Source organism: Oryzias latipes, chromosome 15, assembly GCF_002234675.1.
Source record: "Oryzias latipes chromosome 15, ASM223467v1".
In the NCBI taxonomy this organism is placed as follows: domain Eukaryota; kingdom Metazoa; phylum Chordata; class Actinopteri; order Beloniformes; family Adrianichthyidae; genus Oryzias; species Oryzias latipes.
The window spans coordinates 3,630,280-3,746,531 of NC_019873.2; the positions used below are offsets into that span (position 1 = coordinate 3,630,280).

General features: G+C 40.6%; 4 protein-coding genes across 5 annotated transcripts; 2 read left to right on the plus strand and 2 right to left on the minus strand.

The window, feature by feature from the left end:
• Positions 1 to 10,263: 10,263 nt before the first annotated feature.
• Positions 10,264 to 13,465, plus strand: nanp (N-acetylneuraminic acid phosphatase). The gene is made up of 2 exons (XM_004076890.4): positions 10,264 to 10,412; positions 12,245 to 13,465. The coding sequence occupies exons 1-2, from the start codon at positions 10,323 to 10,325 to the stop codon at positions 12,887 to 12,889; spliced, it is 735 nt and encodes a 244-aa protein (XP_004076938.1). The 5' UTR covers positions 10,264 to 10,322; the 3' UTR covers positions 12,890 to 13,465.
• A 1,561-nt stretch (positions 13,466 to 15,026) lies between these two features.
• polr1b (RNA polymerase I subunit B) lies at positions 15,027 to 22,327 on the minus strand. Its single transcript, XM_004076892.4, has 15 exons — positions 22,057 to 22,327; positions 20,866 to 21,033; positions 20,589 to 20,735; positions 20,366 to 20,498; positions 20,145 to 20,281; positions 19,844 to 20,067; positions 19,569 to 19,740; positions 18,641 to 18,815; positions 18,284 to 18,565; positions 18,069 to 18,202; positions 17,831 to 18,001; positions 17,574 to 17,730; positions 17,284 to 17,480; positions 16,551 to 16,801; positions 15,027 to 16,476 (listed from the first exon to the last, which is right to left on the minus strand). Exons 1-15 carry the CDS (start codon positions 22,231 to 22,233, stop codon positions 15,594 to 15,596), a joined length of 3,408 nt encoding a protein of 1,135 aa, XP_004076940.1. The 5' UTR covers positions 22,234 to 22,327; the 3' UTR covers positions 15,027 to 15,593.
• A 1,263-nt stretch (positions 22,328 to 23,590) lies between these two features.
• Positions 23,591 to 71,998, plus strand: fbxw4 (F-box and WD repeat domain containing 4). The gene is made up of 9 exons (XM_023963457.1): positions 23,591 to 23,911; positions 25,746 to 25,841; positions 25,991 to 26,176; positions 32,299 to 32,431; positions 34,618 to 34,703; positions 58,929 to 58,994; positions 66,783 to 66,923; positions 70,360 to 70,501; positions 70,618 to 71,998. The coding sequence occupies exons 1-9, from the start codon at positions 23,727 to 23,729 to the stop codon at positions 70,750 to 70,752; spliced, it is 1,170 nt and encodes a 389-aa protein (XP_023819225.1). The 5' UTR covers positions 23,591 to 23,726; the 3' UTR covers positions 70,753 to 71,998.
• Positions 71,999 to 78,281: 6,283 nt separating this feature from the next.
• Positions 78,282 to 83,600, minus strand: fgf8 (fibroblast growth factor 8). 2 transcript variants are annotated; one of them, XM_004076908.4, is made up of 5 exons: positions 82,909 to 83,600; positions 82,772 to 82,808; positions 81,904 to 82,051; positions 80,429 to 80,535; positions 78,282 to 79,505 (listed from the first exon to the last, which is right to left on the minus strand). In XM_004076908.4, the coding sequence occupies exons 1-5, from the start codon at positions 82,935 to 82,937 to the stop codon at positions 79,215 to 79,217; spliced, it is 612 nt and encodes a 203-aa protein (XP_004076956.1). In that variant the 5' UTR covers positions 82,938 to 83,600; the 3' UTR covers positions 78,282 to 79,214. The 2 variants fall into 2 exon arrangements, with proteins under 2 accessions (XP_004076956.1, XP_011482346.1); XM_011484044.3 differs by having other exon boundaries at positions 81,904 to 82,084; positions 82,909 to 83,598.
• Positions 83,601 to 116,252: the final 32,652 nt, after the last annotated feature.

A 116,252-nucleotide genomic window follows, 5' to 3' on the forward strand; every position in this document is an offset into this window, starting at 1 on the left:
ACTTAAAACATAAAATTTGTCACTGTTCACATTTATAGAAATGCCTTTTTCATATTTACGATAGAATGTAAAATTAACCTCACATTTGGACAAAAGTGATTTTAGAATTTATTAACTTTTTTGAAAAACTTTTAATTTATTTTTACAAAAACAACACTGTTCATATACAAAAAAAGACAATGTTTGAAAAAATGAAGTTTGGAAGGAATCTCTGTTCCTCCACGGATGACTGCAGGCATGCTGGGAGCAGCTTCCAAGAACTGCTCCACATTCCAGAAGCAGGTCTGAAGCAGGTCTGGGTGATCCTCCATGGTGCCGGCTCCTGCTGTTGGGCTTCACCACCACACATTTGTTAAACTGCTTCCCTGCCGCTGAGCTGGTTCAGCGGTCGGTCAAGGGAACTCAGGTGCATCAGCACATGGAGACACTGGCACTCTGCCACACATCCATGGGTGTTCTGTCTTTTCAAAAGCAGGAGCACTCACTCGGATCCACACTTTAGCTAAGACCAACAAAGCAAAACAAGAAAACACTGATTTGAATACATTTAGATTTCTTCAACAGAAAGAATTGTGATGATTGAAAAGTGACTTAAGCAGATGCAAACATTTCCCAAAGATGGTAGATAACAGAGAATTTATGTAAGCTTTGCAGGGAAGGATGACGCTTCTTGGTGATGCAGGGCATTGCATAACTGTCCAAAAGAACCTTAGATCTGGGTGCTTTTGTGTGTACGTGCAAGTTGTCATACTGTCTGTGTTATAAGTTCAGCTTCTGAGTGACTTTGGGCATATCTGTGCTCATGTATTTGGACCTTAGCTCACACATTCCCCTGCTCTTGATACAATCTCACTTCTACGTGTGCTTGTGTGTGGCCAAAGTTAATCTGAAAGAGTTGGAGTCTGATTGAGTCATCTCGACAGTGAAAAGATATCTTCAAGTTCCATTTATTACCTTTTATTGTTCAAGCATTGCTGACATTTGGTTCCTATCTTTCAGGTTGGAGCAGGCTGAAACATTTAGAAAATGAACTGTTGTTGTTTTTAAGGCTGTTTGGCATCTGGTCAGGTGTGGTAAAAACCTACATGTGCATGAGAGAATCCTTGGGTCTTTGCAACATTGCTTTCTCCCTGGATCCATGTCTGCATGAGAACTATTGATCCAAAAGACTGTTCCAAGCCAGTAGGAGCAGTTTCTGCTAAATCTGAACTGACACTGGACCTGTTGACAGCCTTTGTCTTTTAGAGGTTAAAACGTGGATGGGGGCTACCTTTTTGCAGCTCAACCAAGACAAACCTGAAGTCTTGGTTATCGGTTCTGAAGCTGAGAGAGAAAGGGTCCAATTTTATCTGTCAACCAACCTAATGAATGTTTGTGATACAGTGAAAAACCTTGGCGTGATTCTAGATGCAGATCTGAGCTTTGACCAACATCTGAACCAAGTAACTAAAACTGCATTTTACCATCTGAGACCTTTTCTCTGTAGAGCCAGAGCTGATATCTTAATTAATGCTTTTATCACATCAAAAATAGCTGACTGTGATGCCCTCTTTTCTGGAGTAAAGAAACCACTCTCAATCGCCTGCAGCTAGTCCAGAACTCTGCTGCTCGCCTTGTAACGAGAACCAGGAAGAGGGAGCACATTACACCGATCTTAAAATCTCTGCACTGGCTCCCTGTCAGCTTCAGGATTGATTTAAGATTCTTTTAATAGTTTACAAGAGTGTTCATGGTATTGGTCCTTCTTTTATATCAGATTTGCTTTCAACTTATGAACCTGCTAGAGCCCTCATTTCTCTGTTACTTGTTTTTGTGTATTTTATCTTGAGGGCTTATTTAATTATTTTAATGCATGAGTTGGGATTGGTGTTTTTGCGTTCTTGTTTGTTTTTATGTACAGCATCTTGAGCTGTTTTCTTTACATTGAAGGTGCTTTAGAAATAAAATTAATCTGAATTTGAACAGCATTGCAACAATACGACCCATTAAACACAATATACTTTTGATAGAATGTTGTAATGACTGGCTTTTATGTGGGGGTTTGCACTTTAGTGGCCACCATTTCCGACTACAAAGACATGTCATGCTCTCCTTGGTCCCTCCTGCCTTCTTGTCACACTGGGGAATGAATTTTCTCTTCCTCTAGATTTGACGGGGGTTTCCATCTTTGCTTCTGAAAGTTGGCTTGTTGTGTTTAAAACTGTCACTCAGCTGTCATTCAAAAAAGCATTTTAAACTGCCTTTTAGCAGCAGGTTGACTATGGCTGCTGGAAACTGAATTTGAATTTGTGTCAATGACGAAGGGTCACAACAGTCTGACTACATCCGTTGTGATGTCTGGTTGGTTTTAGAAAAGTGGAGCAACACGCATGCACAGTGTTGCGTGTGAACTCATGGCCCACCGCCAGCCTGAGTTGATGAACAAGTTACATAGGAGCTTAAGTTTGTTCTCTTTTGAAAGGCAGAGTGTGATGGAATGTGTTGAAAATAGGAATATGCATGTGAAACTGTCACGTTAGGTGTTTATCTAACAGGGAACATTCTCAGACAAATCCTCATCAGCTAAATTAAAATCAGTCTCAATAACACCACTGAATGTTTTGTATGTTCTGACTGCTTTTGATGAAAAAAACTAGCTAAATTCTGATAAAAATAACATGTAACCCTTGTGCTATCCTAGGCACTTTAACATTGGGAGTTGGGTCATCTAGACCCACTAGACAGTGCGCTGAACCTTTTTTCTTCAATGATTTGTGATCTTCACTGGTGTCCATGGATTACATGAAATCTTTCCACCTTTATCCACCTCGGTCATGGTAGGGAGAACACGTCAATGCAAGGGTGGGGTCATCTAAGATAGCACAAGGGTTAACCCCCAATGTTAAAGTGCCTAGGATAGCACCAGGGTTACATGTGACAGATTTGTGAATTGTTAGTGGTAAATAAATAGAAGAAAGTGCAAGTTGATAAAAGGCGCCATCTAGAGGACAAGAATTGTAGGGCGGGACATCAAACTGCTACTACAAGTCCCATGATTCCCTATGCAGTTCCAAAGCACTGAAAACCTCGATGAGTTGATTGGACTTAAAATATTTATGTCAAGTGATTGCCTTTTTTTTCAAATATTTGTTTTAGGTTTAATCAAATGTCGCATAATGTGAAATGTAATGTTTTAAGTTATTGGTACTTAATTAGTTTAAGTAATCAACATTAGAAAAACACTGTGGAGTCTCCTGAAAGTATAACAGAATCAGAAAGATCCCACACGTGGGAAATTTCTGCGTTACTGCAGCAGTAAACATAAGATAAATTAGAATAATATAAAATGAATAATTTACAAAAGCAAAAATGTAACAGAAATGTAAACAAATAAGGCGGTATATTTTAAAGACTATTTACTAACAGGTAACAATGTGTAAAAGTGGTCTTTTACCCTGTGAATTATTGTACAGTGTTATTGTATTTGGATGAAGGATTTCTGGTACCGGGCAGTTTTGGAGCGGAGCTGTCTGAGTCTCCTAGAGAAGGAGCTCCGCTGAATGTCCAGGACAGGGTGCAGGATGGTCTGGGTTGTCCATGATGGATAAGTACGGAGCCCGTGTCCTGACATAAAGATATAAAAATATATCTTGTTCCCACAGATTAATATCTTGTTCCCACAGGTTATTATGTCGTTCGCACGAAATACTATTCCGTTCCCACAAGATACTATTCCGTTCCCACAAGATACTATTGCGTTCCCTTCAAAATACTATTCCGTTCCCTCGAAATGATTAACTCGTGCGAACGCAATAATTATGTCGTTCGAACGCAATAATTAATCCGTTCGAACGCAGTAATTGTTCACGTCATAAGTCATTCACGCGGATATGCTCTCTGTACGCCGGCAAAACTAAGCCGCTTTCAGCGGTAACTTCCGTGTCTCTGTGACCCACATTCGTTCAAAAAAGGAACATGAAAAACAAAAATGATCACTTTATTACCGTCTCAATGAATATAAGAAAAATATCAAAAGATTTATGATAACTAGGCTGCTTTGTCATACGATAGCTCCTGCTAGGCTACTACTAGCGCAGCCGCAGAGCTCTTTGATGTATGCCGGCATTTGGGCAACTGGCTGGTCGGTTGACAGACAGCTGATATTGTAGTTTAGGGTCGAATAGGAATAATAATATTCAGGACTTGTCTTTTATTAACTTTAGCAGTCAGTCGCTTTACATTCGAAGGCTATTAGGCTACATGCTAACTGACTAGCCGATCATTGATCCTGTTATTAATTTACGTCATAGATTTACAGCAGATACCTTCACATTTCTGTCTGTGTGTGTCTCATTACATTGCATTGAAGACACGGAGGATGTTTAGAGAACAGATTTATTTATTTCAAAAAGCACAAAAGCATCCATCGTATTCGCGTTCATTCACATGATGATGATCTGTGGTACGCCCTCAGTCATCTTGCTGCAAAAGCCGCTTCCTGCCGCTACTTCCGTGTCTCTGTGAGCATTCAATAGGGGTAAAAATAAAAGCAAGAATGGTCGATCTGTTATTTTCTCGATGAAAATCTGAAAAATATCATATAAAGCTGGCTGCTTCGCCTAAAGCACTTACCTTTAGCTCGTAGCATAACAACAATAGCAGAACGTCACGTTTCCCCAGCATGCTCAACGGAATAGTATCTTGTGGGAACGGAATAGTATTTCGTGCGAACGACATAATAACCTGTGGGAACAAGATATTAATCTGTGGGAACAAGATATATTTTTATATCTTAATGTCAGGACACGGGCTCCGTAGATAAGAGCTTCTTCAGTCTGTTGGTGTCACTGACTGCACTGCTGCTTTCCCAGCAGACCACAGAGGAGAACAAGGTGCTGGCTCCACAGATTGGTAGAAGATCTCCAGCATCTACCTGCACACATTAAAGGACCTCAGCTTCCTTAGGAAGAAGAGTCTGCTGCAGGCCTTTTTGTACACAGCATTACTGTGGCTCCTCCAGCTCAGTCTGCTGTCGATAGTCACTCCTCCACCACCTCCACATCCCTCCCCAGGATGCAGAGGCTGCCAGACTGTATTTTCTCAATCAGCACACTATCTTATCTTTTAATCAATGTTATTGAAAAACACACTTTTAATTCACCAGAAACATTGTTTATAACATCATAACAGTTTGGTTATTGCTCTGTGAAGAATGTCCAGGTTTGGGAAAAAGTGCTGACAACGCTGCAGCAAACAGCCCTCACTGGTAGATACAGGCTGTGGGGGGGAATGGGCAAACCTGTACGGGTGGCCTGCAGGAAATATCAAGATGGTAGACCACTGGGTGAATCTGCAGAGAGAAAATGCTCATGCACAGTTAATGCTGTCATACTGCGGGTGACAGGTCCATAGTGAAGACTTAAACAACATGTAAGCCTGCATATGACTAAGGCTTAAACCTTCTGTGCTGCACAACCAAGAAGACAACCTTAAGGGCCTCTGTCATGAAACATCATCTTTTTTTAACTTTTAATTGTATCATCAATTGTTCATCTTCTAATCCATTTTGTCCCTTTCAGGGTCACAGGGTTGCTGGAGCCTATGCCGGCCACTTGTGTGTGAAGGCAGGGACATCCTGGACAGGTCACTAGTGTCAGGACTGGAGAGGTGGACACAAGCGCGGGACGCCAGAAGGTAGGTAAGAAGGATTTAATCATACGACTAGAACCAAGAAGGCAAGCAACCAAAACGATCCGGTGACAAGTACCGGCCAAACACAGAATATATACACCACAGAGAAGTGAAAACAGGTGCGAACCAGGTGGGACAAATCACAGAAATAAAGATAGCAAACATAACAAGGAACCTAACCGGAAGTTGTCAAAATAAAACCGGAAGTGAAAATGAAAATAATTCTAACCGCCCTGACCCCTGGTACCTGACAACTAGTCTGTCACAGGCAGTGTGCAGCAAAGCTGTATGAATCACTGATCAAAGATGATACTTCCCAAAGGCTCTTGAAAAACATGAATGTGTCCTTGGAAACACTGACTGAGAGCCCTCTCAGGCCTGGGTCAGTGCTCCGCAAAGTGTTGACGCTCGCCATTTTTGTTGCACCGCTAATGTTGGATTGGGGCTTTGAGGGGCTGTAAGCTAGCAGGAGAGAATGTAAACTATTTACTTTATATGAGAACTCACTTGGATCTTTTGCACGGTGCCACAAACGACGACTGACAGACTATTTTTAAAAGTTTCTCTTTACCGATAATAAAACGATGACAACATTTTATCTCAAAATCGACACTTCTTGAACAAAACAGATAATATATATCATAAATATTAAGAAAAAAATGTGCGTACTAAAGAACATTGACAGAACATTCCTGTTTGAATTAATTCTGCTTCAAGTTTTTTTAGATAATGTTAATAGTTTTGAAGTGCCTCAACAGTTTTTTCTCTCCTGCTTCTCTTTCAGTAACACATGAACCCCTCGTGGAGCCTGAGGTCCTACAGTCTGCTACCCGATAGCCTCTTGTCAGCTTTAGGGTCCTCGTTTATGGAACAGTCCGCCAGAGGACCTGATCCATGCTTTGGAGAAGAGGCTGCAGACCTAGGCCTTTCACTAACTTTATTTATTTTCTATTTCATTGTTTTATTGTATGTTGTGATTTTGCACTCTGTCAATGATAATTGATTTTCTCTGCAGCTCTACATGCTGACCTGCACCTCCCTCCTAGTGTGTTGTTTAGCCCCCACCCCCTCATGATGCTGCGCGTTGCAGATCAACCCCCCCTTTAAGGAAGCTCAGCCTGCTTCCCAGTGTTTGTCTCCAAGGGTTGTTCTTTTTTTATTACCTTGCCTCTCCTCTGTTTCATTATTTATTTTGGTGGACTGTACTGCAAATTGTGTTGTCAGTAAAGCGCTGTATAAATAAAGATTGATCTGACTACAAGAATTATTTCTCGCGTGACTTAATGTGCGAGATTTCTGCGCAGTGACACGATGTTGCCAGATTGGGCGGTTTCCCGCCTAATTGCTCTGTTTGAATTCTGAATTTAAGGATAAAATTAGCTTTTGGCGGTTTTTAGTTACTTATTAAAACACGCTTAGAACCCGGTACGCTCTGTCTCACCTGCCATCATGCTTACTTGACACCAGGAGATGTACTACTAATAAAATAAACAGATTATAAAAAATTAATAAATAGACTGCTTAGACGCGTTTTATTCAACGTTAGAACATCACATATCATGGTTTGACATCATAAGTCTCAGAAATCTTTGAGTGATTACAAAGGCAAAGTGAAACAACAAAGTTAATAAAAAAAAGCAGAGAGGCAATAATAATAAAAATAAATAAATAACATTTTTACACATCTATTGTAACAAAAGGAACGTTTTCAATCTATTACTGTGTTTTTATTCTTGGTTCCTTACGGAGTTCTTTTTAACTATGACTTTTTTCATTTAGACACAATTGTCTAAATGATGGTGTAGAGCCACTGGGTAACAACATTAACAGTTTTATGCAGACCTGAGATTAAATTCCTGGATTTGGGGCCATAATTTAAATATTGAAGTGCTGATAATAAGAAATGGTGTTCTTTTGCTTTGAAAGCTTTAGAAAAATCTAAAAAAAAGAATAAAGCAATTGTCTTCGATTTGCTGCCTGTATTCAATAATATCCATAACTAATCTTGTGTTATTATGGATTCACCTTCCTTTCATAAAGCCAGTTTGAGTTTCTAATACTATATCTGAATATCCTGCCTATAGTTGGCTAATATGTGCTATAAATATAATTCCTAGGTATGATTCTAATCAGTCTAAATCTCTGTATTTGGCGTATTTCCTGTTTAGTTACAGCAGAGGTAAAGGAGCTTCCAGCTCTGCCTCCGATGCACACTTTTTTTTTTTCTAACTTGTCCTGTCCAACAGCTGGGCAGACAGATGAGAGCTGACGGCCTCTTGTGTTGGACATATTTTACTTTAACAATAGGGGTTATTAATCTTCATACAAACCAGAGGTATGTCTGAATAAACCCCTTTTGTAATTGAGGCCAAACTTTATTAATTTCAACCATGTTTGAAGATCTTTGGTGTTGGACCGGACGGAAAAGGAAAGAAAGGAAGAAGAGAGAGGGACGTTAGAGAGAGGGGGGGCGGTAGGAGGGTGATAATAGGAGGGTAGGGGGTATAAGACCATGAAGCAGCATAAAGCAACAAGTTTACTGGTTGTTTATCGTCACGGTAAGGTTCAAATGTAGTACAATAAGGGCGGGGCCTGTCCACACACACACTCAAATGTTATCAACACACCTGTTAGCTGCAAAAATGTCCACATGTCGACATGTACACAAAAAAGAGGCAGCCGGAATCCCCCCAACGCCAAACAGGAAAAGGCAGGGAACAACCGCACCCCGGGCGACCAAGACCGCCACCCAGGCCAGGGCCAGCAGGACCGCCGCGAGGCCCCCAGAGCCAGAGAGCAGGGAGGCACGGAGGGAAAGAGAGCGCCGCCCCAGCCCAACCAGGAGAGCAGCCCCCCCGCCGCGCCGGGAGAGCCCAACGCAGGGCCCCACCGGAGAAGGACGCCCACAGCCCCAGACGAGCACCCCATCACCACCCAGGAGTTCCGGGCATACCCCCGCCCCGACCCCAGGTACGAGCCAAGACCCCCCAAGGGAGACCCACTCCGCACTCCAGGCAGCCACCCACCCAGCCCACGGTTGGTCCAGGGAGGAGCAAGGCAGGGGCCCGCCGCCCCCGCCCAGGAGGGGGGAACCCCGGGGAAAAAAAACGGGGGCCCACAAGGGGTGTTGTAAATATGGCCCGACCAGGCTCGGCCACAGTTGGAAAATTGGCGGGGCCCAGTGCTCAGGGGCAAGGACCATGACCCATCCCCCAGGGACACGAACACCCCCGGCTCAGGTGTAATGTAAACCCCCCCACCGTGCGGAGAGAGAACCGCTGGGCCCAGGAAGCCGGCACCCAAGGGACACGGCCGCCGTTGCCAAGGGGCCCGCACCCCCCACCAGGGAAGGGGCAGGGGACAGATGGTCCTAGGTCCCACCTTCCTTCCAAATGCACACTTGCTATAATTTACTCATCATATTGTAACTATGTTTAAAATGTTTGTTGTAAACATTTTCCCATATCCTTAATGTTTGTGTATAAAGTATTCAGCCATAATTATAAGTAAATGAACTACATATATTTTCTCTGTCTCCCTTATGTAAAATATCCAAAAATAATATGCTCATAGAATAATCTATCATTTAGATGAGTTCTTATCAAAGGTATCAAATGTTTCCAAAATACTTGAGTGAAGGAGCAATTCCAAAAAAGATGAGGCACAGTTCCTGGTGAGAAGTGACAAAATGAACAGTTAATATCCAGATCTTTCTTAAATTTGGTAAAGAAGTGTTTCACTAGATAAAATTTATGAAGAATTTTGAAATAAATGTCTTTAATTTTATGGGTGATAAAATACTTTTGGGGCAGGGACTGAACCTTTTCCCACTGAATTGTACAGCCAAACCTATTCCAGTATGAGATAACATACGGTTTTGTGGCAATCTCGTTTTGAAACAGAGAGCGGATACTTTGATCATTCCTGCCAGCTGAAAAACAAATCTTTCCACACCACAATTCTGTTAATTTGGGAAGAGAACATGTGGTATCTGAAGGAGAACTGCTCCAAAGAAGTCTAACAGCACCTGGGATGGCTCCAATAACCAATGCAAAATCTGCAGGTGAGACGTGCAGATTATAGGTGGACAGAAACTCTACGTATGACATCAGGTCATCTTGTGGATTCATCAGCTGTGTCACAAGAGGAATGTTCTTTTCAAACCAATTTTCAACACAAATACTCTTGTTTTTGTACAGAATATCTGCATTATTCCAAATATAGAGGCGCTCAGGAGAAAAATTGTGTTTGTAAATCAAAGTCCATGCAAATAAAACCTGCTTATGAAAATTACACAGTTTTATCCTTAATGTTCTGACGTAACACGAAGCTGCACTGAACACATGGCGATGCATGCAGTACCTCTGCCGTGCTGTAGAGGGCGTGTGTGATAACAGTTGGAAATCTTTGACATATTTTTAGTAGATTTGCGTCAAATTATAGAAAACAGTGTGACAAAAGCAAGTAACACATAATGGATGATCAATTATTGCTAGTGAATCAGAGATCTACTTCCAGGGCGGTTCGTTTTTTGTGGAGTCTGGCGGTTTTCAGATGAATTCTGGCTGGAAAACCGCGACTCTATCTGGCAACGCGGAAGGCGGGTTGTTGGTGGCCGATGACGGTGGTGGTGGTGGTGGTGATGTGGAGTGATGGCCGGCCAGACTGTGGGAGCGATTCTATTTGACTTGGACAACACTCTCATCGAAACGACTAAAGCTGGGGGAGTCGCAATTCAGAAGGTAAGAACAGCGCGAGACCCTCTGGGGTTGATGACGTCACTGACCGCGGCGGGCATCAGTTCTTTGCTGAGCTCACGTGTTCAAAACCAAAACAAAGGCGTCCGAAGGAATCAAAGCAGAACTTTCTGGACTTCACTTCATGGTCCAGTTTGTTGGGAAAAGGTTTGGCTTCTGCCAAACTAATATCTTATTAAAAACGAAGTGAAAGAGGTTTCATTCAAGATCCTCATAGGTTTATCCAACAAATCAGTAAATAATGCTAAGGTTAAAAAAGGATATTAATAAAAATTGTTCTGTTTTTCACTTTGAGGAAACGTTGATGCATATTTTTTGGACATGTAAGTACACTAAAAACAATGTGATAAATTAACAAACCTGATAAAAACTGACATTATACACATTTTACTTTAATATGGAAAAATATCTTATTTGGTTTCGTTAATTATGATAATAAAATTTCATCTCAATTTTATTTATTAAATCTCCTGATTTTATTTACCAAGTATTATATTCACAAGAATAAATTTAGCAATAAAGCTCCCAATTTTGTGATTTACTAGCCCAAATTAGATTTGACTTACATTCCATTTCCCTCAGTACAAACAAAAAAGCGATTAAAACGTGTCATTTTGCTCAGCTTCATAATTTATTTAAGTTTATTTTGTGTCAAAGCGAGAGTTAACATATGTCACTAAACTAAAAAAAATCACAGATGTTAATCGTTTTTTGAGCATTTTAATTTTTTGATGCAGAAATTAATTTTCCAGTGAGAAGAATTTAGTTTTTTTTATTCGCAAATTTACTTTTGTGAATATGAAATTTGGCAATGAAAAACATGTTTATAAAAAAGGAATCACAATCTTTCTGTTCAAAACTTTGAAAACCAAATTAGGTTTTAATAATAAAAAGTTGAAAAAATTCTGTCGGTGATGAATTTGTGGATGTTTTTCCATAATTTCTATGTGAATTCACTAAAAACAGGATGGATGAGAGCATGTTTCTGGCTGAATGAATGAATTCAGTCACTCAGGATGAGCAGCAGAACCACGTCAAATGTTTTGTTCAGTGGCGGATTTAGTAGTTTAGGGGCCTCAGGTGAACAATAAGACGGGGCCCTCTGCAGCGGTTCTATTCATCTGTTTTTATGTTCTGCAGCGGTTCTCTTCATCTGTTTTTATGTTCTGCAGCGGTTCTATTCATCTGTTTTTATGTTCTGCAGCGGTTCTATTCATCTGTTTTTTATCCTTGCCTAGAATGGTAAATGGCGTATACTTACTTATGTAGTACTTATGTAGCGCTTTTCTACCTTCCTCGAAGGCCCAAAGCGCTTTACAGTCACAGACCCATTCACACACTGGCGCCAACCTCCCACCAGAGGCAAGGTGGGGTTCAGCGTCTGGCCCAAGGATACTTCAAAGCATGGGTGTGCAAGCCGGGAATCGAACCTGCAATCTTATAATCATGGGTTGACCGCCCCTACCGCTGCACCACGGATAAAGCCTCCATCAAATAACTTTTCCTCACTGCTCCACCTTTTGACAACACCGATGTCCTCCCCTCATTTCTGAACCCGCTGACTCCCGTTCGGGTCACAGGGCTGTTGTTGGGCTGAGGGCAGGAACGGCCCGGACAGGTCACCAGCCGCCGCACGGCCACACAATAACACACACGGGTATCTAGGATATTTGGAGTCATCAGTTAACCCATGAAGCATGTGTGGCACTGTGGAGGGAAACGGTGTCCAGAGAAAACCGGGGGGGGGGTTGTTTTATGGGACAGTATTGTCTGAACATGATTTTCATATCTGACGTGTTTGTTTTTGAATCCTGCAGACCAGCGAGCTCTTGAGGACGGCGCTCGGCCTTGATGATGCCACCATCAGCAGCATTTGCAACAAATTCAAGCAGAAGCTGCTACAGGAGAACTTTGACCCTTTGAGCGGGCGGCCATTGGATGACACCCGTGTGCGTCACTGGGAGGAGAGCATCGAGGAGACTTTGGGAAGTCTCCCCAGGCGCTCTCTGGGAGCCGAGTGCTATTATTTATGGAAAAAGAGCCGCCTGGACGCTCTCTCTCTTTCTCCTGAAGTGCGTGACCTCTTGCGCCGACTGCGCTGCCGATACAAGTTGTTGCTTCTGACCAACGGGGAAGCTCGGAGTCAACAGGAGAAAGTGGACGCGGTCCAATGCCAGGAGTTCTTTGATGCCATTGTGATAGGGGGGGAGCATGCGGAGCAGAAACCCTCCGTCTCCATCTTCACGCTGTGTTTCAACAGGCTCGGCGTGGAGGCCCGGGAGTGCGTGATGGTGGGGGACTCTCTGGACACGGACATTCAGGGGGGCTTGAACGCTGGAGTGCGAGCGACTGTGTGGGTCAACAGTGGAGAGAGTGATGCGGTGTTAGACGGCTCCGTGAGGCCGCACTTCACCGTCTCCTCTGTTCTGGACCTGCCACGCGTTCTGGACCAACTGGAATAAAGATGTGGCGGTGGAAGCGCGTCAAACTCCCATTCATCTGCAATAATAACCAAATATATAGTCAGGGGGAATAAGCCTAAACCTTGGCATTTGCCCGTGAGAGGCAGCAGCTTGCTGATTGGAATGGAAAACTGTCATTAAGCAGTTTGGGTAAGCATGACTGTAGTGTGTCTGTGGTGAAGTGGCCCAACGTTTGAATCTATGAAGGGTTTAAAAAGAGATACAAGCAGTTTAGCCCTCAGTGGTCTGTGAACCTAGGCGGTTATGCCAGTACCATCAGCTGTTTAATGACGTAGGAATGACCCCCCCCCCCCCCCCCCCCCATTGTTTTATTCATAATTTAAGGAGAAGTTTTCAGTTTACAAATGTTTGGTTTTAAACAAGTTTGCATACAGTTCAATGGAGTTTGAGTGGTTTTTAGACATTCTTCAAATGGTTCTGACCTTTTATCTATTGTGGATTCATATATTTTGATCTGGTCATAAAAGACAAACACTAGTTGATCTCATTTTTTGTTCATTTTCCAACTATTCTAAGAAATAAAGAGCTGGACCTTTTATTTCTCTTTGACCACGACAATCGTTGCTTGTATTTGTCTGCGGCTCATCTGTTCCTACAGTACAGACCAAAGGTTTGGACACAGCTTCCCATTCATTTGAATGCGAAGGTGTGTCCAAACTTTTGGTCTGTGCTGTATGTTCGTACTCTGTTTACGCCGACTACGGTGGCCATTTTGGTTCAGTTGTTCTGCTCCCAGGACGGATCATACTCAAACTGAGGAATCAAACCGAATCTCAGTCAATTTGGAAACAAACCGAGACCCCCTCCAAAGACGGGTCCGAGAGTGGTTTCTGGTCCCGGACCAGGGTCTACTTTGGTGTATTCAGACTGAAAATTTCTTTTGGACCATGGTGGAAAACAAACTCTGCTTTACTTTAACCCTTGTGCTATCTTAGATGACCCCACCCTTACATTGACGTGTTCTCCCTACCATGACAAAGGTGGATAAAGGTGGAAAGATTTCATGTCATCCATGGACACCAGTGAAGATCACAATTCATTGAAGAAAAAAGGTTCAGAGCACTGTCTAGTGGGTCTAGATGACCCAACTCCCAATGTTGAAGTGCCTAGGATAGCACAAGGGTTACGCGAACCAAACATCTAAAAAAAAAAACACCCTCAGACCATAGTGGGGTTTTTTTTTAAACGCTAATTGGAGAGCCTGAGTGCTACTAAGTTACTACAGTCTTTCTGGCTAAATGTCTTCTCAAGATTTGACATTGAGGTGTTTTAGGAGGATTTGAAGAGTGACATGAAATTAAAGTTAAGTAAAAGAAAAAGCTATTTGGTTGAAGAATCAGATTACGATTCTTCTAAAAAAAAGCTGAAAATTTTGATAATTGTAAGAGTTGAATAGAAGCAGCTCAATCTAGAAAATTGTATGGACAAAAGAAAAACGGCAGGAGTTCAATAAGAATTCAACTCTCAATTGTGGGCGGGATTGTTGGCATGGAGTGAGCCTGCCTAATTTCCCATCAACCCTTTGTTTACACCTTCCCACTAGCTTACAGCCCCTCACACCAAGCTAACATTAGCAGTGCAACAAAAATGTCCATCAATATCAGATCTGTCCACCTGTCCAGTTCTAATCCAGATTCTAGCTCAGACCAAGAAAACAAAGACGTTCATGGATAATGATCAGAATGGAGCAGAGCAGGAAGACTGTGACCTGCCAATTGCAGGTTTTACATTACAGCTAGAAGAGTTTTCAAATGGCATTTTGTCATCTGCTCCTGATTCATAACAAACTGAATAAAGAAGTTATCATAAGGTGCTGTTGAAAACATCCTTTTTCTAGCAGGGGTAAAGATGGAGGCAACATTGACCCGGGATGTCCTCAAAGGCTGAACACACCTGATCCAGGTGGCTGTAAGGGAACGACAGCTGGAACCGCACTGGGGTGTCTGCCCTCGCTTAACAAAGACTTCTGTTACAAATAGATTCCAGACGATTGACACGCTTTTGACAAATTCCTTTTTCCAGATCTTTCCTTGTGGTCATCCAGTGTTAAGAGCAGGAATAGAGACGTTCCTCTGTTCTCTCACTATCCTGTGGGGAATACAGACTCTTGGGAACATTCTTCTTCCAATGGGATGTCACTGTGTGGCACCTTTTATTAAAACCTTTTCATGTGAATTAATGGTTCAGTTCCAACATGAGCCTAAACGGCTCTAAAAGGATAATCATTTAAAAAAAGGATATAAACAAAGTGAGATTTGTAAAACTGCTACAAGCTCCAGCGTTTACATTTCTACCCTTCGATCAACGTGAATCTGCGTATTCTGCTTTGCTCTGATATGTAAGAATTCTACACATATCGGGGAAAAGCCACTTTGGATCGTTCCTGTTTTGAGGGGACGTAAACTTCCGGTTCCGGACTTCCGGTTCTGGCTAGTGATGTCTTGCCGCCATGTTGTCCACAACCAGGTCCTCTTGGCTTTATTGGGAAGAACCTGATGGCGGTCATCAGAACTGACACCCCGTCACAATGAACACTTATGAATTTACGGGATTTGAACTCTGAACTGCATCAAGCAAAGTTCTGATAACAGCATGGTTTTACAGAACTGATTCAGTAGAATTTGACTGAAATGTTTCAAAACCACAGCTAAGGCTTTAAGGCACGTATGTATCCTGCAGCACGTCACTTAACCTCAAGTTTTACTTTGATGTTCATCGCTGCCAGTTCAGCTACAAAGTAGCGGAAGACGTAAGGAACAGACACGGCGTTGATGGAGTCACTTTTGCCACAAAGCGTGCAGAGGGTCTTTCGGTGGCGCATGGCTGACCAGCAGGGCGGAGGCTTCTCCAGCAGCGGGGACAGGAGGCTGCCGCAGTCCACGCACATCTGAGCCTCTGAGCGGTCGGAGCAGTTGAAAAGACGATCGTGAAGGAGGAAGGAGGAGCCATGGGCCAGCAGGGCGTCACGCTCCATCTCTCCAAAGCGGATGCCTCCCTGAATGTTCCTTCCTCCAACGGGCTGGTTGGTGACCTTGTCCCGCGCTCCGGTGGTCCTGACTTGAAATTTGTCAGAGACCATGTGACGCAGCCGCTGGTAGTAGACCACACCGATGAAGATGTCTGCCTCCAGCTCCCGACCGCTCACTCCACTGTAGAGCCGCTCTGTCCCGTAGTAGTTGTACCCCCCCGCCCGGAGCAATTCCCCAAAGTGATCCAGCGCAGAGTTCTCCTCAGAGAAGGTGAAGGGTGTGGCGTCGTGGCTCCGACCATGAAGGGCGGCAGACTTGCCCGCCATGCTCTCGATCAGCATCCCGATGGTCATTCGAGACGGGAAGCCGTGGGGGTTGAACAAGATGTCGGGGGTCATGCCGCTCTCCGTGAAGGGCATGTCCTCAGCGGGCCACAAGCGGCTCAGGATGCCCTTCTGCCCGTGGCGGCTGGCAAACTTGTCACCAATTGTGGGGTTTCGTGGCACTCGGGTGGTAATGCAGATGCGTTTGAACTGGCCTGAGCCGCTGTCGTTGCTGCATATCTTGATGTTGTCCACCACACAGGCCTCCTGGCTTCTACAAACCACACAGAATGGCTTTCACTTCCACTGAGACAAAACATGAAGGGAGCAGAGATTTTTGCCGCTTACTTGTAAAAGTGGACGCAGCTTTGTCCCGTGTTGAGGTTGATGTAGCTGTAAAAGGGGTCACCATACTGAAGCACCGATCCGACACGAGGGAGCCCATCAGCATCGAGCTTGTCGTTTACTTTGGGGTCCCCTGGCTTGGTCCCAAACACCACAGCATCTTCCCCCCTCACTTTGTCTGCAAGGTCCACCAATTCTGTCTTGTAGATGCTCCCATGTGCAAAGCCTCTCTCCCACGATGACTTGTTCACAATCTAGTAAGATCAAAGAACGTCAGAATGTAGAGACCCACTCTGAACATCTATTTTCAAAGCATTCCAGGTGGTCTTCAGACTAGGAGGAAGTCATTTTTAGCCTAAATCTAAAAACCAAAGACCAGCAGGAGTTCATCAGAAATTCACCCTGAAGTTGTGGGCGGGACCGCTGGCATAGAGTGACCCTTCCTCCATTTCCCATCATGCCTTTGTTTACACCATCTCAGGCAAACCAATTCCCGTCACAACCCCTAACTAACATTATCAGAGAAACAAAAATGTCGACCAATATCAGAGCTATCCAGCCGTACAGTTTAGAGCCAGATTCCAGCTCAGACGAGGAAAATAAAGACGTTCATGGATCTATCTGTAAGAGGATGATCAGAATGGAGTAGCATCCCTACTGGGAATGCTTTGAAAATAGCTCAAAAGATGATCAAATCCCATCTGTAGAAATGTAAAAACTATTGTGTTGAATTCACCATAGCATCTTCCATGTCGTAGCCGGTGTAGGATATGACGGCGACGATGGCGTTTGTGCCGCTTGGATAGTTGTCCAGATTGTAGTGATCGTACATGTAGGGCCTGACGAGGGCGCTCTGTGGCGTCTGTAGTCGGTACAGCTTATTGTCCGAGCGATCCATAAACGAGTGTAGAGGGAAGCCCATCGTTTGTTTACCTGAAACAAACAGTTTAGGGTCAACAATTTCAGGACTTTGGACTCCAAATTGGTGTTAGCCTTCAATGAACATTTCTGATCCCACCCACTTACCCATCTGACACTGGTACATGTTTCTAGGACTCTGGTTGTGGTCTGAGAAAGGGATGAAGTTTGCCACCACGCTCAGCATACTGTGAGGGAAGAGCTCCTGGTGTGTGGTAACTCCTGCTTCAATCTCCTCTTCTAAAATTCCAACATTGGTGTAAAGCTACGGCAGAAAAGTAAACCCGTTTTACTTGGACAGCTGTCCTCCGATGACCGTCTCGATGGCAAGAATGTCTTTCAACGTGCACCAGCTAAACATATACCTGCTCAAAGGTGCCAATGAACTCCTGTTTGCCAAGAGCCAGGTTTTGAACGGGCCGCATCATCCGGCAAGGTGTTGTGAAGAGGAACAGACCTGGATACAAGCTGGCTTTTCCAGTTTTAGGAACCAGGACGATCTCAGTCCAGGGAGGAACCTTCCTCTCCCTCAGCACCTGCACACACGTTAGTCATCAGGTTTCTGCTTCCAAGGTCACTACTTGTCTAACATCCTTCTCGTACCTTGAACCTCCGCATTGCATCAACAACAGCTGGAGCCAAGTCGGTCTCCACCCAGCCAACAACAGAGCCATCCAACACCACAGGGTAGCAGTCAGAGAAGGCCTGAGCAGGAGTACCATCCACCGGAGTAACACCTCACACACCGAAAACAGGACCATTTCCATTTTCAGCCGCTGAGGAGCAATGTGCACTTTGTAAAAATGTTTGGAGCTTACCGAGGGAACAGAGCAGTGCAGGCAGCGACGTGGTGGGACTGGATGCTGCCACCACCTCACAGCTGGCAGTCATGTGGTTCATGAGTCCACAAGGCTCTCCGTCTGGAGTGTGGACGGGACACAGGAAGCCCCAGGACTCGGGCAGCAGCTTACGGACTGAGGTGGTCCTCATCTTGGCGAACGCTGCTCCTCTGTGCACACAGCGGAAGTGAGAAAGGTAGCGGATGAAGTTCAGCTTGTCAGCGACAACGCAGAGGCCCGAGTTCTGCAGCATGCCGAGACCTGTGAAAGAAAACATTTAGAACAAAGCAACTATTGAAGTTTAAAAATATATATATAAAGAGTGTGGATATGCACCCGTCTTAGAATTTAGGTTTCCAGTAGCCAAGAGATATTCAAAAGGTTTGGTGACATCAGAGCCCATGTTCAGCATCTTTATGACATTTTCTGTGCTCCATCCCCTTGCAAACACTTTGGATCCTCTTTTGTCAAAGGACAGCTTCACAGACACCAGCCATGCAGTCATTCTCTCCTGCAGTGTTAAAGACGAGGAACATGAAACTAGAACTTTAAGATTTAAAAGTCAAGGTCATAACATTTACAGTACAGCCTTCCCTCATGTATCCCGGGGGGATACGCTCTAAAAATAGAAAAAAAGAGAGACCAGGATTTCAGAATAAAAACAAAGATCTGATCGCGATTAAATATTTATGAAAATTTGGCAAAACTGAACACTTTCTGTCCAGAAGACACAACACAGAGGAGATTCATTGACAAGGTCTGTAGCCAATTAGAGAACTAGACTGAGTGGCCCCTCCCCCTGGCGTTCCAAACAGGAAGTAGCTTCTGACTCCAAGAATCTAAAATGAAAAGCTGTTACTCAGTCATTCTGTTGGTCCAAATAATCCTTCTTTGTCTGTAAAATTTTTTTTAAAACATTTTCTTGACAATCCTATTTTTTTCCCATATTTTTGTTGTAGCGCAACTTTTTCAAGTTATAAACTGACCAATCACATGACTTAATAAGAGTGGGTGGTTCCACATTGAACGGTCGAAGCATTTGATTGACAGATTCTCCCAAGCCTGCTTTCAGTGGTAAGGGTGTGGTCTTCTAACAAGCTTACTCCTAATTGGTGAGAGTGGTTGCCATAGAAGCGTATCATGAAAACAAGGGCGTCTGAACTGACTTCATTTCTAAATGGGTGACGTCACTCAGTCCAGTTCTCAGATACAGTCCATGTTTAGGTCGCAGAACACAGGAGAAAACTCCACACCAACGAGTTACCTTCAGAAACATGAGGTAGAGCTGGCCAGGGGTGAGTACTTCCTGACACATGATGCTGTCTGGGTTTTCCTCCATGCATTCCTGCTTGGCGTGGCTGAAAAGCTTCCGGCTCATCAGACACAGGAGGTAAAACTTCTCCGTGTCCGACTTCAGGTGGATACAAATGCATTCACTGCACAGAAATAGGTTATTTCCAGTTTTTAAAAACTAGGTTCTTTAGTATGTAGTGCTTTGAATCTCCATAAAAAAGATTTTAAACTGCCTGATGGGCTTACTTTAGCAGAATGTTGGCACACTGCTCATTGGTGTACCACTCTGGGAGGTTTAACTTGACCCTGAAGCGCTCTCCCAGGTAAGTGAGCACCTTACTGCGGGTGGTGCATCCCTCTTCCATAACCACACGCAGCATCTCCGACACGCAGGTCTTGTAGAAAGAATTGTCCTCGCGTCCTTTAATCAGCTCCTGGTAAATCTGGAAGTCTGTGAAGTCGACAAGGGCCTGAGGAGCACGTCAGACCCCCAGATGATTACACATCAGCTGGTCATCAGGGTATCTCTGCTCGTTTACTCGGATACCTTTAGTGCAAACCCCAAGGGAAGAAAGAAGAGCTCCTTCTGGTAGATGAAGTTGAGCATCACAGTTCCGTTCTCCAGATAATGGAGGTTCAGGTTGATCGCTGTGTGGTCATCCTTTACACAACGCATGGAGACTCCTGAGAAACCACGAAAAAAATGAGGCAGTAGAGTCTACAGATAATTTACCTGGAGGCATTGTACACACTAAGTCAGATATGTACCATACTGAGTGTATCCCTGCCCCCTGCTCTTCCATTTTGGTCTGGACATGGCAATAGGATAGTTCCTCCTTGGCATTATCAACATGCGGACCACCTTCTCGATTCCATTCACAATGAAATAACCTCCCATCTCCTGTGAAAAAACAAAACAAAGTTTGCACATTTTTCATCAACTGGAATGTGTTCGACCAACTGCTGCACTGCTTGCCACGGCGGCGCCCACCTCTGCTTCTTCGTGATGCTTCACCAGCTCTTTAGGAGACATGCCATGCAGGTTACACAGCCTGGACTTCACCATAATGGGCACCTGACCCAGAGACTGCTTAATAATGCCTTTGGGAACGCCGTTAATCGCCCAGCTGATGTCTGCCTGCAACCAGAGAATACAGATTATAATAAATATAGACCAGTTGATCTAAAGTACTTGTTACTGTGCCTGTCATAGTTTCCTTAAACACTGTAAAGAAAAAGACAAAGATTTGGAAATGACAGGGTCTCACCACCAGCTTTCCTTTGTAGGAGCATCTTCTGCCTCTGCATTCTGCTGGAAACACCTTGGTCTCTCTGCAGATGCTTCCTTTGGCCACTGCTGGGCTGTAGATGGCGGCTTCCACAAATGACAGGCTGATTTGGTCATTTTTGGACATGAACTCCAAGGGAGGGATGGCCTATTAATACAAACAATGTCACAATGAATTTTACAAACATGTCTTCACCACCATAAACAGCAGGAGGACAGGAAGCAACACATCTGGCACAAATATTCCTCTCACCTTTTCAGTTAAGCCTGAATGGATCAGCACGTTTAATTCTGTATTTTAAAGTAGAAATACAAATCTACTTTGTAACTGATTGAAATAACTGTAGTTAGCACTTGGTGTGTAAATATTTGCTTTGTTTACTCAATGCCTTTAACTTTGTATTTATATCTAAACACTTTTCTATACATTTAGAAAATGTGTAGACTCTTTACAGACCCAGTCCGATCATCTGTTGTAAAGGTTTCTTAGGACATAGTTTCTGCAGAGCGGCAAGAGTTTATTAGAAATTCATCAAGTGGATGTATCAGAATGGAACAGACCAGGGTGACTGTGTCCCGCCCAGTGTATTTTCCACATTACAAATAAACTCTTTATTAGCTCTGATTCACAACTTGAATAAAGAAATACCCAGAAATGCAGTTTTGAGGTTTCTTTCTTCAAGTCCTCCTCTATGGAGGACATAAAGTCTCCCACAAGCATACATAGTCCTGGGAGAGTTTTGGCATAAATGCAGCTCCACAAGAACAGGTTAAAAATACCAAAAAACGCCATTTTCCTTAGAGTGGGCTTTAATGCAGTAGAAGCTCCTCCTGGTATAGATAGTTGTTTTAACTTAACAGCCAAAAAAAATTACAATGGAATCATGTTTCACTCTTTCCTTAATAACACTTCAAATGTTCAAAAAAAGTGAACGGTGACATATTTTAAGACAAATATGTTTTTTTTTTTAATTATTGACCATTGATAGATTTAAAAAACTATTTTTTTCTTTGGTGTTTATCATTTGGTCAATGGGGCGATCACATCTCATCACACCTCGTTTATCTGTTTTTACACACAACATGAATTTAGAAACGATTAGCTGTAACTTTAGAATGAGGGCTGAACTTTCAACACTCATGGTTGGAGCAGGTTCGCACTGAGTCTGACCTGCACGGCCCGGATCAGTCCATCAGTAACAGCCTGGTCGAAGGACTCGATGTGAGCTTTGGTCAGATCCTGGATGGCCGCGTGCTGCTGATCTGTTAGTTTACCAAAACCTCCGTCGGTTAAGTTCTTCAAACTCGGACCTTTCGGCAGACGACTCCATTCGGCTGAAGAACCCATGCTGGACGTTCAGCAGCAAACAGAGGAAACCACATGAGGAAACACGTGTCTGCAGGAGGAAACAGACTTCTTCTTCGGAGGTTTTACAGTCATCCTGCTGTTGAGCGCCACCTAGTGGTTTAGTTTAACCTTGTTTTCAAACGCCAAGCAAGACAAACTATTTCATGTTCAACAAGCACCAAAAGACAAATAAATAAACATTTTAAAACAAATCTTTTGATACAAATTAACCACCTTCATGAAGGTATAAATCTGAAAAACATAGCTGAATTTCAAATCAAAAGTTTAGTACTAAAGAAATCTCATTGACAGATCATAAAACCTTTCGTCGCACATTAGTTTAAAAGTAAATAAAAAAAAAAAAATCCCAGTCTTCTAGAAAGAGAAAAGGAAACAAAAATGCCTTGAATCATTTATGGTCAACATTGGTGTTAATGCACTATTAATACAAGCAGAATTATATACATACAGAAGCAATGTGGCACTAACATAAAATAAAATAAAAATTAAAATAAAACAAAAAGGTTTTCTTTGGGGGAATAAAAGACAAAAATAAAAAGACATCTTCCTGATGAGGACTTTTGCGTTTGACAATGGATGTGGATGTCCTTTAAAGAGCTAATTTGGACCGGAGGCAAACGGTTTCATGTGGTTACTCCTCACCTTCTATTATTTTTCACTAAAAGGAAACCAAAAAAAAAGAGGTATATCTCTTTATTCAAATAAAACTATATATTTTTTATGTGTCCTTGAAAACCACTTTAAATTTATTAAAATATTTCTTGTGAAAGAACTATTTCTTACATATAAGACAGAAGACATAAAACATGTCCATCCTATAAAGAGCTACATAAAAGTTAGGTCTACTTTGGTGAGCCATCATCCTCAATACTCCTGGAAACCTGAGCACTCATGAATTCATTAAGATCCCATAGGAAAAATAGTCTAAATGAGGACCTTTCAATGGATGTCCCCGGTCTTCGCCCACCAGGATAGGCCCTGTGACCCCAAAAGGGACAAAACAGTTTAGAAGATGCCAGTTTGTTATTTTGTGTTTAAACTTTCATTCATAATTAATGTCACCAAAGCTTTGGACTACCACTCCTGGAAAATCTCTAAACTGTTTTTACTAAAAGTTATCCTACAGCATTCTAAAGCTTTTGGGGGGATTTTCAATTGACCCCAAATCATATTTTCTTCTTTAAATGTCACTGTTGCTCAATAACTGTTCTTTGATATTCCTCGTTTTTCTGTTCTAGTCTACAGTGTTATCCCGTTGCCGTCAAATAAAGTTTTTGTGAAATGAAGAAAAAAAGGCACATGACGTCATGACGCTGTCACGCACGCCGTTTGTCGTAACTTCCTGTTTCCGCCCAGTCGTCTGAAGCAGGGGAGTTTGTTTACGTTGCTCAGCTGCTGGTGGTAGACAGACACCGGCACCGCATGCCGTCGCGAGCGACCCTCCGCCGCCGCCGCCGCCGCACCGTGGCGCCATGCTGCTGTTCCAGTTCCCAGAGGAAGTCCTCCACTGCATCTTCTGTCACCTGGACTACAAATCCCTCGGTCGCCTCTGTCAAGTTTGTAAAGCATTCAACGAGTTTGTGAACAGGGACGCAGTGTGGAAGAAGATAGCCAGAGGTCTGCTAAATACCGGGATTACTTGGAACGGCACGGATATGTAAGTACACGATAACTGTGATCTGACATCTATGATGAGCTCTGCGGACCTGAGAGTTTACACACATCTACTACAGTACAGACCAAAAGTTTGGACACTCCTTCTCATTCAAAGAGTTTTCTTTATTTTCATGACTATGAATTGTAGATTCACACTGACTGAAGGCATCACAACTGTGAATAAACACATGTGGAATTATTTACATCAGTGTTTTTCAAATGTTTTTTTTTTTTTTTTGAGCCAAGGTACACTTTAACCTTGACAAAAATCCCGCGGCACACCAGCATCCAAAAATGAAAAAAGGAGAAACTGTATGGATGCACAGTCCCTCTGCAATCTCACGTACATTTTTGTGATATTAATTGTGGCAGAAAAAGCTGGAAGTTGCAGCTGTTTTTTTGTAATAAAAGTTAAGTTAGTTTTCTGTAATATTTTTCAACTAAATTATTTAGCATTTTACCCTGGTAGTTGTTTTTCCCTCCAGTTTATTAACATCCAATTTTATGTAACTTCACAAAAAAACAGATATATTCTTTCGAAATAGTCATTTATTATAATTTTTTTATATTTATTTCAATATTGGTGTAAAGGCAACATCATGCTTTGTGGCTTTTTGTCTGCTAAGGTGGGAAGACAACGAGTGCATGTAAAGGAACCAAGAAATGGGGCTATGTGTGGCAAGATTTAGAAGAAAACCTCCTTCCATCAGTGAGAGCATTGAATATGAAACATGACTGGATCCTTCAATGATCCCAAACACATCACCCGGGCAACCAGGGAGCGGCTCCATGAGAAGCACCTGCATTGCTCTAGTCAGTCTGCAGATCTCAGCCCCATAGAAAATCTTTGGAGAGAGTCCCAAAATATCACTGCTCTAGAGGAGATCTGCATGAGGGAAGGGACCAAAATACCAGCTACAATCCTTATAAATCTACACGAAAAGTTTGACCTTTGACCTCTCCCATCAAAGGGTTAAAAACAAAGTTTTTAGAGAAACAGCGAATCTAACGGCTGTAAGAACATAAAAAGTATGAAAATGCTTTGGGTGAGTTCTAACAGAAGATAACATATAGTACAGAAATAAACGTATCTTTTCATGATCGCTTACCAAGACCCCCACAGGCACAAGAATTCTGTGTGAAGGTAAAGTCATAATAAACATTGAGATCGAAACATTAATAAAGGGGCTTTGTTTTATTTGAACATTAAAACAACACCAAGAACACTGGAAACTCTGTACAGGAAATAATTCTGGTTTATGTGAGGCCGTTGATTTGTAGAGCTTTACATAAAACATAAAAAAAACTTTAAAGAAATGGTGAAGGTGTAATCATTAAAATAAAGAAAAGTTAAAAAGAACTGCATTTAAAGCCTATAATAACAATATGGACGTAAACCTTTGAAAACAAAGGGATCAAATGCTGGGAACAGGTGGATTTAAATAATTGAGTGTTTCAGCTGATCTCATTCTAGTCAAGAACGGATCACACTGTACTGATTACAAAAGGGGTTTATTCAGACATACCTCTGGTTTGTCAGTAGATTCATAACCCCTCTTGTTAAAGTAAAATATGTCCAACACAAGAGGCCCTCAGCTCTCATCTGTCTGCCCAGCTGTTGGACAGGACATGTTAAAAACAAGTGTCTATTTGAATGATTTTAAAGCTAAAACGTAACTGAAGATTGAAATATAGATCTGTCATGGCGTGTAATCAATCATCCGGGTCATTTTATTAGTCCTTTGACATTTACCAGTTCAATGTAGATGTTTTGATGGGTTGAAGGGTGTTTACTTCTAGAATGACTGTCAGTGTTCCTCTCTTTGTTCCTGCAGATATCCTCACATCCCTCTCAAGGAAAGAGTCAAGACAGCTCAAAACTGGGGAAACGGAGCCTGCAAAAGGTTCATTCCTCTCAAATGGAAAACCAAGTGTGTGAGCCAGCTGACTAACATTTTAACTTAACATTTTAGCTTTCTCTTTAAGTTCTCAAATGACTTATGTTGTAAAGGTAGCTTTCTGCACATTTGCAACATTCTGAGGAATGTTAACTCTATTTATCTTGATATTCTGTTCCCAGATTGTTGCCATGGTTGCAGCTGGATGGAGATGTACTCTTTCTATCTCAGGCCACCAATATTGGGCTGTATCGCCTTCACCGCGACTCCAGAAGGCTTCAGCAAACTGCATTTAAAATTTACTCTGGACATAAGGGGGATGTCTGCTGCTTTGCCCTCACCGACTCCCATCTGATCAGCGGAGGAAGGTAGATGTCACATCATTGGTCTTTGTCAAATATTAGTCAGTAGCCATTTGCTCTGTAATTAACGCTTTAACACTAGAGATGTTGCCAACAACACCTAAACAATTCACGCTGGTTGACGTACCATAAATCCTGGAGCGTTTATCGATGCGGCCTACGTGAATCAACCGATTCTGATGTGGAGAAAAGCAAACTTTCATCCCAGCTTTGGTCCATTATGCATAACACATTTTAAACTAGTTTTTTAATGAAATAAGCCAAATGTAATTAGTACTGGAAAATACCATCTGGACTGAGACATGGTAGTTTATTTTACTATAACATAAAAAGGACCAAGTGCATCAGCGTACAACACACATGTGATGTCATCAAACACGGATCAGTCCATCATTCCAGTCCAATGTGTGGACAGACTTTGAATAAAGTCAAGTGACCATCCAGTGTCTAGAATGTTCTAAGAATGTTCCCTTTGGATTCTTTGGATGTGGAAAAACAACAGTGGTGAACTTTAGGAAACTAACATGTGAATGGATTTGACATTCATTCTAGTTTACTTGTTTGTTTGACACAGATTTCATTTCCACTTGATGATCTGGAAGAAATCCAAGAATCTGGAAAACTTCACTGTTCAGTAGCAGGAATTTCTGTCTGAGTCTCACTGCTGGAAGTTTGGATGAAGATGATCTGGATCCATTTATGTCAGAGAATCTGATCGTTTAAAACAGGGGTCTCAAACCTGCGACCCGAGGGCTATTTGCAGCCCCCAACACAATGTTTTGCGGCCCCTGCCTTGATATGGAAGTTTATTGCTAGTGCGTCCCGCCAGTTTCTTTATGATACTTATTCAGTGTTGTGTGTGAAACTGACGAACCAACCAATCACAGTGGGGTATATGACTCTTGGGGGCGTGACATTGACTGGGCTTGAAGCAGGAAAACATTTAAGGCAGGAAACCTGACAGGCCCCTCCCAGGGAATTCCTTTACTTTCCTTTTTAGAAAGTGTATATTCGCTCGTAATTTTCTAAATACATGCAGTCCGTGCTGCACTTTTTTCTGGGTCGCATGGATCCGAAGGAAGGTTAAGGTTTACGTTATGGTTATGGTTAGACGCGCGGCGGCGTATTAACCCTAACCAAACGGTTCCTGAGGACGGCTGTGACTGCAGCTCACCGCTGCCCCATGGGCATGGGATGCTTCAACATTAAACACGTGCGAGCGACAGCAAGATTTAGTCTTAGAGACACTTAAAATACGTGGGGGCAAAACAACGATAGACGTGTTTGAGATGAACCAGCGTTTCGCCAGGATCGATCAGATCAGGCGGCTGCAGGTGGGGAAAGGCGGTGAGATGAAGGTGAACGCTGAGCTGCAGCGAGACTGAAGGAGAACTGAAGCTGGAGTTGTCCTTAACATTCAATTGAGTTTTAATGTTCCTCTCCCTCTTAGTATGATCTGTGTTATTACATCTTTTAGAATTATTTGATTGTTTTGTAATGTATGTAGCCTATGTTTTTTATCAATAGGTTTTTTTAATTGATTTTAATTGATAACTTCAACTACAAGAACTGTCAGGACACCGTTTCCCACAGTGCATTGTTTTGAAGTCATACAGGCGGCTCGCAGTCAGTGCAGTACTAAGTTTTCAGCTGCAGATTGGCGCTTTTGCTCGCACCTCTTTCTCGTGATATTTATGTGATGATTGACAGGTGATGTTGGACCAAAAACATACGTCACACACCAAGTGATCTGTGCAGCATTAGGTCCACCTGGGCTGGGTGATCTCAGACACGCTTATTGTGCATCTTAGTTGCACCTATTTGGTGTGGCCAACATGAATTTCCATCAGTTTTGGAGCCTTTCTCTGATCTCTGGTATGTGTAAAGCTTTTTCTGATCCCAAATGAACAGCACCCGTTCTTTTATGAACCACAGTTTGAATTCAACTATGAACATGTAGGAGTGGGTGACCAGCTACTCTAATAAAACTTATGACCGGGGTTTAAATGTGCAAAAGTCATAAGAAAGAAAATCAAAAAATGGTCACTGACTTTTGTTTCTCCTTTACTGATTAGTGGTTTAAAGAGAAACATAAAAAAAAAAGTTGCACCGAGCAAAAAGAGATAATTGCCGCGAAGCAAATGAAAAGTTGTAAAAGTTTGATTAATACAAAAGCACCATCATTTGCAATACAATGATACAGCAAATGTGTAGAAAAAAAATCACAATCAATGCACACCGATAATAACAAATTTCAAACGTGCAAGATAACTGTGATGCACAGCAAACTCGGTCGGATACGGCACAAACATAGAAATCCCGTCCATGAGTGTGAACTGATGGAAGTGACTTTGACAAAACGACAAACAAAATAGAAGAGATGATTACCGGTAATCAATCATGCCGAGAGAGGACAAACAAAACACCAAAACAGAAACTTAAACAGGACAGGGGGGCACAGTATTCCAACACTAAAAACAGAAGACACATCATATTAAAATATTTCTGATAAAAAATACTTATATGCGTATATACCTGGTGCGTCGCAAAACCTCACTCCCGGTCCATGAAATCCCCGGTAAAAATCAGCCACAGGTAAGGATAAAAACAGTCTTACCACACTCCAGACTTGAGCCAATGAACGCAGCTCTGTGAGCTAACCGGTTCTCTCACAGGAAACTAGCACCTTGGCAACCACACATCAACTTCCTTTTATACCCTCTGCACCGTGTGTACAGCGACACAGATTTCAAATTGGGAGTGCATAAATGTGGGAAAAGCTCTTCTCCACCTTGAACTTCAATAAGTCCAAGTACAGTCCAGACTCACTGACAAACATCTTCAGCCATACTGAGGGTCTCAGCTGTACGAGAGGAAGGTCTGCCAAGAGAAGCTGTGTTCTGAAGAACCCGTTGATTGAGGTTATAGAACTGTAAAATTTAAGTCTTCCTTTGTGTTTAATAGTTATAATGTAACAGTGTTAATTGAACTGTTTTAATTAGGATGTTTAAATCTGAAAGCCGTAGATAAAGATTAAATAAACAGAAATTTATTAATAATTTATTTACTTATTGGTTTTTTTATTTAGGTTTTTGATTTAATTTAACTGAGACTATAAGTATATTTTGTACAGAAGCATAGTTAATAGTATAGTAAATGTTCCATACAAATGTACTACCAAAGAAGGGATGTACCCGAGGAAGTTACACACTACTTGTTTACACCAGGGTCCTTGTTAATCCTATTTTTTGTCATAAAATATAGTAAAAAGTCTGAGAAGATTGCATTTTTTGAAATTTCTGATTCAAACTGGTTATTGGCTCTGAGACACAAGTTGCACTTGTGTGAGCGCTGACGTTCCGGCCCAGCCTCAGCTAGACCCTGGCTTCAGTGGCCCCATGGTAGATTGACTTTGAGACCCCTGGTTTAAAGTGAATCAATGTGGACTATGAATTGTATCAGCAACCACAAATTATGACATGAATCGTTGTTAAGATGAATCATTACATCCCTATAAGAAAGTAATCAAAATCAACATGATTCAGTATCACTATAGTAATACTAAACATGTTTAAACTGACAGTGGAGATGAAAGACCCCTCCTTCAGTGGTACAAAACCTCCATAAGGAAGTTAGAGGACCATGATTTCTATCTTTCTGAAGACTGGACAGACATAAATAAAAAAAAAACACAGTAAAACTGCTAAAAGACTACAGGAGAGAAAAGTTTTACTTCCTGCAGAGTGCATACTCCTTTTCCTCTGATGTAATCTATTACTAGATAACATTTACCATTCTACACACAGTGGGAAGATTGTATTTCTAATACAACCACTAGGGGGCAGAATCTAATGCTTTCATGTAGCAGTTCCAGGAGAACTGTCAGAGAGGACAGTAGATGGACAAACAAAGCCAAATTATTCATGCAAATCATGGATATGACTTTTTTTCCTAATTAGTTGTAGCCTAGGTTATCAGTAACTGCCCTACTGCTGTGGACCTGCTGGATGCTGCTGGAAACTGGAACACTGTTTGTCAAAGAAGAAGAGGAGGAGGAAGATGTGCTTGTTGGCAAAGACAGGGAAAATGACAAAGAGTGTAGGACTCTGAGTAGGAACTTCAAACGTTGGGACTTACTGAAGTCAGTCAACACAACCAAAATTCATACATAAAGTGCTCTGGATTATAAGGCTAACTTTCAATTTGTAAACATTATTTGAAGTGCTCTTTATGGTTGAAACACAACAATTCAGTAATTGACCCATGACCTGCGACTGAGACCAAGCTTTCTGACACTAGGCAGCACATTTCTACCCAGAATGCCTTGATAATCTGGAGATTTCATTTGACCTTGCACAACTTCAAGACACCCTGTGGCAGATGCAGCAAAGCAGCCCCAAAACAGAACGGAGCCTCCTCCATGTTTCACAGTAGGGACAGTGTTCTTTTGGTTGGATGCTTCATTCTTGAGTCTACCAACATAGAGCTGATGTGTCTTACCAAAAAGCTCCAGTTTTGTCTCATCTGTCCAAAGGACATTTTCCCAGAAGCTTTGTGGCTTGTCAACATGCATTTTCCCAGATTCCATTCTGACTTTTTTAGGATTTCCTTTCAACAGTGGTGTCCTCCTTGGTCGTCTCCCATGAAGTCCACTCTGGCTCAAACAGCGACGAATGGTGCGATCTGACACTGATGTACCTTGATCTAGGAGTTCACCTTTAATGTCTTTGGAGGTTGTTCTGGGCTCTTTGGATACAGTTCCAACCATCCGTCTCCTCAATTTGTCATCAATTTTCCTCTTCCATCGTCCAGGGAGGTTGGCTACTGTCCCGTGGGTCTTAAACTTCTGAATAATATGTGCCACTGTCATCACAAGAACTTCAAGCTGCTTAGAGATGGTTTTGTAATCTTTACCTTTACAATGTTCGTCTATAATTTTGTTTCTAATGTCCTGGGACAATTCTCTCCTTGGCTTTCTGTTGTCCATGTTCAGTGTGGTTCAAACCTTTTCACCAAACAGCAACGTGACTATTTAATTACCTTTAAATAGTCAGACTGACTGATTATGGGTTTGAAAACAGCTGTGATGTCAATGAAAGGACATACCTGAGTTCATCATGACCCCCTGAGCAATTAGTTCTCAGTCTTTTATGGAGGTACCATCATTTTTGTCCAGCCCTATTTCATTAGTTTGTTTTTTTAAATAATTCTGTTAATCAACAACTCAAAGGTAATGGCTGACTTTGATTATTTAATTTTCAATAAATTTTAATTAATTGTTACTTTTGAAGGTTTCAAGTCATTTCAGTGAGTATTGTGGACTTTCTCTCTTTAACTGAGGGGTACCAACAATTTTGTCCACCACTGTATATGCTGTTATCACAGCAGCCCCCCCCCCCCCCCCCCCCATTCCATCCCTGATGGAGCAGCACTGATCTATTTTTTGTGGCAAATGATGAGAAGAGGATGATGGTCTGTACCTTCAGCAGAATGGAATTTGTGTCGTATTGGAAGTACTCAATATTCAAATTAATTGACAGAAATTTTTAACAATATCCAAGGAAAAATTAGACAAGAGGAAATGGGACACTTGTCCTTATGAAGTAAAACGTACAAATGAACATTAGGTTTCTTGAACATCAGCCAAAACCTAACATAGTTTGAGGAAACCAAACTGAACCAGTTTAATGACATCTGGGGAACCTGTGCTTTGAGTTTAGTGGATGATTAGTTTGTAAAACTCAGTTGTACACATTCATGCTCTGTAGAATTTGGGCAGATTTCGCCACAATATTCAAATTTTTGAAATCCTGTTTCTGCAGGTTTTATGAGCTGAAACTCCAATTTATGTCAAAAGAAACAAACACACAAATAAATGAAATAAACAGTGGAATCTGAATCTATATTCTATGAAAGTCTAATTTGTACAATGGAATGATCTAAGAGAATACATTTTCATAATATTCTTTTTTTTTTAATAAAGGGTCTGTACGTGTATTTTGCTTTTGTACTTGACCCTGTTGAATTTTTTTTCCTGTCCATTTTTCTTTTGTGAAACACTTTGTGAAAAGTGCTGTGGAACAAAAGTTTAAAGTGTACTAACAGAAATATTTACTCATGTCTGATAGTGATGGCACCATCCTCGTCCACAGCAGAAGAAGTGACTTGTCAACGTTCCTGCTTGGTCACAGCCAAGAAGTGAATTGCCTGGACATCAAGGATGGACTGACTGTCAGTGGATCAAGAGACCGCACAGTCCGGGTGAGAACAAATGTGCTACTGTCAGTCCCTAACATCATTTGTTTTTATACCAGTAAGCCATATTTATATTAAAACTTTGACATTTAACAAAAGATCCAAAAGGAACCACTGCAACATTATAACAAAAATAATTCTGACTGTAAAGCCTTCTTCATGGCCTTGTGACGCTGCATGCATGCTTTGTATGCACATCTCTCAATAGAACAACAGTACAGTCTATCACTATTCAAATTCCCCATTTCTGAATACCAGTGTCATTGGGTCAGTTTGCATCTTGTTATTACTCTCCAAGACAGCCTCCCATGTTCTGTCTAGCCATCACTGTTTAAAAAAGTAGAGGGATTCTATGCATTGTTTTGGAACAGGCCATACTGTTTTTGATGGTTATTACTCCAAACCCCCACCTTTACAAAAATCCTGAAATAGCCAAACCTCACCAACACGCTTTTAGAAGAATGGTCCAAAATTCCTAGAAACACTCCTCAACCTTGTGGACAGCCTTCCCAGAAGAGTTGAGCCTGAAATAGCTGTGAAAAGTGGACCCGGATCACATTGAACTCTATGGGTTAGGAATGAAATGGAGTTTCAGTTCATATGTGAGTCAAGCCAGGTGAGCCAATACCTTTAGTGTACTTTCAAAAACCTTTTCATTTCTAGTATTAGATTTTTTATTCACAACAGCTGCACTGTAAAACTGTTAATGTGCCACTCCAATCATCTTTTGATTTATTGTCAAAGTGATCCCAGGGGTCTTTTAATTATGATGATGCCGTTTTTAGCCAAAATCAAAGAACCTGTTCTGTTTTCCAGGAAATAGTTTCTGCAGAGTGGCTGGACTTTATTAGAATTCGTTTCTGAGTTGTAGGTCGACTGTTGGGACAGAGTAAGCCCGCCCTCATTTCCCATAATGCCTTTGTTTACACTATTTCCTGCTAGCTTACAGCTCCTCACGACCCCAAGTTAACATTAGCAGCACAACAATGGTGACCAGTATTGGAGCTAATCTATGGAGGGATATTTCTGCCACTATGTTGCACACAAGAATTTCCAAGTTGCAAATGAAAATATTAAATATTTGCTTTTCAATTATTTTTTATTTTGCTTTCAAAAACTTTTTTTGCGTTTGCGAAACACATTTTTTCACATGCGTTGTGTCAAATCTCTCTTTTTCCCATCTTTGATTTTGCTGAGATAAGTTTCAGTTTAACGTGACAAAGCTGCCATCAAACAGCTGCTGATTGGTGGAGATTCTAACCAATCAGGTGTCTCTGTCTCATATTGACGGTGCTTGGAGGCAGACATGGACTTTGGACTTTGTGTCGGTTCTGTTCCAACGGGATTGTACCGTTTTCAACTATTCTGGCCCCGTTTCTCTCAGAGTAAAACCCAGAAGGAGCAGCAAAGCAGCTAAAATCAAACCAAAGTTTTACATTTATTTATTTATGACAGTGTAGCGGCAAACGTGTTTAAAACATCTGCAGCAGAAAAAACGTCAGAGCTCCGACTCCATCCAGCAGGACGTAACACTTATTAAGATTTGTATCTGAACTTTTGTTTTATTTTAATCAATACATGTCGAAAATAGCATTTTTTTATTAGAATTTTTTTTAAAATTTGGACAAACGCTCACGAGTTTTAAAACATAAAACTCTGTGAAAATGAACATAAGTTAAGTTAAAAATGCTTCTTCTATTACTGAGTCTGCTTTGGTCAGACTTTATGTCCTTATTATTGCTGGTAATCTAATCCCAAACTTGTGTGTATCATAAAATAATATGTGCTTTAAATCTTTGATTGTTTTGTTTTAAAAAACATATCTTAAAGAAAATCACACATTTTACCAATAATTTGCTCTGCAGGATTCACAGATCACACACAGGTCTGTTGATTTAATGTCAGCAGATGAACTTTACAGTTTATTTTACAGTTTCAGGAGATCCTCAGCCATAAATTCACAAATCTGATCAAATAAAAGTTAATCAATGCTAAAAAAGAAAGAAAGTATGAATTATTGTTAAAATGAAAACGTCTTCATCCAAAGAGACAACATTGAGGGTAAAAAGAGCTGAATGTGATCCTGATCTTCTCTGAAACATTTCTTTATCAAAAGTAGTTGGAGTTAAATATGAGTTATCCTACTTTATTTTCAATTACTGAACTGTTTATGTTTCTAATGTTTTCTCCAGATATGGACCTCGAATTCAAGCTTCCCAAGATCAACGATTTGTATGGCTGACCGGGTGTGGTCTGTTGCTGTTAGTCCAACAGTAAGGTAAGAAATGTCTCAATATTCACAACGTGAAAAGAGAGGAAAATGTTGTGTTAATGGATGTACATGACTTTAAATGACTGAGTTAAATCCCATAGATTGTCAGGTTGACACAGCAAATAATGTAGCGTAACTGCAATGTTTGGTAAATGTTAAAGTCTGGATTGTTATTTCTGGAAGACTCCTTGGATCTTTGCCCTCTCATTCTCTGCCACTTTTGGAGATATTTCCCACTTTGACCTTGGGGTGTCCAGTCCCGCAACACGTTTCTGTTAGATTGTGGTACTCCATGTATGCCCTTACTAGGGTGGAAACAATTGAATCAAAGCAGGGTGGGTGGAACCAATGACAAAGTTTTAGGATGTTCTAATAAAAAACAATACTAATATTTAGAGAACTTTTAATCTTATCATTTAAAAGATACAGACAAACTCTGAAACTGTGAAAACCTCATATAAACAAATAGATGTTGGTTTGATATTTAATATTGAATAACAAAGAAGGTAGGGGCAGATAAAAACTGTTTTTATTTTCTGTCCCTAATCATTTGTAAATTGTACCTCTTTGTATTTTATTCTTATAATCTTATTTTCCTACTCTTTACATTTTTTTAAACATAAAATAGATGTATTTTTAATAATGACATGACCCAATTTTGTGGTGTTTTAAACAATACCTCATAAACATACCATGTTTAAAGTTTTGCACTCTAAGCTACTGTAGTCAAAAGCTAAACTTGTGAAGACGATCCACTTGGCCTCCTGCCTGACAAACAGGATCCATTGTGACCCTCTGCCTGTGCGGCAGGAGGTGCCACAGCCATTCACACATGCACATGTCACTGCTACTATTAACTCTAAACATCACTGTGGATCCTGTGGACGGTGTAAACTATCAACTGTGGACCAAATGAAGAGCAACAAGCACATGAATTCTCCTGTGGCTGCTTCGGATGTTTGTCAGTTTTGTAAATCTGTTCTATCACTGCCAATATATTTCATATTGGCATATTGCATCTGATTAAACACACCAACACAACCCCCCCCCAGTCTCTGACTTCTAACCCTTGACCAAATATTTTGGCCTTTTTTAATAACGTGCATTTGAAAATGCTACAAGTCCCTTTAAAAACTTTGTGCAATTGTACTCTGAAGAACTGTTACTATTTTAAAGACAAAAGGTGACCACACCAAATATTTATTCCATTTGGTTTTGTCATTAGTGTATTAACTGAATTTTGTCAGAGGTCTGCACTGCAGCCCTACATCTCTGTTTTCACACACGCTGTAGTAAACATGGATTCCACCGCTCATCGCTACGACAACAGAGCATTGAACATGTCAATCTGATCTATCAGGTCGCTGAATTAGAGACTTTCACTCGCTTTGCCTTCAGCATTTTGACTGAGGTGTTGTGTACTTTGCGCATGTTCACGACTTTGCCCATTCTTAGGTTTACCTGCCCGTAATTGCTGGAATGGTTAAATGATTGGCTAGAATTGTACAGGTAAATTGAATAGGCATAAGTCTGAAACGAAGCACAGAAATCAGCATTTTTTATTTTGTATCGGTAATTCCGAATGTGGTGGTACCGGTACCAACTTGGCACTGAGTTTCGGTACCCATCCGTAGTGAAAACTCATTTATATATGTGTCATCAAGCTCTGAAACAACAGCATCTGCAAATCTAAGGAGTGAACGTCTACCATCAGATGGGTCTTGCGATATTTTGTTGTTGGATATTTTGTTGATGCAAAGCTGCTAAAAGTAGCTCTGTATGTTGTGCTGCTGACCTAGGGGTCGGGGGTTTAAGTGGAACACAAAATAATTCTCTGAACTACTTTTTTTTTCAATAATTAATTGAAAATAGTTTTGGCTGTATTTAAAATGAAATAATGTGACATTTAACAGAAGCCATTTTAACAGAATCAATTGTCCCATCTATTTATTGACAATAAATCCTCCTAACCAGAAGCCAGGTCAGACCAACGATTTTCATCAACGTTCAGGGTCTTGCACTGGAATATAAGAGTCTTCGACCAAGTAACATTCTGTTTTTGTCTGTAATTTCCATTGATACCATTTTTTTCCTGAATACTTAACCTACCTGACAACACCTCTTTTCTGCAGTGTCACTGTGTTTTTGATATGCAGCTGCAATTGTTCTTGCAGCATATTTGCATTTTTCCATTAGCTTTACTTTGAGCTGTCTCACTGGCCCAATGTGGCTTAAATAGTTTCTAAACAGAGAACATGATTGTTAGATAAATTGTCCTCAATTTTGGTGCCACCAGGGGAGCAAGACCTTTGACCCGCAGCAAGTACAGGGTGATGCCATTGTAGCCATTTAGGCTGCCTGAGCCAGTGTGCTCTAACTGCACTCTCCCAACCAACACTGCCTCTGCCACCCAACCTCACACACTCTAATTTATCCCCCACTGCTCAACCCCACTCAACCGCAAGAAAAAGCCTTTTTCTTTGGTCTTTCTGAGCAGTCCCTGTGGTTCAGGAGTCAAGAATTCAATTAGTTAAAAAAAGAGAAAAAAAGAGAGAGGATGCAACAATGCAGCGATAAGGAGGTAGATTGTGCGTTCCCACACGTTAAATACAGGGCGCTTTCCCTGGGGCCCACAGAGCGAAAGGACCCACACCACAGGAGGCAAGAATAATCACAGATCCCACTGCACCCCCTCATTACACACAGATTCTCACAAACGCAGCTTACATTCCTCACACACACACACACACATCTTAATGCAGACCTGCATTACAGACAAGCATTCCTCTGGACTGACACACCTTGTAAATGCCCCACACTTACCATGCACAAACACAAAGTAACATTTAAAAAAGAAATAAGCAGATATGCACAATCACACCACAAACACCACAAAAAGCCTATTTTTCTGGTTTTAAACCTTGTTCATATAGCCATTACTCGATGCACAATTGAGGTCTGTCTTTATTCAACCTCTACTCTCAAAATTCAAACAGCATTCAGAAGAACGTACTACTTTAAGGCTTGTGTGCACTGTCAAATAACACACTATTCTTGCAAAGCCAAATGAATAGAACTGGTGAGACCCTTTGTGGGCGAGACATTAGACACAAAGGGTATGTGGCAGGAAAAATTGACTTCTTCTGTAACAATATTGACAATGACTTCATGCAAATCCTTATTTTTCACTTTACATCTATGCTACCTACTACTCCAGGGACAGGTAAAGTTGTGTCATGAAGTGTGTCATCCAATGCATGCTTTAAAAAAGGTTTTTTTCAATGAGAGCAGCAATCACAATTTTCCATTCTTGTTTTCAGTTTTTATTCCTTCTGCACGTTATATACAGTTCTCAACAATGTCCATGCATCAGAAAAATTCTCGGACTTGGGCAATCACTACAATTTCTTTTTGCACACTCTGTTTCTTTTCTTTCTGTGTCTTGATTATTGTTTTTTTTCTTGTCAGTAAGTTTTTTTTTTTTTTTTTTTTTTTTTTTTTTTTTAACTTGTCCTGTCCAACAGCTGGGCAAACAGATGAGAGCTGAGGGCCTCTTGTGTTGGACATATTTTATTTTAACAAGAGGGGTTATTCATCTTCAGACAAACCAAAGGTATGTCTGAATAAACCCCTTTTGTAATTGAGGCCAAACTTTATTAATTTCAATCATGTTTGAAAATCTTTGGTGTTGGACCGGACTGAAAAGGAAAGAGGGGAAGAAGAGAGAGGGACGTTAGAGAGAGAGAGGGGGGGGGGGGGGTAGGAGGGTGATAATAGGAGGGGAAGGGGGGTAAGACCATGAAGCAGCATAGAGCAGACAGGTTTACTGGTTGTTTATCATTACGGTACGGTTCAAATGTAGTACAAAAAGGGCGGGGCCTGTTCACACACACTCAAATATTATCAACACACCTGCTAGCTGCAAAAATGTCCACATGTCAACATGTACACAAAACAGATAGTGTTCACGAACGCATACCTATGCCTTTAAACCAACTAGTGTGAAATCTTTCATTCATTCCCAGGAGGGGGGAACCCCGGGGAAAAAGGGGCGGCCCACAAGGGGTGTTATAAATATGGCCCGACCAGGCTCGGCCATGTTGGAAGTTTGGCGGGGCCCAGCGCCCAGGGGCAAGGACCAGGACCCACCCCCCAGGGACACGAACACCCACGGCTCAGGTGTAATATGAACCCCCCCACCGTGCGGAGAGAGCACCGCCGGGCCCAGGGAGCCGGCACCCAAGGGACACGGCCGCCATCGCCAAGGGGCCCGCACCCCCCACCAGGGAAGGGGTAGGGGACAGATGGACCCAGGTCCCACCTTCCTTGTAAAATGTGTGTGCGTGTATGGGTGTTTGAGAGGGTGTTTGTGTGCATGTGTGTGTGTTTATGTTTGAATGTATATATTGAAGGGGGAGGGGTGTGTGTACTAAGGGGGGTGCAGTTAAAATTGGCGAGTAGGGCACTAAGGGGACATCTCCTGATTACTCACAGTGATGTCCCCTCACCCTCCACACCAAGGGGCCCTAAATGTCTAAGGTGCGGTTAAAATTGGCGGGTAGGGTGCCAGGAGGACATCTGCTGCTTGCTTGCAGTGATGTCCAAGCATCCCCCCTACCAAGGACCCTACATGTCTAAGGTGCAAATAAAACCGAAAGAGGGGGGGCCCACTCCATACGGCAACCATAGGAGGGGGGCCACTCCCAAGTAGCCCCCCCCCAAGGCGCATCGCAGGCTAGACCCCCCACCCCCTCACCCTAATATGAGGTTATATGAGGAAGGGGGTAAGTTGGGGACAGCTGGTAGACTGTCCCCCGGTGGTCAAACAGCCCTCCCCCAGCCCACCCCCAGCAAAGGGGCCAGGGCCACCCAGCCCAGGGGCCCCACCCCCGGAGGCGCCGACACCCCAGGCCCGGCACCACCCACCCCACACAGAGAGAGAGGAGCAAGCCCAGGCCCCCACCCCCAGACGCAGGCCCTAGAGGAGCTATGGTCAGGCCTCGACGGGACCGAGGAGGCCAACCGGCCGAGGCAACCACTGATTGCCTCAGCGGAGACCCCGACCCGTTAGCCCCCCCGACCCGTACCAATAATGCCCCCCAGAACGCCCCCCCACAGGACAGGGCCGACAGGCCCCCCACCCCACCCCACCCTAGACCCCACAGCCGAAGCGGGTGACACCCTGAGCGACCGGGGGCCCCCCGAGGGTTGTCCCGTCCCGTCCCAGAGCCAGGGAAGGGCCGATCCCAGCCCCAGGTGCAGATGGGCAGCCCATCCGGCGCCGCTGCCCCCCCCCCCCCCCCGAGCAGGGCCCCCCGCCAACCCCCCCCAGCACAGGCAAAGGGACCACCCCCCCAAGCCAAGCCAGACCACCCCCCCACCCCCCCACCACGCACCCCCACACCCAAGCCCAGAGGACCACGCAGCGCCCCAGCCCGCCCCACCCAGGCACCGGACCAGACCCCCCGACCAAAGGAGCCCCCCACCGCCCCCGCCAGGCACCGGAAGCCCCGACCCCCACCCCAAACCGCGGCAGAAGGGCAAGGAGCAGCGACGACCAAGCCCCCCACCCCCTAAGTCATGGAGTCAACCACAGGAGACCAGAGAGACTGAATTCTTTCAAAGTTGCTTGAGCTTTGGGCTGACATTTTTTCCAAGCTGATATGATCAAACAGCAGATTTCTGTGTTGACTTATGTTTATATTTTTCTTGTTTTTCCAATTTATTAAAATAGTTTTTTTGGCAATACAAAGAGTTATGAAAATGATAGATGCTAATCCTTCTTCTATATCGATGGCACTCATGTCACCAAGCACGCAAAGTGACGGTGAGGCAGTGATTGAAACCTTAAGCCAGACTGATAAATCGGCACATACCTGCTGCCAGAGAGCCTGGACAGGAGTGCAGAACCACAGTGCGTGCATGTAACTGTCGGGTAGATTATTATCACAGTGCTCGCAAATGTCTGAGTTACTGAGACCCATCTTGAACATCCTCTGTCCAGTGTAGTAAATTCTGTGAAGAGTTTTGAGATGGATTAGCTTGTCAGTAAGTTAACACTTCTCTTATTTTTGTCTTCAATTATTTTTTGTCAATAACTCTACATTGTAAATCATTAGGAATCATTAGGATTCTGTTCTTAGTACTGCACCTTTCTGGACTGAGATATCAAAGGTTTTTCTAGGAATTTGGTGTAGCCACTCCTCTTGTTTGGGGGGGGGGTTACGGTCTCAAGTGCAATTGCTCTTCTCTGTTCTTTAACCAACACTGAGGTGTGTCATAGGTTTGCCTTTACCATCATGTTAATCTGTATTTCCATCAGGATCTTTGCCCTTTCATTCTCTACGACTTTCAGAGGTGTTTCCCATTTTGACCTGGGGTTTCCAGTTCATATTCTGCACACATGTTCCTGTATATTATTCCAGCCACTTGATTGTGGCGCTCCATGTATGCTTTACCTGCCAGCATCTTACACCCTGCAGTTATGTGCTGGATTGTTTTAGGCGCCTCTTTGCACAGCCTACACCTCGGGTCTTGTCTGGTGTGGTAGATCTACACCTTGGGTCTTGTCTGGTGTGGTAGATCTACACCTTGGGTCTTGTCTGGTGTGGTAGATCTACACCTTGGGTCTTGTCTGGTGTGGTAGATCTATACCTTGGGTCTTGTCTGGTGTGGTAGATCTACACCTTGGGTCTTGTCTGGTGTGGTAGATCTACACCTTGGGTCTTGTCTGGTGTGATAGATCTATACCTTGGGTCTTGTCTGGTGTGGTAGATCTACACCTTGGGTCTTGTCTGGTGTGGTAGATCTACACCTTGGGTCTTGTCTAGGGGTGGTAGATCTACACCTTGGGTCTTGTCTGGTGTGGTAGATCTACACCTTGGGTCTTGTCTGGTGTGGTAGATCTACACCTTGGGTCTTGTCTGGTGTGGTAGATCTACACCTTGGGTCTTGTCTGGTGTGGTAGATCTACACCTTGGGTCTTGTCTGGTGTGGTAGATCTATACCTTGGGTCTTGTCTGGTGTGGTAGATCTACACCTTGGGTCTTGTCTGGTGTGGTAGATCTGAGCCTCTATCGCTCTGGTGCTCAGGGCTTGTTCCTGAGCTGCCAGGATGAGTGCTTCAGTGCTGTCCTGTAGGCCAGCCCTTTCTAGCCATTGGTAGGACTTCTTGAGATCAGCCACTTCAGTTATGGTCCGTTGGTACATCCCATGCAGGGGTTGGTCCGTCCATGAGGATCTGTCCTCCAGCACTGTATCCTCTGCTCTCCATAGCTTAAGGCATTAACTGAGAACACAGTAGGTTGGGGCCTTGTGGGTGATTATATTATAAATGCTGAACACTGTTATAGCAGTTTTCTATCTTGATTTACCGCGCAAATTGCTTAAGAGCCACACTCTCACTCGCCAATGCACACCCACTCTCACACTGATGGCAACTCCGCTACATGGCACCAACCTCCACCACCAGGAACAACGGATTTGTAATTTATTGTGTGTTTGTGTGTGTTTTGCTGCTGGACACCTGAATTTCTCCCTTGGGAGATTTATAAAGTTTTTATTTATCTATTTTCGGTATTTTTTCGGTACAAAAAAGGCCGAAAAAACTTACTTACAAAGTGCATTTATTGGTTTTACATAACAATAAATATAATAAAATAATAAATAAAAATAATAAATAAAAGTAGAAACACTATTGGCTGCCATGAACCAAAAACTTAGGATATTAACACTGGCCTAAAAAAACATTTTAACTTGCACATTTTTTTTCTTGTACACCCGACTGTTACTGTCTCTGATGCCGTTTTAAGTTTGTTAACAGATTAGATGTGTTACTGTGGCATACACTATGTTTGTGTAACAGTGTCAACACACAGCATTCCACTTATCCAATTGTCTTTTTCTGTCATGGATGCTGACAACAAAGCCAAAGTGTTCCCCCCACACAGGAGAGTGTAAGGAGATGGGGGGGGGTCCTCATCTCTGGCCTCGTGTCTGCATTAACCATATGTTGACATGCTAACTGTCCGTCACCTAATAGCGTCTCGGAGGAAACTCACGGCTAACATTACTTCTGCCTTGGCGCAAAGTTAATACAGTGGTGACCTGGGGGTTTAGCCCCGCTTATAGCCACTAAGACTCATGGGAAGTGTGAAACCTTGTGTCCTGAATTCTTCACCATCACTGAGAGAGCTGCAAAGAGAAGTGAGGTTCATGTTGTTATGCTGTTTGTGTGTGTCCATAATAAATGGGTTTAATGCAGGAAAGGAGATGGAGCAATCTATTTATTTGTCTACTCTCTCTCTGAGACTGTTTGAGGGCATGTGGAGTTTGGGGCAAGGACAGTCTTAGCAGCTAGTTAATTAGCAGCTGGGTCGTTACAATGCATATGCGGGGGAAAAACGCACCGAAACGGTACAGAAGTGAACCGAACCGACACTGCTGCACCAAAACGTTTTAGCAACCAATGGTGTCATTTTTGTGCTAGTTAAACTTTGCATGAGTTCAAAAATATAGTATTTCCTGCACAATAAGGCACACTTAAAGCCTCAACTTTTTTCCAAAAAACGACAGTGCACCCTACAATACAGGAGCACCTTATGAATGGATTATTTCTTGTTGTGCCTACTGATGTCAGGAGCGTTTATCGAGGCCTGGGGTGGGCCGCATGCGTCCTCGATCTGAAGCGAGACAGAGACGCCACATCTGACAGAGCTGTCCTGCTACAGCGCCTGCTGCTGGGTCCGCGGTTCTTCCTCGAGGGATCCGAGCCCACTCAGTGTTGCCTGGACCGAGGCACGCGTTGATGCTATGCTCAATGCTATGCCCCCCCCTAACACAGTTTACATCAGAGCATGAAACGCAATCGTCCTGCTGTCTGCTTTTTTATTTTATTTTAAGGAAACACCTTATCAGTTTTATTTATGTATTAGTACAAAAATAATATCAATACACACGACAAAGCTATCTCCTAACAAAGATTTATGTGCTCTTAATGTGTAGTTTTTGAGTTATTAGTACAAAAACAGTATTTTTGACGGAAGATATATTAGAAGTTGTGAACTTTAAAGTAGAATAAAGTGACTTTGGTACATAATTCCAGTCCATGAATGGTAGCTATTGTTCTACATGTCATCCACTGTCATCTCACAAACATTTGTGTACTTTTACTGTGTAAAATTTTAATTATTAGTTCATAAATATAGCATTTTAGACTAAAATACTGTATATGTTAATCTGGTAAATATTAAAAGTTCACTTTACAACCTTGAAATGGGATCCTGGTTGATAATGATGGATGTCAAATGCTTCCTTTAGGTTTTTACTGTTTGCACACACTAGCTGGTATTTTGGCCTACTCTTTGAAGCCCATTTTCTTAGGAGCTATTATGTTTTGGTCTGTCGCTGGGCAACATGAACTTTCAGCTCCACAGATTCTCTATTGGATTGAGGTCATGGGACTGAGTAGGCCACTCCAGAACCTTAAACTGCTTTTGACTTAGCCACTCCTTTGTTGCCCGGGCGATGTGTTTACAATCATTGCCACACTGGATGACCCAGCAAGTTTCATCCTTAATACTCTCACTGATGGAAGATTTTTGTCTAAAATCTCACCATACATGGTCACATCCAGCCTTTTCGTAATACATGTCAGTCGTCCCATCCCCTTTGCAGAAAAACAGCCCTCTGCTTTACAGTAGGTAAAGAGTATTTTGATAGTTAAAGTTAAAGTCCCCCACTCCTCAAGTGGTAAGAGACAGCAGTGGTTTAACCCCCCAATCCAACCCCTTAATGCTGATAGTCAAAATGGGACAATGAGTCCCATTTTTAGAATCTTTGGGATTCTCGATCGTGGATTTGAACTCACAACCTTCCAGCCTCAGGGTAGACACTCTTCCACATGGCCACTTAGTTGCTTGGCATACTTTGCCCTCCAAACACACTGAGTGGTGTTTATATCAAAGAGTTTCCCTTTGGTCTCGTCTGACCACATCCCCCTTTGGATCATGCAGATGGTCTCTAGCAAACCTTAGATGAGCAGGGACTATGCTGGTTTAAGCAGGGGGGGGGCTTTTTTTTTTTTTTTAGCACTGTAGGATTTTGATTCAGTATGTTACTAATGTTAGCTTTTCTTATTTTATTTTTTTTCCCCTTGTGGTCCCAGCTCTCTATACCTGGTGTGGTGACCCCTGGTGGGTGGGTCTGAGCTTTTTACTCACTGTTGTCAAGGAAGGTGGGAAAGACGTTCAATGTTGTTTTCTGTATCAAATCTTCTTAAATTGTAATAATACAGGGTTAATATCTGTGCTAATATCCATTCATACTGTTAATTTAGATATTCAGAATTAAATGACGACAGCCATCTGTTTGTATGTTGGGGATTTGTTAAGCTAATTTGGGACAAGAATTTTTTACAACTTAGAGTACTGTGGAAACATTTTCCAAAGGCCAAATAATATGCTTAATTATAAAGCTTTAAGCTACCTTATAATTAATTTAGGTGTAACGTCTTTTAGGGAGACTTATTGTTGCCTGCAGCTCTTTGTGCTACAAGAAAAAAAACTGTTTTTGGTACTTGCTCTGGAATAAACTGAAATAAGGATGAAATATTTACATCTTGACAATGTTGAGTTCTGCTTACTGTGATTTGTATGCATTAAGCAAATGTGTACACAATTTTGCAAATCTCTTAAAACAAAGTATTTGTACAGAAAGCAAGGGTAGCAGTAATCTAAATTTCATCAGCCCACTTTTTTATTTTGATTTACAGACATTTTAGTTTATCTGTGTTTATAATGTTCAAAGTAATATAGTAGATTTCTGACATCTTTATTACAAAACCAAACATATGACCATCTTTCTTCTACTTTTCTTTTAGTAAAAAGAGCACAATGAGCCAATGAAAACATTTGACCTAGCAACATTTGATTGCTTAAAAGTCTGTCCCGAGTTAAGTTTGCAGTTGAATAGGTTGGTGGAGATAGTTATGTCGAGTCCCAGTCTGTTCCAACCCGGTGAACAGAGCAAAAGGGGGTAGCTGAGGAATGTCCTGGTGAGGTGACCCCATACACTGGAGACACAAACAGAAGCCAAAAAGACCACAGGGGGTAGTGATGGAACAACAGGATATTTGTGTGTGCATATGTGCATTTGTGTGTATCAAAGTGAATGTCTGAGGGCATGTAAATGCTTGCCCATGTATATCGGTGTGTGAGAGGCCACGGTGAGAAAAATCAGAGAAGACTGAAAGTGAAAGGGCGGGTGGGAGGGGGCATGTTGGGGAGTAAGGGTCACCTCTTGCAGCCTTTGGGCATTGTGTCTCTTCTTGACCAACATAAAAGCATCATAACCCTGTAAAGCTAAACATATTTAGAAACCAGGTAGAAAGTAGATACGCCTGAGACTCAAAGCCCAGGGTCAATCTGAACAAATTAACAACCCAGGGTGTGACGAGGTAAATCTAGACCACCCCCAGAGTCTACAGCTAAATTGCTTACACATTCTGTTTGTAGTACTGTGAGCTTGCTTGCAATCATGCATTGTTGCAGCAAATAAAATATCTCTTTATTAAAAGGAAATTACTTTTTATTTGTGTCATTTCCCAAAAGAAGACATCAAATCTAGAAAGCCAAAACGAATAGCAGTATCTTCATCTTTATTTGCATCTCTGCCATCAGTCCCATTAAGGCAGGTTTTCTGCTTGCCGACACCTGCCTTGATGTTGGTATCTATTAATGTAAATTGTAAACAAACAAAAAAGAAGTTTCTAGACAAATTGTGTTTTTAAGAAATTCATGTTGTATCACAATGTACATCTCTTTATAAGTATATCCATCTTTTAAGTATTTTTTAAGATGCCAAAAAAACTGCATCATCAGAATTAAAAATTCGAAAAATGATGGGAGTGGAGCAGTATAGGAAAACGTGTTGATTGCTTTTTCTCCTGGTGAAAAAATTGTTGTCTTGAATGTTTCTCCTTTTTTTATTGGGCTATGGCAATGGAATTATTGTTGTGGCTAATATTAACTTAGTTAGCTGATCCATTACAATTAAAATAATGGTTTCTGCACCCTACCTGTTTTTAATTAGTTATTACCAAATTATCTGCAGGCCCAGAGTATGCCTTATTTTAGGTGTTGCATACGTACAAAGGGAAATATTAATCATTTTCATTTATGTCATTCTAAGTTTTAAATTTAGTTGCACAGTTAAAACTGACTATAATTATTACTGTAGAAAAAAACTGTTTTTTTCTTCAGTTGGGGTCAAAGCTTTAAAGCTGCAGGCAAAAACAAATTCATTAGCTACCAGACATTCATTTTCAATTCAATTCAATTTCTTTTTTTCAAACACAAATGACAATAAACACAAGAGTTTAAAATAGACAGATAAAACAAGACAGTGTGCTTGAAAAGGATTGGGTTGAGGAAAAATCTTGTATGATCCCACCCCTAACTGATGATCTACGTATTTCTATTTACAGTTTTGTACATGTTAAACATTCACATTGCTCTGCATTCTGAAGTGACATTTTTGTATTTAATGATCATTTCTTGCCTTGTACAGTTCCATCAGTGACATCTTGTAGGTTTTTTAAATACATGTAAACGTTTGCTTTGTTTTAAACCTTCATCCAGTCTGTTCCATAAATCCACATCACAAATTGATGAGCACATTTTTCTTTTTTGTAATGCAAATTCTCTGCTTTTTAAAGTTTAGCTGATTTCTTAAATTGTAACTCCCATCTCTGTATGTGAACATTTGTTGTAGGTTTATAAGTTATTTCTGGCTTTATTCATGATGAGTGCTGTTTTAAGTTTCACTAGTTCCCATAATTTCAATAAAACCAATTTTAAAAATAGTGTTTTTGTGTGCCCCATAATCCACACCATGAACTATACGAATAGCTTTTTTTGTAAGATATACAAATACTGTAGATTTGTTTTATACGTTTTTCCCCAAACTTTAACACTGTATTTTAAATGTGGTAGTATTATGGATGAATATATTAGTAGACATGCTTTGTGAGTGCATGACGCGTTGTTCCCAAAACATCTATGCTTTTAGCAAGTTTAGCTCTGACTTGCTTTATTTGTGGCTTCCGGTTTATTTTGTCGTCCGTAATGACTCCAAGGAACTCACTTTCAGTCACTCTTTCCAAAAAATTATAATCAATAGCAACTTTTATTTCTAAATCTGCAGGAATGTGGTGATTTCCAAAAATCATGAATTTAGTTTTAACATTGAGTGAGAGTTTATCTTTGTCGAAACATTGTTTTAGTTTCCCTAATTCTGTATTTACTATCTTTACTGCTTCACTGAGATTCTCCCCTGTACATATCATACTTGTGCCGTCGGCATATAAAAAGTATTTGAGTGTATTTGACACCATGTGTATGTCATTAATGTACAGTCAGGACCATAAATATTTGGACAGAGACACCTTTGTCTTCAACAAGATCAGGTGACTGACTTGGCCATTCAAGAATATTCCACTTCTTTGCTTTAATAAACTCCTGAGTTGCTTTGGCTGTATGTTTTGGGTCGTTGTCCATCTGGATTATGAAACGCCGCCCAATCAGTTTGGCTGCATTCACCTGGATCTGTGCAGACAGTTTGTCTCTGAACACCTCAGAATTCATTGGGCTGCTTCTGTCCTGTGTCACATCATCAATAAACACTAGTGTCCCAGTGCCACTAGCAGCCATGCACTCCCAGACCATCACACTGCCTCCACCGTGTTTTACTAATGATGTAGTGTGCTTTGGATCAGGAGCTTCTCCACGCCTTCTCCATACTTTTCACTTTCACTTCATTCTGGTCGGTTGATTTTGGTTTCATATGTCCAAGGAATGTTTTTCCAGAACTGTGCTGGCTTTTTTAGATGCTTTTTAGCAAAGTCCAATCTAGCCTTCCTATTCTTGAGGCTCATGAGTGGCTTGCATCTTGCAGTGTACCCTCTGGATCTACTTTCATGCAGTCTTCTTTTGATGGTAGACTTGGATATTGATCCGCCTACCTCCTGGAGAGTGTTGTTCACTTGGTTGGCTGTTGTGAACGGGTATCTCTTCACCATCATCCACCACTGTTGTCTTCTGTGGAGGTCCAGATTTTTTTTGCGTTGCTGAGTTCACCAGTGCTTTCTTTCTTTCCAAAGATGTACCACACTGTTGACTTTGCTACTCCTAATACTGTAGCAATTTCTGCCATGTTTTTCTTTCTGTTTCTCAGCTTAATGATGGCTCCTTTCACCTGCATGGAGAGCTCCTTTGACCGCATGTTGTCTATTCACAGCAAAATCTTCCAAATGCAAGCATGAGTCCTCTAATCAACTCCAGGCCTTTTATCTGCTTCACTCATAATGACATAACAAGGGAATTGCCCACACCTGCCTATGCAATAGAATGGTAGTCAATTGTCCAATTACTTAGGAGCCCATGAAATGACAGGATTGTGTTTAAAAAATGCTTTAGTTTTTCACATTTTTATGCAATGTTTTTGTTCAACCCATGGAATAAAAATGAATTTTTATTTAAAATTCACTTTGGTAATGTACAGAAACTAAATTAGAAAGAATGTGTCTTTGGGTTTTGCCATCGGCTGCAAACTGGAAACATCTGAAGAAGTGATGGAGAGGAGGTCACTGAACAAGCTCTTATTCATCATGGACAACCCAGACCATCCTCTCCACTCTGTTTTGGACAAACAGCGGGGTTCCTTCTCTAGAAGGCTCAGACAGCTCCGCTCCAAAACTGTCCGTTACAGGAAATCCTTCCTACCCCATACAATACCACTGTACAATAATTAACAGTGCAACAGATGCCTTTTGCACATTTTCTTGCACATTTTTGCACATCTTTACCTGTACCGTCTGTAAATAGCTTTTTATTTTTTTAACACACTTTATTCAAGTATGCAGATCAGTTATTGAGTTGTACAGCATAACGAAATAAAAAAGGAGAACAAGTGGCATCTCAGCAAAAATGAAAGCATCAACAGAAGTCTTTTAGAAACATTCTTCCCAGGACATGAAAAACATTACCATAAAACTAAATAATGAAACATTAATTAACTAACAGAAGAAATGTTACAATGTGTGTGCCAATCATGAGTGGATAAGCCACCCATCAAGGTAAACAAAACTGTCCTATTGCACACACACACTTTGCAAATATTTATCCTTCTGGCCAACCAAATTGTTCAGTCACAGGTGTCCATAAGTCATAGAACATCTCTAACCTCAAATGAAGTTTAGCAGTTATTTTTTTCCATCAAATAAACTTTCCTCAAAGCCTCCGTCCACCGTTTAAGACTCTGGTGTAAGGTTTTAAGCCAAGATCTAGTAATCATCTTTTTTGCTACTAGTAATGGAATTTGTATAAGTTTAGCTTTTTTCTTCTCTATATCCTCTTCGGGAAGGATGCTTATTATATAGTCAAGTGGATTTAATGGCAAATTGACCTGTGCTATAACTTTAGTATTGTTTTGAATAGGGCAATCCCAAAAAATGTGTGTAATCTCCAATTTTATTGCATTTTCTCCAACATAAATCAGATTTATTTGTGTTATATTTAGATATGGTGAAAGGTGTCTTGAAAATTCTCATCATAATCTTCCAATTAAACTCATTCCATGTTCGGCTGTTTGTAATTTTATGAGCTCCCTCGAAGGTTGCTTCCCACTTTTCGTCCTCAATGACAATGTTTGCCTCCAATTCCCATTTTCCTTTCAGATCTAATCAATTATTTGACAGATGTGCCTGCAAACATTTGTACATATTTGATACTATCTTCTTCTTGGATTTATCAACAATGCTTCAGATCATCAAATGTTCTATTTGAGTTGGTGGTTGTCTTAAAACCTCCCATTCCCCATAAGACCTCAAGTTGTCTTTTATTTGCAAATATCTATAGAAATCCTTGGAATCTAAACCGTATTTATCCTGTAATTGTTTGAAAGACTTTAAGATGTCCTCCCTCAAACACTTGATGTATTGTTAATAAACCTTTTTTGCCTCAATCTGAGAAACCAGAATCTATCTTGTTTGGCAAAAAATCAGCTATTTTGGACATTTTTAGTACTCTTGAAGTTGTCAGGAGGGCGCCAATGTTTTTCCTCACTGTTGACCAACGCTCTGTGTACACAATACCAAATCATTTTTTATTTTGAGATCTCTCTATTTTTTTTCTGTCCCAAGATTGGTGCGACTTCAAATGAAACTGAGGGGGAAGCATGGTTCTCCACTTTTATCCAATTTGTGTCCTCATCTTGACTCACCCATTCCCTCTTAATTGAGCTGCCCAGTAATAAAACTTGAGATTTGGCAATCCTGAACCGCCGTCCTTCTTAGAACTACATAGTAATATTTTCAGAATTCTAGGCTTTTTATTTTGCCACACAAATGTCGAGATCATCTTATTTAACGTTTTAAAAGTGGAGGATGGGATCCATATGGAAAGAGCTTGAAAAAAAAATAACAGGCGAGGGAGAACGTTCATTTTGACCGTTTCTATTCGACCAAACGTATTAAGTCTACGGAGCCCGTGTCCTGACATTAAGATATAAAAATATATCTTGTTCCCACAGGTTATTATGTCGTTCGCACGAAATACTATTCCGTTCCCACAAGATACTATTCCGTTCCCACAAGATATTATTGCGTTCCCTCAAAATACTATTCCGTTCCCTCGAAATGATTAACTCGTGCGAACGCAATAATTATGTCGTTCGAACGCAATAATTAATCCGTTCGAACGCAATAATTATTCACGTCATAAGTCATCCACACGGATATGCTCTCTGTACGCCGGCAAAACTAAGCCGCTTTCAGCGGTGACTTCCGTGTCTCTGTGACCCATATTCGTTCAAAAAAGGAACATGAAAAACAAAAATGATCACTTTATTACTGTCTCAATGAATATAAGAAAAATATCAAAAGATTTATGATAACTAGGCTGCTTTGTCATACGATAGCTCCTGCTAGGCTACTACTAGCTCCGCCGCAGAGCTCTCTGATGTATGCCGGCATTTGGGCAACTGGCTGGTCGGTTGACAGACAGCTGATATTGTAGTTTAGGGTCGAATAGGAATAATAATATTCAGGACTTGTCTTTTATTAACTTTAGCAGTCAGTTGCTTTACATTCGAAGGCTATTAGGCTACATGCTAACTGACTAGCCGATCATTGATCCTGTTATTCATTTACGTCATAGATTTACAGCAGATACCTTCACATTTCTGTCTGTGTGTGTCTCATTACATTGCATTGAAGACACGCAGGATGTTTAGAGAACAGATTTATTTATTTTAAAAAGCACAAAAGCATCCATCGTATTCACGTTCACATCATCTGGTACGCCCTCAGTCAGTCATCTTGCTGCAAAAGCCGCTTCCTGCCGCTACTTCCGTGTCTCTGTGAGCATTCAATAGGGGTAAAAATAAAAGCAAGAATGGTCGATCTGTTATTGTCTCGATGAAAATCTGAAAAATATCATATCAAGCTGGCTGCTTCGCCTAAAGCACTTACCTTTAGCTTGTAGCATAACAACAATAGCAGTACGTCACGTTTCCCAGAATGCTTTGCTGCCAATCATTGGCCAATCACCGTGTCCCTGTGACCAAGGTCTAACAACAAGACCAATGATTCTTAACTTAAGATTTTAAGTTAAGAATCAATTTACCATAATGTTCTATATACATTTTGGAATTTTGGTCCAATTAAATGAAACAATTTTATCTTAGTGTCAGCACAGTAAAATCACAGCAAAGTAAACTTATGGGTCTGTGTGAGGCACAATTTGCAGGATCTTTACCCTCTTTGTGGATTACTGATATTATTGCTTGGGACCAGGATTTAGATGGGTCATTTTCTTTTAGAGTGTAATTGAAAACTTTTTGTAAACGAGGTAAGATTTCATCTTTAAGGCACTTATAAAATTTCCCTGGGTTTCATTGTATCCCTGGAGACTTATTGTTTTTCAGGTTTTCAATTGTATTTTCTATTTCTATCTTTGAAACTAAAGTTTCTGGTTGTGTTTTAGTTATTTTGGGCATCTTAATTTTTCCTAGAGAGACTTAAATCTTTTTTTCCCTATTTGCAATTTCTGGTGAGTCATATCATTTTTCATAATAAGCAGAAAGGCCTCTGCTACATCTGTTTGATGGGATACCACTTTCTTTGGACAGATTTATTATTTTTGCTATGCTTCGATTGGCTTGAGCTTTGCGTAATTGAAATGCCAATAATCTGGTAGTCCTGTTTCCTGACTCATAATATCTCTGATTAGCAAATCGTAAGGGTCCCTCTGCTCTATTGGTTAATAAATCGTTGTATGCCTGTCTACAGTGGTTTAAAGATTTTAGTGTGCTTTTATCATTTATCCGTTGATGTTCTTTTTGTAAATCCATTATGTCTTTCTCTAGTTTTTTTTCCCCGTCTTTTTTATTTTAGATGAGATCGCTATAATGTTGCCCCTTTGCGGCTTCCCATAATATAGTGAGTGAGCTTTCTCCATTATCATTATTTTCCAAATAGTTTCTCCATTCTTGTTTAATGTATTGGACCACATTTGGGTTGTTTAAGAGAAACATTTAAGCTCCATTGTCTGATTTTACTGTGGTTTTGCAAGTTTAATGAGAGGACTACTGGTGCATGGTCAGATATCGTTATGGACTCAATGTAGCAGTTTGTAACTTTATAAGCATCCCTTTTTAATACGCAAAAAAATATATTCTGGAATAACTACTATGTTCTTTGGAGAAAAAAGTGTATTCCGTCTCTTTTGGATGTTCACGACGCCATATATATCCATGAGTCCAAGCTCCTGCATTGTATTATGCAGCAACTTTGTTTTGCGTGGTGTCGGTCCTAGCTCAAACGTTTTTTTATCTAAATGTTGATTCAGGACACAATTGAAGTCTCCTCCCACCAACAGGAACCCTTCTGCACAAAAAGTTAAGATGACAGTTATTTCTTTAAAGCAGTGCTTCTCAAATAGTGGGGCGCGCCTGTGGCGGTTTTAGGCACAGGTAATACGGGCAATTGTCCGGGGCGCAAATTTAACGGGGGGCGGCGGTGACAGCGGCTCAGTGCTTGAAAAAAAATCTGCGCCACTATTGATTTACCATTATCTGTTATATCAGAGTTTGTAACAGCCTGAAACTGTGAACTGCCGTCCCTGCAGCTGCTCCCGTCTCCTGTCAGACACATGGCTGCGTGTGTGAGAAGCAAAGGGGAGGGGTAGTGGGCTCAGGCTGCGAGGTGGAACGGGGCAAGTGGAGAGCTGCAAGCGCTGCCTGGATTGGGCAACACCAAGATCATCACGCGCCTTTAGATTTCTAAGCTCATGCTAATGATGTCATTCTTTATTAACTATTGAAGACATTTTGATGACGTTTCTTTATTTTCCATAAATGTATTCTTTGTCTACCTGTGGTTTAGTTGGTGTCAGTATTTGACATAAAGACAGCAGGTAATGCAGGAAAACAGCTGCACTTTATGAGATCATAAATAAACAATCCATCATTTAGAAAAAAAATCAGCAGAATGTTTTTTACCTATTTCTTCAGACTAAAAACGTTAAATATATTGGTGCTGCTGTTTTAATGTTTCAGAACAATTTACATTTAATTTTATTTATTGATTGAATTATTTTTCTCAGCATCAAATGGTTCAATTGCTCAAAAATGTTTCTAGTTTAAATAATGACTGACAGATTTTTTTTATTTCAGGCATTTTAAGCTTCTTTTCTGTTTTAGACTATAACAGGGTTTCTGTGTTAGCTGTGTTAGTCCTTGTCTAGATAGTCCACTTAATCAAACTTCACAGATCAATTTTGATTGTCTTTATCAACGTCAGGTACAACACTTTTTACTTGGATATGGCAAAAGCATACTGGAAGGAGGTTGCCAAGGGAACATCGGCTAATACTAATAAGTGTTAGTACCGTTTGTTGGCACCGCCGCGGCCCGGTGCCAAGTGTCCCGCGGCACGGTTCCGGTCCGCGGCCCGGTGGTTGGGGACCACTGCCCTAAGGTATCAAAACCAATAAATGAGCTTCTGCAAGCTAAGCCAGAAAAAGCTCATTCTACAACACTGGAGGTAAATAGAAAATTGCATGAGGATCTCTTTCTTTCTTTTTTTCTTCCTGCAAGAGTGGCATTTTGAGCAAAGATGTCAAGACAATCTTCTTAAAAGCTACTTCCTCTTAAAGCTATAGGGTTCCGAGAAACTATGTTCGGAGACTGTTTCTCTCGGAATGCTCTCAAATTTACCGATGTTGCAATGCTTAAATGACTGTTCAGGGGAGGTCATTGTGCATTTTACACAAAAAAAAAGCAGTAAAATAAATCTCGGCAGTTTTTGATATACAAATACAGCAATTTCTAAACCTAAATATCGTAAAAATAATGAATTTATTAGAACACAGTATATTACTTTTGGAAGTAACAATTTATACTTAGAAAATTGATACTTAAGGTTTAATGAAGACTTTCTTGGTTTTGAAAGGAAAAGAAAAGGAGTACTGAAGGCACATACAGTCAAGACTTTTTTGTCTAACATTGTATTGCTATAAATTATGAAAAAATTGAACCATGAGCAACAGTATAAACCAATTAAAACAAAATCATAAGATAGTTACAGAGTGGAGCTAAAAGTAGCAGTCATTCACAGGTACACTTCAGCCATAAGACAGAATTTAAGCAAGAAAGAACCCAAGTTTCTAATGAATATGTTTGTATTTGTTTTGTCATTGTTCTCTTTAGTTTGTGGATTTGTGTGACATGAGGGATCTGCTCGGATTTCCGCTCTTAAACCTCATAACACAATTGTGAATGTTATTTTTTTTATTTTTTTGCTTCAGCTTTTTATCAATTGGAATAAAGTGTACAGTACATGTGTGCTTCTGTCTAACGGCTTGTGTTGAGTTCATGATCGTGGGCTTTTAAAACTCAATTTGTTTTTGATGCTTTTATCCAGGCTCTTTAATGATACAGAAAGCGGATATGATTGTAACATAAGCCACGCCTTCTCCTAATGAAGAGAGGTGAGATGATAGTAAAATCGAGTAAAGTATTTGGTCAGAGGTACAATATGTGTGTGTTACGTGGAGAGACACCTGCCCCTAGACTTGAGAAGCTTTGACCAAAGCAGCTATAATATCAATGCAAAATCAGACCCCCCAACTAAAACTATTTGTCCCTTTAGATGACAGAGGGGGGCTAAAAAAGGAGAAGGGGATGTCACTTTTGTATTTAATGGGCAATGTCCTTGCAGCCTTGCACAGGGAGCGCTCCAGTCTAGTGAGGGGTTAGTAATGTGAGTAACGGGAAGTAATAGGGTCCAATTTGTGAGTGTGACCATAACCCTATTGTATCCCGTGTCAGCCAAGTCAGAGGTCACCTACAACGCGTACAGATGCCGTCCTTGTTCGACCCATTATGGCCTTGAATGAATTTACCCAACACTAATTATGAAGGCTTGGCAATAAACCGCTCTCCTTGATGGGCCTCAACAGCCGCCTCAATGGCTTACTTTGATTTTTTTTACCCCTCCATACACACACAACAGCTCTGAGCTGCCATACCATCCTTCAGACTCTTCATTATTATTGTAATTGATTGAAAAAAATGTAATAATGAGCTTAAACCCCTGGTTGCCACATTTGATGCCATGCCACTTGGAGGTAGTCACAGCTGCAGAAGCAGACAAATCAAACTCAGCTAAATAAGCAGTCATTAACTAAACAATATTAGAAAAGAAACAGAAACACTTGACACTAAGATGTTTATGGTGGAAACTGTTGAAGGCAAAGAATGATCTCAAAATGGCTTTAAGCATTTCTGGTTGGTAAGCAGTGAACTCAGCTGAACACAGCTTGGTTATTTAGACTGAGACCGTTTCAGAAACTGCTGATTAAGTTATTTGGTCTGTCAGCAATGCAGTTAAATTAGCCAATGGCTTTGGTAGCAGTCATGTAGATAAGAATGACGTTCACACAACAATTTGTTAACATCAATCTCTGCTGCAAATTAAAAAACTTAATTCAAATCAAATCAAAACTTTTATTTGTAGAGCACTTTTACAACGCAAGCTACTCAAAGTGCTTTACAAAAAAAACATATTCAAAAGTAAAAACAAAAGGACAAGACAAACAAAGATTTTGTTTAAAACCCACACAATGCCGACCCTCACACACACACATACACCGTGAAAAAAAGAATGATAAAATGATGCAATGTTAAAACCTGACTTTTTACTGAAGTGGGGAAACGATGTTTTGGAGATATGTCCACATCAGTGACCCCCCTCCCAAATTCCCAGAATGCACTGCCACAATACCCCCAATATCTAGACAAAGAACCAGACCCGGGAGATCCCATTACAGAGACCCCGTTCACTGAGAAGGGTCAGTCACTGATGTGGAGGATCTCTCTGAGGAAAACACTGGAGTTACAACTAAAATGTAAAGGGAAAAAATAAATAAAAATTAAAATATATTTAAAACAAAAAATTATTACTTAACTAAACCTTAATAGACATATAAAATGCTAAATATGAATAAATACATTGAAATAAATAAATAAGTAAAAATAAACAAATAAATATATACACATACACGTATATCAAACGTTTAGATTGTTTTTTTGATTTGAAATGGTTTATTTCAAGCAATTAAGTAGAAATAATACACCAATGTATGATAATTAGACATATTAATAAATATTGCTTGAAAGGGAGTGGAGGGAAGCGAACTTATATAATCCTACCCCGTTATACTATAACCATTTTATTACATGATTTATCAATATCCGGTTCCCAGTTTTTATCAGACAGAATTAAAAATCATAGTTCTAAGTTTTGGGATAACCAAAAGGCCTGTATCAGAGGACCTCAGGGTCCGCAAGGGCTCATACTTTAAAATCATATCAGATAAATATGAAGGCCCAAGACCATAAAAACATTTATAAACCAATAAATGAACCTTAAAATCAATTCTGAATTGCATGGGGAGCCCATGCAGCGATTTTAAAATCGGTGTAATGTGTTCCCGCCCCTTGGTCCTCGTCAGCACGCGTGCAGCTGAATTTTGCAGCAGTTGAAGGTTCGATATCCTTCTTCTGGGAAGACCAGAGAGGAGGGCATTATAATAATCTAGCCTGCCGGAAATATTAGCATGCATTAGCACCTCTGTGCTGGCAAGAGAGAGAAATGGGCGGAGTCTGGCTATATTTTTAAGATGATGAAATCCTGTTTTTGTCATACTTTTAATTTGTGGTATAAAATTCATCTCAGAGAAAAAATTAACGCCCAGGTTTCTCACACACTTAGAAGCTTTGTAATTTTTTAGTTTAGTTTCAGTCTTCAGAACCGATCACTAAAACCTCAGTATTATCCAGGTTGAGCTGTAGGAAGTTCTCAGCCATCCATGTCTTAATGACTAAAATGCATTTTAACAGTATGTTCGCCATCAGGAGACAAAGAGTTGCATGTCATCAGCGTAGCTATGAAAACAAATGCCATGCCATGAAGTGAAACACTAAGTTTGTAAAAGATCAAACCTAAAGATTTGTCTTTTCTGTCTTTGGATCCCAATTAATTTTTCCTCCGACACACAGCATGAAACTTAGATAAAATGAGAATGTCATTTTTATAGGATATAAACTGGCATCACAGCTTATCAAATGCCCTCCTTTTCACAGCTTATGGATAGGTCATCCAACAGATGCACAGTATTCCCTAATTTATTGCAATGCTTACGTTCCATAAAAAAGCCTGCGATAGGTGCCTACATGTTTTTAGGACTCCTCACTACATACTTTAACCTCCAATGTCAGACAGATGCGAACATTTTCACACTTTCTTCTCTTTTTTAAACTCTCAAAGTTCAAGCTATCTCTAACTTTAGTAAACTAAAGCATTCCATTCGAGACCAGGCACTGAGAAGATTGCTTGGCAAGGTCAACAGCCAATCAGGATACAGAACACAAGACACTGTAAAATAAAATGCATTGAAGTTTCCTGAAAAAAATCAACAAAACCAAGAGAAGTGGACCGTGATATAGCAAGGGACTGCTAGAAACAATGTTTTTCCTATGTTTTAAGTTCAGTCTCCTCTTCAAACTTGAATGGCATTCTTCAGATATTGACACTGTGAATTTGCATTGGCTTTGTAAACTATTCCATGTTCTGTCTTTGTAACGATGTGTCTGCTCTTTGTGTGTCTGTAGTTCCTTTGTGACGGGGACTGCGTGCTGTGAGAACTTCTCTCCACTTCAAATCTGGGACTTTGAGCGGTAAATATACACTTCCAAACATTTATTTTAGTCCTTCTGCAGATTGTTTATAATTTCACATTTTACTTAAATGCCATGAATATATACTTAATGTTAAAAGAAGTGAAGTATTTTAGGGCTTTATTCATATAAAGTCGAGAGCTAGACAAATAAATACAACACCATTATCAAGATAGTTAAGATACTGATTTATTACCATGGTTTTTGCCCTGATGTGCTATAGGCTATAGGCTATAGGCCAAGGTCAATTTAATTGAGGGGAAACTTCACAACTACAACAGCTATATGAATTCATATGTCAATAGATAAGATGTAAAATTACTGCAAAGGTTTTAGGACCAAGATATAATGTTCCCTGTCTTCTCCAATGTACCTGGAGCACATAAAAAACTCAAAAGAGAAAATAGCTGAAAAAAATGGATTTTTTTATTCTCAAAATGAGTAACATTTGATAAGCAACTGTGCCAAAAGAGATTGTACAAAAGGTAATCTTTGTAGATTTGATTAATGAATTATCCAGGCAGACACATTTGTTATTAAGTGTAAATTTTGACATACGTACCAAAGTGAAAGAATGAAAGAAAAATGGAAGCAGTTAGGAATGACAGGAAATCCTCCACAGAATGGTAGGCCCCTACAGATTAGGGTTACTGGAGGCTGAGGCAAACAGAGGATGGCATTTTTTTGCTGAAACTCTAAACTGTATGTGGCCTTTACATTAGCTTAATAACGGTGCATAAAGAGCTTTATAGTGTAGGTTAGAATCGAAGCCATTGGTTCTGTAGGAGCCATAATGGAAGTGGCACGGGTGAAGCGCTGCGTCATCAGCCAGGTTGTGGGTGTGTCACTGCGACGTGTGTGGCACGAATGGATGAGGAAGTGGGGTGAGCCGCAGTGATTACATAATTTGTTGACCGCGTTATTTGTGTGAATTTGGAAGTCTGTCACTGCCGGATTATTTAATGTATTAATCGTTTGGACTGTATGGATGGGAAACCTGCAGAAGAAGGAAATAAATAATTCGCAGCGAAGCAGAAGTTTGGACTTTTATTGGAACGCACTGTGTGGCTCAGTCTTTGTATTGGTCAGAATAACCATTCTTGATCTGATACCTTTGATTAACATTTTCTTGCTAATCCAAAATTTTTTTCATGATATTTTTTTATAGTGAAAGTTATTTAAGTGATAAATTGACCAATCAAATTGACCAATCAACCTCAATAAAAGCAGGCGGCCTAGCTTCGAACATTTGAAGTGTTTGATTGACAAATTTTCCCAAGCCTTTCCCAGGCCTTCTAACATGCTCATTCCTGATTGGAGAGAGTGGTTACCATAGAAATGTGACAGGTCAATCATGGCTTTCTGAGGACGTTTGGTTCCAACATGGAAAAGGAAATATCGCGGAAAATGACGACTAAATTGACTTCACTTGCTTGAAACCAGAAGCAAGGCATTTTCTATGGGTGACGCCACACGTGATTCGACCAATTATCTCTTATACGATCAATGATTTCAATCTAAATGTTCTTCAACAACATTCTTCAGAAAGAATTTTGCTTGTTTTAGGCCAAAAGGATGTGGTGCAGTGGTCAATGTTGCAGCAGATCTGAAGGAGCCTCTGGTTAAAGACCCTTTGGTGATGCTGAAGGTTTTGCCTGGTGGTTTTCATTAAAGTCCACCTCCAATGAAATTTGTGAGTTTTTAGTTTTTGACATGTGCTTGTGGCAATTTTCTTATGTACAAATGTGATTAAAAAATCTTTTCTTTTTTGTATTTCTGAGTATTTTTCCTTTTAAAACGCTGTCGATCAAACCGTCACAAAGATACTCAGTTTGAATGTGAGCTGTTGTGATGTCACAACGACCCATGAGCAAATGTGCACAAGCTCCCTGATCTTGTCCAGCGTGTACATCAGCTCAGGTGCAGGAGAAGAGACGATGGCACATTGCTGCCTCCCTTCTCAGATTTTAAGTGCGTCTTAGGCTGGATTTTGTTGTTGGCTACATGTATTTAAAATTGAACTTAAAGTTAAAATCCCAAATGTGTTCTCTGCATTTGTGTTCTTTCTCTGACTGAGTTTGAAGGCTTGCTGTCCCGCATTGACCATAGAGGGTAAAAATAAAAACGATAATAAAATCAGAGGACCTTTTTTATTATTGCCTCCATGAAAATAATAAAAATATCATAACGTTCAGGCTGGCTCCCCATCCCACGGCGGGTCTGTCTGGTCGCTCCAGCTCCATCAGCCCTGCGACAGAATGTCCAAGGTGTACTCGCCTTTGCCCAACAGTAGCTGGGGGGGGGTACTGTCAGGCGATTTTCTTTGCTTGATCTGGAATGTGTAGCAATAATTACTGGCTTATTGTGATTATGTGTTCTATTAATAATCCATGATTATTAGATATTGGTTACTGATACTGTTTACTGAAATCCTGAATGAATGTTTTTCGAAGATAATCAATCATTTGGTTACTTGAAAAGAATCTATCGGATCCGAACCGGATTACAAAAACTGTAAAACTATAAAATGAATGAACTCTAGGGGTGGGATTATATAAATTCACTTCTTCCAGCTTCTTTTCAAGCAATAAATAAAACTCTACTTGACTTTAGTTAATGATCACTGTATTTAATTAAGCAAAATGGGATTTAAGTGACTTTTTTGTTTTATTTTATTTTCTATCTTTTTAAAATATGCATTTCAACATTTCTGTAATGAGTTTGATAAATATATGTTAATTCTTTGTTGCTTTGACTACAATGCTTGAAATAAATCGAATCAAATCGCGCCGCTGCCAGATCTTGGCGCACAGCACGTCGCTCAAATCGCACTGCTGGAACTCAGATTGCGTCTGTTGCTTGGACTTATCATTGAAACTGTCCCCTCCGCTGCAAATCGCTGAACTTAACCCTTTAGCACTTAACGTAGGTATTTGGAAAATTACGTGTGTTGTCTCTTTCTTTCTGGCATTTCATTTTATTTGCTGTTTAAGGCAATTCAACAATCTGCATGTGCTAGCATCAAATCTGCAAAGCAACCTAAATTCTAATGTAATTCAAAGCACTTTTCATGTTCCTATCAAAATTATTTTTGGTGCATGCAGAAGTGGGGGGGGGGGGTCAAGGGCGGAGCTACTCAGCTCAGCACCAATGGCCACGCCTACTTAGAGGAGATTTTGGAAACAGATAAACATGAAATATTTCTTTTTAAGACATTGAAGTTGTGGAATTTTGGTTAAAAACTTCATAGTCATATTTAGAACACCCCTAGGAATTATTTAATTTAAAAAATGTCATAGGGCAGGGGTGTCAAACTCATTTTCACTGAGGGCCACATCAGCATAGTGGCTGTCCTCAAAGGGCCAGATATAACTTATTCACGTAACTAAATGTAATGAAAAATAAAAGTAACTACTCTTTAATGTTAAATTACTCATATATTTATTATAACTTTTTAAAGTGATAATTACAGTTGCATAGAAAACACATGTTTGTTTGTTACTCTAGCATAAATTCTTTTACATTTGATTCTGTCAGGTTAGGTTATATGGACAGTGTTTAAGTCCTAATGTAAAGTTGCCCAATCCGACATTTCAAGTCCGATTCCCCCTAGATATGAATAAATGCACACCAATTTTTATTTTTTATTTTAAGAAATAAAAAACTTTTATGCTCATGCGGGCCACATAAAATGACATGGCGGGCCACATTTGGCCCGTGGGCCTTGAGTTTGACACATGTGTCATAGGGGGACTTTAAACAAAACATCTTTCTTTAAATAATCGGCTTTCCAGAGCAGACCCAAAAAAGAAACAATGATGTTTTTTAGCTTGTTCAGCCACTTTCAGTCACTTGGTCTGGTGCTGCTGTTCCAACACATGACTGAGAACATTGAAGGAGTATAGACTGTGTCGTCATCTGTGGTGCCACTACGGATTGTTCTCAAATGTAACATTGTCCCAAGTTGAATCTGAAGGAATCTGCTGTTGTGCAGTTTTGACAGCTGGGACCATCAAAATCCTAAAGTGTTGACCTGTGTCAAAAGCACAACATGATAATAATGCTGGATGGACAAACCCAGCCCGCAGGAGCATTGAGAATCTATTAGTTCTTCTGATGAGTTTGAACACCACCCACATCCAAATTCAGCTTCATCATAGACTCCCCTTCAACGCTGGCTTAGCTCTGATACCTTGGCAGGAGAGGGAGAGACCCAATAAAGCATCCTAGGGAGAAAACCTTAACCCAATAAGGATACTTCCTGTGGTAAAACCAGGGGATTACCATTTTAAAGCTGCAGATTAAGCTCTAGAGTGAGGGAGGGGGCACACGTTTTAGCATAGCCCTTTTCTGTCACCAAGGGCAGCAGCAGTCTATAAATGGTTGCTACGTGGCAGGTATCACACATTTGAGAGTAGCTCACAGTCACGGTCATTGAGGGTATTAAATGGCAACAAAGAGACAGTTATTCTGCAATAATCTGTCCTGCTGAGTTCTAGTTATTCTTCAATAATGAAGACTGAAGGGCAAGCGGTAAATAGCTGTGATCACAAGAAGATAGAACTCTGATCACATTATACCAACCAGAGGCAATCAACTTTATTTATCACATCAATGCATTTCTGTCTGATCAGTCTGACACATGTGGTCAGGTGCCGCAACTAAAAGCTTTTTTTTTGGAAAAACTTTTGACAATGTCAATTGTTTGCTGCAAGTTTTCACGTTTTTTCCCACAACCAAAAATGCCATTGATACTGCTTTAACCCTAGTGACTATAGCTGTAAGATGAAGTTGTGGTTACTACTGCATTTGACCGAGTACCAGGTTAAGTCCACACATCAACTGTTCAGTGCTGTAGATAATTAAATGGCACAGTAACAAATATTTGACATCATAAAACAAATTCAAAGAAACAGTTTTCCAAGACCATAACTAGTGTCATAGTAAAAACATTTAAATGAAGCCTATTTTTATTAAAGTCCTATTCATTTACCAGAAAAAAAAACTATTTTGTACAGATATAATAAAAAAATTGAACCCTGAAAAAAAAAACTTCTTTAAATGTGTCTCTTTAAGTGGACAATGCAACCAAACAGTGTCACAATCCAGTGCTTTTGAGTACAGGTCTCAAATCCGGGTACGTCTAAAGAGTTATGTCAGGAAGCCAATCCAATGTAAAACCAAAACCAAATCAATCATGACTCTGACAGAACATTACTGGACTGATCGGGACTCAGGTTAACAGCTGCCACCGATGCTGGTTGCCCTTAGAGTGCTGATGGTAAATAGGCTGCTGTTGCTCAATAAATGAGAGGTGGATGGCATGTTTTTAGATTGAAAAAGAACGATAGGAGGATGTGGCAAAGAGCAGTAAGGAGGAAGTAGAAGAGACAGACAGAATGACGGGTAGTTGGTCCTGACAGTGGTATGGAAGTGTTGAGGAGAGGCAGCAGTAGAGTTTCTGACTGTTGGCGATCTTGGTAAGTGAAAGCGTATTTTAGGAACCCCCCTAACAGTAATCTGTCCAAGGAGGTTCTCCAGAAAATGGATGACAGAGGAGCTATGTTTTGTTTAAGGAGAAGGACAGAAAGAGGAGTTCAAAGAGGAGGTGGGACTTCTCTGGACCCCTTTATTTAACTGTTGGATGCACCGACTGACAAATTAGATTTTTTACGATATAACTTTAGCCTATCTTTTATGAATTCATAGGAAATGTGTTTAAACTTATTGTGTTGATAAGTTTGATATGTTTTATTGTGTTGATAAACTTGCATCACAACACCAATGCTTGACTTTGAGCCTCATTTTGTTTCTAATGTCCTCACTGTGCCTCTCATAAAGACAGTTTTTTCAGTTATACATGTATACAACGGCCCTGAAGTGCAAATAAATCGGAGCAAAAACATTTTAAGGATTACAATTATTGTTTTGATCTTTTTTTTTTTTATTTTATTTTTTTTTCAACTTGTCCTGTCCAACAGCTGGGCAGACAGATGAGAGCTGAGGGCCTCTTGTGTTGGACATATTTTACTTTAACAAGAGGGGTTATTAATCTTCAGACAAACCAAAGGTATGTCTGAATAAACCCCTTTTGTAATTGAGGCCAAACTTTATTAATTTCAATCATGTCTGAAAAATCTTTGGTGTTGGACCGGACGGAAAAGGAAAGAGGGGAAGAAGAGAGAGGGACGTTAGACAGAGGGGGGGTAGGGGGTGATAATAGGAGGGGAAGGGGGATAAGACCATGAAGCAGCATAAAGCAACAGGTTTACTGGTTGTTAATCATTATGGTAAGGTTCAAATGTAGTACAAAAAGGGCGGGGCCTATCCACACACACACTCAAATGTTATAAACACACCTGCTAGCTGCAAAAATGTCCCCCTGTCGACATGTACACAAAATAGATAGTGTTCACACGCATACTTATGCCTTAAAACCAACTAGTGTGAAATATTTCAGTCATTCAATCATGCAAACTGTTAGTGCAAAGGTGAGCTAACACCTGTGCTCAGGTGAGTGTTTATGTTCTTCTAAAGTGGATGGTGGAACGTGAAAAGGAGGGAGAGTGCCCAGCCATCCCCACCCCAAGACCCCCACCGCAGCAGCAGCGGCAGCCGGAATCCCCCCAACGCCACACGGGAACCGGCAGGGAACAACCGCCGCCCGGGCGACCAAGCCCGCCACCCAGGCCAGGGCCAGCAGGGCCGCCGCAAGGCCCCCAGAGCCAGAGGCCAGGGAGGCACGGAGGGAAAGAGAGCGCCGCCCCAGCCCAACCAGGAAAGCAGCCCCCCCGCCACGCCGGGAGAACCCAACGCAGGGCCCCACCGGAGAAGGACGCCCACAGCCCCAAACGAGCACCCCACCACCACCCAGGAGTTCCGGGCATCCCCCCGCCCCAACCCCAGGTACGAGCCAGGACCCCCCAAAGGAGACCCGCTCCGCACTCCAGGCAGCCATCCGCCCGGCCCACGGTTGGTCCAGGGAGGAGCGAGGCAGGGGCCCGCCGCCCCCGCCCAGGAGGGGGGAACCCCGGGGAAAAAAGAGGGCCCACAAGGGGTGTTGTAAATATGGCCCGACCAGGCTCGGCCACAGTTGGAAATTTGGCGGGGCCCAGCACTCAGGAGCAAGGACCAGAACCCACCCCCCAGGGACCAGACACCCCCGGCTCAGATGTAATGTGAACCCCCCCACCGCGCGGAGAGAGCACCGCCGGGCTCAGGCAGCCGGCACCCCGGGGACACGGCCGCCGTTGCAAAGGGGCCCGTACCCCCCACCAGGGAAGAGGCAGGGGACAGATGGACCCAGGTCCCACCTTCCTTGCAAAATGTGTGTGCGTGTATGTGTGTTTGAGAGGGTGTGTGTGTGCATGTGTGTGTGTTTATGTTGGGATGTATATATTGAGGGGGGAGGGGTGTGTGTACTAAGGGGGGTGCAGTTAAAATTGGCCGGTAGGGCACTAAGGGGACATCTCCTGATTACTCACAGTGACGTCCCCTCACCCTCCCCACCAAGGGGCCCTAAATGTCTAAGGTGCGGTTAAAATTGGCGGTATTGTTTTGATCTTTGAAATGTTTTTGCATCGAGTGATTTGTTGATGTAAATTGGCACTTCCCGGCCACCATACATATTCTATATTAATAAAATGTTTTCCCAGTGTGCTTCATATATTTTAAAATTTCCACAATTTGTATGTTTCTTCTATTATGTCTGTCCTAATTTTGTTCCATATGGTAATGTTGTTTTTGAACATATGACCGAGAGAACAATCATGATTGTGTCCTCCACAGATCCACCTGTGTTTGCAGACTGGGCTCAGGTTTTCGCCGTGGTGCCGGCATTTTGGACATAGTGTTTGAGTCTCCGTTCCAGCTTCTTACCTGTGGCTATGATACCTTTATAAGATTATGGGACCTCCGACTCAGCACACAGTAGGCAACTTTTGTTTTCTATGCCCCAAAATCTGCTTTAAAACTAAAAGATGTTTAGAGATCTCCAGCAGACCACTACTCATGAAATTCCCCACAAATTAGTTTTTGAGGCTTAGCTTCAATGTCTTCTTAAGGCTGTAGATATCTGTTAATTCTGCAATAATTTTAAACCTATTTATCTTAATTCATTAACCTTTTTATTAATGTGCTTACATAAAGCAATCAGCCAACTGGCAGTTTCTTTCCGATGATCTCCTGTGTCTAAATCACCTTGTTTAGAGTAGTTATGATCAGTGTTTGTATTTAATTTATTATTTTATTGCAATGGTGGTACGTGAAGCTGTTATTTTTCAGTAACAAGGTAATCTCATTAACCTTTTTTGTTTACTTTCCTTACTAAATGTTAACATGCATTACAATGAATTGATTGAACAAACTAAAACTGCATGGGGGGGGGGGGGGGGGACTGTGGGCTAACATTGGAGTAAGCAATTATGTAAAAAACCCACACAAGAAAAACAAGGAAAATCGTCTCTGTTAAATTACCATCAAAAACACAAGGGGTGGTCACAGGCATGTATGTCAAGTCACAGATCAGTTCCATTACGTGTGCGTACATACTGGCTACCACTAGCGAAGACATCAGGAATGGAGAGCATTCTGGCACTGATGAACAATTTACAGGTTTTATAAACGACTTTAGTATTTGTATTTACTTTGTTAACTTTAATATGTAGATGATTGGCCACAACACATCGTCACCAACCTTGATGTTGCACCGTCAACATCACACACAATTATTGTTTAAGTAAGGATAAATGGCCTACAACGTGTGCGTTATCAGAAATTAATGCACGCCATGGAAGCCTGAACTGTCCGACGCAAAGTGGAGGATGGGTGCTTCTGCGAAGTGAAAGTCAGTTTTTAGGGCTTTATTCTTGTTATTTTTTCAGTTTGGAAAGCTTTTTTCTCAAAAAGCGGACCATTTGTGGCTCCGCACCACGCCGCACCGACCTCCGATCTCAACTGCAGCCGCAAAGGAAAGCAATATCTATGCTGATGATCATGACGTGTTAAATAAAGCATCCGTTCAGAGAAAAAGTTCACCTATTACCGCTTGTTTTTGTCCTATTTAAGCTTTGTGACCGGAACTTCTTTTTTAGACGTGTGGTTATCACTTTTTAACGCACACCCAGAAGCCAATCAGAATCGAGAATTCACCCAGAACATGGTATAATGAACAACAATACATACCCCCCAACATAAGAGCTGGGCAGATAAAGCTAAAAAAACTACTCTTGCCATTTGCAAGCAAAAAAATTCAGAAAAACAATGAAAGTAGGGGATTTTGGTCATTGTGACGTTTTTTTTATTTTTACTAAATAGCGGTAGACTGCCAGTTACTTAAGCTCAAAGTTAGCAAAGTTGAGTTCATTTTTATTCTATCATCTTCAACCTTTTTTTGACAGACATGGAGTGTTTTTACACCTTATAACTGTCTGCTACTCTTTTTAGGACTATTTTCTGAAATGGTCTAAGGGTGGATTTTTTTTACACGATCAGCTGTTGTCGTTTGGCAACAACAAATGCCGCTTCAGAAGCGACCTTAGATTGCTGTTATTATTTTCTTTTTTTTGTTTCAACAGAGCTATGGTAACAAGTTATTTTCTCACTGTCGGATCATAAAGTTTAATTTTATTGTAGTTTAATAAATAAGCCTCAGTACGTACCCGCACTTTGTTGAATCGATGTTTTTGTGACCAAAAATGCCTTTGACCTTGCGATGTATTTTTGACAGTAAGTCAACAGTTGAAATTTCATATTCAAGATTATTTTCACAATAGAAATGTTGAATGTGAAATTAAAACTTGTTTTCATATTTTTTTTTTGAAAATTTGTGTAAAAATCGTATTGCATTTTTTTTCTATATGCATACATTTATTTTAACAGTCTAACCCCAAATGTAGTTCACACTACCAAGAGAACCTCTGAATGACCTCATGAAATCAGACATGGAGACTATCAACACTGTAGTAGAGCTAAACCTGATCTCTCAACATCATCTGTCTCTTCTATAATGTAGCGCACAGGCTAAAGGCTTTAAAAGTAGCTCCTCCCACACGCGGTGGTAGCATCAGGTTTATGAACATCCTTTTGGAGAACTGTCGAGCATCAAATTTTAAGCATGTCAAAAATAAAGGGGGTGGACGTGAATTCGACACACAAATTGCGGTCTAAGTCAACACAGCATTAAAGTCCCACTCTGATCATCTTTTGATCAATTTTCAAAGTGTTCCCAGTAGTCTTTAATTGTGATGATGATGTTTTTAGCCAAAATCAAAAGAACCTGTCGTTTTCTAGAACATAGTTTCTGCAGAGCAGCAGGAGTTCATCGGAAATTCACCTCCGAGTTGTTGGTGCAGAGGAGGCTTCCACTCATTTCCCATCATCCATCTGTTTACACGCTCTCCTGCTAGCTTACAGCCCTTCATAACGTAACATCACAGGTGTAACAAAAGTGGCAGCAATATCAGATCTATCCAGCCGTCCAGTTTGGATCCAGATTCCAGGATTCATGGAACTATCTGAATGGAGTAGGAAGCTTGTAGCCCACCAATAGCAGTTTTTACATAACAGTATTTTTTCATCTAATCCTGGTTCATAACAATTTGATTAAAGAAATACTCAGAAGCACAGTTTTGAGCTTAATTTTCTTTACATATGTCCTCCATCATGAGAAAAAAGCTACAAGAACATGTTAAAAACATCAACATTACCATTTTCATTGGAGTGGTCTTTAAGTGACTTTGCAGTTTATTCCATGTATTTTAAACCAGCTTGAGACTTTACTTGTGTGGCTTCTTTGCGTTTTTTATGAATTTTACTAAATTCATTAACTTTTTTTTAATCTTGATATGTACGCTGTATCTTTCTGACACTATAGCCAAGTTTCCACTTAGCGGTCCGGTTTGGTCCGGCTTAGAATGGTCCAAGCAATTCTGGTGAGCGTTTCCAATCAAAGTTGAGCCGTCATGGCGCATGTGGGGTTGATGATGATGGAGGTCAACTAACAACAATGATCATCCAGCATTGGTATAAACAAAGAATTTCATGTTTCAGAGAAGATTGCGGCAGCAAAGAGGAATACATCCCCTTTCTTAGAGCTTTCTTTTGTCGTAATGACCTTCAGCCAATCAACGGGGTTTCAACAGTAGCTCCGCCCTAAACTGTCCGTTCCATTTTTTTCATGGACCTACAACCAACGGGGGCCCAAAAATGGTACAATTCGGTCCCGCTTAATTGGTCCATTTCTAATAGAAATGCACAAAATACTTTACTGCTCAGTGGAAACGAGGCATATTAGTGCCATTTTTCTTTCAACCTTTTGCCCAGCTTTTTGGTCACATGATGATGTTTCATCTTTTTTACCCAACAGGAAACCTGTGAGAGAGTGGGAGGAGCCTCATGATAGCGCTCTGTACTGCATCCAAACAGATGGAAATCACATGATAGCCAGTGGCTCTTCTTATTATGGAGTCGTACGTCTTTGGGACAAACGGCAGAAGGCCTGTTTGCAGGTATATTCTTCAAATACGGCATCCACTGTGACGTTTCTCTAAAAAATATTACAACAGCTTTAGGATGAATATTATTGGATATTCTAACGTTTTGTTTTGTTTTGTTTTCTGTGCAGTTCTACCAACTCAGCTCCAGGCCAGTGAGCAGCCCGGTGTACTGCCTGAGGTTCAGCAGCTCTCACCTGTATGCAGCCTTGGCCACTTCCCTGCACTCACTGGACTTCAGACACAGCCACATCCATGCAAAATGATGCACATTTTAAATGTACAAATGACAGAAATGTCATTTTACAAGAAAGCGTCATTGAATTGATTAGAATAAATCTAAGGTGGCCAGTAAATTTACGGCGTTAAACATTTTACTTTTAATTTCCAATTCAAAACACAAACAAAATATTGCCGTCAAGTAACTGAATTTTTGGTAATTTTCAGCATCAGCAGTCTGTTTTTTTTGAATGGCTCCCAAAACTACAGCAGGAAAACTTGTACACAGATCAGCCAGTCAGGTTCAGGTTCAGGTCCTACCCACTGTAGGTTTTGACCAAAGCAAGTGAGAAAGTGGACAGTTTTTCTCTGCTACTCACTTGATTAGAGCTTTACAACCTGATGTATTTATAGAACAAAATTTTAGAGTGTGCCAATAGAAAAAAAACAAACCTTAATAGAATAAAAACTATATTAAGCTACCAACCTGGATTACTTCTGTTGCATCACTTTATTTGAGATCAAACGTAAAAAAGAACACTATCTTTATCTGACAGCAGCATCCAGAACCACTCATTCCTGAGAAAAGGAATGGCACACTCATTTACACAATTGTAAAACTCACTGAGACTTAATTGTAGTGAAATCAACAAAGGCCAATAAAAATGTGTGTCAGGACAAATTGGGATTTTATTGCAAATTGGTCTTTGCTTGTGTCAAAAACACATGACCTGTTTGCTTCTCATTTCCCATTGCAGATATTTGTTTTCACCACAGAAGCAACTCTGAGTAAACTCTAGAAATAACTTTAGGAAATTCTTACTTAACACATGATAGAAAGCAAAATGGATCATATATATATGCACAGTTTGGTTCTATGCTTGGACCCGCTGTATTTACAGTAGGATTACCAGCTATTTACACATATTGTTTCAAAATCCTAAAGCTGGACTGGCTGACTACTGAAACCTCACTGTCAGCTGTCATAACCTCAGTACACAATGTGAAGCTGCACTGAAGCCAAAGAGAATTTGGTCTTTTTAGAAAAACTGTGTGATTGTTGATTTGTGTTTGGAGTCTGATATTTTGTGAAAATTTGCAGTTTATCACTTTTTTTGGAACTTAAAAACTTTAAAGAGATTTGGACTGATTATTCATATGATTATTCATATGAATTATTCATTATTCATATGATTAATCATATGAATAATGGTTATTCATATGATCTGACTGTAAGTCAATCAGGGACGCTTTGCTCCTTTTAGACGTTCTAACAGTAAAAAGTCAATTTTCCATTTTTCTCTTTTGGTGGGAAGTTTTTGCCAGAACAGATCACTCTGGTTCATTTCACATGCAGCGGTGCAGTAATTGCATCAAACTACTGATACTCTTGTCACACGTTGTTCCAACACAATTAGATGTTGCTTGTTCAAAAAATACACAAGTTCTAAAGAGTTTTTAAAGCAAAGAACCTTTGAGAAACCCTAAAAAAAATATTTGCACAATCCACCAGTTTTGTAAATAAAACATGAATTTATTATTGTTGTTGTTGAATTAATTTAGACATTTGAGACTTTAAATCAGAAAGAATTTCAGAACAACAAAAGATAAATGAAAATATCCGCTGCTTCTCTTTTACTCCATGCGTATGCGTATCACCTTCTCCTAAAGCTTTAGGTCTTTGCATGGTATTTGGAACGTCCATCCATCTTCTATTCAAACTCAGTCCCATGCAGGCTCGGTGGAGCCAGCTGCCTCACCCTGAAGGGAGTCGGCTGCAGGACAACTCACCGACAGAAACGCCTTCAGCTAAGGGACGGATTCACTGAACAACTAAGGGAGCCTTATTTTGGACTTTACATGGAAATCCACCCAGATCCTTAACTCATTTTCTATGACGAGCATATTAGAATGTGTTTTTAATGCCCCCACCCACCCCCATAAACATTTGTGTAACATAGGTTGTTTAGGTCAAACCTGTCAGCGATGCACATTGGTTTCTGCTGGTCTCCCCCTGTCAGGCCCTGTGTGTGTTTGTGTAAATCAATGGAAGAGATTCATTAGTTGGAGACAAAACATTTGTCTGTTCAAAAACAAAGAGCCCGATCATTCTGTCATCATGGCTCTGGAGCCAGAAGGGGACATTTGGAAAGCTCTACAGGACAGGTCTTTCCTTAGAAATGTAAGGAATGTAATGCATATCATCTGGATAGCATGCTCTAGGAACAGCTATCCAGAATGTAACTAATATGCCGAGATTTTAGAAGGTTATTGTTAAGTGTGGTTTAGTTACCGACAAAACCGCCACACTTGATGGATTCTCAAATAAATGCATGATGCTGGTGAGGTAAAGCTGTGACATGCTTTTCCAAGAAAGAGATTCTAGTAAAATTCATGCTCACTTTTAACAGTTTAAATAAAAGATAATATTATTAAAAAGAATAATATGTTTTACTTGGAGTTTGCATGTTCTCCCCGTGCATGCGTGGGTTTTCTCCGGGATCTCCGGCTTCCTCCCACCGTCCAAAAACATGCTACATAGGTTGATTGGCAACTCTAAATTGTCCATAGGTGTGAGAGTGAATGGGTGTGTGATTGAGGAGATTCCACCCTGCGACAGACTGACGACCAGTCCAGGGTATCCCTTGCCTACGCCCAAGTGGCCGGGATAGGCTCCGGCAACCCCGTGACCCCGAAAGGGAATAAACTGTTAAGAAGATGAATGAATGAAAAAAAAAAATGAATGAATGTTTTACTTCAAAAGCTCCTTTCAAAGCACAAGAGATCAATATAAAAAAAGTGATTAAAACAAAATAAACTATTCAAATTTGAAAACAGTGGACTTGTTTCTACAAACTGATTGAAGAGTTAGTTTTACGAAACCAACTGCTCTAAACAAAAATGACTTCCACACGGGAAGAGAATCAATGCTTTGGAGTGAGTTCTAGAGTTGAGGAGCCTGCTCTCCATGGTGCTGAAGCAGACAAAGGACACCGTGAGGAGCTCTGAGAGAGCAGCTTGACGTTGCAGTATGGAGGAGATCAGACAAATCTAGAAGAGAAAGGTGTTGAAGGCCCTTGAAAATGTACAGAAGCCACTGATGTTCTGAGAAGAAAAGCTTAGTTTTTCCCAGAGTACTGGAAAAATTTAAATTAATGGAGATGTTTTTGTAGAAGACCAAAGAGAAGAGAGCTACAGTGATCTATGTGAAAAGCTACACGGTTGTGGAAAAGTACAGAAGTAAATTTAAAGATGAGAGAGGGGCAAAGACGGAGGATATTTGAATGCCGACGACTGTTAGCTTAATAGGGAGAAGATAAGCCAAAGATTATGCTTTCACTCTCTGTAAAAGGACAGGCATGTCTTCAGACACTCCAGCTCCACAGTTCCTTGTAAAAGACCAAATAGTTATCAAGGCAGCTAAACAATTGAATCGGTTAGTTCAAAAGGGGCCGAAGTCCAAGAGGTTTGTTTTTCCAGGAAATTATTATAATTGCATTGCTTAAAGGGAGGCTACACCAAATGATTAATACTTTAACCAGATTTAGCACCAGTTCATAGCTTACAAATGCTATAATATGAATCACCTCACTTTTATCATTTCAGAGTACTAGCAAACCAAAATCTCTGGACTTGGGCCCTTCTTGAATTAAACAGGGGTGCTGCCATATTGGATAACTAGTGCTGCCATCTATGAGATAAAGCTAAACCCATGGAAGAGAGGCCCAAGTCCAGGAATTTTGCACTTAATGCATTTTAAATGTCAAGCATACACTGCAAAAAAAGAAAAGTTCATAGAACTTAAAATTGTAAGGCAACAAACTTAGGTACAATTTTGAGTTAAGGAGCTAAACTCAATATTTTAAGTTTTGTGTTGGAGTTTTCAAACTCATTTATCTAAGTTCTTCTAACTCAGTTGTGAGTTGTATGAACTTAAAAGTTCAAGTTGGATTAACTTTGAATCGTAATTTTGACCAACTCAGATGTAAGTTACAGGGACCTAAAATGTCACGTAATCCTAACTCTGAATCTTAATTTTTTCACAACTCAAGCTTAGATGTACAAACTTAATTTTTTGGGCTGTAAAAACTGAATTCCAATTCCAATTGACTTGACCAAAGGTTGATGTAACTTAAATTTGAGTTTTAAGAGCACCTCTGCATTTTCATATTTCCACATGCAACCCAGATCTTTTCAAGATCATTGAGTCACAGGTGAGCAGTCACAGCTCACCTGCATGTTTGCAGAGGGACAAATATATAATTTTGACTACACTCTATAACAGCAACAACATGAGTGTCAATTCTCTTCACAGCTCCCTAACCCAAGGTGTGGGAATCAACACTTCCCATGAGTCTTAGTTGCCATGGGCGGGGCTAAGGCCCAGTTCACCAAAACGTTGTTTACAAAATGGCTGAAGCCCCAGGGGGTGTTCCAGAAAGCAGGTTATAGTTATAAGTTTGAGGCTAAGGAAGTTGATAACCTCAGCTTTCAGTTCCAGAAATGGAGGTATGTTTCAGGGTAGGTCAAGTTGCCATAGCAACTCATGCTCTGAACATAACCTTGTGTGGAGCAGGTTTAGTTGAAGGTTAGTTTGTTTTCAGAGAGGTGAAGCAGCATGGCGTGTCCATTTGAAGATGATTTAGTGGATGAAGAAGCTCAGATAATACTTTTTCCACCGTGAGAGGGTGATAAGACCACATATAGATGTTGGAAAGAGAAACTTTTTTACTTTGATCTAACTTATTTGCTTCAGTTAAGATAAACATAATTTTTTGTTTAGTCATCTTAAAAATAACATGTAGTTGGCAGAGTTATTTTACTTTCATTCAAATTAATTCAATTAAGTAGGTGTAACTTTGATGCTGCTGTTAGATCGGCACCGCAAGGAATTGTGGGATACAACGTACTTTATGTACTTGCTGTGCACATGCATTAAACCAGGGTTACCAAGTCAAGCGTAATTACTCATATCAGATCTTTAGGAAACCAACATAGGATTTCAGCCAGAGTTCAGGTTTAAAGTCAGGGTAGTTTAAGCATGCTTCCTGGAATACCCGCTGGTTCGTGTCTGTAACACACAAACACACATATGTATAACTGATTCTAATACTTATGTCATTAAATAAGAGTTAAAACTTCTGCAGACGCTTCTTGACAAACCACTCAATCAGTGGACAATGCCAACTCCAAAAGTTGGCATTCCCGCATTTCACAATTAAAAAAGATAAGTTCACAGAACTTTATCACACTGTTATGAACTGCAACTTAGATATATAAGTACAGACAACTCAATAAATAATGTTGAACTGTACGACTACCTTAACTTGCTGAACTGACTTAAATTGTTGAATTGATTAGTAGAACTTAGGTTATTGAGTTATTACAACATAAAAGATTTTGTTAAGTCAAAAACTTTAAGTTGGATTTATTACAGTGTAGTCAATACATTACAATGGACTTAGGACTTTTTTTGCACATCATCAGATAGCTTTTCCCTTGAAGACCATAGAACTAATAATATCTCTATTTTGAAAAATTTTGGACTTGGGCCCCTTTTGAACTAACCGATTCAATTTTCTAAGATAAGTAAGTAATTAGTAAGTAAGTATTTAGTGAAATGAAGAACCTAACATCCATACAGGGGTTGACCCGTATGGGTGCTGTTGGTTTAAGGATTGTCTGGGCCCATAGAGGGTTAGACAGTAGACTGGTTCGGCCATGTCTTACAGAGGCGTGTCTTGCAGTTCTCCTGAGGCTCATGCGGCCACCTTGAAGGACGTCATAAAAATGTCATGCGTGTGGAAAGTGTGTGGTGATGTATTTGTGATACCATGTTCACACGAATGTAGGTGTTCAAGGAACCGCAAAACCCTACAGCCCTACATGCATTTCGATTTAGTGTTCACACTGGACAAGCAGGGAGGCGCTTCTTCTTCTTCTTTTTCTACTGTTTACTGGTGCATGTCCGCCACCTACAGTTGGAAGACGCTTGGTGCAAAATGTTGAGGTGGTGCGAATCTTGCTCAGCGTATTTTCTTTCACATCTTTGTTCCAAGCTATGAAAGACTTGGTGTCTAGAATTCCAGCCGGGCACGAACCGCAATCATTGATTTCTCCTCTGTGATCAATTTTCAATGGTTGGCACTTCCACAAATTAAAAGGGACACCATCCATACGTCACTTCCAATCCCTGATTGGTCAAAGGTCAACCTGGTTTAACTTTCAACGAGTGTTTGATGACTGTGCATTTAATACGTTGAGCCCTAAAAATGTGTGTAATTACATGTGAACGCAAAAGTCTTGAATGCAGAACTCCAAAATGCCCATCTACGTGCGTTTACAAAGACTTTTCACTTGGTGCTTGAACGTAGCTTAAAAATTCTATAAGTTACATATGATGAAGGGGTGATGCCGTCATACTGTGCTGCTTCTGGTAAAAAAAACTCCCACATTTTTCTGTTTTTATATTTCATGAGCTGAATACAACAGAGCCACCAATTATGAATGAATTATTCCAGTCATTTCCATCAGCTTCATGAACGAACATCAATAGAAACTAAAGAACAAATTGTTCTTTTTTTGTGCTTAAGTGTCACATAAACCTGATAAAGACAAACAATTGTGTTCATTACATCTGAAGCATTGACTGTAAATGAGAACAGAGAAGCTTAGATGAAATCCACCAATAAGATAATTGACCAGACTAGTCTAATGAAGTGCAAACCTTCATTAGCCAAATGTTCTCAAAATTTTACTCCAACCGTAAAATTGGTCGTATTATAATTTTGGACTCCGCCTGCATTCCTTCATCCATGGGGTGTTTTTCTTCTTTCTAAACTGGACGCTGAAGTTTCCTTTGATCTTTTGACCATTTTCCACAACCTTGAACAAACGTTTCCGTCTGTCAAACAGAGTTAAGATGAGAGAGATGATGGAAACAGATTTACTTTGATGGACACTCCTATTTTTTTCTTTAACTTTTCATCAAATCCAGTAAACCCAATAAAGGATATTTTATATTTTTATTTATGAATGACAACCATTTTTTTATTAGGAAGCAGCTGTTAGTTTGTCTGGAATCAGAAGCCCCTCCCCCGCTGGTCTACCTGTTCACCTGTTATTCCCCCCCGGTCATCATAGCAGCAAGTTGACACGATAGTTGGGGCGGCCTAGCACAAATATCATTAATTTGACGCGGAAATGGGCGGTTTAAGAACAATCTCGTGGACCACTCCCATAGCCTGGGGGGGCCATGGGATTGGCCCCACATTGCCCATAGGAAAACTGCCCCTGACTGTCTTTTTAGAAGAACATTCCATCCCATAATAGACTCTGGGCCGCGTTCACGGCCCCAGACACGCCCCCTCCTCGCCGCTCTTTCGCACACCCCGATAGTGTTAAAGGTACCACGACAATCTTAGAACATGAACGTTATTTTTCAGAACCACAGAGAACTGCAGCATGTCGGATGGTTGCCGACGCCTGCATTAGACACTGCACAGTACCTGCTAGCTCCAAGGACTTTGGTAGAAGATCTGAGTTTTGGTGAGGTGTAAATGACTGTCCACCAGAGTGAGGGGGGAGAGTTACAAGTTTTTATAAGCCGAGAGTCATAAAGTTATAAATACACAGTCTACACAAAGAACAAGTGGGTTACCTGGAAAATAAACAGTATTTTTTTAAAGGAACATAGTAGCCTGAAATCTGATGGCAGCAAATACAGGTACCCACAAGGTCCAATCACAGTATGACATGAAGTAGATCATATTTGTTGAGGGGCTTATCAGGCTACAAGAACCAACACTGAAAATGTAGCCCACAATAAATGTTATTTCAACTAATATGTAAAAAAAAAAAAGGCTTTCAAAGAGAAATCAACAATTCTAATGTGCATTTATTTAACATTTTTAATAAATATTTATTTCAAAAATACTCTACACATTCTAAAATAAACAAAATAATTCTATATTTATAAAAGCACATTTTATAAGAACCAAGAACACAGAAGTAGTGGCAGAGGCTTCAACAGTTTCTACTTGAAACCCTTGATTAGGTCATGTTTTTTCCCCACAAGGCTCCATTACTCTGGACTCTAGCAGAGGTCGTTTTCTCAGAAGATGTTCAAAAAATTCCAGTGCAGAAGGAGGGAATTGTTTCTCAGCCCCCACGCTTCACAGTGCAGCATCTGACAATGTCTCTGAAAACAGCATTCCCTATACAACACCATTAGCTAGTCCCCTTCAAGTCTTCTTGAGCATTGGGCAACATAATAACATGCAAAAAATGAAGATGAGTCATATAGTGGATTTTCTGCATCCAATGACTTGTTTTTTCACTTTCACTGTCTTCAAGCATCGGTGCTAGAAGTCTTGCATACAAAAATAGATTTGAAGTTTTATATTACAACATTCCTTACTATTGGAAGGCTTGACATAAGCTACTGATATAGTACAAAATGTCCCATTTTGGAGAGAAAGAACAAGTGTAGTGGTAAATAATTTAGTCTTTATGGTTGTCTGCGCTCTGATGAGTATCGTGTGCGTTTAGTCCTTTGACTGAATGAGTGGATGAAGTCAAAAGGCCTATGTTGGCTTGAGTGGATGACTTGCTGCCCCCTTGGCAATCTTTTCATAAAATGGACCTCACGCTGGTGTTGGCGAGTCTGCGAGCCTCTTCGGGGTCGCCCGCGCCGAGTAAATGCCATGTACCAGTCGTTGTAGTGGGCGTTCCTCAACGCGGTGTAGTTGTTTTCTAGAACAATCTCGGTGAAGATGCAGTCACGGCTCTGCCCGTTTTTCTGCAGGAACACACAAAGAAGGTCAGTGGGAAAAATGTCTGACTTAGATTGGCAGATTTCAGATGTTGATATACTGTGAAGTGCGGCCTGACGCCCACATGAACTCTGACCTAGACTCAAGGATTCCTGCAAATAGGCAGCTTAAGTCATTAAATTCAACTAAAGATAAAATATCAAGAGCAAGCTTGACTATTTGTAAAATCTAACGGGAGCAGCTCTAGCAGATGTTTGCAGAATGAATATACTAAATGTCTGTATTTATATTTACCCAACTGATAATTCCTTCACGTCTCATGCTAAATTCTGCTTGTACATTTTTTTGTTGGCATTGGACTGCAGTTAAAGTGATTGAAACCTGCAATGGACAATTTCTAAAGAAAAATTCCAAATTCTAAACAATGATGACATGAACTGAAAGGATGGAGGAAACTGTACAAGCTAAACCTAGTTTCTTTTGCCAATTTAGTAACCCTCCACCTTTCTGGAATGTGTTAAAAATAGTTATGAAACATCAGCATGCATGCAACCAAAATACTCCATTCCTTGTGTTTCTCCACACAAACAGGAGCAGAGCGAGGTGGAAGGCTGCGGCCAGGCTGGTGGTTTTGAACAGATGGTGTTCGAGGCAGGGTGTAGGGTGGGTGGAGGGTAAATGGAATAGGGATTCTGCTGTGTGTTTGTGGGGATGTTGCTCTGTTTATTAAGCAGTGAAAGCCGCTAACATATTCTCAGCCTATAGCAAATACCTGTGACCCATGAGCTGGAGGTCTGAGCAGAAGAAGGGCAAATAAAAGGCTGGAATCATTCAACACAATGAGCCTGATTGCTTTCATCATTTGACCACCATTTAGCCGGTTCCCCTAAAATTTTCATAGCACGGTTTGATTTTCTTTTTGTCTGTTTAGAGTGAAATGGTTTCTTACCTTGCCAATGAGCTTCCCCTTCTTATTCATACAGATGTAAAGGCCCGTCTGGGCGCCCTTGATGCGCACTTGACTTCCAAATGTGTCAGTCTCCACAATGAGCTTTGCTTTAGAAATAAAAACAAGTCAAACAGTTAGAAACTGCAGCAGAGGAGATTGGTGTTTCATCCCAATGTTCTAGTTATTAGTTAGTTATTATCAAAGGATTCATTAAGCTCCACCCATCTTCTTCTGCCATCAGACCAGAGCAGCATGGCAGTCTGTCCTGAAGGCATGTGTCAGCGGAAATTCTTGCAAAACTATTAACCCCTCGTTGCTGTATGTGGCTAATTTGCACTGTAAATCCAGGTTATATTTAGCATCACCTTGAATGAAAAAAACCCCCACTAAACAATATTTTTTAAATATTTGGAAATAAATCCAGGCATGAAGTGATTAAACTGTGAAAACAAATTCCAATCTAAACACCACATCGACCTCAGATGAAGCTCTGCATTTATAATGTTAGTGTTGATAATAAGCAGCTATTTAAAAAAGCTTCACAGGGCCACATTTATGTTTAAAAGTAAAGGTGTCTGATCTGCTTTGATTTTTCTGCTTCCACTGCATTCCCCCAGCATTATATCATTATTTCATCAGACAACAATGGATATTTTCCAATAATGCTTCAGAACAGTTGCTGCTTTTCCACAAAAACAAACCATAAAATACTGATGTTTTAGATACGGAAAGAATGATCAGCATTTTATATATAATACTATAACGCTACATGTATCAAAGGTTGACAGTGGAGTTATGCGGAGAATGTTCAGGAAGCAAAAGCAGAGCTGAAACACTTCTAATGGTTCTGTGAAATCCCAGGGAGATTGCCATAACCAATGCCAGCACGTTCCTCGAGCGCTGAGCGTCCAACTGCAGCTACTGAAAATGCTCCACTGGATAAATGTCTGAAGTTATGTAAGGGAACAGATCACTGACTCACTATCTCAAATTTGGGAAATCTAACCCTATCACATGACTGCTTTAAAAGTCAGCTACTGCCAAATGTTTAAATTATATTTTAAGTTTCTTACAAAACACGGTTTAGAAACTTAAATTTTAACATTAATTTTAAATATAAATGGTTAAGAAACAGTGTATTATTTAGAAAAATATATAAGTATACTAACCTTAGAAAGTATAATACAAAATAGGAAGTGGATGCATTAATAGTAAAGAATACATTTTGCACACCCAAGAGTTTTTGCATGAATATTTTAAAGGTTAGAAATATAATAGAATTCTATTTTTTAAAGAAAAATGTAAACGTAAAAGCCTCCTACATTTGAGTACAGAAATGATTTAAATAAACATTTAATGTGTTGCGTTTATCTTTTGCCTCCTCTGGCCAAACTACATCATTTCAAGATCTGTATTTTTCTTCTTTCTTGTGTCATTCATCGTGGTGGAGGCAGCAAATGCTGTCTTTGTCTCACCGTGCACATCTCCGTCCTCGGCCATGGCGTTGATCTTCTTGTTGGACAGGACCTGCACGTGCTTGCCGCTCGTCCGACTGTACAGCTGGTAGACGCGGATCAACCGGCGGCTTACGTGGTCCGTCACTCTGCTCTGCTCGCTTACATGCTGCGTGAAATTAGGCGAGGACTGATTGGTTACCTGTCAGAAATAAGATGGCATTGCAACCGAGTTACTTCTTTCATTGACGTCTTTTCTGTTGGCCTATCCTTACTGTTAAAGCTGATTTTAAACTAAAGGCGAACTCTCGTGCGTAAAAAGGACAGCTGGTCTTTTATGGACAATGTTCACGTTCCTGCAGACAAAGTCCCACTAAATTCTACCTTTATTTCTCTCATCATCTTGCGACCTTTCCCACAGGAGCAGCTGCAAAAGGTTATGCTGATTATAGGTTATGCGCACAGAACTATCTGCTCCTTGGAGTGCAGAAACACAGACAGTTACGCGCCACTGAGAGAAGGTTAGAAGTATGTGACAATTGTTTTTATATTTGGCTTTTTAAAATTGGCTTTAAACTTGGCTTTTAATTTAGTTAAAAACGGAATAAGTTGTTCTAAGAGGTCTTGCTATCGTTTTATTCCTTAGATGGCGCGTGCGCCCGCGCATCACGTGCCGTGGGGTTGCCGCGTTAACCAGAAAGGTGCCAGCAGTCCCCGCGCCGCGGCGGAACCTGCAGCTTTCAACAGCCTGAGGGCCACATCTTGCCTAATCTCGCACCTGCACATTTCGCCTGCTATATGACCTATGTGCTCTGGTTTGTGAGCTAATATTTGTTACCAATGTTATGTTGCTGTAAATATATTGTGTTCATATAAGACAGTGACATACCTGTGCATAGTGGCAGAAGGCAAATAAATGCAGAAACCTGCAAACAAGAGGACAAATAAGCAAAAATCAGTCAATCAAGTATTTCCTATTGCACTGAATCGATATTTTGTGGGTAAAAAAGCAGAAAAAAGACTCACACATAGCTGCATGGCACGGGTCTCATCATGAATGCAGAACTAAACCGTAAAGGCTCTACTTAGGACTTCCAAAGTTGACACAATCTGCAGCTCACTATGCTAAAAACTACAATAATTCCCTTAAAATCCAGTGTAGCTCATAGGGACGGAGATAAGGCGGATGCGCTCACACCTGACATCATTTCTATATTACAACCTTTCTATTCCTTAATGGCAAAATGTCCTTCAAAGCCAGGATGTCGGCTCTGGTCCGGAGGCTGCGTCTTGGCACGCTTGCAAAAGCAGGAGTGTAAATTCTAGCGCAGATGGATTTTCCTGAGACTGTTCCAGTCAGATTGCCCAGAACATCGCTCCTAGTCGTCCTCTGTTGACCCCAGGTGTGCGTCAGGGCTGAGGCTCGTGCCTGATGGGCTCGCTCCGCTCGGGTTTGGTGGGGCTGTGTGCAGAACGCTCCGCTTCTCCTTCCTCTGATCCCATCCCACAGCGCTCCAGTGTCAAGCTTGTAGCTCTGCGGTGGCGCACCTCCGCTTAAAGCCTGGCCCGTTACGAACAAACCCCCTTTTTCTGCAAAACAAAAGCGGACACCCCGGGCCTCGCTCCCCTGCACCCCCCTCCCTTTGATTCGATGCATCTCTGTACCTGGGGAGCTGTCTGCGGTTGGCAGGGTTAGGGAGGTCCGAGGAGGAGCCTGGGCTGCCGTGCGTGCGTGCGTGCGTACGTGCCCGCGCGCGCCTTTCCATCCAGACTCTGAGAAACTTGCCCATGACCAATCACAGGAGGAATAAGACTTGTAAAGTTAATATTCTGCAGCCCCATCACAGCCCTCAGATATCCTCAGCTTTGTGTATTGGCATAGCCCAGTGTGAGACATTAACAGGATTACATGTGCCCCCCCTCCAGCCCCCCATTATCTGATAAAGAGGTGGCCACCATTCCTCTGCTGGTTTAGTGGAGAAGAGAAATTCTGGAGGGCCACTTTTCTACACACAGGACAACAATGGTTATTTTCAATTCTTAATTTGAACTGAATTTGATTCTAGTGGTTCTTTTTACAGTAACACTGAAACAGCTGCAATACATACTGGATATGACCAACGCATTGATACATTTGGGTCTATGAAGGTTTTCAATGACAAATCCCAAAGTGGTCCACATGAGTCAACGTGTTTCATCTTTATGGGGGCAAAGACAAAAGTGGAACTGACATCACTGATGACCTATGTCAAACAGAAGTCAGCCACTAGTAGGTGCTCCACTTCACAGAATGTTTGTAATAGATCACAAGTTATTTTAAAACAAAGACACTTTGGGCAACTACAAGTATTAATTTATTAGCTTTTCTTACAGTGTGTCATGTGATCTGTCGATCCGTATCCGTCCTTCTCAACACCATTGTCAGCTTTTAGGCAAATTACCATTGTGTTAACTGTCCCAATTTGCACACTTGGGTCAGTGTGTGAATTGATGGCTGTTAGAATACTGGGGTTCGAGTGAAACCAGTGAATTCGAGAGATTTTGAGAATGTGAGGAGCAGGAGCGAGCTGTCTTTCTGCAGACTGGATTCCCTGCCCTGAACCACGGGAGCCCTGTTTCCATCAGCACTCCAGCAGGGGGCAAGGCCTCCCCCCATTGTCACTCTCTCTGCTCTCCTGCTCTCTCTGATCAACAGATTACCACCGAAATGAAAGTCTCAGTTTTATAAAGAAAAAGACAACTCAAATGTTAGTAATGGCCGCAAACTAAGAAGAAAAAAAAACAAATTAAGAAAGGTAAAATTCCCAGAAAAGTTTTCTAAAAAAATGAAACTGGTCAACCAGCCAACAATAGTTGTACACCTCTGAAACGGAAATTCTGTCATGGAATCGTTGCCATACACAATTCAACCAACTCAAAACTAGATTATTAAAATGTCTTTTCTGTTTTCGAGTTAAAATGAATTGGCCAAATGAATATGTCGTGATCTATAGAACACTAAAAAGCTCCTCTTTTTCAGCTTTTAGAAAGATTTGGTAAATTATTTAATTGCACAACCTTTACAAAATTATAATAATCCAGGTGTGTCCACAGTAAGACTTATTTGTGGGTCACTTGATACAAAACCATGCATAACTGACATTATTTGTGTTTTAGTTATTATCTGATGCAGGTAGTTTTCTTTGCAAAACTGCCTAATTCTCTCCTCTACATTCATCTATCTTGAAAAGTCAAGTTGTTTTCTTAGTTTTAAACGTATCAACCACCTTCTTAAAGTGGCTGCTCTGACTACTAAATTGAACTCTTCAAGCGAGCAAAGCAACACAAAATGTATTCGGAGAATTTCTTTGTGCAGAAAACTGTCAGTGAGGAAACAGAAGAAGAAAACCAGCATCTTTTACTCAAAATTCTGTAAGGATTTATTGCAACAATTGTTCCCACACACCAAACCCGCTCTGCATTATATGCAGCGACCAGCTCTCCACTGGTACAAGGACGCTGCTAATAAAGCTGCAAAAACTGTGGATTCATTTTATTATTATTATATTTAGAAATAACTAGTTTTTTTAAACAATTTTATTATTATTTTTTGTTGTCTTTGTGAGACAAGGCTGTAGTTGGCGTCCACTTTTAGTCTCTACTCTAACAGTTCATCTGCTTTTGTCTAACTCAATTCTCTGCATCCCTTTCATTCACATCAACCACCATCATGTCGTTCTTGACAACATCCATGAACCTCCTCTTGGGTCTTCCTCTAGGCCACCACAGCTCCAACCTCAGCATCATGTTACCTTCACAAACACTGTTCCTCCTCTCAATGTGTCCAAATGTTTCAATCTTTCTTTCATTGCTTTGTCTCTTAAAACATGTATCATGTCTGTCCCTCTGACGTATTTATTCTGTATTTTTATCCATCTTCATCACTACCAAAAACAATCTTAACATTTTAAATTTTGCAACCACTGCTGTCTCTTTCTTAGATCCATCGTCTCTAAAGCAGGTGTGTCAAACTCCAGCCTCCTCCTGGTTTTCCAGAAATCTTGCCTTACCTGCTGCTGATTATCTGGATTGGGTGTGTTTAGCCAATAAGGAGCTTCAATGGGAGGTTGGCTGAAAAACATGTTGGACACCTGCATACCACAGTTTGAGATATTACGCGTGCCTACACTGTGTATGCAGACAATGTTTTAGATCTTTGAGTTTATCTCATAACGGATGGAAGCAAAAAACTAAAGTGTTGCCTTTATAGTTTTGTTCAATTTACTTTAGGTCAACCACCTTTGTCATCCCCTGCTACCTGTAACCACACTGTTCCACTTGAGTTTCTATTATTTAAACACAGACACTCTTTCTTCATGCAGTGGATCTTCATTCTCCTTTCAAGGGCAAAACTCCTTCTCTCTAGATGTTCCTCCACCTGCTTCCAGCTCTCACTACAGATCACAGTGTCATCTGCAAACAACATGATCCGGAGAGATTCCTGTCTAACTTAATCTGTCAGTCTGTCCATCACTGCAGCAAACACTTCCCCTCTTTATAGGTTCCATCATCCACCACAGTAGAACATAACCACTCATCTGAGCACAGGTGTCAGCTCACGCTTGCACTGATAGTTTGCATGATGGAATGATATTCTTAACACGTGTTTCTTTGCATGCATAAGTATGTGTGTGTGAACTGTAGTTGCATGTTGCGATCATGTTGATATGTTTGTGTGTGAAGATTTTTGGAGCCAACAGAAATGTTAGCATCAACAAGGCCCCGCCCTTTAGACTATCATCTACACTTGACAGAAATAATGCTAAACCTCCAAACAATTGTTGCTTTGGTAATCTACCCCCCCCCCCCCACTTCACATTCATCCTACAATTTATTTAACTCCTCCTTTTTTGTCTCCTTTCTGTTGTCCCCTTATTCCCCATCTCTAACATCCACATCTTTCTTTCTCTTCTTTTTTTCTGTACAGTCAAAAAAATATACAAACATAATGAACAAAAAAAGTTTAGCCTCAAATCCAAAAGAAGTTTATTCTAATATACACCTCACGTGTAAGAAGATTAAAACCCCCTATTGTAACAGTAAAATCTGACCAACACGAAAGGCCTTCAGCTCCGATCTGTTGGCTCAACTGATGGACAGGACAGGTTAAATGAATAAACAATCTATATTGTTAAGGTTCTTTAGGAGAAATATAAGCTAATTTAATGTTAACAGATATTTTTTAAAAGTTATGAAATGACTGACAACTTTATAGAAAACTATATCTACAATTTATACAATTTTAAAATATTAAAAGGATTTTATTAATACACAGTGACACACGTATTTGTTTCAAGTTAACTTTTTTAACTAAAACAGCTGTTTTATATTAATATCTGCGTTGATAATGAATTCTTTTTAAAACTCAAAGCACTCTCCAAAAGACCTTCAGCTCCTTTTTGCTCTGCCGCTGAATAGGACAGGTTTAAAGTCCCACTCCAATCATCTCTTGATCTATTTTAAAAGCATTCGTAGTCGTCTTTTAATTCTGATGATGATGTTTTAGCCAAAATCTAAAAACCTGGGTCGTTTTCCAGGACACAATTTCTGCAGAGCAGCAGTAGTTCATTAGAAAATCACCTCTGAGTTGTTTGACAAGACTGTTGGTGCGGAGTCAACCTCCCTTCCATTCCCATCATCAATTTGCTTTTAATGCTCTCTCACTAGCTTACAGCCCCTCACAACCCTTAAGCTAACATTAGCAACAAAAATGTGGAGCAATAACATTGCTATCCATTCGTCCAGTTGTGATCCAGATTCCAGCTCAGACGAGGAAAACAAAGACGTTCATGGATCTATTTGTCTGACAGTGGATCATCAGAATGGAGAGGAGCAGGAAGCTTGCAGCCCACTGATTGTAGTTTCTATGTAAAAAAAAAAAAAGATTTTTCAAACAGCATTTTTTCATCTGCTCCTGATTCACTATGATTTGAATAAAGAAAAACTCGGAAACTGGGTTTTAATCTTTATTTATTTATATATGTCCTCCATCATCAAAAGAATGCTGTAAGAACGTGTTAAAAACACCCTAAACACAATTTTCATTTGAGTGGGTCTTTGAAGTGAAAAAGGGAAGATCCAAAACATGAAATGTGGTTATATTAAGACATGTTTAAGTCAGGCTATTGGAGTGTAAAATACAAAATAAAAGGAAAGATTGTAATAAAATCAGTCTCCTTAAAGAAAATAAGTGTATTGGAGGAGGATGAGGATGGACACTTTGGTAAACTAGCCCTTGTTAGGGCTGCCTCTCAGGGACTGTGGGAGTTATCTCTTTGTTTGATGGGGTGAATAGCTGGATGTAGCAGTTGATACATCTAATGTGAGATGAGCTGACTCCCTGACAGGAGCTGTCACAGGAATAGCAGGGGGGGTCCTTATCAATCAACCCGTCCCCCAGCTGCCAATCAAATGAAGCGGCACAGCAACCGTTACTTACAGAGCTGTCAGTGCTCTCTCTTTGCCCAACATGGAGAAGGATCCTCATGAATTAAAGTTGGAGCAGCATTCAAAACATTTTGGTGGAAGGTTGGGAGTAACCTTATTACAAGCTTCATCCTAGTTTCACAGATGTTGATCGTCTTTATCTCAGTTTTGGCATTGTTGTCACTCTCCTATGTTCACTATTTTCTAAAAAATGTGAGAACCTGTAAAGATGCTGACAGAGCTTTAGACCAAACTAACAATGTTATAGCATAATTTCTTTAGTTATGTCTTTTACACTGTCTTTTTTACAGTACCCTGAGCTGACTTCAAAATGTAAGTTTGCCTACAGTCCTTCGTTGGTTTAGATGTGGACATGTTGTTTATTTTCTGTAAAGTACAAGCATTCAGTCTAGCTTAAGAAATGTCTGCAATTGTGATTTGTTATGCTGTTGGGTCCTAACAGAAAAGCGTGCATAATGCAGCTCTTTGTGCCACATCGTATGAAAAGTGTAACATAAATAATGATTGATTTGCTTTGGAAAAAAGCTCTAAGAGGAGTCATATATGATACAATTTCATTGATTTTTTGGCTGTTTTTTTTTTTTTTTTTGCTTAAATGTGTTTATGTTTAATGGTAAAATAGGACAATTTGGCTTCAGTTGCTTCCATTAATAACATATTTAGCTATAAAGAATAGTCTTGTGCTTCACTGCCACTTTAAAAATAATTCTATTCTGTAATTTTTATTTCAATTTGAAATTTAATCGATGTTTTTCCACAAAACTACAATTTTTGAGTATTTTTTACCTGACTTATTCCCTTTATCTGTCTGTCATCCCACATTGAAACATAATCACTCACAGTACAGAGTGACAAACACTGGCCTTTGTTGAACAGTAGCCAAATGAATATGTAAAGAGGGGCAGCTAAATGGAGAGCTTTGAGACTCCCAGCTGTGACTGATGTAGACTGGCCTTCATGGACACACAAACACACACATGCATACACACACGCAAACACATCCACCAAGCATACCTTTTCAATAAGGACAACCAACACTAAATAAGAGGTCTTTAAGGGAAATAGTTGGCTGCAGATCAATCACTTGTTGTTTGATGTCAAAGAAGATCAATTCATTTGTAATTTAGGCTGCTAATGAGAGGAATCACTGCAATGATGCAGTTAAAGACAGAGACAGCAGTGCTCACAAACACACACACTTATACAGAGTTAGGGGGACGTGGTAAGAAGTTTTGTGAAAGAAGGTAGTAGAACTTGATTATGCAAACCTTAAAATTCTCAAAATTAAAGTATTTGTTAGAGCACTAAGAAGAGTAAAGACAGTTGTTTAGTTTTGTCAGGGCATGATAGGTGAGATGGGGGATCCAAATTTTGTTTTGCCTCTGTCTCATCACTAACTCTTGATTATTTAATTCATTTGTTTTATATCATTTCTTTTTATCAATACCATAATGCAACATATCTGCCTAAAGACAGGGACAGTGGAGGCCCAGTAGTTTTGGAATCAGATTTGGAATGTCATTTAGCCAAATCCAATTATGCAGACTAAAAGAATTAAACTAGGAGATAAAGGAGAAAATAGTTTTAACAGAGGGGCATAACTCCAATAGAATGTTTTTTTTTTTACATTAAATAATTTGATATTCCCGTTGGTAACACATTTTCAGTGTTTCTGGTCTGTAAACTGACCATGATCATGGATGTCTGGGAGCTTAAGGTTGTTGCCATGTTGCAAACATTGTGAAGTAGATCATTGACCTTTTTTTTTCTTCTGCTCACGTCTGAGGTCATGTCTTTTCAGAGGGGACTTCCTTTTACTAGATCCCAGTTTGAGGATCTCACTCTTGTGGTTAAATTGCAACAGCGACCACCGTTGCCTTCACTTTCCACATTTTTCCAGCTTTTCTCTCAACCCTTGGTATTTTTTGATCTTCCCATGACCTTGAGACCAATGACCTCTACCTCCACTTTTGGATTGCTTATTATGTCAGTGGGGTGTGTGATGACTGGCAGGACTCAGGAGTAGATAGCCCAGTACTTGTTTTTGCCATTTAGCTTACTTCTTATGATTACTCTGTGTCAGTATTTGGGATTTGTTGCTTTTCTTTATGGTTCCCATTTGCTTTTGTACTTGTAGCACTATTCAACAACTGTTACATTGGTATGATATCACAATCCCCTCAGTTGTGAGCATCTTCCTTTTGAATGATATTTTGATGTAGATCCTTGTGGTGTGGATCATTAGCTGCGTTTACATGGACAAAAGTAATCGGAATGAACGCCTGATCGGAAGAAAAATGCGTCATGGAAACACGGCGTTCGGAATACTCTGCCCCGATCAGATTTGTTCAGATCAAAATTTCTTTCTGATAGAGATAGGTGGGTTATGCCGATTTTTGATCCGATTGTTGTTCATGTAAACAGGTAATTCCGATCGTGTGTCACTACTGCTCTGGTTTAGGTCATGCACAGATGGTGTGACGCTCCAGAGAAAGCTTTGGAGCTCAAACAGGACCGACCGGCTGCTCCGTGCAAGTGAACCGTGTCTCTGAGCAGACCAGTCGGACTTATAGCTTTGTGTCTGTTTACAGTGGGACTCATTTCCTCTTCCGGTATTTTAAAGACTACTGCGCATGTCCAAATGATTTATTCCGACCGAAAGTGTGGCGGATGTAAACGTTTGTTATAATCGGAAAAAGTTTTTCTGGGCCCATGTACATGGTTGAATTCTAATCTGATCCTTCATCTGAGCAAGATATTTTGTACACGTAACCACGGCTAGTGAGTCAATGTCTGGCAAACAGTTATGTCACCCATGTACAGAAGGTGACTAGAAGTTGTTCTTTTTCAATATCTGTAAAAAGTCTTGGTGAGTATCTGGCTGAGGAGGTTCAGACCTAGGCAGAACACCAACAGGGATTGTGCTCTTGATGTTGATTTGTGTAATTGGTTGGAAGTTGGCCTCTGAGATTGTTTCTACATGCTCATTTAGTTTTGATGAACGGTTTCAAGCCTTCCAGGATCCATCAGTGAGGCATAGAGTCATACCTTTCCTGTAACCCAGCAAACCATCATTTTATACTGTTTGACTACACTCTCCCAGCCACAACTTCAACAATACAGAATTTTTGTAACCAGACTTTTTTCTGGACGCTGCAACTTCCTCCAATCACCACAACTTTGCCTAAACTTGGGCCAAGTTTCGAACAAGTTTTGTTGTGTTGCACTCTATGGCAGCACAGTTACGGCAGAAAAGCAGCAGAAGACCAGGTCTCACTTTATTTGGCTTTTATAGAGGCTCATGAATATTAACACATACTAGTAAAAACATACAGAACTTCCCAGCTTTTCCCCTCTGGGCAATCATACCACAGGTTCCACCAGTCAAACTATCCCTGCCAATCAAGTTTAGAGGCTCAAACATATATTTGTCATCAGTGTAACAATCAAGCATTGCACTTTTTACATCGCCACGTTCCTTGATGCGAACATGAGTAATAAATCATTTACCAACAAAAATCCCATTTTAACACGCTGACCAGATTGATGAAAGTGTAGGGAAATCATTTTATTTGCTTTTTATTGCTGACATTGCATACAATGCGTGACTTTTGGATTGTAGCCTGACCACAGTGACATTAGGATTATTTTCCAGCTCAAAAGTTATCTAAAAACTGCCGGATACCACAAAAAAGGTAATCAGTGATTAGTGATGAACTTTTCTCTATGTAACAGATTAGTTACTGTGATTATCAGTAACAAATCTACTTACTTTACATTACAGGGTTGCTGAAGGCCATCTCGGTTACCGTTGGTAAAGTGTGTTATTCAGGCGTCATCGGCAAAATCTCAGACGTTAAATGGTTAAACTGATCTTCTTTACTGTGATTATCAGTAACTAATCTACTTATTTTACATTACATCCACCAATTAAAGATAAGGGGAAAAACAAAAACAATCAAATACCAGAGGTTCTGTTATAACTTACTATCATGATCAAAAGTGGAAACTGTTTTTGCACTTTTACATATCATGAATGTAACCCTTGTGCTATCCTAGGCACTTTAACATTGGGAGTTGGGTCATCTAGACCCACTAGACAGTGCTCTGAACCTTTTTTCTTCAATGATTTGTGATCTTCACTGGTGTCCATGGATTACATGAAATCTTTCCACCTTTATCCACCTTTGTCATACTTGGGAGAACACGTCAATGGAAGGGTGGGGTCATCTAAAATAGCAGAAGGGTTAAGTGCGGTAAAACATAAGCAAATCTGCTTCGTAGTAAAGAGTGCAGGGATTTCTAAAAAGCTGTTCTCGTAAATATCATTTTTATGTAGTGCAGCCTAACTAGAACATTTAAAAATAAATCAACTAACTTATCACCTAAGATTACTCCTAAAACTATCAGGTGAATTCCTGATTTTGTTCAACACTACCGGATCCTTCCATCCTTACAAAAAGGATCTATTGTCTTGTTCTTTATTAGTATTAAAGTTGTTGATTACCTCTCTCAAACACCTAGCTGGGATTCGAACCAGGACCTTACTTTTGAAAGATGAAAATTCTAACCATCAAGCTGTATTCATACCAAACGCCATTTGTGTGTCAGGGGTGTTGAGTTTAATTGTTAAGTCAATGTACAGGCATGATCTGAGGTCCTGTGGTGTGATTTGAGCATCAGGCATGGCGCTTTGGTTCAGCTGCAGCCTGTTTTGATTTTTGCAGCAGGATTTGGGTGTCGCAGCGCATCCACGGTTAAAAAAATCTGAACTTTGGCGAGGTCAACGCCTTGCATCAACCTATCAGGGACTTGTGGCGTGTTCAACGTCTTGCTCAGAGGGTAGATATCCATCTCTTCATATCTCCTCCTGAATTTCCATCCATTTTCTCAACCCACCATATCCCTTTTGAGGCAACAGGGTTGCTGAAGGCCTTCTCGGTTACCGTTGTAAAGTTTGTTATTCAGGCGTCATCGGCAAAATCTCAGACGTTAAAGGGTTAAACTGATATTCTTTTTTGGTACCATAATTCAAATGGAAATGCACTCTACAATTTTCAATTCAATATGCAATTCAGCTTTGCATTTTAAAAAATGCATTTTGTAATAGACAATTAGATGCATGCAATTTGTTAGTCTCTGCTCTGTGCAGGTCCCACCTGCTTGTCTGCATTTAAGTACAACAACAAGAGAATAGAAAGAAAACATACAAACAGGAAAAAATCTACTGAGCTTTGGAGTGTTGTCAGCAACATCAGGGTTAAAGGTAATGGTTAAAAAAGAATCGTCTCTGCATATTTATTAGCAACAATAGTCATATACAGTAACTTCATTAAATCGACCACTAGTGGTTGTACCATTACAAATTAACATGGTTCCCTGATGTACAAACCAGCGTCTCGTAGACAGAATTTCTGTTGCATTCTGCCATAATTCACATATTCATTTTCGAACGTATAAAATTACTTTTCTCAATAGCCTCATTTTAGTCAGATGGAATAAAAAAATAATAATAATAAAAAAAGAAAAATTCTTACACTGTATGTTATGATGGATAAACATGGATATGTTCTAACTTTTAGCGTTTCTAAACATGCCATCTACAAATGTCCTAAGCTTTAACTTAGAAACAGGTTAGGTCATGATACAAACAACAACCTATTTCGTTGCATAATACAGTATAAAAAGCACATTCTTCATTAACAGTAGATCTGAAAAAAATGACATTCAATCCACATGTTTGCATATTTGTCAAATGTCATGGATTGTGGTCAAAGTAATTATTCCCTGGTTGTGCCCACACACTGCTGTCTGTGCATATTTGTAATCCATACTTTCCAGTGGTGGCTCCAAATGTACGCGCTCTAGCATTTTGAAGGTTAAATCCATAGATGCTGCTTCACTGGCGATAGTGTAGACTGTTTCCTGGTCTTCCATTGAACAAACCAAAGAACTGTTCTTACGGAGACTGACACATTGACTGTTTATGGACTGAGTGACCCCTCTCCCCTGGCGTTCCAAACAGGAAGTACCCGTTGGCTCCAAGAAGCCAAAATCCCACAGACTTTTACAGAGAAATAAACGGTTGTTACTCAGTCATTCTGTTGGTCAGAAGAACCATTCTGGATCTGATACCTTTCTATAGCATGTCCTTGATAGTGATAATTTTTTTCATCATATTTTTTCTGTAGCCCAAGTTATTCAAGTTAAGGCAGTAAAAGAGCATGTAAACCAAGGCATGATGGGAAATGAAGGCAGACTTATTCTAATCCAACAGCCAACAACTCTTGCTGGTCTGCAGAAACTATGTCCTAGAAAACGAAAGGTTGATTGAATTTGTCAAAAAACTGCATAATAATTATTAAAACAATGTTTGACAATAGATAAAAAATGAGTGGAACTCTAACCACAAATAAACGTTAGATTCAAAACATCCCGGTCCAACTAAAGTAAAATTAACCAACTTACCACATCTCAATTCTTCCTTGTGCCCTAGTGCCTAGGTAAGTGATAAAACTGATAATTGCTGCACAACTTAAGGATAATAACAAAAAGCAGTGATGTTTTGGGGCTGTTGCTGGGCAACACAGACTTTCAACTCCCTCCAAAGATTTTTATATGGGGTTGAGATCTGGAGACTGACTAGGCCACTCCAGGACCTTGAAATGCTTCCTATGAAGCCACTCCTTGGTTGCCCGGGCGATGTGTTCGGGATCATTGTCATGCTGAAAGACCCAGCCACGTTTCATACTCAATGCTCTCACTGATGGAAGGAGACTCTTGCACAAAATCTCACCATACATGGCCCCATTCATTCTTTCCTTTACACGGATGAGTTGTCCTGGTCCCTTTGCTGAGAAACAGCCCCATAGCTATTGGGGTTTCCACCCCCATGCTTCTCAGTAGGTGTGGTGTTCTTTGGATGCAACTCAGCATTCTTTCTCCTTTAAACCAAAAAGTTATATTTTGGTTTCATCTGACCATTCTCCCAATCCTCTTCTGGATCATCCAAATACTCTCTAGCAAACTTTAGACGGGCCTGCAGATGTACTGGCTTTGGCAGGGGGACACGTCTGGCCCTGCAGGGTTTGAGTCCCTGGTGGTGTAGTGTGTTACTGATGGTGGCCTTTGTTACTTTGGTCCCAGCTCTCTGCAGGTTATTAACTCACTGTTCTTGTGATCATTGTGACCCCACGGAGTGAGGTCTCGGGTGAAGCCCCAGATGGAGGGAGATTATCAGTGGTCTTGTACGTCCTCCATTTCCTAATAATTGTTCCCACAGTTGATTTCTTCACACCAAGCTGCTTACCTATTGCAGATTCAGTCTTCCCAGTCTGATGCAGGTCAACAATTTGGTTTCTGGTGTACTTAAACAGCTCTTTGGTCTTGGTCATAGTGGAGTTTGGAGTGTGACTGTTTGAGGTTATGAAAGGCTGTCTCTGGCTACGTTCACACTGCAGGCTGAAACGACCCAATTACGATTTTTTTGCCCCTATGCGACCTGTATCTGATCTTTTCATGACAGTCTGAACGACACATATCCGATCTTTTCAAATGCGACCCAGGCCACTTGGGTATGTGATCCTGAATCTGATACGTATCCGATCTTTTCAAATGCGACCTTAGTCTGACCGGCCAGGCCACATGTATCGACCCGTAAGTCATTGATACGCTACAAACGTCATCATTCATCGCAGTAGGCGGGTACGAGAACATAAACATCAACCATGGCGGACGATGCTGCTGAGACCAGTCAGTGGAAGGGAAGCGAGGTCACCGATTGGATTAAAATTTGGGGTGACAGCTTTATTCAGGCCAAACTCCAGGGCTCTTATCGGAATCGGGCGATTTTGAAAAAATTTCCCTCAAAATGGCCGAGCACGGTGTTGAACCTTTCCCGCGATGACTTTTTTTCCTTTCCAACCGTGGTCAGAAGCACGGGGGAGACCTTCTCCAGGGCCAAAGTCAGATTCTCCAGGGCGGGTTAATACAGAGTCAGTAGCATTTGTTCTGGGGGAAACCTTTTATTACCGTTGTCCTCCCTTCGTAACACATAACACGAATGCGCGCACCCGACACACTACCGCTGCCCCCACCCCACACACACACTCCCTCCGGCGCCTTACGCGCTCTCTCCTCTCTCTTACACACACACACACACGCGTGCGTGGCCCCAGCACATACACATCCCCATTCCACAACAGTGGGTCCAGACGATCCTGGCTCCAATGCCTTCTTAAAATGAGAAGATTGTTATTGTACTGGCTCCTTTGTGAAAATAAATGTAACAATGCAAAAAGAGCTCCACTGTTGCCAACACTGTTGTTGACATCCATTGTTAATGTTAGCTACTTCTGCAAGCAACGAGTGACGTCGTTCACCGTTGAGTACTCTTCTACGCATGCGGGTCACTTCTGGGTCATTTCATGGTCACACAGGAGATCACAAAAATTCACATTTAATTAGAAATGTTAACGGCCTTGAAAAAAAATTGGATTTTAAAAAAAAAATCTGAATTGAGCATTAAGCAGTGTGAACGTAGCCTTTTATACAGATATGTTCAGACAGGTGATATTAATAATAAACAACAATAAAACTCTATAGTTTACCCCCCAAAAAATCCCCCAATGGGATGTATTCTTGTATTCTTTTCCCCCATTCTGTCATTCTGATTCATTGACATGTTTCTAAAATAAAAGTTACAAGCCTCTCCAGCCTTTCTAAGGCTAACTAAATACCTTTTTGTCTCACTGTAAAGGTTTTTTCAGTTTAACCATGAAATCTTTCCCTTTCATAACACTCTGGCTAGGCAATACAGATCTTATAATCAATGGCAACATATAAATACACATTTTTTGTTTGTAACACTTTTTAATTAACCTGTTGTAGAGTAAGTTTCACCTATTTTCACTTAGAAAGTTTAATTTATGATTCAGTTTTCATCCCTTGGTGTCAAAGCATTAGATCTAAATAGCTTCAATGTCACTGACACAAAAAACACTTACCCTCTAGTGTTGTCTTTATTTCAGCTGAGTAGTTAAGGTAAACTTGTTGTTTTCTGTCAATGACTGCATTTTCATAACATGGGATTAAATTATTGCATTCTGTAACTGACTATATAGCTTCCTTAAATGTGTGTTCCCCTTCAACAGATTGGTGATCTGTTCAGGGTGAACAGTTGCTGGGTTGGCTACAGCAGCTCGATGACTGAAATGGATACAGTGGGTTGTGAAGATGAACGGATGGATGGATTTAGACCCATCACTCCATCCCTCTTTCTATTGATCGATCTATCTATCCTATTGTATTTCATGACATTGATATAAGCAAAAGATCTCAAAGCCAATAAAAAGCCTTGCATGTCATCTCTAACAGTAATGGGGATGGCTATAGTGCAGAGGTAGACTGGTTGGCCTCTGATCAGAAGATCGGAGGTTCTCGCCCTCCCTGCCCATGTGTTAAAGTGCCCTTGGTCATGACACAGAACCACACATAGTCTGTGGTGGTTATTGGTTGGTGCCAGTGTTCAGCAGCAGAGTTGCCATCACTGTGTGAATGGGTGAATGGGACTGTGACTGTAAAGGGCTTTGGGCCTTCTAAGAAGGTAGTAAAGTGCTTTATAGGTTTACGCCTTTTACCATTTAATGGTCTATAAGGCTTCATCTTTTTTGAGCCATCAAGCATCTTTAATGCACTGGCTTTGATTGCTTGCAGAGCTGACTTAGCTCTTTCAGAACTTTCACTTGAGTGCTTGTTGTACACATTTTCAGACATTCCACCAAAAGATTGTAAATGACAACCCCAGCCTGGGGTGTTTTCTTTAAACACAGACCATAACACTTGAAATCAACTATTGAGAATTACTATTGATCTAAATGAAATACTTTAAGGTCTATACCAAAGTCTTTGTGGATGTCAATATGTATTTACAACTAATATGTATTAACATGTAGAAAACATATGCAAAGAAAACAAATGCCATTTCCCTCTGTTTGTCATACTTTTTCTACACAATCTGTTTTGCTCCTCTCTAACCCAACCATTCAGCTTCCAGCTGTTATTATTGTGGCCTGCAGGTCACTCTTGATGCTGTCATCATCATACCTGTGGTGGCCAGCTCATTGTGCTGGGGCTGTGTTGGGATTTGGACAAATTGTCATACAATGTCTTTGCCTGAGTAAAGGGAAAACACAGGTTAAGACACACTGATCTGGATCCGGAAAAAAAGAATGTGGTTCAGAGTGTTGAGAAGACACTGTATTTTAAAGCACATTCACACAGCTGTTTTAGTGCCTAACAAAGAGAATGTGAGAATGATGCGAATGATGTCTATCTAGTTTAGTTCCCGTTTAGCTTAACATTGCAAATAAACCACTAAAACTTTTAGCATTTATCTAAGAATAGAAAAACAGTTGAAAAAATCTATCTTTAAAAAAATACTTAGTTCCCATTAATTCTGTGAGTACACTTTGATTCATAAACTGTAATTACATGATAAAATGCAAGTTTTTTATTATTATATGAAAACAAATCACTAAATAAAATGGAGGCACCGTAAAAATTTGTACAATCTAGCAGACAGGAGCTTTATAGGAGTTTGCAGAAATGACAATGAGTAAGGCATTTGGCTTATATAATTTGTTTAAAATAATGCTGTTAGTGGTTTAAATGGAGCCAAGACAACAAGCATTTCAACTCTGTTCTTACTAACATCATTGGCTACTTGTTACCCAAAGAATCTGTTCTTGGTTCATAAATTACATTTTGGCATGGGAGCAAAACACGATTCTGATTTCCTTGTGAAAGTTTGGTAAAGGTTTGGTGGAACCATGGTGTAGCACCCAAAAGGATACTCTGCTGCTGCCCTGTACCTTTTTTGATTTGTACAATGTTTTGTCAGTTTGTTTTAAATTCCCTCAAATTGTCTCTGATCATGAAATACATTAAATAAATATTCTTGCATTTTTCTCACTCTGATGGAGTAAGTGAGTAAATGCTGTTAATATCAACCAAGATCAACCAAGAAAAACCTCAGGTTCCAAATCCTTCCCACGTATTCCTCACACACTTTTTAAATCTTATACCTTTTTTGTGGGAATACCCCCTCAAAAAACTTCTCTGATAAAAGAGAAGGAGGACTGATATTCTTCATTGATTTCTGCACAGGGCTTTATATGATGGTGAAGAGTTTATCAAATATATCTTAAAAATAAAATAAAAACTTGCTGTTTTAGCATTTTAAACAGTTTATTAACCTGCGTTCCTTAAGCCACATTTTGAGGTCTTGTTTTCTTTTTTTTTCTTTTTTTTTCACATGCTGCATACTGTAGCTGAACTCAATGCTTTCACTGAAGCAGTGAAAGCATTGAGTCTGACAAGCATATAGACTCACAGTTGACCTTAGTCAACCACAGTTTACAGTCAAGTTGTTCAGGCCAGACCCAAAATGTGGCCACCATCTAAATGACAGGTTACAGATGGTCACTGTGTTGACCTTTATGTAGAGCAATCTGCTCACAGCAACGCCTGACAAAACCTAACTCTGCAATTCCACTGCATCCCTTCATTTTGGCTGTTCTGACTAGCTGAGAAAAATGCCTAACTTGTATTCAAACCATTAAATGTTTCATTTGACATCAGATCTTCTCTTATAGATTGTTGCATTTTTGTTGTGTAGTCTAATGCAAAACATATTTGATTTCGTCTGCAGTTTTCCTCTTCAACTTGATGTGATGCTAATGTGTTTTACTTGGAAGTTTCACAGTCTCAATTAATTTGCCCAGCTTAAAAAACACACCCTTTACTTTAGGAATGTTGTTAGTTCTCTTTAGAGTCAGCTGTAGGTTAAGATCCTTTTTCCCTTGTGCTATCCTAGGCACTTTAACGTTGGGAGTTGGGTCATCTAGACCAGTGTTTTTCAACCAGTGTGCCGCGGCACACTAGTGTGCCGTGGGAGATGGCCAAGTGTGCCGTGGGAAATTGCCCTCATTAACTGATCTAAAAACATTTCCCATCTCCAGGATTTTAGCTCTCTGTTCATCCAAACAGGCCCTGATAAAACACTGAGGAGTTAGGAATATAAAAGATCGTAAAATACCTTTTCTTTGCATTTATTTTATTTTATTAAAAACATTTTGATAAGAATGACGTACCGCGATTCAGCTGCACCTTCGGCTGTATTTTGGAAAAGTCCCGTGTTGGGGGGTTAATCACATGTCATCGGTCTGACCAATCAGAAGTGCTTAAAGTCTTCACTTCCTTGTCCCGATTTAGCTCGTAAAGTCGCTCAGTTCTAACAGAAATACCAGCTAAAGCTCGTCTTTAGCGCTGTAGCTTTCCACAGAATCCGGTATCAGACCGTGGAACAAGTGAACAAAACAATGAAGCTCCGAAAAACGATCTTCGGCCGTTTTATGCACTACATTTCCCATGATGCATTGGGTTGTGAGAGTGACAGCGCAAAAGAGATCTGTTGTTAAACGTCTTGAAACTAATGAACACACAAACTGTTTTTAAATCTTCTAACTTAACTTTTATTGCATCTTTTAGAAAAAAACAGCTGCAGTTTCCAGCTTTTTCTGTAACAATTATCTCAAAAATGCATGTGAGATTGTGCAGGGGCTGTAGATCAATACAGACTATGAGTTTCTCCTTTTTTTTTAATTTTTGGATGCTGGTGTGCCGCGAGATTTTTTTTAAGGTTAAAGTGTGCCGTGGCTCAGAAAAGGTTGAAAAACACTGATCTAGACCCACTAGACAGTGCTCTGAACCTTTTTTCTTCAATGATTTGTGATCTTCACTGGTGTCCATGGATTACATGAAATCTTTCCACCTTTATCCACCTTTGTCATGGTAGGGAGAACACTTCAATGTAAGGGGGGGTCATCAAAGATAGCACAAGGATTAACACTTTTACTGTCTGCCTGATCAAAGAGCACATTTTGAAAATCTACTATTAAAACCACTGATCGTGTGTATTACGCCCCAAGTAGCACAAACAAATTTTTAATTGATTTTGTCTTGGGTAGTTAAAGGGTTAAAGTGGGCACCACATGCTTTTACTGAGGCATCTGACTGGTCCGTTTTTAACTTGAATGACTTGCAATAGAGGAAAAATATCTTTAAAAAAAATGAGGGTTAGAAAGAAGATATCCGATCAAGAATGGTTACGCTGACTGAGTAACAGCTGCATATTTCTCTATAGAGGTCTATGGGATTTTGGCTTCTCGGAACCCACAGGTACTTTTTACTTAGAATACGAGGGGACAGGGGTTTAGCTGTCCAGTTATTTTACCGTCTATGCATATACCTAATTTCTCACACTGTAAGTCGTTCCAGAGTAAAAGTTGCAGCAGCCAAAAAAGAGGTATACTAAAAACAAAAAAGTCGGGTAACACTTTATATTAAGATTCCTTAACAAGCTTTGTTGACGCATTTACAAGCATTATAATAGAATTTTTAGGGTGTTAAGGTTTATTAAATTACTTAGTTAACACATTTACAATCATTATTATTAGGATGTTTTCAAGATGCTAATGATACATTTATTGACATTATAAGTGCATAACAAATGTGTCAGTGTTAATAAGCTTAATAAAATTTATTAACAACCTTTGTTAACAAATTAAGAAGTATTATTATTGTTTGGGGGTTCTAGATGACATTTATCAGCATTATAGATGTCTCACACAAGCCTTAGTGTTCATAAGCTTAATAAGTTTTATTAACTAACTTAACAAATTAACAGGCTTAATTAATGTGTAAGATGCTATTAAGACATTTATTAGCATTATAGATGTCTTGCAATACCTGAAAGTGTTAACAAGATTCATTAACATCTAAAGCACCTCATGTAAAGTGTGAAATGCTTTTACCACAAACGACCACAAAGCATAAAGCTTGTAAAAACAACTTTATAACATTTAAACAGACTGAAGATACAAACATCTTTCTGTATAAGAAATATAATAATTTCATTCAGACAAATTCTCAAAAAAACAAACAAACAAACATAGGGACCGGTGTTGGATGACTCTCTAGCATCATAAGTATAAAGTATTAGCATCCATCCTGAGTGAAACATTCATAGCAAATCCCATCACCAGGAGACAGTTCTCTGGACTCAATGCCCACTGCTTTCAACCACTGTTGCTTTGCTTCCAAATCCACTGGAAAGTTACACAAGCCGGTAATTTTTGAAGACCCAAGGCAATAAACCTACGAGCCATGCTAAAGCTAAGATGCTAACGAAATCTCATTAAGCTTATTAACACTGACACATTTTTAGGCATTTATAATGCCAATGAATGTATCAGTAGCATCTTGAAAACATCCCAATAATAATGCTTGTAAATGTGTTAACTAAGTAAATTAATAAACCTTATTAGACTTATTTTACTAATAAATGTCTTACTAACACCCTAAAAATTTATATTATATTGCTTGTTAATGCGTTAACAAAGCTTGTTAAGGAATCTTAATATAAAGTCGCATATATCAATGCACATCAAATTCAATGATCATCGCTTGTCCAAAAATGTAGATGCTCCAGATGCGAGTGGGAAAAGATACTGTTAAAAGTTTGGTGCATAAGAATTTGGACCAAACCATTATTAATAAAAAGGGGTGGATTGATAAGCTGTGAGGGGGTTGAATAAAACTGAGGGATGTGATAAAATGGTGACATTGTATAAATAATTCATGTATTTTTTTATATCACTTTTATTTAGGTGAAAGCATAGAAAGAAAAATGATTAAATTAGCAAAAATAGCTTGCAGTTACTATTATTATTTGTTTTGTATTCAGTGAAGAGCAGCTTTGGTCAGTGGGGACATGCTCATTTGGCTGACCTCTACACCTCAGCAAAACATGAATTTAAAAAATATATAATCTTCCGAAATATGTTTGTGTGTGATAAAGGAGAGATACAATCTAAAGACAGACATGTGTTTGTATACTTTCTTACCTGTTTTTCATTGCTGCTGTTGTCAGATTGACACCATCAAGGTCAGACTTGCAACTCTGTTACATGCAGAAATGATATTCACTGTTGTCTGGGGAAAATCAGCAATTGTCCTAGAAAAATGTATTGTTTTCTTGTTTTCTTCATGCTATATGATGCTCCATATTCTAGTTAATGTAGACATGTGGCAACTTTTAGCTACAATCATCAACCCCGTGACAAACAAACTTTGCAAGGTTGAATTATTGTTACAGGGCTGAAGGTTGGACTTAGGATCAAAATCATTTAGACTCAAATATAATGTACTGTAGTGGCGGTCACGTGCACATTGGCTCTGCTCTCGATATGGCTGCGCGGTAAATTGTGGGATACAATCCCCTTTGCCTGCTCTGATCAAATTTGGGTTAAGCACAGGTATTCTTTTGCCTATGTGCCCTGTCATCTAGCTGTTTTACGTTGTTTCACCTTGTTTTGTTCTTAGTTATTTCATTCTGTTGTGGTTACTTCTTTTTTGCACCATGAGTGCAGGGTGCGGAGAGGATGATGATCCCAGTGTGATGTGCTTTGTGTTCCAAAAAAGATAAAGCCCAAAGTTCCTCGTACCTCATCTCTCCGCCTCTTTTCATCATTCGTCAGTACTTACCATAGGTTGTATAACCCACGGAACAAGCAACTACCACAGAACTGGAAGAATATGTTTCAATAGTTTTTAGAATTATAATCAAACAGAGGTCTGATTGTCCATCCACGGGGTTGGATTTAACCCTTGTGCTATCCTAAGCACTTTAACATTGGGAGTTGGGTCATCTAGACCCACTAGACAGTGCTCTGAACCTTTTTTCTTCAATAGCCGCGGTTACATGGGCAGAATATCTTGATCGGATCAATGGTCGGGTTAAAATTCACCCGTGCACATGGGATCAGAAATTAGAAGAAACGTTCACATGGGTCACACTTTCGGTCGGAATGAATCATTTGGACATGCGCAGTAGTGTCGAAAATACCGGAAGGAAAATGTGTCCCGTTGTAAACAAACCTTTGCTGTCACGTATATTTATGCAGCAGCTCGGTAAAAGAGGCGATCTTCCAAACGGGCTTTTATTAATGCTATGAATATTATGAATTGCCTGTTCGCTCATCATTTTATATTTAATCTGTGTGGTCAGTGCTTTTTTTGTGGAAGAACGTAGCTGGAAGAAGAACCCAGTGTTAGGACAAGCTAACACGCGCTGACAACATTAGGCTTTTGATGGACACAAAATCTAGGACCATGCGGGAAACGCTTTCTCTCAACGAAACACAATCCATGCATTACGTAAACCAGGGCAGTAGTGACACACGATCGGAATGACCGTTTACATGCAACACGATCGGATAAACGATCGGTATAACCCACCTATCTCGATCGGAAAGAAATTTTGATCCGAACGAGTCTGACCGGGGCAGAGTATTCCGAACGGCGCGTTTACATGACACATTTTCTTTCCGATCAGGCGTTCATTCCGATTACTTTTGCCCATGTAAACGCGGCTAATGATATGTGATCTTCACTGGTGTCCATGGATTACATGAAATCTTTCCACCTTTATCCACCTTTGTCATGGTAGGGAGAACACGTCAATGTACGGGTGGGGTCATAGGATAGCACAAGGGTTAAAACAAACTAGGTCACACATTAGTAATAATTTTAGGGATTTTAAGCCCAAAAATTTATTTTCTGACGTTCAACTATTCCCTCATCTAACCCTTGTGCTATCTTAGATGACCCCACCTTTACATTGACGTGTTCTCCCTACCATGACAAAGGTGGATAAAGGTGGAAAGATTTCATGTAATCCATGGACACCAGTGAAGATCACAAATCATTGAAGAAAAAAGGTTCAGAGCACTGTCTAGTGGGTCTAGATGACCCAACTCCCAATGTTAAAGTACCTAGGATATCACAAGGGATAATGGAATATTCAGAAACACAGATTTTTGTGCTATATTTTTGTAGCCTGATAACTCAGTGCACTGAATTCAGAGGAGTCATCTCTTTTCGTGTTGCCCTCAGGCTCACATCTTCACGTGTGAGTTCATGCAGTTCTTCTGCCATGTTGAATCTTACTGCAAAGAGGTTTTCCAAATTCAAGAAGATTCATGAATATTGGTTTTCCTCTGCAATGAATCCTCGCTGATTTTAAAGCCTTACCATTCAGATTAAACAATATAGCAAGAATCCTAATTGCTCATTCAATACACAAATACTAGTGAAACTTAAGAGCAGTTTACTTAAACATGCCCTTTTGGTAACCTAAGAACTATAAACAACCAATGTTTATAGGTGGGGGGGTGGGGGGGGCCCAGCGGCGCCGGATGGGCTGCCCATCTGCACCTGGGGCTGGGATCGGCCCTTCCCTGGCTCTGGGACGGGACGGGACAACCCTCTCGGGGCCCCCGGTCGCTCTGGGTGTCACCCGCTTCGGCTGCGGGGTCTGGGGTGGGGTGGGGTGGGGGGCTTATCGGCCCTGTCCTGTGGGGGGGCGTTCTGGGGGGGAGGGGGGGCCATTATTAGTACGGGTCGGGGGGGCTAGCGGGTCGGGGTCTCCGCTGAGGCAATCAGTGGTTGCCTTGGCCGGTTGGCCTCCTCGGTCCCGTCGAGGCCTGACCAGAGCTCTTCTAGGGCCGGCGTCTGGGGGTGGGGGCCTGGGCTTGCTCCGGGGGGGGGGGGCGACGCTTTCTGGCTCCTCTCTCTCTGTGTGGGGTGGGTGGTGCCGGGCCTGGGGTGTCGGCGCCTCCGGGGATGGGCCCCTGGACTGGGTGGCCCTGGCCCCTTTGCTGGGGGTGGGCTGGGGGACGGCTGTTTGACCACCGGGGGACAGTCTACCAGCTGTCCCCAACTTACCCCCTTCCTTATATAACCTCATATTAGGGTGAGGGGGTGGGGGGTCTAGCCTGCGATGCGCCTTGGGGGGGGCTACTTGGGAGTGGCCCCCCTCCTATGGTTGCCGTATGGAGTGGGCCCCCCCTCTTTCGGTTTTATTTGCACCTTAGACATGTAGGGTCCTTGGTAGGGGGGGTGCTTGGACATCACTGCAAGCAAGCAGCAGATGTCCTCCTGGCACCCTACCCGCCAATTTTAACCGCACCTTAGACATTTAGGGCCCCTTGGTGTGGAGGGTGAGGGGACATCACTGTGAGTAATCAGGAGATGTCCCCTTAGTGCCCTACTCGCCAATTTTAACTGCACCCCCCTTAGTACACACACCCCTCCCCCTTCAATATATACATTCAAACATAAACACACACACATGCACACAAACACCCTCTCAAACACCCATACACGCACACACATCTTACAAGGAAGGTGGGACCTGGGTCCATCTGTCCCCTACCCCTTCCCTGGTGGGGGGTGCGGGCCCCTTGGCGATGGCGGCCGTGTCCCTTGGGTGCCGGCTCCCTGGGCCCGGCGGTGCTCTCTCCGCACGGTGGGGGGGTTCATATTACACCTGAGCCGGGGGTGTTCGTGTCCCTGGGGGTGGGTCCTGGTCCTTGCCCCTGGGCGCTGGGCCCCGCCAAACTTCCAACATGGCCGAGCCTGGTCGGGCCATATTTATAACATCCCTTGTGGGCCGCCCTTTTTTCCCCGGGGTTCCCCCCTCCTGGGCGGGGGCGGCGGGCCCCTGCCTTGCTCCTACCTGGACCAACCGTGGGCCGGGTGGGTGGCTGCCTGGAGTGCGGAGCGGGTCTCCCTTGGGGGGTCCTGGCTCGTACCTGGGGTCGGGGCGGGGGGATGCCCGGAACTCCTGGGTGGTGGTGGGGTGCTCGTTTGGGGCTGTGGGCGTCCCTCTCCGGTGGGGCCCTGCGTTGGGCTCTTCCGGCGCGGCGGGGGGCCGCTTTCCTGGCTGGGCTGGGGCGGCGCTCTCTTTCCCTCTGCGCCTCCCTGCTCTCTGGCTCTGGGGGCCTCGCCGCGGTCCTGCTGGCCCTGGCCTGGGTGGCGGTCTTGGTCGCCCGGGGGGCGGTTGTTCCCTGCCTGTTCCCGTGTGGCGTTGGGGGAATTCCGGCTGCCGCTGCTGCTGCGGCGGGGGTATGGGTGTGGGGGTGGCTGGGCGCTCCTCCTCCTTCTTTTCACATTCCACCATCCATTTTAGAAGAACATAAACACTCACCTGAGCACAGGTGTTAGCTCACCTTTGCACTAATAGTTTGCATGATTGAATGAACGAAAGATTTCACACTAGTTGGTTTAAAGGCATAGGTATGCGTTCGTAAACACTATCTGTTTTGTGTGCATGTTGACATGTGGACATTTTTGCGGCTAGCAGGTGTGTTGATAATATTTGAGTGTGTGTGAACAGGCCCCGCCCTTTTTGTACTACATTTGAACCGTACCGTAACGATAAACAACCAGTAAACCTGCCTGCTCTATGCTGCTTCATGGTCTTACCCCCCTTCCCCTCCTATTATCACCCTCCTACCCCCCCCTCTCTCTAACGTCCCTCTCTCTTCTTCCCCTCTTTCCTTTTCCGTCCGGTCCAACACCAAAGATTTTCAAACATGATTGAAATTAATAAAGTTTGGCCTCAATTACAAAAGGGGTTTATTCAGACATACCTTTGGTTTGTCTGAAGATGAATAACCCCTCTTGTTAAAATAAAATATGTCCAACACAAGAGGCCCTCAGCTCTCATCTGTTTGCCTAGCTGTTGGACAGGACAAGTTAAAAAAAAAAAAAAAAAAAAAAAAAAAAAAAAAAAAAGTAATAATTTTAGGGATTTTAAGCCCAAAAATTTATTTTCTGACGTTCAACTATTCCCTCATCTAACCCTTGTGCTATCTTAGATGACCCCACCTTTACATTGATGTGTTATTCCTACCATGACAAAGGTGGATAAAGGTGGAAAGATTTCATGTAATCCATGGACACCAGTGAAGATCACAAATCATTGAAGAAAAAAGGTTCAGAGCACTGTCTAGTGGGTCTAGATGACCCAACTCCCAATGTTAAAGTACCTAGGATATCACAAGGGATAATGGAATATTCAGAAACACAGATTTTTGTGCTATATTTTTGTAGCCTGATAACTCAGTGCACTGAATTCAGAGGAGTCATCTCTTTTCGTGTTGCCTTCAGGCTCACATCTTCACGTGTGAGTTCATGCAGTTCTTCTGCCATGTTGAATCTTACTGCAAAGAGGTTTTCCAAATTCAAGAAGATTCATGAATATTGGTTTTCCTCTGCAATGAATCCTCGCTGATTTTAAAGCCTTACCATTCAGATTAAACAATATAGCAAGAATCCTAATTGCTCATTCAATACACAAATACTAGTGAAACTTAAGAGCAGTTTACTTAAACATGCCCTTTTGGTAACCTAAGAACTATAAACAACCAATCAAACTGCTATTCAGTCCTCAGAAACCCACAGGGCTGATTGAATCTTAACATCCTGGCTCAAGATGTACCTTGGCCAACCACAGCAGCATCTGGAGAAGCTGCTATTGTTGGGAGTTGTGTATTAGTGACCGTAAAGAGGCTTCACAAGGCCCAATAGAGCCACTGTTGGAGCCCAGGGACCTTACATGGAGGCCACAACTGGGAAACTCTTGTTTTGTTATTCGTAGAGGTAGACACTCAAGTCTGCCTTTGAAAGCTTGATGGGGGATCCACCATTGCAAGCAATTGCGAACTGTTGCATCTGCTGAGATGAGGGCCTACCATACGGTGAATTGCTGGAGGGCACAATGACTTCAAATAGGTTTCGATGTTAACTCACTCTGCACAAAAGTAGGGCCTGGGTACTTCAAGCTAAGGAAACCATCAGACAGCTTGTGTATTGTGTCATGTCATTTGTTGTTTTCTGTTTTTTTAAGAGTTGTAAATGGATTCCCATTTAAACACAGTACTGCATTTATTTTTGAAGTGACCATAAATAAAGGAAGTCAAAGACATTTTGCATTTCCAAATGATCCCAAAGTGATAGTCTGGGCAGTCTCACTCTATGGTAAAATGTAGGAAAGTCTGAAACTGAAATACCCTGTCTTTACATGAGGCCTTCTCGCTGACCTGGGGTCTTCACTCAAGCAAACTGGAATGCATGACTAGTGTCCTCCAGTGGTGGCTGGTTTTAAGTGCTGAACAAATCAGACTATGAGAAGCCGGGCATCTGTCGAGGCTTGTGTTTGTATAATTATTAAATTCAGCTTCCGCATTATTCTGTTTAGTTCACATTATAAATTTATGTCTATTTGCTTTAGAACCAAAACGATTTTTTAACCTTCAGGTTAAAATTTAGTTTAAAAAAATGTCTAAGTGCACCAAATTATTCAAAAAAGAGCATATTTAGAATCAAGTGGTATTTTAAGTAGCATGGCATGTGTGCAAGTGTAGCATAAAAAAAGTTGCTTTCCAGCACATTTAATGAAAATGCAACACAAACATTGACCTGAAGTCTGAAACAGTGACCATGGGTGGCAGCTCACACAGATTTTTTTTTGCTATAACATGGTATTGTTTTATAAAGTTTTTGATTCATCTCACCACCAGAGGAGAAACATCAATGTGAAACGTAAGGTTTTGGATTCTTGTCATTTTGTTCCAACAAATTTCAGAAAATCTACCTTGGCTACAGGAATGAAAAAATACACAACAATGGATAAAGACATTGACCCAGATATCAAAACTTTAACTTTGTGAGTAATGACTGTAGTTATTTTACAGAGGAAGAATACAATAGAAGTCCAAATGGCGAACTTTCAATTATACATTTTAACAGCAGAAGCATATATGCAAATCACCAAGCTATTGAAGAATACCTGCACCAATTCAACAAACCTTTGAAAGAACTGCAACATCAGAGACCTGGCTAAAGGCAGAAAGGGGCTTCTAGCGTGAGAGCTATGACTTTCACTGTGTGAACAGGAAAAACAAGCAAGGCAGGGGGGGTGGGCTCTTTAAATACACAAAAGTCTTAAACACAAAGTTGTGGAGACAATGTCTGGCTGTATTGATGATGTCATGGAATATATATCTGTATAGATTACCATGGAAAAACTGACTTGTGAATTGTGTGTAACGAGCCCCCGCATCAAACATTGAAACTTTCACAAGTGCTGTTAAATGTTTGCTACTATTTCCAAGAAGGTCATATTTCTTTGTGGCGATTTCAACATAGATTTGACATAAAATGACACCAAGACAGAAGATTTCATGCATACAACGTACAGTTTAAGCTTATATCCTTTAATCAACAAACCCAGCAGATTAACAACAAATAGTGCGACCTTGATAGACAATACATTCACAAACTGTCAGGAAAACAGAATAAAAAGTGGATTGCTGATGACTGACGGTATACTGTAATAGAAAACAATATGATAAAAATCCACCAATGGCAACTGGACTGAGAAACGCATGCAAAAAAAAGAACAATTTATACAAACAATTCGTACAAAATAGAACTGTTGAAGCGGAGCAGCGAAACAAAAAATATAAAAACAAAATTAATCAGTATCATGAGAACATGCAAAAAAGAGTATAATGAAAAAAATATTAGAAAAAAGAAATCAAACACGAAAGAAATTTGAAAAGTACTGAACAGTGTCATTAGAAAACACAAAGGGAAAACTAATTATGCAGACTCTTTAGCTGGTAAAAATGAGATATGCAGCAATATAAAGGATATGACAATGGAGTTCAATTAATATAATAATATTTTGTAAAAACAAAACAAAAAAATGGACCAAAATTAGCAGACGAAATAAACTACTAATAAATCAGAAATGGAAACTATCGAACACTGCATAAAGAGAAATCCAAACTAGATCTATTTGAAACACGTGGAAGCAAAAGAAATTCTAACAATCGTTAAAGAATTCAAAAACAAAACATCAACGGACAGTAATGGAAATAATATGATGGTTATAAAAAAGGTCATTGATTCCTTTGTCGACCTGCTAACCTACATTTGCAATCTATCCCTTCAAACAGGAACATTTCCACAAAAAATGAAAATAGCCAAAGTAATTCCATTACACAAATCAGGGGACAAACATCAACTAACAAATTACAGCCCAGTGTCTGTACTCTGCCAATATTTCAAAAATACTGGAAAGGGATTCCTCACAAGGCTGGAAATTTTTTTTGAGAAACAATCTAATATCTGACGATCAATTGGTTTCAGAAAAAATAGATCAACATCCATGGTGATTACGTAACTAACTGAAGAAATGATAAATGGCACACAAAATAAAAAGTTTAGAGTGTTCATTGATCTGAAAAAGGCTTTTGACACTTTTGATCATAACATTTTAGTAAACAAACTGGAGAGATATGGAAGACAAGGACTGGCATTAAACTGGTTAAACAGTTACATTAAAAATCGGCAGCAGTTTGTACCGTCAGAATCAGAATTACTTTGTTGATCCCACACGTGGGAAATTTGTTCGTTATAGTAGCAAATGACAGCATTATAAACATAAGAGAAAATGGAATAAGAAAGGTATAAAAACAAAAAATGTAACATAAATGTAAACAAATAAGGTGGTATAATTTAAAAAAGCTATTTACAGACAGTACAGGTAAATATGTGCAAAAAATGTGCAAGAAAATGTGCAAAAATCATCTGTTACACTGTTAATTATTGTACAGTGGTATTGCATGGGGTAGGAAGGATTTCCTGTAACGGACAGTTTTGGAGCGGAGCTGTCTGAGCCTTCTAGAGAAGGAACTCTGCTGTTTGTCCAGAACAGGGTGGAGAGGATGGTCTGGGTTGTCCATGATGGATAAGAGCTTGTTCAGTGACCTCCTCTCCATCACTTCTTCAGATGTTTCCAGTTTGCAGCCAATGGCAGAAACCACCTTTCAACTGGAAGATTGGAAATCATTCCTGCTTAATTTAAGCTGTGGAGTACCACAAGGGTCAATATTAGGCCCAACACTGTTCATCCTGTACATTAATGACATACACATGGTGTCAAATACACTCAAATACTTTTTATATGCCGACGACACAAGTATGATATGTACAGGGGAGAATCTCAGTGAAGTAGTAAAGATAGTAAATACAGAATTAGGGAAACTAAAACAATGTTTCGACAAAGATAAACTCTCACTCAATGTTAACAAAACTAAATTCATGATTTTTGGAAATCACCACATTCCTGCAGATTTAGAAATAAAAGTTGCTATTGATTATAATTTTTTGGAAAGAGTGACTGAAAGTGAGTTCCTTGGAGTCATTACGGACGACAAAATAAACCGGAAGCCACAAATAAAGCAAGTCAGAGCTAAACTTGCTAAAAGCATAGATGTTTTGGGAACAACGCGTCATGCACTCACAAAGCATGTCTACTAATATATTCATCCATAATACTACCACATTTAAAATACAGTGTTAAAGTTTGGGGAAAAACGTATAAAACAAATCTACAGTATTTGTATATCTTACAAAAAAAGCTATTCCAATAGTTCATGGTGTGGATTATGGGGCACACAAAAACACTATTTTTAAAATTGGTTTTATTGAAATTATGGGAACTAGTGAAACTTAAAACAGCACTCATCATGAATAAAGCCATAAATAACTTAAACCTACAACAAATGTTCACAGACAGAGATGGGAGTTACAATTTAAGAAATCAGCTAAACTTTAAAAAGCAGAGAATTAGCATTACAAAAAAGAAAAATGTGCTCATCAATTTGTGATGTGGATTTATGGAACAGACTGGATGAAGGTTTAAAACAAAGCAAACGTTTACATGTATTTAAAAAACCTACAAGATGTCACTGATGGAACTGTACAAGGCAAGAAATGATCATTAAATACAAAAATGTCACTTCAGAATGCAGAGCAATGTGAATGTTTAACATGTACAAAACTGTACATAGAAATACGTAGATCATCAGTTAGGGGTGGGATCATACAAGATTTTTCCTCAACCCAATCCTTTTCAAGCACACTGTCTTGTTTTATCTGTCTATTTTAAACTCTTTTGTTTATTGTTATTTGTGTTTGATAAAAAGACATTGAATTGAAAAAAAGGTAATTTGAATGTGGAAGAATTTGAAACAAACTGAACCGAACACCTCTTTTTGCACTTGAATGAGTTTCTATAGAAACACCACTCTGGCCTTAAGCCTTTCATGCATAATGGCTCCAACTGCACATCTGTCTGACACTGTTAAAGACAAAAATAACCCGGTGAGTATGGAATATCAGCAGCATGTTGCCCTCCAAAGGGCTATGTGACTTAGAATGTGACATCACAGGAAATCTGTAAGTAGAGGTAACCAATTATGCACATTTATTATATACAATAAATTAAAACGTCAAGTTATTTTTTTCAAATAAACCTAATTTGATTTTCTTCCAAACAGGCAAAACCTAACTTTGCAGCTGGGATTTGACCTCAAAGGTCACACAGAGACAGCAGTTATCAACTTTAAAGTAAGCAGACAGAAAAACTGCAACGCTCAGAGAAAGAGGGAGAAACATGGAAGCAGTCAACTTTAACTAGCTTGGCTCAGATGCCTGTTGGGTGGTAAACTCAACAAACCAACATTTGGAAGCGTTTCTATGGCCCAGAGAGACATGGGTAATTATCATTTGAAGAGGACCCATTCCTAGAAATCACACTCTTCTCACAGGCAGACGTAACCCCACTGTCATTAGGGCAGAATACCCAAGACTCATTGCCTTTGTGTTCTAGTATAAAGGGAAAAAGCTTGGACATGTTAGAATTTGTGCACGAGCAAGTGTTTGAGGCCATGTTGCTACCATGATACTGAAGCAGAACAGAGTGAAAAGTCAATAAAGATTCTCATTTGTCCAAGTGGCTGTCATGCAATCTGGACTTAAAGTCTTGGTTCTGAAATAGTTTTACCACTAATCCAAGTGGCTTCTGAAGCCAGAAAAGACAGCTCTTCCCTCTATGGGGGGTCAACAGCAAGTGGCTTAAAATAAAAAATAGACTCATTCATCTATTTTCCAAACTGACTTGTTCCTAGTCAGGGTCACGCTTAAATAAAGTCCAGAAAGTTTAAATAGAAATATTTTTTAAAAGAGAACAGAGCACTTCCAGCTCTTCTTTCATTTCATCGTCTTCAGCAGATGTTTTTATGCAAATCTACTTACAGTTTTCAAACAAACGAGGGCTTAGTCTTTTAGGCTGGTTAGGTTTCTAGTGAACAACTCTATGTGGACCATTCTGTTGATGCCACCTCTGAATGACTGAAGTCTACATATCAAATTCTGAGCTTTGGTAAATTTGGGACATTTTATCTTTTCTCATGTTGTGTATCACGAATGTTGCATTCTGTCAACAGAATTCAGAGTCCACATTAATCAAAAGCAGAAACAGGATAATACTTTTAAAAATCTGTCATTTCAATGCCCTTTTAACTCTTGTGCTATCCTATAGGGTCCAGATGACCCCACCCTTACTTTGACGTGTTCTCCCTACCATGACAAAGGTGGATAAAGTTGGAAAGATTTCATGTAATCCATGGACACCAGTGAAGATCACAAATCATTGAAGAAAAAAGGTTCAGAGCACTGTCTGGTGGGTCTAGATGACCCAACTCCCAATGTTAACGTGCCTAGGATAGCACAAGGGTTACACATTGGATGCTTGAAATGCACAGGTCTTCCTCTTGGTTCGTCATAGTTTGTTTGTTTCGTCTGTATGTTTCTTATGTTTTAACTTATCTTAGGACCACAGATGTAATTTAGCTTTCATGCTAATTCTGTCATATTTATGTTATGGCTATGTTAAAACAGTAATTATTGTGCATTGTCCAAATTCAAATTAGGCAAATCCATATGTATATACATGTTATTCCCCACATTATACATTTAGAATATAATCATTACAGCCAATATTAATAACAGTCAACATCCATTTAAATCTGCATTTACTTATCAACTGTGATTATTCAGTTGCTGCGTGTGTAAAACTAAATGTTTCTACCGACAACATTTTTGTCTCAGAGCTGTTCATTTTCACCTGGACTGAGCCGCTGGAGCTTCTGAGCGACAAGTGTCGTTGTCTCTGCAATTACATTTTTATTGGGTGGGTGAGGGTGGATGGGTGGCCAGAGCCACAAAGCTGTCTGTGTGGTAACAGGGTGGTAAAACCTTAAGAGCAGGCTGACCCACTTGTGACACATTCACTCATAAATACTTACAGGTTGTAGCAGAGTAGTGTCACATTTATCAGGTATCTGTCAGAACATTTAGAAACCATCAGTACCAGCAAGGGAGACAAGGGGGGGAGAGCATAACAAAGTCCCAAAGGTCAATGGTTCTACCCACACTTTGAAACACTATTCATTTTCTGTTAATAATTAATACATTTTTCTTGCCATTTTCTTTTCAGTGTCAAATCAAACAACAATAAATAAAACACTTAAAACTCTTAAAGAGTTTTTTTTTCTGAAACTGTAGCGCTAAGGGGGATTTAGGAACAGCTCTACTATCAAGGTTTACTGAGAGGTAAGGATGGATTAATTCATAATTTGGGTGTGAATATTATTACTGGGATGGAACTGTTAGAAAATGTAATTAGAAGCTCTTTCGCACAATATCAGGACACTAATCTAATTTGATTTTGTCATGTGAGAAGACAATTATCTCCTTTAAACCATAAATACTTTCTCCTTAGAATTGTTTAATTTTTCTTTTAATGAAAGAACACAAGAACGTGATTCCATGCAGTTTGTCTTTCACTGCGTTTGATGACTGAAAAGGAAAAATCTACAATTAAAAAACTGCACTGATGAAACAATTTAACACCTTTTATTCTTTTCATACAAAACAACTCTGGTCTTCCCTATCAGGCTTTATGTTGCTTCTTGTTTGCTGCAAAGGCCTAATATTTTGTTTAGTCACTGTATTCTTCTTTGTTTAGTTTATTTATAAAATAATTTGACTTTGTACTTTCT

What these genes read in the sequence shown, in the direction of transcription:
- nanp (XM_004076890.4), top strand. Translation starts at nt 10,323, where the DNA reads ATGGCCGGCCAGACTGTGGGAGCGATTCTATTTGACTTGGACAACACT. An exon ending in GGGGAGTCGCAATTCAGAAG is followed by an intron (nt 10,413 to 12,244) that starts GTAAGAACAGCG and finishes TGAATCCTGCAG; the next exon opens with ACCAGCGAGCTCTTGAGGAC.
- polr1b (XM_004076892.4), bottom strand. Translation starts at nt 22,233, where the DNA reads ATGGGTTCTTCAGCCGAATGGAGTCGTCTGCCGAAAGGTCCGAGTTTG. An exon ending in TGTGCCAACATTCTGCTAAA is followed by an intron (nt 19,741 to 19,843) that starts GTAAGCCCATCA and finishes ATTTCTGTGCAG; the next exon opens with TGAATGCATTTGTATCCACC. An exon ending in AAACCTAAATTCTAAGACGG is followed by an intron (nt 18,566 to 18,640) that starts GTGCATATCCAC and finishes TTTCTTTCACAG; the next exon opens with GTCTCGGCATGCTGCAGAAC.
- fbxw4 (XM_023963457.1), top strand. Translation starts at nt 23,727, where the DNA reads ATGCTGCTGTTCCAGTTCCCAGAGGAAGTCCTCCACTGCATCTTCTGT. An exon ending in CCTCTCAAATGGAAAACCAA is followed by an intron (nt 25,842 to 25,990) that starts GTGTGTGAGCCA and finishes TTCTGTTCCCAG; the next exon opens with ATTGTTGCCATGGTTGCAGC. An exon ending in CAAATCTGGGACTTTGAGCG is followed by an intron (nt 58,995 to 66,782) that starts GTAAATATACAC and finishes TGTCCTCCACAG; the next exon opens with ATCCACCTGTGTTTGCAGAC.
- fgf8 (XM_011484044.3), bottom strand. Translation starts at nt 82,937, where the DNA reads ATGATGAGACCCGTGCCATGCAGCTATGT. An exon ending in CCCGTGCCATGCAGCTATGT is followed by an intron (nt 82,809 to 82,908) that starts GTGAGTCTTTTT and finishes TCTTGTTTGCAG; the next exon opens with GTTTCTGCATTTATTTGCCT. An exon ending in CGAGGACGGAGATGTGCACG is followed by an intron (nt 80,536 to 81,903) that starts GTGAGACAAAGA and finishes TTATTTCTAAAG; the next exon opens with CAAAGCTCATTGTGGAGACT.